We start from the raw sequence: 129,793 nt of genomic DNA, 5'->3' as shown, positions 1-129,793 counted from the left end.
CAGAAGTAGAAAATTCCTGAACCTCAGAGCACTGGGAGGCAGGCTGCACGAATCCCAAGGTCATTAGAAGTTCCACAAACTTGGTTTTCCTGGCCCTGGTTCACCTATCCTGTTAACAGGAGAAGAGCTGGGAGGTGTTTGGATTCCAGGGAAGAAACCTGACTAGGAATGGGCCTTTTGTGTGGATAGAGGGTAGGAAGGATCTTAGGAGGAAGGAGATAAGTAGTTAATAAAATCTCTCTCGGGAGGGTGGGAGGGATTTGAAGAGAGCCTCACTCCCTAGATTCCCTGGTGTAATATTCCCTGGTGGCTCAGAGGGTAAAGCGTCTGCTTGCAATGCAGGAGACCTGGGTTTGATCCCTGGGTCGGGAAGATCCCCTGGAGAAGGAAATGGCAACTCACTCCAGTACTCTTGCCTGGAAAATCCATGGACAGAGAAGCCTGGTAGACTACAGTCCATGGGATCGCAAAGAGTCGGACACGACTGAGCGACTTCACTTTCACTTTTCACTCCTTAGAGGTAGGGTTGAGTGGGGCAGCCCTGGGTGTTGTGTTCAAGCTCCTTCCTCAAGGAGCTTCAGTCCTGATATGCCCATTCTCCTGGAGTGGGGCTGGGGGTTGTGGGATTGGAGATAAGATTTTAGGTAAAACCCTCTCAGCTCCCCACCCAAAAGTCTGTAGTGGGTATGAAATAAAATTCATATTTATGGCAAGACAAGAAAAATTTAACATAAAAATTCTTATCTGCCCTCACCTCTCCCAGCACCATGCATTGTGCATCAGCATTATGCATTGACCAAACCTGCCCACCAGCAGAAATACCTGCTCAACCATAAATAGCATTCTCTTAGCATCAACAAGACAACTCCTTCAAGGATAACATTCCTTCTTGACCTTGTAAAGGGTCACGTGTACAAACACTGGGCACTTCAAACTGGATCATGTAAACTGTCAATAATACATCATTTAATGTACAGTCTACTGTCTCAAAAACTTATATATAAACTGTGTCTTGATCACTAACGGACAGAACTGTTCTCAGAACTCTTTGAGATGCTCTTCCTAGGTTATAATCCTCAACTTTGGCTCGAATAAAAATTATCAGTTGTATCTTCAATCGACTGATTTTTCCCTGACATGGGTCAAGAGCAGAAAAGAGCTGCAAAACCTTTTCACTCTGAAGAAGCACTTCCTCCTATTGAGGCTACCCTTGGAAATAAAATAACCAAGACCTTAAGAAAAGTTTGACGGGAGCCAGTTTCCTAGGTAAAACACAAAACAAAATAAGAAGATTTAAAGATCCAAGATCTATTTGAAGGGGAAACACACCTAGGGAGATTTGAGAAGGGAGTCCTGGGCGGGGCAAGGAGTAGGGCAGCCAGGGAGGGCCTGGAGTAAGAGCTCTGGTATGGAAGGTCTGCAGAGGGGTGGGAGGAGGGATCCAGCCTGAGGGGGAGATGGGCCTGGGGGGTGTGGAGGTCCTGCCTCCTTCCAGAGGAATCCACTCCTTGCGTCTCACTGAACTGTCCAGCCAGAATATCCAAAATCACAGGCCATGGGAACATTCCTTGGAAGGGTTCAGGCAGCGCTGCCTGCATCTCAGGTGTACCCTACCCAGCAGCATCACTCACTGGCAACTGCCTATTTAGAAACTATAAGTAATAGGTGATCCCATATATTGAAAAAGACATGAATAATTCCTTCAGTGTGACATTGGTATTGTGGGTTCTTTAAAAAAGAGAGAGGAACTTCCCCAGCTGTCAAGGGGTTAAGACTCTGAGCTTCCACTGCACGGGGTATGGGTTCCATCCCTGGTCAGGAAAGAAGATCCTGCATACTGTGCCCTTCCCTGCCCCTCCAAAAAGGAAGCATATGTTTAAAAGGAATAATAAAAATGCTCTTCTCTCTACATACGTTTGTATTTAGAATTCTCTATTAAAAAATTAAGTGAAGTGAAGGTGCTCGGTTGTGTTTGACTCTTTGCAATCCCATGGACTGTAGCCCTCCAGGCTCCTCCGCCCATGGGATTTTCCAGGCAAGAATACTGGAGTGGGTTGCCATTTCTTCCTCCAGGGGATCTTCCTGACCCAGGGATCAAATCCAGATCTCCCACATTGCAGGCAGACTCTTTACCGTCTAAGCCACCAGGGAATCCCATAACAAAATAAGTCAAATAAGTAACCCTTTTTTAAAAACTTTGTTTTGTATTGGGGTGTAGCTGATTAACAATGTTGTGATAATTTCAAGTGAACATCGAAGGGACTCAACCATACATATATTCCATCCATTCTCCCCGCAATTCCCCTTCCATCCAGGCTGTCACATAACATTGAGCAGAGTTTCATGTGCTATATGGAACTTGTTGGCTATCCATTTTAAATGGATATAAATATACATGTAAATATTAAGAATAGTCATCTATGGATGCTTTACATTATTTTTATTGCCATTTATATATTTTTTATGGGCTTTCCTGGTGGCTCAGAGGGTAAAGTGTCTGCCTGCAATTCGGGAGACCCGGGTTCAATACCTGGGTGGGGAAGATCCCCTAGAGAAGGATATGGCAACCCACTCCAGTATTCTTGCCTGGAGAATCCCATGGATGGAGGAGCCTGGTAGGCTACAGTCCACGGGGTTGCAAAGAGTCGGACACGACTGAGTGACTTCAGTTTCCTTTAGTTTATGTATGTTCTATTTATTTCAAATTGTTTATTGTTATCATTAGTCTTTTTTTTATTGAAGTAGAGTTAATTTTTGGGCTTCCCTGGTGGTGCAATGGTAAAGAATCCACCTGATGATGCAGAAGATGCAACAGACACGGGTTCAAACTCTGGGTCAGGAAGATCTCCTGGAGGAGGAAATGGCAACCCACTCCAGCATTCTTGCCTGAAAATGCCCCATGGACAGGGAGCCTCTTGTGTCAATGTCTACTGTACAGCAAAGTGAGTCAGCCACATACACACGTATATAGTTTTTAAAATTCTTTGTTAGTTTGTCTTAAATAAATCTAAACAATACACACAAAAGAATAATCATATATTTAAGAATAATATAAGATTCCAATGACTTCTAGGAGAAAAATTCAATTTTATAGAATAATCCAACAGCTAATCATGATCATCATAAAAAAAGCAGTGACTTTGGGCTACTTGGTCCCTGGGAAGATAAAGAAGTCCCAGCCCAAGAGAAGTAAGCAACATATAAGGACAAAATTAAACACACTTACATGGAAAGATACTTTGGCATGCACAGTAATGACCATACAGGAGGGACAGACAGAAACTGTAGAAAATAAAACATTGGCAACTATTTCTGCGGTGAAAATTTTCCAAAGGCAATTTCAGGGTGAACCATGTTTCACAAATGGTTAGAACTCTACTGAGAAATGAGAGCTTTCAAGCCGGCCAAGTGGCATTTTAGAAGCTATGGCTCCTTACCACCACATCCTGGTTAATGGTGTGCCACTTTTAACATGACCACGACCCAAGTGAATGCTGGAGGTGAGAATGGCCACGGAGGATGGGTAGCCATCGTGGACTATACTTCATGTGTGCAAATAGATGAGAACACCGAGAACCTCAGAGTCCTCTTCAGCACACTAAGGGCCATCACTATTACAAACAATTAGAATTGGGAGAATGGATACGTGTATATGTATGGCTGAGTCCCTTCGCTGTTTATCTGAAACGAACACAGCATTGTTAATTAGCTACACCCCAAAACAAAATAAAAAGTTTAAAGTTTTGGGGGGAAAAAAAGAATTAGAATCACACACACACAAAAAACAATTTTGTCAGCAAAGACGATTTCTAAATGTGGTTATTTATGGAAAGGGAAATTGCATTGGAGAATACTTATTTGTGTATAACACTGTATTTCTACACATAAGCATGTAGAAAATGAGAAATTTAGATAAGCAAAATCAATAACTACAAAAATCACAACTATGCACCTATCACCATTGCAATAACCCTGCAACGCTTTAGTTCTTCTGTATATATCCAGAAGGCAATCAAGAATACAAGGATATATACGTATTCTATTTTAATGTGGCGTATAAACAAATACTTGTATATAAATGCATATATGCACAGTGTAGACAGAAGTATTTATTGTTGTTCAGTCCCAAAGTCATGTCCAACTTTTTGTGACCCAATGGACTGCAGCACGCCAGACTGCAGTATACATACATCCAAATTAAATCATATGGTTCTTTTTTCAGGCAATGGTGTCCACCTTTCCCTTCCTGTAAATGCTTGTTTCATATTCCTTCTATCCCAAGTCCTCTAACTGACCCAAAAATATCCTCCAGAGCTTCACTGTCCAGATCAGTATATCTACTCCAGAACCACACACTACACGACTCTCAGGTCAGTTTCAACCTGTCACCCTTCCCTTTGGATGAAAGTGATGAAACACCCTCCCCCTCGGGGTGTGTCCCATCGTCTACTGCAGGTGGGGGGACACTTCCAGGTGGACACATCAAGGGCAGCAGCAGCTTCATCTGCTTTCCATCCGGAGACCTGGAGCTCCTCAGGGATCCTGCAGCAGGGAGGGGGCAGCCATGGTCCCTGGACTGGGGTGGGGACAGCCGGATCCTGCCGTTGCAAGGTTCTCTCTCACTCTCATGACCAGAATGTCACAAATGTGGTGTCACTGTGACACTGTGCCCACGTCCACCACCTGCCTAAACTTCTAACCCTGACTGATCATCTCTAATCCCATGAGTTCCTTAGAGCTTGGGAAATCAGGTTCGGACTCTTCCATTCTCTTGGCTGGAGAATGCCTTCTACAGTTGTTTTCTTCTATACAGTTTTCTCTCAACTGAAACACCACCTTACTCTGAACTGAGTAGTCATCAAGCTGTTAACACTGTATTTCTATTCAGCTTTGGCAAGATTTTATTACCTATGATCGACAGATATCTTCCTGATTTACTCTCTCCATATTTAAAAAGAATTTCAAAGTAACAAAATAATTTTATACACTATACAACTCAGAGCAGTTGTATATAGGGGACCAATTCATTGCTCACAGGGTGGGCAGAACCCTCTGCCTCCAAACATTTTTTGAGCTTTACTTTCAGCTCTTGAGTCTTGGCCCCAGGTTTGAAATCATAGTTTAGAGGCTGGAATTACTCAGCCACAGGGATTGAGCTTCTAGTTGAGGGGTGAGGAGAGAGCTTCTGGAAGTGACCAATGAAGCCTCTGCAGCAGGAACAGAAGGGCAGAGGGTACAGGGGCAGAACCAGAGGGGCCTGGCATGTGGGGGGAGGGTGAGGAGCCCTCTCACCATCTCCCTGTGTTCACCCGTGTGTCTCCACTCTGTAGAACAGGGGCTGTGTTAGAGCCGCAGCAGCCAGGAGACCTGATGCAAAAACGTTCTTCTCATAGCTTCTCATAGAATTGAAAGACAGGGCCCAGTAGAACCCTTGATTGGACCCAGGAGATCCCAGGAAGGCAGGAACTACAAGCCCTTGATTATTGAGGTGGCCCAGCCAATGGTGCTGGAAGGCATGGTCAGGTTGTTTAACAAGGACAGTCCTCTACTAGGGTTGACAGACCCGTACAATCACACTGGCCTTGGGCACGATGATTCCATAGTCCTCAGGCAGGAACCCCATGTCCCAAATCCAGTGTTCCAGAGACACAAAGCGGACACCCTTCTTGAGGTTGGAGAACACGTGGTTGGTCTGTAGGCAGAAAAAGAGGTTAAGCCCCACTGTGCCATGGCCTTCCCCTCAAAAGCTGAGTTGGGGGCCTTCTGGCAGGTGGTATTTTCCCTAGATGGCTGCAATGTTTCCACTTACACATGTCCTTCTAGAATCATGCCACTCCCCACTCAGGGGTGGAGTCTAATTCCCACCCCTTGAATCTGGGAGGGTTTCACTGTAACCAGTGGTGGGAATGATGCTGAGTGACCTCACCAAGTGACTTCCATGGTGGGGTCACAGAGGCAATGCAGCTTCTGCTGGTTTCTCCAGAAGCCTCATGGTGGAGCCCTGAGCCACCAGGAAGCAGCTGCCTGCCCTGAAGCCGCCATGCTGTGAGGAAGCCCCAACTAGAGCAAACAGGGGGATCCCAAGGCCAAGCTCTGAGACTAAACCCAGAGCTGCCTGGCCAGCCACCAGCTGCTGTGTACACACTCACAGCCCACGCTGCCCTTTAGCTCCAGCCAGTGTCTGAAATGGAACTTCATGAGAGACTGGAGTCAGAAACTCTCACCAGAGCCCTCCTCATAGAAATCATGAGAGGAGATAAAATGAGTGCTGTTGATATTAAACCACTACATTTGGGGGACATTTATTTTTTAGCAATAAATCATGATAAGCCATACCATTCTTTCTCTTTGCCCCTGTCAGACTCACCTTAAAAGGGATACTGGTTGTACCTTGATGGATTGGCCTAGGAGACAAATGATGTAGCTTGGCCTGCTTGGCATCTAGAAGTTGGACAATTAGCTCATACAGACAGACTGAGGCTTCTTGGTCTGCCCACCTGTGGGAGAAGGAAAATCTTGAAGGTTGAACTTGCCACCCCACCTCTTTGGGCATCTGCCTCCTCTACCTGAATGGCTTTCCCATGTCTAAAAATCCAAAATGGTGCTATGGTCCCCAGGACTAGCAGCATCAGGTCACGTGGGAGCTTGGCCCCTCTGCTTCCCCAAGGAATCCATCTGCCCTAAACACCCTCTCCAATGGTCCACATGCACATTCATTTCAGAAGTAATGACCTAGAGCCACGCTCTTCGAGGTACCTCCTACCATATTATTTCTCTTTCTATGTTTTGCTGGTGGCAAAAGATATCATTTCCAATGCATTCAACGGTGATGTTTAAGATACAATTTTCTTAGTCACTTAGAAGGATCCAAGGGAATCTAAGCAAATTGGTAATGGGACATCAAGTAACATTCAAAGACACAATACCCAATGTCCGTTACTGGTAAATGGATAGATTGAGTGGGGGTGTAGCTCGGTGGTAGAGCACATGTTTGGCTTGCACAAGGCCCCTGATTCATACCCCGGCTCCTCCATTTAGGAGTTTCTCCTTACTAGAAGCCACTGGAGAAGAGAATTAATTATTGGACTTCCCACGTGGCTGTAGTGGTAAAGAACCCTGGGCTGGGTAGATCTCTCTGGAGTAGGAAATGGCAACCCACTCCAGTATTCTTGCCTGGGAAATCCCATGGACAGGGGAGTCTGGCAGGCTACAGTCCAGTTGCAAAGACACAACTCAGACGCTTGAGCACCTGTGCACACATGGTATATTCACACAATGAATTATGAAGCCATGAAACAGACTGTAGCTACATACAGTTATGGGTGAATTTACAAACATGTGGTTGAAAGAAGCCAGATACACACTATATACGGTATGCTATGCTAAGTCACTTCAGTCGTGTCCGACTCTGTGTGACCCCATAGACGGCAGCCCACCAGGCTTCCCCATCCCTGGGATTCTCCAGGCAAGAACACTGGAGTGGGTTGCCATTTCCTTCTCCAATGCATGAAAGTGAAAAGAGAAAGTGAAGTTGCTCAGTCGTGTCCCACTCTTAGCGACCCCGTGGACTGCAGCCTACCAGGCTCCATCCATGGGATCTTCCAGGCAAGAGTACTGGAGTGGGGTGCCATTGCCTTCTCCGATATACGGTATAACTCCATAAATATACATGGCACCAACATGGACAAAACTGACCTATGGTAACAGAATTCAAGATGGTGCTACCGTTGGATTGGAAGTGATGGGAATGGGGCATGACGGATACTGAGGGTGCTGTTTGCTGGCAACATTCTGTTTTTTCCTTTTAACCTTCTGTTCTTGATTTAAATGAATATGTTCACTTTGTAATAATTCATTGACTTGCACACACAAGATACATACATTTTTTTGGTGCCAAAAATACATATTTAAAAACAAGATTAATTTGAGACATATATATATATACACATACATACACACACATATATATATATACACAAAGTAGTAACTTCATTCACAGAGGTATCATATCACTTCTTAGGTGTAAATGTACACGCTACTTCCAGATTTTATCCTTATATAATAATAATATGTTTATGTTCTTGTGACTTACCTTTCATACTGCTCTGTGCCAACAACATGCACACAAAGAATTTAAGTAGAAATTTAAAATTTCCTAAGTGCTAAACTTTTTTCTTTTTGGCTGAACTGTTACTTACAAGTGGCTGCCAGACGTTGCTGCAAATTGGAATCATATGAATTCCAGAAAAGATACTGTGTAGAAAGGAATTTCGCCCTGTTCAAAGCTATGGTCATTGCCGTCTGACACTGAGAGGTAATCTCTGGATCCTTGCAATTTTATGTCTGATAGGATATCTCTATCTGGGATAAGCCTGCCAATACGGTTTGGTGGAGGCTAGCCACAACCACACAGATAGACTATAATAGGGGCTAGCCACTCCAGGAAAACCAGCAATATGACTAAGGATGCCTCGTGTAGTATCAGTTGATTTGGAGGCTGATATTAAACATTGATAAAAAAACCCCTATATACAATGAAATATTACTCAGCCATTAAAAAGAATGAAACGTCATTTGTCATTGATGAACCTAGAGTTTGTCATAATGAGTGAAGTCAGACAGAGAAGGAGAAATATCATATGACATCCGTTATATGTGGAATCTAAAAAGAAAATGATACAAACGAACTTACAAAACAGAAACAGTCACAGACTTAGAGAATGAACTGATGGTTGCTGGGGGTGGGGAAGGATGGAGGGAAGGGATAGTTAGGGAGTTTGAGATGGACATGTACACACAGCTATATTTAAAATGGATCCCCATAAGGAACTACTATACAGCACATGGAACTCTGTTCAATGTTATGTGGCAGCCTGGATGGGAGGGAAGTCTGGGGGAGAATGGATATGTGTACGTGTATAGCTGAGTCCCTTTGCTGTTCACCCGAAACTATCAGAACATTGTTAATCGGCTAAGTGTGTGTACTCACTCAGTTGTGTCCGACTTTTTGTGACCCCCATGGAAAGTAGCCCACCAGGCTCTTCTGCCCATGGAATTTCTCAGGCAAGAATGCTGGAGTGGGGTGCAACTTCCTATTCCAAGGGATCTTCCCAACCCAGGGATTGAACCCAAGTCTCTTGTGTCTCCTGCATTGGCAGGTGGATTCTTTACCACTTGCACAAATTATGAACTTAAATAAAGTATTTTATTGTAAATGTATTTCTGAAAGAGATGAGTTTTCAGAGAGGGGAAGTTTATGGTGTTTTGACTGAAAGTGAATGTGGTAAGACCAAAATTTCAAATTTCAATCTCACTTTGCCTGTTTCCCCAGAGGTCTTTACATTCAGGGACCATACACCTTAGTGAATGACTTTTTCTGTAAAACTGAAGGGCTGAGAGACAGGAAATTGGGAAAGCATAATCATACAATGCCCCCATCATAGAGGTAATCTGTAGCTGAGTAATTTGAGAAGAGGGTACATAAAATGGTAGAGGATTTGGAACTTGCCTCCCTTAAAATAATCTGAGTGAGGTATCCCATGGAAGGTCTTCATGGAGCATGCTGGTTTCAAGACCATCAAACAGAACACAAGCTCTGGAGTCAGACAAGTATGAGCCTAATGCCAGGTCCCGCCAAGCCCCGGCTGTGCCACCTGAACAAGTGACCTCACCTCTCTGAATTTCTCAATTCGAGGTTTCAAAACACACTTCCCCACAGGATCAAGGATCATGAAGGCTGCTGAAACAGGTCACACTTCAAAGCACTGGCTCTGTGGCTGACATAGAACCCTGCCTTATGAAGACAGGGAAACCTAGGCACACTGTGACTTGCCCAAGGCCACAAAGCTGGGAAGCCAGGGTTTGAGTGTGGGAAGTCTGACTCCAGAATCTGATCTCTTAGCCAACTCTATCTTGCCTCCTCCTGAACCAAGTCCTTTGCACAGGATCCAACCTGGCATCTTCCCATTCAGGTCCGTTTGGGGGTCAGGAGAGGGTTCAGGGAGTGGATACTGCTAAGTAGTAAAGCTCTGATGGTGGTGAAGTCATTTCCCTTCCTGCTTTATCTAAGGGGTTGTTGGGAGGCCTACACGCCTTGTCACCCATGCCAAGGTCAGCCCTGTTTTTAAAGCTGTTTTTGCCATCACACTCACCAGGCAGAGATACAAATCTCAATCTTTCCACTATCCAGGAGTTCCGGCCACAGACCCTCCTTTTCCAGGTCTAACACTTGCTTCTTGTAGCACCACCTGGGAGAAAGGGGGAAGGGTTAGTGAGAACCAGGCAAGAACTCACCACCACCCACCCCAGCCCTTGGGGAAGAGGGACGTCCACCTGTAGAAAGGCTGGAAAGGGTCCTCGGGAACTAGCCTGCGGTCTTCCTCCCAGCTTTCCTCCTGTCTCCAGCTTGTACAGTTGATTGTCCTCCAAGGCAGGAAGGCATCTGTTTAATGAAAAAATGTTTGTGCCCAAGTTCCTGGCCTGCCCACCAGCCCACGGATAAGCCCCAGGGGTTTCCTTGAGCCTCTCCTCTCTGTCCCGCACCTCCAAACCAACCCATGGGCACTCTTGAGACCTCTTTTCCTGGGCTCCCCACCTATGCCATGGCGGTTCGGGTAGAGATTGCGTCCTAAGGGTCTGCGCTCGCAGAAGCGGCCCAGGAGGCAGGGCCTGGGGTCGTCGTCGTTGTCTGGGGGCAGGCAGGTTCGGAAGACGGGCCACAGCTTAGCATGGCTGTAGGGTAAGATGCTCAGCCACACGGCCCGGGTGTCCACCAGGTAGCGCCAGTACCAGCACACGTGGCGGCATTGCCCGAGCAGCACGCTTGTGGGCAGGTAGCTCAGCACTTCCAGGAGCATCTCGATGGGTAGTTGGCTTAAGCCGGGCGCCTCCTTGGGTTCGGGGTCGGAAGCGGGAACACAGGCGGGCCGGCCCTGGGAGGCTGAGGCCCCCGTGGTCTCCTCGCCAGGCCCTGCGGCTGTGGCTGCTGGAGAGCCAGGGTCCAGACATCAGGGACTTGCAGCCTCCGCAGGCCACGCCCCTGCCGCCCGCACCCAAAGGCTGTCGCCCTCACACCCCAGCAGCCACCTCTTCCAGTCCCCAGACTCCCAGCCCGTCCTTGCCAGCAGACCACCGCAGCCGCTCTCCGCCCCGCGCATCCCAGCGCCCACAGCCAACCCCGCTCTGCGCCCCGAGTCTCACCCTGCATCTCAGCCAGTGCTCCTCACGAGTGGGCCTTCACCTTGCCTCACCTGCTCCCACCGCCACCTCAGCCCTTTTTATTCGCCTGCCCCTCCCTTAATATCCCTCCCTTAATATCCAGTATCAGACCCCCGCCCAACCCCTCCTCCCCTCCCACTCCTCCCCTCCACCCCGCCCTGGCTCCATTCTCCCAATGACTAGCCATTTCTGCCTTCTTCTCCCTTCTCCGTATCTCTTCCTCCCAGGCTTGCTTGCCATGCCCTCCCAGCCCTGTCTCCAGGCTCTGTTCTCCAAACTTCCCTTCCTTCAGACTCTGTTCAAACCTGCAGGGTAATTATGGGACCAAATCGCAGAAGCCACCGTGGAGGGAGGAGCAGGAGGTGCCAGCATCCAGAGTCTGTCTGTCATCCCCTCCATTGGTCCTTTGGAGCATCTCTCACCAGGCTGTAAGGCCCTTGGTGCTAAACATCTGTTATTCAGTCAGGCATCTGGGCAGGAGGCTTCATATCCCTTAGCTTCTAGAACAATTCCTATCACCTTTAACAGCCTAGCATCATTATCTTTTTTCCAATTTTTGGCCATACCAGGTAGCATGTGGGATCTTAGTTCCCTGACCAGGGATGGAACCCACATCCCCCTGCAGTGGAAGCGTGGAGTCTTAACTACCGGACCACCAGAGAAGTCCCCAGCGCCCCTAACAAGAGCTAAAACAGGCTCCAGCAGGAATCAAATGCACTTCTATTTGACTTCCTAAATGAGTGCTGTAACCAGTAATAATCTAGCCAGCGTTCATGGACCCTTTTACTACCAGTCAGCTTAGCAACCTGGGGTAGCTGTGGCTATGTCTCTACTTCAAAGATACGAAAACAGGCTAAGTGACCTGCCCAAGGTCACATAGATAGTAGGTGGCAGAGCTAGTGTTTGAACCTAGCCAGAGTGGCTCTAGAATTCTTGCTTTTAACCTCTGTACCAACTTTGTCCAAAAATAAATAAATAAAATGCGAGCTACCCATGCTTTTCAAATCAGCTGGTAAAATTGGACAGGGAACTCACCTTCTAGGAGAAGAGACATGGTGGACAGGAGACAGTGTAAGCAAATTAGATACTTTGGGAAATCATTGAAAAAAGAATCTGCCAATCCCCCAACATTGTCTTCACAATTGTAGAAAAGACTCCATTTTATTATGGAATAAGCAGGAGATGCACTGTGACTCACTGGGCCGTGATGAGCAGTAGATGTGACGTGTCAATGACGTCACATGTTGGAAGGTGATCAATGCTATGCGAAATAGAGCAAGGAAGGGGAAAAGGGGTCATAGCAATCTGGGTGGGAGACCCTGAATTCTAAGAGATGGGGTGCCTATTATATGGGAAAAATTTCTTTTCAATATATACACTGTCAAAAGATTTTTGGGTATTGAGGTTTTCAAACATGTCCCAAAGTGGAAAAAGAATGGAGGAAGCAGTCAACCCCAGCAGTTAACTCCTGACCAATTTGCTTTCATCTCTATTCCCACCCACTGGCTCCCCCAGGCAATCTGAAGCAGATCTTAGAAATCACAGTCCACAGCAATACACTGTATTTAAAGTTTTTTTATTTATTAATTTTTGTGGTTCAGTGCGACGCACAAGGGATCTTAATTCCCTGACCAGAGTTTAAACTTGCACCCCTGCAATGGAAGGTGGACTCTTAATCACTGGACCACCAGTGAAGTCCCAGCAATACATCACTTTTTAATGTAATGTAAAAGCTGGGGGAATCTTATTTGGTAATGAGATTATGAAAACTGATTGTAATCCAATTATGAGTCCAAAAATATGGCTTTAGAAAAATGTTTAAAAACTTCAAGTAGGATAAAAAGCCAGAATCTGACAAGTCATTTTCATTCTTCAATTTCCTCCTCCAGAGACAATCTCTATTAATTCCTGGAATTACACCCCATGCTGCACTCTGATTAAAAAGAAAAACAAATATAATTGGGTTCCAAAAGAGCCTACTGCCAGGAAGCTAATGATTAGAGAGTAATGGCTCCTAGGAGACAAGGCTGTACAAAACAACCCACTGGTCTCTTGGGAAAGTTATAGGTGTATTTTGATATCACAGTAATAGGAGTGTCATTGGGTAGCCAGGTACAGGACAGAGCCCCCCCCAGGGGAGAGCCATCCTGGATTCCTCCTGCTTTAAGCCAGTGTCCTGGGTGTTTTCTTGCAGGAGGAAAGCCTGTTAATCCAAGCCTAGAACCCAAATCATTTTGCATATAAGTGTAAAGAGGGCGAAAGAGGAAAGTGAAAAAGCTGACTTGAAACTTCACATTAAAAAAAAAAAAAGATCACAGCATCCAGTCCCATCACTTTTAGGCAAATAGAAGGGGAAGAATTGGAACCAGTGACAGGTTTTATTTTCTTGGGCTCCAAAATGACTGCGAGAGGTGACTGCGGCCAAGAAATTAAAAGAAGCTTGCTCCTTGGGAGGAAAGCTACGACAAACCTAGACAGCGTATTAAAAAGCAGAGACATCACTTTGCCGACAAAGGTCCAAGCCATGGTTTTCTCAGTAGGGATGTATGGACAAAAGAGTTGGATCATAAAGAAGACTCAGTACTGAAGAACTGATGCTTTTGAATTGTGGTGCTGAAGAAGACTCTTGAGAATCTCTTGGACTGCAAGGAAATCAAGCCAGTCAATCCTAAAGGAAATCTGTGCAGAATATTCGTTGGAAGGACTGATGTTGAAGCTGAAGCTCCAATATTTTGGCTACCTGATGTAAAGTCCTGATTCATTTGAAAAGGCCCCGAAGCTAGAAAAGATTGAAGGCAAAAGGAGAAGGGGGCGGCAAAGGATAAGACAGTTGGATAGCATCACCAACTCAATGGACATGAATTTGAACAAACTCCAGGAGATAATGAAGGACAGAGGAGCCTGGTGTGCTGCAGTCCATGGAGTCACAAAGAGTTGAACCCAACTTAGGGACTAAACAACAACAGATGCAATTCTTTTCTTTTCTTTTTAATGAGTCCTAACATTTTTTTTTAATTTTTTAATGTTTATGTTACTTATTTGGCTGTGTTGGTCTTAGTTGCAGCATGCAGGATCTTTCATTTCAGCACACAGATTTTCTAATTGTATAGCATGGACTTTCTAGTTGTGGTGCAAGGGCTTAGTTGCCCTGAGGCATGTGGGATCCTAGTTCCCCGATCAGGGATCGAACTCAAGTCCCTTGCATTGCAGGGAGAAGTCTTAACCACTGGACTACCAGGGAAGTCCCACAAATGCAATGCTTACTCAGAGAATGCAGAAAACTGTGAGCAGCAATTTCTCTGGTCTTTTATTTATTTTATTTTATTTTATTTTTTTTCAGTGTTACAGCTCCATTTTATTTAGAAGATAGCAAGAGGGAGAGAGGGGGAGAGAGAGAGAGAGGGAGAGAGAGAGAGAGAGAGAGAAGAGCGCACGCACGAAGGAGAGAGAGTCCGAGAGAAAGCACTTTGGCTCCTCCTTTTATATGTTTTTTCCTCCACCTGGGCCTGCCCTATGCAAATTGGGCTTAGCCAGGAGTGCTGTTTGTTCTGTTTGTCCTGCCTGAAGTCTTCACTCTGGTCCTCGGACCTTCCTAGTCTTTTAGCCACTGCCATTTTGGACTCCTTTTCCCTATTCTACCTACCTAACGTTCCCCCCTCAAGAGATGGGAGGCCAAATTCTTTGGGAATAGGGGCGTCGAGGTCTTTCTGGCTACTTACTGCTGAACTGAGGTGGCGAGGGGTATTGAGCCGCCCCCTCTTGCTAGTCTCAAGCCTCAGAGTCCTTATAGCGGTGTCCAAGGGTGTGTGATATTTTCCGTGGTCAGCTGTAGTTTTATATCTTTGTTGAACTGGCACTGCATGTTGTAGCTGGTTGACCTTAACCAGAGGTCTTCTGGAATCTGAGACTGGGCCGCGTGAGCTTTCTGCTGAGTTCGTTTCTCGCTGTCCCGGTTTCCAGCACGATGGGCCTTCCCCTGCGCTGGGTTTCTTCGCCTTCCGCTTCTAGCTCGGGAGCTTTGCTGAGTTGGGCTCCTGTTATGCTTGGCCTCTTCCACATAGAGGTTGTTTCAGCCAGGTTAAACCCGAGTCACGGCACCATAGATGTCACGTGAGTGTATGTTCCTCGGTTCTTTGTCTCGTCACAACAAAGATTTGGAGCAACGGACATTAAAGCCCTCGGCGCATCACAGCTCTCGGGTCTTGGACAAACTGTGTTACAGCTCTTAGGCAATTCAGTGTTACAGCTCCATTTTATTTAGAAGATAGCAAGAGGGAGAGAGGGGGAGAGAGAGAGAGAGAAAGAAAAGAGCGCACGCACGCAGGAGAGAGAGTCCGCTCTCTGGTCTTTTAAAAGGTCATGCTGCTGCTGCTGCTAATTCACTTCAGTCATGTCCGACTCTGTGTGACCCCATAGACCGAAGCCCACCAGGCTCCCCCGTCCTTGGGATTCTCCAGGCAAGAATACTGGAGTTGGTTGCCATTTCCTTCTCCAATGCATGAAAGTGAAAAGTGAAAGGGAAGTCGCTCAGTCGTGTCCGACTCTTAGCGACCCCATGGACTACAGCCTACCAGGCTCCTCCATCCATGGGATTTTCCAGGCAAGAGTACTGGAGTGGGGTGCCATTGCCTTCTCCGACTTAAAAGGTCATATTTGGGATTAATAGCATTGGTGTAGGATTCCTCTTCTAACTAGCTCTTTCTTACCCTCTTTAGGCAAGAATCCCTGCATTCCTAGAGTCTTTCAACCTTGACCATGCCTTTGCTTCCATAACCATCCCCCAGTGAAGATAAATGAAGCAAAGTGAGTGGTCTTGGATTTGCCCCACACCGAGTAAGACTTACCTAAGGGAGCATCTTGTCACCCATCTCCTGGAAGGGCTCACAGCGTCTTGACAACCCCGGGAAGAAAGAGCTCTTCCTATTCGCTGACGGTGGAGGAGGTACTGGCCAGTCCTTTCAAAGTCTGATCTCTCTTCCTGGCGGCAGGACTTGGAGGACACGAACAATAGTTTTCATGGTAGAAAGAAAGGGGTCTGGGCTTCCCTGGTGGCTCAGTGGTGAAGAATCCCCCTGCCAGGGGACAAGGCACAGGTTCAATCCCTGATCTGGGAAGATCCCAGATGCCTCGGAGCAACTTCTGAAACCCATGTGCCATAGAGCCCGTGCTGAGAAGCCACCGCCATGAGAAGGCCACGCACCTCAACTAGAGTGGCCCCCACTCGCTGCAATTAGAGAAAAGCCTGCATAGCAACGAAGACCCGGCACAGCCCAAAATAAAGAAAGAAATAAAATAAAGGGATCTTCACAGACAGCTGAGAAAGAAGCCCTCCTCTCTGAAGGGCTATAGCCCTTTTGTAAATTCAAATTGACTACATAATTGGCCTCAGTTTTTGAATATTCTGGCAGGCATAATTCACAGAAAGTAGGCCATTTAGATCAGAAGAACCAGAATACATCCTGATATTATGATCTCTGTTTTGACCAGGAAGCATATGGTAGATTTTGGTGATTCTTTGTTTAGATGTGTAAAGGAAAAATCCAGATTTTTCCTTCCTCTGTAGGGAAAAATCCAGTTCTCCCCTGTTGCGTTTCTCCTCTGTGTGTGTCCTTTATTTCTCACACACAACCCTTCACTTCTGATACTCTGGTCGCCAACCATGTGGAGGTTATCCCCATAAACACTTCTCCGTGCCACCAACTAGAAGTCTGGGAAGGCTTACAATTTAACTCGATTCTGACTCTATTTGGGGCTTCCTAAGTGTCACTCTCAGTAAAGAACCTGCCTGCTAATGCAGGAGACATAGGAGACTGTGGTTCAATCCCTGGGAATGCAAGATCCCCTGGAGGAGGGCATGGCAGCCCACTCCAGTATTCTTGCCTGGAGAATCCTGTAGACAGAGGAGCCTGGTGGACTACAGTCCATATGGTCGCACAGAGTTGGATGACTGAAGCAACCTAATATGCATGCGTGATACTCTCTCCCCAGAGAGAGTGTCAGATCTTGCAAGTTATGGGTTCAGTCCCAAAAGACTGCCCCTGCCACCCCTCCCCCATGACAAGGCCAGGTTATCAACAGTGCTTCTGACCAACTACCTATAGATCTATAGATCAGAAGTTCCAAAGACTCTCCTTGGGCTCAATTACTTTGCCGGAGCGGCTCACAGAACTCGGGGAACTATATGTACCATTTTGTTAAAAGATTCAATAAAGGATGTAGAGGAATAGTCCATTGAAGAGATGCACACGATGAGGTCCAAGAGGGTCCTGAGTGCAGGAGCTTCTGTCCTCTTGGAGTTGGGGTACATCACCCTCCCGGAGTACATGTGTTCACCCACTTGGAAGCTCCCCAGTTCAGTTCAGTTCAGTTCAGTCGCTCAGTCATGTCTGACTCTTTGCGACCCCATGAATCGCAGCACGCCAGGCCTCCCTGTCCATCACCAACTCCTGGAGTTCACTGAGATTCACGTCCATCGAGTCAGTGATGCCATCCAGCCGTCTCATCCTCTGTCGTTCCCTTCTCCTCCTGCCCCCAATCCCTCCCAGCATCAGAGTCTTTTCCAATGAGTCAACTCTTCACATGAGGTGGCCAAAGTATTGGAGTTTCAGCCTTAGCATCAGTCCTTCCAATGAACACCCAGGACTGATCTCCTTCAGGATGGACTGGTTGAATCTCCTTGCAGTCCAAGGGACTCTCAAGAGTCTTCTCCAACACCACAGTTCAAAAGCATCAATTCTTGTGTGCTCAGCCTTCTTCACAGTCCAACTCTCACATCCATACATGACCACTGGAAAAACCATAGCCTTGACTAGACGGACCTTTGTTGGCAAAGTAATGTCTTTGCTTTTTAATATGCTGTCTAGGTTGGTTATAACTTTCCTTCCAAGGAGTAAGCGTCTTTTCATTTCATGGCTACAATCGCCATCTGCAGTGATTTTGGAGCCCCCAAAAATAAAGTCAGCCACTGTTTCCACTGTTTCCCCATCTATTTCCTATGAAGTGATGGGACCAGATGCCATGATCTTCGTTTTCTGAATGTTGAGCTTTAAGCCAACTTTACTATTGCTCTCGTATGGAGGCTCCCTCGTGCACACAGAGTCAGCTATTTATTCCATTGTCAGCTGATTCCCCTGTCTGGAGAGTGAGGATGATGGGGGTGGAAGGGTGGGGTTTCTAAACATTCTAAGTTTCTAATCGTATCTCGGTCTTTCTGTGACCAGCGCTGCCCTCCCGCCGCGCCCCCCAACCCCCGCCCCGCCGCTCCGATTCAGAAGCCCACCCAGAGTCCCATCATTAGAACAAAACATGCTCCTAGTGCTCTTTTTTGAAAACTGTAGTCATTTATTTATTATTTAGTTTCACTGAGTCTTCACTGCTGTGCTGGGGCTTTCTCTAGTTGCTGTGAGCAAAGGCGGGTCTAGCTGCCGTGCGAGGGCTTCTCCCTGCGGTGACTTCTCTTGCTGCGGCACACGGGCTCAGTAGCTGCGGTACACCCACTTAGTTGCTCCGCAGCACGTGGAATCTTCCCAGACCAGGGATCGAGCCCGTGTCCCCTGCTTTGGCAGGCTGATTCTCAATCACTGGACACCAGGGAAGTTGCTCTTTGTGTTCTTATCACTTAGGAAATTACAAAGGTTTCAGGATTTCTGTGCCAAGAACCAGGGGTAGAGACCAATGCATATATTTTCTGTCATCTCACGGACTACATGGGATTCTGTTTTAAGCCATAAAATGTAATACTCCTTTATGTGGTTTAAAAAAAAAAAAAAAAGCCCTGGGTGAAAAGCGGTAAAGAGTACCTTTGACCTGGAATGGAGAGGGGGAGCAGGGAGACCACAGGACGGGATGCACAGGTGAAAAACACCTGCGGTGTCCGCACACAAGCTTTGGTGCTGTGGACTGGAGGCCGAAGGGCGGTGAGAGCTGATGCACAGACCCACCTACTGGGCTTCGGCTAAGGGGCGGTGGCACAGTTCCTGACACATAGTCCTGAACTTGCCCTGCGTCCAGGTGAGCGGGCTAGAGGCCTCCCCAGTCAGCATGCCAGCACTGTTCTGGCAGCCGGCCAGGGGGAGCCGGCCCCTTGCCAGGCTGCTCAACTGGACTGGGGTCCAGCCACAGGGCTCCAGGGTGACCCCATTTAGGCAAGAGTCCTAGAGCTCCTCAGGACTTCCAGCCCACCCCATGCACCAGGGTTGATGGTGGGGGCAGAGGCAGAGCCCTCCAAAGGGACAAGAAACAGGATGGGACCCACAAAGGTGCTGTTCTAAAGTCAGAGTACCTTGGGACTTGGCTGGTGATCCAGTGGTTAAGACTCTGCACTTCTACTGCAAGGGTCACAGGTTCGATCCCTGGTTGGGGAACTAAGATCCCATAAGCCATGCAACTGGGGCAAGAAAATACGTTTTTTAAAAATCCAGCAAAGTCAGAGAACCCTGCTTAGGGTACCCTGCAGCCCTAGCTTAGAGAATTTCCAGGAAAGTGCTACCAAGGGCAAGGCCCCACTTCTTGGTGTAAGGATGCCTCTGATGGGGTGCGAGAATCAGAGAGGTCCAGATGGACTCTAAGATTACTGGTCTAAAAATGGAAGAGATTTCTCTGCTATTTATTGAGACAAGAAGTTATGGGGAAGAAAGCTGGTGGGGAAAGGCGTAAGGAAATCAGGGCTCAATATGAGGGAAACGGAGGCTCAGGAAAGTCCAAAGGCGCAGAGTGAGGGAATTCCCTGGCAGTCCAGTGGTGAGGATGCTGAGCTTTCACCGCCAAGGGCCCGGGCTAGGGTTACAGTTTGATCCCTGGTTGGGGAACTAAAATCCAGCAAGCCAAGAGGTGCAGCGACAAAAAAAAAAAAAAAAAAGAAAAAATAGGAAAACAAAAAACACAGGCACAGAGTAAAGATGTAACCCAGTTTTATCTCTTAGATCCTAGACAACACTCCCTGTGAGGTACGATTTTTCAAGCATTCATGATGCACCAGACCTAGCACTGCACATGTCATGAGTGATCTCATATACTTTTCCCAAAGTGGGCATTCTTTTTTTTTTTCCAATATTTTATTTATTTATCTGTCTGGGCCCGGGTCTTACTTGTAGCACTCGGGTTTTTCCATTGTTGCAGCATGCGGGATCTTTTCATTGTGGCATGCGGGGCCGAATTCCCTGACCAGGGATTGCACCCGGGCCCCCTGCATTGGGAGCCCAGAGTCTTAGCCACTGGATTAGCAGGGAAGTTCCCCAACAGTGGGCATTCTGATCCTGTGTTAGGAGGAACAAGACGGGGCTCAGAAAGACCTCGCACACGGCCTCAGACGGAGGATGTGGCGGACATCAGTCAGCCTTGAGTCCAAGTTCATTGGACCGTTACTCTTTTTCTGTCCTTGGTCAGGTTTTCTAGAAGCTTCTTCATTCAGGAAGGGAAGGCTCCCTTGTCACCCAGGGAGCCTGGGGCTAATTCCTGCTATTTTATTTGCATTGTTCACACCCAACTGGCCCCAGGCACGAGCAGTCCAGCTGCCACCCACCCTGCAGGGGCCTTCATGCAGAGACCCGTGGGAGAGGAACTCAGTGGAAGGTACCACTCGGCTTGGGCAACCCCAAATCAGCCATTGTTCACCCCCACAGGAAGCGTGGTCCCTGAGGTGCCAGAATGGGTGATCTCACCGTGAACTGTGCCTGAGGCCTGCCTGGCGCCCGGGCCAAGAGTTCCACTCTTTAGTCTCCCTCGCCCACTTCCAACCTCTCAGCGAATGCTGTAGGCTCCACTTCACAAAATCTCTCCAGAGCCTGGGACTTCCCTGTGGTCCAGTGGCTAAGACTCTGAGGTCTCTGTGCAGGGGACCCAGGGTTCAATCCCTGGTCAGGGAACTAGACCCCACATGCCACAACTTAAGCCCTGGTGAAGCCAAATAAATATTTCTAAAAAATCTATCCAGAAGCCAGTCACTTCTGCCGCCACCATGGTCCTGTCCATCCTCACCTCCTATCTGGACTAGGGTCTCTCTGCCCACCAAGGTGCCCGCACCCCACTGAGAAAAGGTCAAAGTCCTCACTGTAGCCCATGATCTGCCCCATAACTTCTCTGACCCCTGGACCCCGTTCTCCCCCTTGCTCACTTTGCCCCAGCCACTCAGGCCTCTTTGCTATTCTATGACCGCGTCAAGCGTACTCCACCTCAGGGCCTTTCACTGGCTGTCCCCTCCCCATGGAACACCCTTCCCCAGGTACCCCCAGTGGCTCTTTCTCTCCCCTCCTTTGATTCCTTTTTTTTAATATTTTTTTTTTCATGCGGATCAGTTTTATTATTTTTAAAATTAATTTATTTGTTTTAATTGTAGGCTAATTACTTTACAATATTATACTGGTTTTTGCCATACATTAACATGAATCAGCCATGGGTGTACCTGTGTTCCCCATCCCGAACCCCCTCCCATCTCCCTCCCCATCCCATCGCTCAGAGTCATCCCAGTGCACCAGCCCTGAGTACCCTGTCTCATGCATCAAACCTGGACTGGTGATCTATTTCACCCATGATAATATACATGTTTCCACAGTTTTAAAGGATTTATTTGATTTGTTACAATATTGTTTCTGTTTTGTGTTTTGGTTTTTTTGGGTCGTGTGGCATGTGGAATCTTAGCTCCCCGACCAGGGATTGAACATGCATCCCCTACACTGGAGGTGAAGTCTTAACCATCAGACCACCAGGAAAGTCGCTCCCACTTTGACCTTTGCTGGAGTATCACCTTTTCGGCTATACCTTCTCTCACCACTATGTTTAATATTACTACCCCAACCTTTCTAAGCCCCTTAACCTGCTCTGTTTTTTTCAGGGAAGCCTTCCTGAAAAGGAAAAATTCAGTTTTCAATCTCCCGAATAGGGAAAATCCCAGTTTTTCTCTACTGCGTGGATCTTTATGCTGTGAGTCTCTTTTATGACCTACACAAACACTCCTAATCACCAAATGTGTGTAGAGTTATCCACAGCCAGGTGATTCTCTGGGATACTAGCTGTGTATCTTACAATTTAACTCAACTCTTTTGCTATTGAGCCAGAGGTAGCATAAGATCCCACACGTTAAGGGCTTAGTCCCAAGAAACTGCCCACCCCCACCCCAGATGCACACTTCAGGTGTGCATTCAGGTCCATTTTTTTTGACGAGTCCCCACAGTATGTGGGATCTTAGTTCCTGGACTAGGGATCGAACTCATACTCCCTGCAGTGGAAGCACAGAGTCTTAACCACTAAACCACTAGGGAAGTCTCCAGATGTCAGTCAAGAGCCCAAGTTATCACTGGGCTTCTGACCAACTGGCTGTAGATCAGAGGTTTCAAAGAGCCTTTCCTTGGATTTGATTAAGTTGCTAGAGCGGCTCACAGAACTCAGGGAAACTGTTATGCTTACCAGTTTATTGAAGGAAAGGATACAGATGAATAGCCAGGTGGAAGAGGTGCACAGGCAAGGTAGGGGGAGAGGGCACAGGGCATCCTTGCTCTCTCCAGGTGTACCACCTCCCAGCACCTGCACCTGCTTACCAACCTGGAAGCTCTCCAAACATCATGCTCTGGGGATTTTATAAAGCTCCCTGGTGTACACTAATTATTAACTCCATTTCCAGCCTCCCTCCCCTGAAGGACAAGGGGTGAGGATGCCCCATCTCCCCAACACCACTGACGCAGGAGCAAACACTTCTGTCTCCAACCCTGGTAGCAGCCCTGGCCTTGTTACCTCCCCTCAGACACCCAGCCAATCATCCCTGACTTTGTTTCTACATCTCTGAGCCAGTTTCCCACCCTTGACAAAGCAATCCCCCGGAAAATGTCACTTCTTTAATCTCAGACCAGCATCTGAGTGGGACATGCTGGTGAGATTTTAGGTGGACACAAAATGAACCTTTGTGATCTAACTAGATCCATACTGTCTTTGACAAAATATTCATCGATGCTGACTTTCCCTTCACAGTAGTGATATAAAGTCACCTTTCCCAGAGGGTGCAATGGTGAAGAATCTGCCTGCCAATGCTGGAGATGCACCAGGTTCTATCCCTGAGTCAGAAAGATTCCCTGGAGGAGGAAATGGCAACCCACTCGAGTATGCTTGCCAGGAAAATCCCATGGACAGTGGAGCCTGGTGAGCTACAGTCCATGGGGTTTCAAAGAGTCAGACACGACTGAAGGACTTAGCATGTATGCCTGCTAAGTAAATAATCGTTCAAGTAGTCCTTGAATATGGCTAAAAATCTCAAGTGGTACTTGAGCCACTGAAGTTTGGGAAATTTGACCTTAGAGAAACCCAGCACTGCTTCCCCCTGCCAGGTAATGGCCCTAGTTTGTGTGGGTTTTGCTTGAGATTCACCTTCTTTCTTGGGTCTTCCCTTCATATGCATGGGTGTCCAGCACCAGGGTGAAGGTTGATGGCTATCACTAAGCAGCCATGTCTCTGTTACAAAGAGATCATATTGACAGAGATTCAAAGTCAGCTGAAACGTAGGAAAGCTCTACTTAAGTGGCACAGGTAATGGTCACACTCCTGTTTCTTAATGCCCCTGCCAGTGTGGGGACAGGGCTGTGGACTGTTGGACTAAGCTTTTGAAAGAGAGAGACCTGGGTTCAAATCCAGGCTTCCCCACATACTAGCCATGTGATGTGGACAAGCTACCTAATCTCTCGGACTTTTGTTTCCTCATCTGTAAAATGACTAATAATGAAAACCACTTCCTGTACTACGAGAAGTAAATGAGATAAGGAATATAAAATGCTTCGAGTATTCAAAACAAGGATGACAAATGAAATGACCCCATGAAGAAATCATCAGACAAATCCAGAATGTGGGACATTGTAAAGAACAACCATTGAGTTTCTTCAAAATGACAGTATCATAGCGACTTGCCTGGCGGTCCAATAGCTAAGACTCTGCGCTCCCAATGCAGAGGACCCTGGTTCGATCCCTGGTCAGGCAACTAGACTCCACGTGCCACAGCTAAAGATCCTGAATGCCACAATGAAGATGGAAGATTTCAGTGCTACAACTAAGGCCTGGCTCAGCCAAATATATGTTTCTTTTAAAAAGCCAATACCATAGAAAAGAAGAGTACATATATCTGGGAAACTGAAAGGGTCAATCAAATGCCATGTGTGAGTCTTTTTATTTATTTGTTAGTCTGCATCAGGTCGTAGTTGCAGCACGTAGGATCTTCCATTTCTGTGCGTGGGCTTCTCTCTCGTTTTGCACATGGCTTAGGTGCCCCTCTACATGTGGGATCTTAGTTCCAGGACCAGAGAGCAAACCCATGTTGGAAAGGAGGATTCTTAACCACTGGACCACCAGGGAAGTCACCCATGTGTGGTCTTGATTCACCCCAGATTTGAAAAAATGAAAAAGAAAGGAGAAGAAGGGAAGGAAGGAAAGGAGGGAGAGAGGGAGGGAGAAAAGGTAGAGGAGAGGGAAGACATAATTTTGAGATTAGTAGGGAAATCTGAAATGGGCCAAATAGAAAGTACTATGGATTTAGGTGGGGTAATGGTAGTGAGATTGAGCAGGAGAAGGACATGATTGTTAAAACTGTTAAAAGATGGACTTCCCTGGTAGTCCAGTGGTTAAGAATCTCCCTGCCAGTGCAGGGGACATGGGTTCGATCCCTGGTCTGGGAAGATTCCTCATGTCGCGGAGCAACTAAGCCCGTGAGCCACAGTTACTGAGACTGCGAGCCCTAGAGCCCGTGCTCCACAACAAGAGAAGCCGCCGAATGAGAAGTCCGAGCACTGCCAATAGAGGTAGACCCCACTCGCTGCAAGCCCTCACACACCAGTGAAGACCCAGTACAGCCAAAAATAAATACTTTATTTTTAAATTGCTAAACAATACGGGCCCAAGTGGCACTAGTGGTAAAGAACCCACCTGCCAATGCAGGAGACATAAGAGATGTGGGTTCAATTCCTGGGTTGGAAAGATCCTCTGGAGGAGGGCATGGCAACCCAGTTTTCACGGCTGGAGAATCCCATGGACAGAGGAGACTGGTGGGCTATGGTCCATAGGGTCGCACAGAGTCGGACATGACTGAAGCGACTTAGCGTGTGGGCTTAAGTATTTAAAACAAAACAAAACAAAATTCAACTGAGCAAATTTAAAAATCAAATTGGTTTTATTCATCAATTTGTGAATCGGGCAACATCCCATCTGGCAAACAGAAAGGAGTTCCAAAGAGCTGAACAAAATGGGAGGCTTTTAAAGGCAGAAGTGGGCAGGGACAGGAAAGAGAGATTACCTCATCATTCTCTGAGGGATGGAAGGGGCTATCAGGTGGATTACCTCACCAGTGCTGACCAGGAGATTCCAGATTGACCTGTTATGATTACATTTCTGGAGGAGATGAAAACTGCAATTAGGTTAGTGATTAAGTCTTGGTTTGTTGACATGGGGCTTAGCATAAGTGACTCCATTTGAGGCCTGTTACTTCCTATTTAAAACTAGGATGAATAGTCATTATGTCTGCAACTAACTCTTAAATGGTTCAGAAAAAAAATCCAGACCAAGCAAATATGGAAAATTATTAACAATCATTAAATCTGGACAGAGGTAATAGATATTAGTTTATTGTAGTATTCTCTCCACTTAGGGTTGGGGAGAGCTATGATTGGGAGGGTCATGAAGAGGGGGTCTTGGAGGGTGAGGCAATATTCTGTTTCTTGACATGGTTGATACTTGCATTATAATAATTCATTTATGTTGTATATTTTTGTACTTAATTGTATGCATGCTGTGTGTGTGTGTGTATTTGTGTCAGTATAAATGTTCCTTTCCCTTTTCTGTAGAGCTTGAACGAAGGCACAAACATACAGGAAGCCCTGGAGGCTGTCTTAAGACAACAAGACATCTGGCTCAGAGATGGATGCCAACATACTGAAGAAGAGAAGGGAAAAATGGTCTGAGATGCTTCCTGATGCCATTGCTGAAACTGCACTACCTCAGGTGTGGCCCTGCCTCCACCCCTGTGGTTATAAGGGAGAGTAAATGTCCTTATCTTCAAAGCCTCTTGAAATCAGGGAGTGGGGGCGGGAAGGATGCATTGGAAGACTGGGATTGACCTGTACACACTACTGTATGTAGAATAGACAGCTAATGGGGACCTGCTGTTGTAGCACAGGAGCTCTGTGATGGCCTGTATGAGAGGGGAATCTGAGAAAGAGTGTATGTATGTGCATATATGGCTGGTTCACTTTGCTGTGTACCTGAAACTAACACAATATTGTGAATCAACTATACTGCAATAATTTTTTTAAAAATTCCGGAACAAATGACTACCAAAAACATCTCTTGGAATCATTTTCTTTTCTATATCCCAAAGCATGTCAGGTATTGTGTTGGGGGTCGCCCAGACCATCCTTGAGTTTGGTGAGTCACTGGAAGGACTCATAGGACTCAGAAGTGATAATATTCAGAGTTTTTTTCATCCTATTTTAATTTCTTTATTTTTATTGAAATGCAATAGACATACAATATTACATTAGTTTCAGGCATACTCTCAGAGAAGGCGATGGCACCCCACTCCAGTACTCTTGCCTGGAAAATCCCATGGACGGAGGAGCCTGGAAGGCTGCAGTCCATGGGGTCGCTAAGAGTTGGACACGACTGAGCAACTTCACTTTCACTTATCACTTTCATGCATCGAAGAAGGAAATGGCAACCCACTCCAGTGTTCTTGCCTGGAGAATCCCAGGGATGGGGGAGCCTGGTGGGCTGCCGTCTATGGGGTCGCACAGAGTTGGACGCGACTGAAGTGATTTAGCAGCAGCAGCAGGCATACTCTATGGTGCTTTGACATTTGAATACATTCTTAAATAATGATCACAATAAGTCTAGAACCATCTGTCCCCATACAAAGTTATTCCACATTATTGACCATAGTCCTTATGCTGTATAGTACTCAGGGTTATAGTTCATTACAGTGAAAGGATGTGAAGCCAAGGTGCATGAGAAGAAATCCAAAGGAACCTGGATGCAAGATTCCAAGAGTCCTCTCCCAGTGAAGTCACACAGGATGCACGGAATCCCAGCTGTGATGTGAGAACACATGTGCAGTGCTATGTACCTGGGATGCTCACTTGAGCCTAGGAGTCCAGGGTTTTTACTGGGGGAGAGGGAGCCATGTAGACACACAAGCTTTAATGGCTGGCCATAGTTATTGACGCTCTAGGAGGAAAGCACTTGTTAAACCACAAATTCCATCATTTGAACAAACTAGATCAACTGTACAGTGTAGTTCAAGATTAAAAAAAAAAAAAAAAAAAAGACTCTAGAGAGTACAAAACACTCTTACCAGAACCTTCAAGGAGCTCAGTTCCCTGTTGTCAACCAAGGCCCATTCACAACAACAGATCCTTTTTGGGAATGTGCAGGGTTTGAGCAACTCAGGTCTGCTGAGTTAACTCTTTTCTGAGCAGTATGATCACCATCCTCAGTCTTTCCTTTGAGTAAATGGAGGTCCAGAGGGGTTACTAATAAAAAAGGTACCTAAAGCAGCCCAGCTAATAAAGAATGGAGCTCTTAAGCCCTTGGTGTGACTGTTTCAAATGTCCCCTTTCAAGTGGGCCACACCACAGGGGCTCACTCTCAGGATCAGAGAAAACACAGTGGCAGGCTGGATTTGGCTCAAAGGCTCTGCATCCTGCACCCTTGGGACATCTAAAGATTCTCTTTCTGGAAGTGCCTGTAAAGGAATAAAAGGGTGAGAAATCCCCCTGCAGTGGGAAAGCAAAGGAATGGAAAAGAAAATCATACAAATGGACAGAATTATAAAAAATTTCCCGAAGACAGAATTTGTCTGGGAAGCTGTTGACTCAGGGACGGTGAGGGGGTCCCTGGCCCCAAACCTGCAGGCAGGGCCTACTGGAGGAGCAGGGCAGGGCCAGATGGTGGATGGGAAGGAGAGACATCAGGGGTGTCGCCAGCCGCTTACACCCTCCACCTGCTCCTCCCCCAACCACAAAGCACAGGCAACCCAACACTTGAACCCAGAACAGCCCCCCACCCCACCCCCAAGTATGAGAGAGGGACAGATCATTCTCTAAAGCAATGTTTTTGGAATGGCAATAGAAACTCATTCCTAAAGTGGCCATTGCTCTCCCAAAGGTGTTTGGGAAACTGAAGGAAGGTTTGTGTTATAGGGATTAGGGGGTGCCACAAGCACTTCCTGGGAGGGGATCAGGATGCTAAGTGTCCCAGGAGGTGTCCCACCCTACATTCCATGAGATATTCATGGAGGTAAAGAACCTGTTATGAATACCCAAGTCCACTCTGAGTGCCATTTTACTCATAAACAAAAGTAAAAATTTCCCAAGAATGCAACAATCGAGTGAAACAACGGAAGTTTGTTCTTGTTTCACTGTTTTGTTTATTGTTGTTGTTTTTGTTTGCTTGTTTGTTTTAATTTCATCTTCCTCTCTCTTTTAAAATTGAAGTATAGTTGATTTACTATGTTGTGTTAATTACTGCTGTACAGCAAAGTGACTCAGTTATTCAGTTTAGTTCAGTTCAGTCGCTTAGTTGTGTCCAACTCTTTGCAATCCCATGAATCGCAGCACACCAGGCCTCCCTGTCCCTCACCAACTCCCGGAGTTCATTCAAACTCATGTGCATCGAGTCGGTGATGCCCATCTCATCCTCTGTCGTCCCCTTCTCCTCCTGCCCCCAATCCCTCCCAGTATCAGGGTCTTTTCCAGTGAGTCAACACTTCGCATGAGGTGGCCAAAGTATTGGAGTTTCAGCTTCAGCATCAGTCCTTCCAATGAACACCCAGGACTGATCGCCTTTAGAATGGACTGGTTGGATCTCCTTACAGTCCAAGGGACTCTCAAGAGTCTTCTCCAACACCACAGTTCAAAAGCGTCAGTTCTTTGGCCCTCAGCTTTATTTATAGTCCAACACCCACATCTATCCATACATGACTACTGGAAAAACCATAGCTTTGCGTAGATGGACCTTTGTTAGCAAAGTAATATCTCTGCTGTTTAATATGGTATCTAGGTTGGTCATAACTTTCCTTCCAAGGAGTAAGCGTCTTTTAATTTCATGGCTGCAGTCACCATCTGCAGTGATTTTGGAGCCCAAAAAAATAAAGTCTGACACTGTTTCCACTGTTTCCCCATCTATTTCCCATGAAGTGATGGGACCAGATACCATGATCTTAGTTTTCTGAATGTTGAGTTTTAAGCCAACTTTTTCACTCTCCTCTTTCACTTTCTACAGATCACTTTCCTCTTAATCTGCCTTTATGTTACAATAAGGACATCTTTATTTTAAAAAAGTTATTTGTATGTGGGTAAGTTATATTATCCAAAAATTTCATTTCAGGATAGTAAAGGGAGCATATAAAAATGTTTCTTTTAACACTAATCTAGGGAATTCCCTGGCTTTCACTGCTGAGAACCTGGATTCAATCCCTGGTTGGGGAATTAAGATCCACATGGCTTCTCCCCTCCAAAAAATACCCCCAAATAGAATACAAATCTATGGTAATAAAAAAATCAGAAAAGCATTTACCCAGAGAGGGTGGGGCAGGTAGGTGGTGGATGGTGAGAGAAAGAACTGTAAAGGTGCACAAAGAACTTTCTAGAGTGAAGGAAATGTTCTCTGCCTTGGTCGGGTTGGTATGCAATTGTCAAAACTCATCAAACTATGCACTTCAAGTGGGCGCATTTCATTGCAATTGCTATGTAAATTATACCTCACTCAAGTTGGATAAAACATAAATTTAGACATTGTACAGAAAATTTTTTTTTCCATTTTTAAAAAAAACATTTAGGGTTCAGGATGGGGACCACATGTACACCCATGGCAGATTCATGTCAATGTATGGCAAAACCAATACAATATTGTAAAGTAATTAGCCTCCAATTAAAATAAATATTTTTTTTTAAGAAAATAAAAAAAATTATTTATTTATTTGGTTGCACCGAGTCTTAGTTTCGGCATGCAAGATCTTTGATCTTCCTCTTGGCATGTGGGATCTTTTTTCAGTTGCAGCTTGTGGGATTTAGTTCCCTGATCAGGGATCGAACCTGGACCCCCTGCAATGAGGAGCATGAAGTCTTAGCCACTGAATCACCAGGGAAGTCCTTGTACAGAAAAAATTATAAACATATATTTGTTGTAGAAGGGAGGCATCGGATCTGCTAAGGCCTCGAAATTCATTAAGTGGATTTGGACAGGCATTTAAAATAAAGGTACCTGGACCCCCTGCAATGAAATGTGAATACATTGCTTATTCTGAATTGTAATTACAAAAGTTTGAAAAACACACCCTAAAATAGGAGCTGGATTTTCAAAAGGATGGCCTTTCTTTCAGCACAGTACCTACTCAGGGCAAAGGTTTCACTGATGGTGGTGGATGAAAATCTGCATTTCACATAGTTTTCTTGATCATTTCTGATTCTTTTTCAGCAGCCTTATCACATGTGATTAGATCATCCTGGCTTTACCCAAGAAACTTGCTGGTCAGGAGCTGGTGTTTGCAAGAGTCTTAAATGTGGTAGTGTGAATTCTAATCATGGAAATTACAGGGAAGTGGGAAAATGGGTGATGAGGTTAGAAATATAAATTTTCACCTTTCATAACTAGGAGTTAACAGTTAATGTCTAAATTTGACCAATCCAGAATTAACACCAACAAAATAGGAAAAAATACATATCGTATGACACTTGAAGGGCTAACTTTCCTAACATTGTGCAAATATTCCTGACTTACCATGGTCTAACTTAGAATTTTCTTGGCTTTAAGATGATGTGAAAGCGATATGCATTCATTAAGTAGAAATTGTATTTTGAATTTTGATTGTTTCCCAGGCTAGTAATATGGAGTTTGACCCTTTCTGGTGGTGCTGGGTGGGGCAGTGGCCACAGTCCCCATGATCCAATGATTCTGTCCCCGGACAACCATTCTGTTTTCTACTTTCAGTACAGTATTCAACAAATTACATGAGATATGCAACACTTAGGGCTTCCCTGGTGGCCCAGCAGTTAAGAATCTCCCTGCCAATGCAGGAAATGCAGGTTCAGTCTCTGAGTCAGGAAGATCCCCTGGAGAAGGAAATGGCAACCACTCCAGTATTCTCGCCTGGGAAATCTCAAGAAAAGAAGAGCCTGGCAGGCTGCAGTCCATGGGGTCACAAAAGTGTCGGACATGACTTAGCGACTAAACAACTACAACAAATTCAACATGTTATTATGAAGGCTTTGTGGGAATTCCCTGGTGTTCCAGTGGTTAGGACTCCGCAGGAGGCATGTGTTTGATCCTTGGTCAGGGAACTAAGATCCTGCAAGCTGTTCAGTGCAGCCAAAAAGAAAAAAAAAAAAAGGCTTTGTGTTAGATAATTCTGCTCAACTATAGGCTAATGCAAGTATTCTGAGCACTTTTAAGGTAGGCTAGTTTAAGCTATGATGTTTGGTAGGTTAGGTGTATTAAATGCAATTTCGACTTACTATATTTTCAATTTATGATGGGTTTATGGGATGTAACCCCATCATAAGTCAAAGAAGATCTAGATTTCTCACAAATCAATCAGGAAAGGAGCAGCCCCATAGTGGGGACAATGCACAGATAATATGAACAAAGAGCTCCTGCTATGCTAAGTCACTTCAGTCGTGTCCGACTCTGTGCGACCCCATAGACGGCAGCCCACCAGGCTCCCCGTCCCTGGGATTCTCCAGGCAAGAACACTGGAGTGAGTTGCCATTTCCTTCTCCAAGGCATGAAAGTGAAAAGTGAAAGTGAAGTCTCTCAGTCATGTCCGACTCCTAGTGACCCCATGGACTGCAACCTACCAGGCTCCTCCGTCCATGGGATTTTCCAGGCAAGAGTACTGGAGTGGGGTGCCATCGCCTTCTCCGAGGAAAGGAAATAAAAAAGCTCTTAAAAATATGAGATGATTACAGCAAATTGGATGCAACTAGAGATGATCAAACTAAGTCAGACACAGAAAGACAAATCCATATGATATCACTTCGATGTGGAATCTAAAATATGGCACAAATAAACCTGTCTACAAAACAGAAACAGAATCACAGACGTAGAGATCAGACTTGCGGTTGCCAAGACAGAGGGGGAGGAAAAGAGATGGGCTGGTAGTGTGGGGTTGGTAGACGCGAATTATCAACATTGCATTTAGAATGGATAAACAAGATCCCATGGTATAGCACAGGGAACTGTATCCAATCTCCTAGGATAAACCATAATGGAAAAGAATATTAAAAAATGTTTATATATGTATAACTGAGTCACTTTGCTGTACAGCAGAGATTGGCACAGCACTATAAATCAACTGTACTTCAATTTTTAAAAAAGATGAAGAAAAAATAGAAAATATATGTAGATATATGAGACCTGACTTGAAGTAAAACAAATGCTGATTGAAACAACACAGACATTGCAATTACAGATTATCACACTAAGTGAAGTAAGACCAAGAGACCAATGCCACACGACATCACTTATATGTGAAGCCTAAAATGTGATCCAAATGAACTTATCCGTAAAACAGACCCACGGACACAGAGAACAGACTTGTAGTTGCCAAGGGGGAGGGGGTGGGGGAGGGAAGGACAGGGAGCGCGGCATTAACAGATGTAAACTGTTATATGTAGCATGCATGAACAGCAAGGTTCTACTGCAGAGGACAGGGACCTATGTTCAGCATCCTGTGATAAACCATAATGGAAAAGAATATTTTTAAAAAGAATGTCTATACGAGTGTAACTGTCACTTTACAACAGAGATTGGCACAGCACAATGTAAATCAACTATACTTCAATTTTAAAAATTAAAAAAAAAAACACCAACACTGAGATCCTTTTTAAATAAAGCAACTTGGTAAAGGACAAAAAGATTGGCAAAACCTAATATTGACAAGACCCTAGGGGAAAGGGCATGTGCTGTTGGTGGGAGTGTTGACTGGTATAATCTCTGTGATGGACAGTTTTCAACATCTGTCAGAATTAGAAACTCACCTATTTTTCCCCTAGAAATTCATGTGCAGGAGAATGGCACATATATAGGGTACAAAAAGATGTATAACTAGGTTCTCCATTGCAATCCATTTGAAATAGAAAAGCAGTTGTTCTTTAGTCACTAAATCATGTCCAACTCTCTTGCTTTTTTGCGACCCCATGGACTATAGCCTGCCAGGTTCCTCTGTTTGTTCGATTTCCCTGGCAAGAATACTGGAGTGGATTGCCATTTCCTTCTCCAGGGAATCTTCTTGACCCAGGGATTGAACTCGAATTCCTGCATTGGCAGGTGGATTCTTTACCACTGAGGCACCAGGGAAGCCTGGCAAAAGATAAGGAACAGTCTAAATATGCCTCAGTAGGGGATTGGTTAAATAAGTCACTGTACTCCTAACAAAGCATAATGTGCAAGCATGAAAAAGGAATCTATCAGTAGCTCGCCATGATCATCAATGACTTTCATGTTGCTAAACCCAAAGTTCAGTCCTTGGTCCACCGGCAGCATTTGACATGGTTGAACACTTCATCCTTCCTTTTACCTTTGGCTTCCAGGATACTGTGTCTGTTTGCTTTTGGGCTCTCGAGTCTCAGTCCTTGGTCCTCACCTCTTCCCATTGATGTTCACAGCCAGTCTCATGGCCTTAAACACCACTGATGAGCTGTTGGCTCCCAAATTTTTCTCCCCATGAACTCCAAACTCTCTATCCAATTGCCTGTTTAACATCTCCAATGGAATAAGAGGCATCTCCAGATTAACACATTAAAAAATAATTTCCTGATTTTCTTGCCCGGTTCTTTTGCCTCTTCCTTATTTCAGTGAAAAGCAACTTGTCTTTGCAGTTGCTCAAGCCCAAAAGCCTTGGAGTTGTCCTTGATTCTTCAGTTTCTGTCTCATCCTCTATCCAATCTGACATCAAATTCTCTCAGCTCTACCCTCAAAATATATCCAAAATATGAGCACATCTCACCACCTTCACTCCCCCCGAAACCTGGTCTTCTTCACCCCTGTCTTCTGTCTGGACCATTTCCACAGCCTCCCCACTGGGTCTTCTTGCTTCTACTTGCCCCCTCCTGTGTCCACCAGAGTTGATAAAAATAGGTCCTTCCCAGGATGCATGCATGCTAAGTCACTTCAATCATGTCCAACTCTTTATGACCCCATGGACTGTGTAGCTTAGCTCCTCTGTCCATGGGATCCTCCAGGCCAAGAATACTGGAGTAGATTGCCATTTCCTTCTCCAGGGGATCTTCCTGAAGCAGGGATGGAACCTGCATCTCCTGCATTAGCAGGCTGGTTCTTCACCACTGAGGCACTAGGGAAACACAGGATATGTCACTGTAAAACTTCAGAACTCAGGACAGAAAGACTTAGTAAGCTTTGGAAGGGTGGGGAGGTGACAGAAAATGGTGATGGAGATGATGATATCAGTCAATTAAAATGGGAAGTTGCAGACATTTTCTCATGTGCAAGCTCTCAAAAATTTACATTCCTCATGAAGCTTCAGGATGAGCTCCACCAAAATGAGAACATCACCAGGAAGGAGGAAGAATTGGGATCCAAGACACAAGGAACCTGATATAGGACAGAAGGGAGGAGAATTCCCAGGATGACAGAAATCCCCAAATGGCAGCTGAGTATCACGGTTAGACATCTACCAGTCCAAACAGAACCACGTGACTCAAGGGACACTTGTGTCGATGAACTGTCACCACCAGTATGCCAATTGCCATTGTACTGTTTGCTTTGATTTTTAACCTGAAGAGAGAATGGCTGGGTGAAGGCAAACCACATTCTTGTCTGTACTTGACTTGTTTCCATCATGATGGATATCTTACTCTCGCTCAGTGATGGGATGTTGGGTCCACTGAGAATTCTCATTCCTCCCCCGATAGATGCGCTGAAAGGCTCCCACACCTGAGAGCTTGTGGAAGGGCTGGGGCATTCTCGGAAGGCAAAAACACAGAGCTGCCCACATTTCAGCCCTAACAGCTACACACACTGATGGTTAGCTGTGTGCTTTCTAAGATTTACCCATGTCCTTGCCCACTGAATTCTCCAGAATGGGTTTTCATAGACTCTCAGGAAGCTGACACCAGATTACAACCTGGACACAGTTCAGCTCATCTTCTCTACTTATAAGAGCCAGTCTGCCCTTTCCTTACATAGACAGGTGGTCCTTGCTCTCTCAATGTTTTTTAAAAAACTCAACTATACAGTGGAAAATTTAAATTAGATATACAGTGGGGAAAATTGGGTAAAATCCAACCAAAGTCTATAGTCTCATTAATAGTATTACACCAAAAGAAATGTCTTACTTTGACAAATGTACCATGGTTTTATAAGATGCTAACCTGAGGGGAAACTGGGAAAGGGGAATATGGGAACTGTTGTACTATTTTTGCAGCTTTTCTGTAAATTGAAAGTGATTTTAGGGCTTCTTTGGTGACTCAGTGGTAGAGAATCTGCCTGCCAGTGCAGGAGATGCTGGAGATGAGGGTTCGATCCCTGGGTTGGGAAGACCCCATGGAGTAGGAAATGGCAACCCACTCCAGTATTCTTGCCTGGAGAATCTCATGGACAGAAAAGCCTGGTGGGCTACAGTCCATGGGGTCGCAAAGAACGTCGAACACGACTAAAGTGACTGAGCACAGCACAGCATGTTGTAGAAAGACAACACTATACAATACCTGAGTGCAATCTACTGTCACCAGTGACGCTCTTGGTCAGGGTGAACCCACATACCACAGGTGTTTGATTCTGTGTTCTCAGGAAAAACCCTTCCTTCTAAAACAAAGCCAAATCCCTAAAGGCTATTCCACTCAATAAGCATGTGTTTCATGAGTTTGTTGTTCCTTCCCATAGTGTGACCATTTTTCTCATAGTAAGTATGATCCTAATATATAATAATAAGGATTTGTAAGATATCATGAATCCTCAATTCAAGCTAATTCTGTTCGATGGCCTTTGGTCATTATTCAGAGTTTTTTGCCTTTTTCTTTTTTTTTTAAGATGTATTTATTTTATTTTTAGCTACACTGGGCCTTTGCTACACACAGGCTTTCTCTAGTTGAGGCAAGCAGAGGCTATTCTTCATTGCGTTGCATAGGTTTCTCATTGCAGTGGCTTCTCTTGTTGCAGAGCACAGGCTCCAGTATGTGGGCTCAGCAGATGTGGAACATGGGCTTAGTTGCTCTGTGACATGCGGAATCTTCCTGGGCCAGGGATCAAACCGGTGTCCCTTGCATTGCAAGGCGGATTCTTAACCACTGAACCACCAGGGAAGCCCGTTAGTCAGAGATTTTAACCTCAACGTGAGCTTTATTCAAATCACTGTTCGGTGATCAACTCCAAAGTTTGCAAAAAATCAAAATGTCTTTGTGGTGGCTTACCCAGAGACAGGAAATTTATGCTTTGCTCTCCTCATTGCTGAAATGGGTATAATAAAATCCCTACCTCAACAGCCTTTTAAAAAAAATTTACTGAAGCGTGGCTGATTTACAATGTTGTGTTAGCTTCAGGTGTACAGCAAAGTGATTCAGTTATACATATATTCATTCTTTTTCAGATTCTTTTCCCATGTAGGTTATTATAGAGTATTGAGTAGAGTTTCCTGTGCTATACAGTAGGTCCTTGTTGGTTATCTATTTTATATATAGTAATGTGTGTATGTTAATCCCAAGCTCCTAAATTTCACAGCCCTTTTTATAAGGATGTGTAACGTGCTTAGAGTGTGGTCCCGACACCCTCCGAGTGCTCCGGAAATGTTTTGTTTTTTACAAGACATATGAGAGTTTTTTAAAAGCCAATTTTAAATAATATATGCTTTCAGCTCTTATATAGTGACTTTAAAATCCTCCCTTCCCCTCAAAATGACTCTAATGGAAAATGTAGCCAAACAATAGGAGGATAAATAGTTGGGCAAATACTAACGAGAGCTCACATTTGTTGAGAGTTTTCTCCGTCCCAGGCCTCAATTCTGGATCCTGTGGCACCATTGATCCCATCCCATGATTGGACAGTATGAGGAGGTGCCACTGGCCTAGAGTTGACACCTGAAATCCAGGATGTGACGGCTGATGTCTCGGGCAGAGGGATGAATTTGAGACTGTGGAGTTCAGTAGTCAAGGCCCTGGAGGCAGAAGGCCCTGGGAATGAATCCTAGCTCTTCTCCTTTCTAAGTAAGTTGTTAGCTTACTTCTCTGAGCCTCAGTTTACTTTTCTAGAAAATAAGGATAGGGACTTATACTTCCCTGATGGATAGGAACCCACCTGCCAATGCAAGGGACACAGGTTCGATCCCTGGTCTGGGAAGATCTCACATGCCATGGGGCAACTAAGCCCGCGAGCCACAACTGTACTGAAACTCACATGCCTAGAGCCCATGCTCTGTAACAGGAGAGGCCACTGCAATGAGACGCTCACATACCGCAGAGAAGGGTAGCCCCGCAATCGCTGCAACTAGAGAAAGCCCACACAAAGGAACGAAGTCTCAGGGCAGTCAACAATAAATAAAATTTAAAATTTAATTTAAAAAAATTTAATTAAAAAAAAAGAAAATGGGGATATGAGGAGATCTGTGAAATTCACATAATCACACTCGTGGTACCTGACACATAGTGAGCACCGAGCTGGCTGCCGCCATAATTACCAGGTGGGCGGGAGACAGGGTTCACAGAGAAGGCGGGGCTGGGGACGGGAGTTGCCCTGGCCCTGTCCCAAGAAGCTTCCACATCTGAGGAGGTGAGTCACCCTTCCTGTGATAATCTGAGGCAGGATGGCATCTCTGAGTAGATGAGCTGTGCCCTCGGCATGCCCTTCACCTCTGATGGCTCTCAGGTCGCCTGACCCATGACATCACAGACAGGATGAAATCATGAAGGCCAAAGGTCAGGGTGAGAGGAAATGGTTCCCTGCTAATCTCTTCCTTCCAATCTCTAATTCTTGGACTCATCATTTAGCAGGTTCCTCCTGGATGGGCGCTGGCCATGGTTACCCCACGTGAGGAAGGTGGTGGAAATAAAGCTTCAGTTCATGCTTTCAGTAATCAATAAGATTCATTCAAGTATTCAATCATTTAACAAATCTTTATTGTGCACCTACCGTGTGCCAGTCAGACAAAATCCCTGTCTTTTTTTTTTTTTAATTTATTTTAATTAGAGGCTAATTACTTTACAATATTGTATTGGTTTTGCCATACATCAACATGAATCTGCCACGGGTGTACACGTGTTCCCCATCCTGAACCCCACTCCCACCTCCCTCCCCATACTATTCCTCTGGGTCATCCCAGGGCACCAGCCCCAAGCATCCTGTATCCTGCATCAAACCTGGACTGGCAATTCATTTCTTATATGATATTATACATGTTTCAATGCCTTTCTCCCAAATCATCCCTACCTCCCTCTCCCACAGAGTCCAAAAAACTGTTCTATACATCTGTGTCTCTTTTGCTGTCTTGCATACAGGGTTATCATTACCATCTTTCTAAATCCCATATATATGCGTTAGTATACTGTATTGGTGTTTTTCTTTCTGGCTTACTTCACTCTGTATAATCGGCTCCAGTTTCAACCGCCTCATTAGAACTGATTCAAATGTATTCTTTTTAATGGCTGAGTAATATTCCATTGTGTATATGTACCACAGCTTTCTTATCCATTCATCTGCTGATGGACATCTAGGTTGCTTCCATGTCCTGGCTATTATAAACAGTGCTGCGATGAACATTGGGGTACACGTGTCTCTTTCAATTCTGGTTTCCTCGGTGTGTATGCCCAGCAGTGGGATTGCTGGGTTGTATGGCAGTTCTAGTTCCAGTTTTTTAAGGAATCTCCACACTGTTCTCCATAGTGGCTGTACTAGTTTGCATTCCCACCAACAGTGTAAGAGGGTTGCCTTTTCTCCACATCCTCTCCAGCATTATTGCTTGTAGACTTTTGGATCGCAGCCATTCTGACTGGCATGAAATGGTACCTCATTGTGGTTTTGATTTGCATTTCTCTGATAATGAGTGATGTTGAGCATCTTTTCATGTATTTGTTACCCATCTGTATGTCTTCTTTGGAGAAATGTCTATTTAGTTCTTTGGCCCAGTTTTTGATTGGGTTGTTATTTTTCTGGAATTGAGCTGCAGGAGTTGCTTGTATATTTTTGAGATTAGTTGTTTGTCAGTTGCTTCATTTGCTATTATTTTCTCCCATTCTGAAGTCTGTCTTTTCACCTTGCTTTTTTTTTTTTTTTTTTTTAACGAACGAGGCACTTTATTAACCCAGCACCATTTGTTCTAATGCTTCTTGTTGGCAGCTGCCACCTGTCCAGCGATTCTGTCCAGATCTCTCTGTCCCTGAGGCGTCAGTTTGCAGCCCCCATCTTGGTCCTTTTCCACCATTTTCAGCCCCTCCAGGGCTTGGAGGACCCGCCGGGCCACACTCTTGGAGCCTCTGCTGAAGTGGCTGGGCATGACGCCGTTCCTCTGGCGCCCCCCATAGATCTTGGTCATGGAGCCAACCCCAGCGCCACCCGGGAGGTACAGGTGCCGTGCCGTGGAAGCAGCTCGTGTGTAGAACCAATTCTCATCGTAGGGAGCAAGTTCTTTATGCTTGGCCAGCTTGACTGTGTCCACCCATTCAGCTTCCCAGACTTTTTGAGGAAGGCTGCCAGAGCTCTGACGAACTCCTGCTGGTTCATGTCTTTTACAGTAACTCCAGGCATCGTGCGGCCTCCATGCTGCCAGCCAGGGGCAAAATCCCTGTCTTTTAAAAATAGATATATTTATTTATTCAGCTGTGTTGAATCTTTGTTGCAGTGAGCCTGTGGCATGTGGGACCTTAATTTCTCAGCCGGGGATAGAAACTGTGTCTGCTGCATTGCAAAGCAGATTCTTAACCACCAGACCACCAGGAAAGTCCCCAGTCCCTGCATTTTGAAGCTGACAGACTAGCGGGGAAGTTAGATAATAAATATAACACATAAATAAATATTACAGACTGTTAGAAGGTGATGTGAAAACATTGGGCAGGGTGGGCTTAGGACAGGGGTCAGCAAACTGTAGCACCCAGGTACAATCTAGCCTGCCATTTGCTTTTGTACAGTTCCCAAGCTAAGGATGGTTTTTATATCTTTTAATGTAGCTCAGAAGGTAAAGAATCTGCCTGCAATGCAGGACACCTGGGTTTGATCCCTGTGTCAGGAAGATCCCCTGCAGAAGGGAATGTCAATGACTGAACGACTAACACTACAATTACTAATGTTTGGGAAAATAAAATCAAGAGAATATTTTGTCACAACACTTAAATCAAATATAATCCACTATTTTTTTTTTTAAAGAGAATGTTTTTCGTTTTGGTTGTGGTTCACGGCATGTGGGATCTTAATCTTAGTTCCCCAATCAGAGTTTGAACTTGTGCCCCCTGCATTGGAAGCCCGGAATCTTAACCACAGGACCGCCAGGGAAGTCCCTGTGATATATAATATTTGCATGAAATTCACATTTCAATGTCCATGAATAAAATTTTATTGCAACATGGCCATGTTCATTCAGTTACATATTGTCTGTGATTGCTTTTGTGTTATAACCAGAGTTGAGAAGCTATGACACAGAGCATATGGCTACTGAAGCCTAAACTCTTTAATATCTTCCCAGGTGGCTCAGTGGTGAAGAATCTGCCTGCCAAGCGGGAGGCACGGGTTCTATCCCTGGGTCAGGAAGATCCCCTAGAAAAGAAAATGGCAGCCCACTCCAGTATTCTTGCCTGGGAAATCCCATGGACGGGGAGCCTGGTGGGTTACAGTGCACGGGGTCACAATAGAGTCCGACATGAGTGAGCGACTATACAACCACAACCACCTTTACCGAAAGTCTCCAGACCCCTGACTTAGGGGATTCAGAACGATGTGTGGAGGTGGATTGTTATTTTCCATCAGGAAGTCAAGGAGAACCTCACTGATAAGGTGACATTTGGGTCAAGTCTGAAGGCAGGAAGGAGAAAGTTACGTTGTTGTTCAGTCGCTCAGTCCTGTCTGACTCTTTGCAACCCCGTGGACTGCAGCACGCCAGGTTCCCTGTCCTTCACTGTCTCCCAGAGTTTGCTCAAACTCATGTCCATAGAGTCAATGATGCCATCCAACCATCTCATCCTCTGTCGCCCCCTTTTCCTGCTGCTTTCAATCTTTCCCAGCATCAGGGTCTTTTCAAATGAGTCAGTTCTTCGCATCAGGTGGCCAAAGTATTGGAGCTTTAGCATCAGCATCAGTCCTTCCAATGAATATTCAGGGTTGATTTCCTTTAGGATTTACTGGTTTGATCTCCTTACTGTCCAAGGGACTCTCAACAGTCTTTTCCAGCATAGGGGCATCAGGAAAAAATGTTCAAGGCAGAGAGAGTAGCCGGTGCAAAGGCCCTGAGATAAGAATGCATCTGTTGTGCTCAAGAACAGGATAGAAGCCTCTGTATCTGGGGGAGACTGAGCCAGGGTTGAGTAGCAGGAGTGAGGATAGAATGGTGGCTGGGGCAGATGGTGTGGGATCGGCCACAGGGAGGACTCTGGGCAGGGGAGGACCGTGGCCTCGCTCAGGGGTTAACAAGATTCCTGTGGTTGCATGTGGGGAAGACAGTGGGGACAGGATGGAAGCATGGAGACATGAGAGGGGGCTGCTAGGACAGTCCAGGAAGGAGCTGATGGGTAGCTGCTGGGGAAGGGAGGGAAGTGGGCAGATTCTGGATAAAACTGAGGGTGGCGTTGACAGTATTTCTCAACAGAGAATATCCTAGCTGGGGAAAAGTCTCTCCTAAAAGCATTCACATCCCAGGCTATCACATGAGACACACCAGGGTCTTAGTCCCAGCTTGACTATATACAGGCTGTATGATGTTGGCTAAATTGTTCAATCTCTCTTAGCCTCAGTTTCTCCATCTATAAAATGGGGCTAGAGGACTTCCTGGTGGTCCAGTGGTTAAGAATCCACCTCCAATGCAGAGGATACAGGTTTGATCTTTGATTGGGGAACTAAGATCCCACATGCCATAGAGCAACTAAGCCAAAGACCCAGCACAGCCAAAATGAAAATTTAAAATTTAAAAATGAGGTTAATAGCCAGGGTGCAGTATCAATGAGATTGTTTATGCAAAGCACTCAGTGTGATGCCTGCACATGGGGAGTGCTCCATCTATATATGGCAGCTGTGATAACAAGGAACCTTCCCCAGGTGGGACCCCAAGACCTGTCTGCCCAGGTCCCTGTCCCTGAAGAGTAGGCCACCCTCCTAGAAGGGAGCTGTCCCTCCATCAATCACCTCCTCTGGATCCCATAGGCCTCTTCTGCCTCGGACCAAGTCAGTGACCTGAAGGCCACACAGTGAGTTGCTAAGGTTTGCCAAACCTCAATTTTCCTATCTATAAAATGGGCCTCCTAGAGTCTGCATTACAGAGTATCAAATCATTACAGATCATCAAATGAGCTATTTCCTAAGCAGGGCACCTGGCACACAGCAGTGCTCCTAGCAATTGCTGCTCTGTTTTCATCAAGATCATCAATAGCAATAGCTACATGGATCTCCCTCAAGTACTTTCCCAAAATTTATTATGAAAAATTTTAAACATACAAAAAATGTAAAATAATTTTATAAGAAACCCACATATTCATCACCTAGATTCGACCATTAGCATTTTACTACTCTTGCTTTATTACACATCTACTGATTCATCGAACTATCTCCATCAGTCTACTTTATCTTTTATAATGAATTGCAAAACCCTGAAATATTTCTATTAGGATTTCTGAGGACTCTGTTTACACCAAATACTACTTTTGATACTGTACTTAGTTCACTACAGCCACTCACTGGTCTAATTCTCAGCAATTCTCTAAAAACATATCAAGTACGCAGTATTTTTACAGATGAGGACACTGAGGCACAGAGAGCCAAAGGACTTAGAGCTACTAGAGTTGGAAGCTGGGTTTGAACCCTGGCCACCTGGCTCCAAACACCTGGTTTTTCATCCATTAATGCCATTTCTCTTCTCCGCAGAACAGGTGAATTTCACCACACAATGAAATATCACACAGTCATTACAAAAGAATGTTTAGAAGAGTCCAGTAAAATAACATTGGTATGTCAGATGATCGTGATTCAACTCAGATCCAGTGTCTAAGAAAAAAGGCTCCAATGAGGGACACCCACTGTTACCAGCAGTAGCTTAAGGGTAAATGGACACTGAGTGATTAAATGAAATGTTTTGTTAACCATTGCAGCTACTATTAATTGAGTTCTTTCTTTGTGCCTCACCCTATGATATAGGCTTTACATGCTGTATCTTTCTAAGCACTTATGAAGTAGCCAGGGACTTCCCTTGTGGCCCAGTGCTTAAAACTTTGCCTTCCAATGTAGGGGGTGTAGTTCCATCCTTGTTTGGGGAGCTAAGACCCCACATGGCTCAAGGCCAAAAAAAAACCACATGAAACAGAAGCAATGTTCTAACATATTCAATAAAGACTTTAAAAATGGTCCACATCATGTACCTAGAGTCTATTACACAAAGTGAAGTAAGTCAGAAAGAGGAAAAACAACTATCATATATTAATATATATATATGGAATCTAGACTGCTGACAGTCCCGGGGACAGCAAAAAGATCAAACCAGTCAATCTTGAGGGAAATCGATCCTGAATACTCATTGGAAGGACTGATGCTGAAGCTGGAGTGTCAGTATTTTGGCCACCTGATGCGAACAGCCAACTCATTGGAAAAGTCACTGATGCTGGGAAAGATTGAGGGCAGAAGGAGAAGAGGGTGTCAGAGGATGAGATGGCTGAATGGCATCACCAATGCAATGGACATGAACTTGGGCAAGCTTTGGGAGATGGTGAGGGACGGGGAGGCCTGGCATACTGCAGTCCATGGGGTTGCAAAGAGTTGGTCACAACTCAGGGAATGAACGATAACAACATGCAATCTAGAAAAATGGTATTAATGAACCTATATGCAGGGCAGCAGTGAAACGCAGGTGTAGGGAAGACTTGTGGACACGGTGGGAGAAGGAGAAGATGGGACGAACTGGGAGAGCCACACTGAAGCATATACATTACCATATGTAAAACAGATCGCCAGTGGGAATTTGCTGTACGACACAGGGAGCTCAAACCCGGTGCTCTGTGACAAGGTAGGGGGCGGAGCGGGGTGGGAGGTGGGAAGGTAACTCAAGAGGGAGGGGACATGTGTATACCTATGGCTGATTCATGTTGATGTATGGCAGAAACCAACACAATATTGTAAAGCAATTATCCTCCAATCAAAAATAAATTAAAAATTTAAAACTGCTCCACATTAAAAAAAAAGTCTTAAAAAAAGAAGTAGCCATTGCTGAACCCATTTTAGAGATTAGGACACTGAGACTAAGAGAAGAGTGGAACTAGTCCAAGGTTACCCAGCCAAGAAATGGCAAACCCAGGATTCAAATTCAGGTGTGTCAGCTGAATTTGAGCTGGTTATCCTTTTCTGGCTCTTTCTACTTTCTTATTTTTCAGTAATAAGATGATTTACTTTCTTAAGGAAAGAATATTTTAGAAAGAAGTCCCCTTAAGAAAGCAGACTCATTTATCTTTATTTTATTAGCCATGTGTATTAGTTTAAAAACATTAACAACCCCACCTCACACCATACACAGAAATCAGTTGCAGATAGATTGCCAACCTAAATGTAATGCAAATGATAAAACTTTTGGAAAATAAGAGAATATCAATATGTTTCAGAAACATGGGGATATAGCTTTAATAGGATTAAAAAAAATCCATAAAGAAAAATTGAGAAATTGAGTGATGCTAAAGTTAAGACTTTCTGTCCATTCAGTTCAGTTCAGTTCAGTCGCTCAGTCGTGTCCGACTCTTTGCAACCCCATGAATCACAGCACACCAGGCCTCCCTTGTCCATCACCAACTCCCAGAGTTCACTCAGACTCACGTCCATCGAGTCAGTGATGCCATCCAGCCATCTCATCCTCTGTCATCCCCTTCTCCTCCTGCCCCCAATCCCTCCCAGCATCAGAGTCTTTTCCAATGAATCAACTCTTTGCATGAGGTGGCCAAAGGACTGGAGTTTCAGCTTTAGCATCAGTCCTTCCAAAGAACACCCAGGACTGATCTCCTTTAGAATGGACTGGTTGGATCTCCTTGCAGTCCAAGGGACTCTCAAGAGTCTTCTATAACACCATAGTTCAAAAGCATCTAAAAAATGCCATTAAGAGAGTAAAAAGATGTGATTTCCCAGGTGGTCCAGTGGTTAAGACTTCACGGTCCCAATGCAGTGGGCCCAGATTTAGTCCCTGGTCAAGGAACTAAATCCCACATGCTGCAACTAAGACCCAGAACAGCAAAAAAAAAAAAAAAAAAACAAAAAAAAAAAACACCTAATTGACAGAATATATTTTTTAAAAAAGAGAGAGAGTGTGTGTAAAAAGGCAAGCCACAGTAGGAGATGTTCATAGTTCATATAACTAACAAATGGCTGGTGTTCAGAATATATAAAGAGCAAATTCATTTTAAAAACAAACAACCCATAGAAAATTGTGCAAGACACATGAACAAACACACCAAGATAATGGATATCCACAAGACCAGTATGCAAATGAAAAGATGGTCAATTTTAATTGCTCATCAAGGAAATGCAAATTAAAACTATTATGAGCTACCACTACAGATCCACCAGAATGGCTAAAAATAAAACGCCTGACATGGCCAAGTGTTGGCGAGGATGCGGAACAATGGAAATGCTCCAACATGGCTGGAGGAAGGAGAATAAATTATTACAACCACTTTGGAAAACTCTTTGGTAGTATCTATCTATTATCTATCTATCTGTCTGTTTGTCTGTCTATCTCCCATGAGCCAGCTAGTCTACTGCTGGATTCATACACAAGAGAAATGTATACATATGTTCACAATATACTGTTAATGTACTAGAACAAAATATGTACTAGAAAGTTAAGAATACCATTTGTAAGAGACAAAAAATGGAAAGAACTCAAAATTCCATCTACAGTCAGTAAATAAATAAACTGTAGAGTATTCACAGGATGGAATGGTATTTGACCATAAGAAGGAATAGACTGTATGTATAGACCCAACCTGGCTAAATTCTGCAGTCATAATGTTGAGAGCTGGCTTAAAACTCAACATTCAAAAAACTAAGATTGTGGCATCCAGTCCCATCACTTCATGGCAAATAGATGGGGAAACAATGGAAACAGTGAGAGACTTTATTTTCTTGGGCTCCAAAATCACTGCAGATGGTGACTGTAGCCATGAGATTAAAAGACACTTGCTCCTTGGAAGAAAAGCTGTGACCAACCTAGACAGCATATTAAAAAGCAGAGACATTACTTTGCCAACAAAGGTCCATCTAGTCAAAGCAGTGGTTTTTCCAGGAGCCATGTGTGGATGTGAGTGTTGGACCATAAGGAAAACTGAGCGCTGAAGAATTGATGCTTTTGAACTGTGGTGTTGGAGAAGACTCTTGAGAGTCCCTTGGCCTGCAATGAGATCCAACCAGTCCATCCTAAAGGAAATCGGTCCTGAGTATTCATTGGAAGGACTGATGGTGAAGCTGAAACTCTAATACTTTGGTCACCTGATGTGAAGAATTGACTCAGTGTAAAAGACCCTGATGTTGGGAAAGACTGAAGGCAGGAGGAGAAGGGGACAACAGAGGATGAGATGGTTGGATGGCATCACTGACTTGATGGACATGAATTTGAGCAAGCTTCGGGAGTTGGTGATGGACAGGGAAGCCTGGTGCGCTGTAGTCCATGGGGTCACAAAGAGTCGGACACAACTGAGCAACTGAACTGAACGTTGAGAGAAAGAAGAGAGACACAGGAGTTCACAGTGTATAGTTCGGTTTATGTCATGTGGGGAGCAGGCAAAATGAAAGAGGCATGAAGAGACATACTTAGGTGCGGTAACCTAAATCAGGTAGAAGTTAGTGAAGTGGGTACCTTCATGGGGAGGGAGAAAGCCATGCCTGGGAGGAGGCTGGAGGGAATTTGTAGAAACCTGGGAAGATCTGTTTCCTCACCTGGGTGGTGGTTACACAAGTGTGTTTGTCATAATTCATTCAGTAGAACATTTATGTTTCATGTGCTTTTCTATATGTATGCCATATTTGCAATAAAAGATTGCAAAATATATATTTTCTTAATTTGTTACTTCACTTTATTATGGATCACACTGCTGCAGTGAGGAAGACTTACGTGGTTTTTTAACTGAGAGACTTCTGTTGTCTGCCGGGGGAGGAGATGGAGGCAAACACTTCCCTTCACCTACTTCTGTAGGGCTGTGAGTGACAGAGACAGGCTACCTCGTGGTCAGGGCCACTGAACTGACATCTAGGATGGCAGGACTCTTCAGGTAGAGGGTTTCGCTGCTCCCCTGATCTCTGGCCCGGGGAGCAGCACCACAGTCATCCTATTACGGGCACCCAGCGGGTACCAGCCTGCGGATCACTCTTCAAGGAGAGGTGATCCTCCCCAGGAAGAAATCCAGACTATTCTCTCGAGAGCCAAGTCCATCATTCCTACTGAGCAGGCACAGGCACACCCAGCAGCCTGGGGGGTGGGGGTGAAGGATAAATAATGAAAAATGACTCTGAAAAGTAGGTTCGTTATAGCCTTACCTTACAAACTGGGCAGACTGGAAGTCTCGGGTAAATAACTGGGAGGCACTGTGTGTGGCGCTGGCTCTGTGCTGGGCACTGTTCTAAGTAGCTTATATCTATTACCTGATTTAATTGTCACATAACCCTCTAAGATGGCCACTATTAGTATCACCATTTAACAGATGGAGAAACTGAGGCACGGTGAGGTTCAATCATTTCCCTAAGCTGGTTAATGCTAGATCTAAACACAGGCTAAGTCACCCCAGAGTAGATCTTCTGTTCGCCACCACAAGATTACTCTAAGGAGAGAATAAGAAATAGGAAAATGGGAGTCTATTTATCAAAAGCATAGAAGTATCTAAAAAGAGAAACTAGAAGTAATTATATGGCTGTCCTGAGAGTAGGCAAGAGGCCTGCGTATGATTAGGACAGAGGAAAGGGGTCATAAGTGAGCTATGACCCCTTTATCAGCTACATCAGGGACCAAAAAGCACAATTCCAGTAGGGCTTTTTTCTTTTTTGGCTGCTCAGCTTGTGGGATCTTACTTCCCCCACCAGGATGGAACCTGAGGCCCCCAGTGGTCAAAGCGCAGAGTCCTAACCTTTGGACTACCAAGGAAGTCCCCAGTGGGTTTTCTTTTTGGCTGTGGTCTTGGTTGTGGCGAGCGGGGGCTACTCTTGGTTGTGGTGTGCGGGTTTCTCATTGCAGTTTCTTCTCTTGTTGCACAGCACAGGCTCTAAGGGTACACAGGCTTTAGTAGTTGGGGCAAGTAGGCTCAGGAGTTGTGGTTTATGGGCTCTAGAGCACAGGCTCAATAGTTGTGGCACACGGGCTTAGTCGCTCCGTGGCCTGTGGGATCTTCCCAGAGCAGGGGTTGAACCCATGTCTCCCGCATTGGCAGGCAGACTCTTCACCACTGAGCCACCAGAGAAACCCCGCAATGGGGCTTTTTAACCTGACTCAGCGATAGAATTCAGGGGCCGTGTGAACTCGGACTGGAAAAACAACTTTGCTTTGACAGCCCTTCAACTCAATGATCCTCAGCATGTGGTTTGGGAACAAAGCGATTTTCATAAGATGTGTTTGTCCTTTTCACTCTTTAGAAGCTACCTGACCTGCGATGACGTCATCACTGTGATGGCTAATGAAACGTATGCACGTGTATTCTTGAGTTTCAAAAACTTCCTCTTTCTGGGAATCCCTGGAGGTCCAATGGTTAGGAGTCGGTGCTTTCACTACAGAGAGCCCAGCTTGGGAAACTAAGATCTCACCATCCTTGAGACACGGCCAAAAGAAAGAAAAAGGAAAGAAAAGAAAAAAAAAATTCTCAGTTTTATTTTCTTACACTGTTGTTGTCCAGTCGCTCAGTCATGTCCAACTCTTTTCGATCTCATGGACTGCGGCACGCCAGGCTTCCCTTTCCTTTACCATCTCCCAGAGTTTGATCATGTTCCTGTTCACTGAGGCAGTGATGCCATCCAACCATCTCATCCTCTGTTGTCCCCTTCTCCTCCCGCCTTCAATCTTTCCCAGCATCAGGGTCTTTTCTCATGAGTCAGCTCTTCCCATCAGGTGGCCCAAGTATTGGAGCTTCAGCACCAGTCCTTCCAATAAATATTCAGGGTTTCTTCCATGGTAAATATTGATAGATATAACCCCACATATAACAAAACTCTTTGGGGTCCTCAATAATTTTTAAGAGGGTAGTTTACGAACTGCTGCTGTAATTGAAATTTCCCAGGTGCTTCTAACATGGTGGGGGATTGGAAGGGCCAACCCCAGGACACAGCAGATTTCTGGCTTTGTCATGAGAAGAAATTACAGATGTTTTTACACCCTATTATAGTCATCCCTATTGTAGTTGTCACAAGACTCAAACACCATCAATACACTCAACAAAGTTTCTAAATTACTAACATTTTTAATGCATTGATAAAGAAGTACATATATTACTGTATCACATATATAAAAAATTTCCTGCATCTGTGTAATAGCATCCATTTCCTTTGTATCCTGTGTATTTTTTTTTTTTAATGCATGTAAAAACATGATTCGGGGAAGGGCTTCACCAGCCTACCACAGGTGACTTTAGCAAAAAAACTTCAGGTAGCACTAGTAGCAAAGAACCCAACCACCAATGCAGGAGACGAAAGAGACACAGGTTTGATCCCTGGGTCGGGAAGATCCGTTGGAGGAGGAAATTGCAACCTGCTTCAGTATTCTTCACCTGGGATATGCCACGGACTGAGAAGCCTGGTGGGTTACAGTCCATGGAGTCACAAAGAGTCGGACACGACTGAACACACACACAGGAGGAAGTTAAAATTGCTAAGGGTAGAATTTCCCTGGTGATCTACTGGGTAGGACTCCACACATTGAATGAAGAGGCAGAGGATTCAATCCCCGGATAGGGGAACTATTGGCCCACAGGCCCTGCTGAGCAGCCAAAAAATTAAAAGCAAAAACAATTGCTGAGGGTGAGCAGGGTCTTGAGGTTATTTGAGTTTGACTAAAAGGGCTGCTTTTTTTTTTTTTTTTTTTTTTTACATTTTAAGCTGTAACGGAGACTCCAGGAGGTGGAGAAAAATCCAAGCAGTGCAAAAGCCCATCTTGAACCACACCCCCAGTGTTGTTCTTGGAAACTGGTGTCCACAATCTGCAGATACAGCTCTGCTTGAATTTACAAAGCCAAATTGTGGAGTCATTTTGTCAGACAAGAAGAAGCAAAGAAAACCTGGACCTCTGACTTTTCCTGCTGCTCTGGCAAAATGAGGGAATGAAAGTCGCTCTGTCATGTCAGACTCTTTGCGACCCCATGGACCATAGCCTGCCAAGCTCCTCTGTCCGTGGAATTCTCCAGGCAAGAATACTGAAGTGGGTAGCCATGCCCTTCTCCAGGGATTGAACTCAGGTCTCCCACGTTGCAGGTGGATTCTTTACCGTCCAAGCCAGGCTCTGGGAAAATATCCAAGGGTATCGTGGCAAGCCACTTACAACCTTCAAACAGGTCACAAACCTTTTACAGAGAGGTCTCACTGGCTCCCACCTAGTTAGTTAGTGCTTAGTCCGCCCCCCTGGACTGTAGCCTACCAGGCTCCTCTGTCCATGGGATTCACCAGGCAAGAATACTGGTGTGGGTTGCCATGCCCTCCTGAAGGGGATCTTCTCCACCCAGGGATCAAACCCAGGTCTCCTGCATTGCAGGTAGATTCTCAGCCACGGTAAGTCTGAGCCACTAGGGAAGCACGGTCCCACCTACATCCCAAGGCAATTTCTGGAACTCACACATTAATAATCATAAAAATAACAGCTGATTCTTATCCAGCCCTTACTCTGGGCCAGGCCCTGTTCTCAGCATGCAATTTCATGTGTCAACTGGTTTAAACTTCACCATAGACCATAGTGTTCATACTGTTATCACCGTCATTTCACAGGCGAAGAAACCAAGTCCCAGCGAGGTCGAGTAACAGCCGAAGTCGCACAGCTCAGAAGCAGCATTGTGATTGGTGGACTTAGATTTTCTGTTTTCAGCATGCGGGGGGCGGGGCGGCAGCTGCGAAGGACTGAACTAAGCTTGGAGAGGAGGAGGAAGGAACTGCCAAGAATACAAAGCCCGTGAGGAGGGAAAGGGATGGGGAATCTCCCCACCCCAACTCAGGTCGCGGATGAAGGTGCCTGAACACCTGAGTACCTCGGGATCCGGAAAGGCCAGAGATGGAAACCAGTGTCAGTGCCCTGGGGGCTCCGCAGCTGCGGGGTGAGGCTCCTGGAGACAAGCACAGACTTACCGGTCCGGGCGCTCACCTGGTGGCCAGCTTGGAGGTGGTGGCGGTGGTTTACCAAAACTTCCTGGGTACCCCTTCCTTCGCTCCGCCCTTGGGGGGTTGCGTGTGGGCGTGGGGCGCCTGGGACCGGCCAGACCAGTGGGACGCGGGGCCCCAGCTGTCTGGGGAGGCCGTCACCTGGAGAAGGCAGGCTCTTCCGGGGCTGGGACAGCTGTGGGCGGTGGGATGGCTCATAAATACCACCGTCGCACTGGTGCCCGAGACGCGCGCATGCTGGGAGCTGGCGTCCCAGAGGGTGAGCCGGGACCCGGAGGGAACCCCCAGCCCCAGCTCCCGGTTCCCGGATTGACAGTCCCCACCTGCCTCTGCCCTGGCAGGCAGGTCCTCCATGACCAGGAGATCCGAACTGAAGCGGGAGGGGAAGGGCTGGGGAGAAGGAGGTTGGGTATGCAAGCGCAGGGCCAGGAAATAGGGAGAAATTGGGGTCACTAACAGCAGGATGGGATGCTGAGATGGGGGCAGGGAGGATGGGGCTGCTCCAGGTGGGATGAAATGCTTGGTTGGTCTGGGGATGGAGTGGAGGTATTGGAGTCACAAAGATGGAAGGTTGCAGGATGGAGGAGAGGACCATGAGATCTCTGAGGGCAGGGTGGAATGCCCAGGATGGAGAGCCCCACCCCCAATCCCATTCCCAAACCTCTTGCACTGGGAGTGAACGGTGGATAAGAGCAAGGGTTCTGCAGCCAGGACCCCTGAGTTCCAGTCTCCGCTCCTTCACACTTGAGCCATGCCACTGAATCACTCCATTGCTCAACTTCCTCATCTGTGATACGGGGCTGATGATCACAGAGGCTACCAATACAGGAATGTTGTCGGGCTCCCACGAGTTCATCTATGCAAAGTGCTTAGCATCCAGTGAGGCTCAGAGGGTTTTTGTCTCTCAGTCGTGAGTGACGCTTGCTTTTGTTTTCTCTCCAGAGTCTGGATAAGCACTCCCTGTGAAGCCCTCCCTGCCATCCCCGCTGACTCCTTCCCCCATCCTCTCAGCCCCTCCTGCTGATGCCTGCAGGACCCTTTCCCTTCCCCTGCTCCCCACCTCCCCTCTACCATGTGTTCCTTTCGTCCCTGCTGGACCTGCTGCTGTCTACTCCTCTTCTTCTCCCTGGAAGTCCAGGGGTCCCCAAAGCCTCCCAGTGCTGCCCCCGAGCAAGTGCACTTGTCCTACCCAGGTAAGTGTCTGTGACCTCTCCCTGGGCATTTCCCAGTGAGGACCAGTTGGTTTGGGGGCTCTGGTATTTCACACTGATTCCTGAGGGAGTCTAGGCTGGTGGGTCTTCCTGAGCCTCAGTTGCCCACATCTGTTAAATGGGGATTATAAGCAGTAGGGTATGTGGCTGTGTGGGAAATGGTTCTGGTTCTCAGCCTATAGTAAGCATTTTCCTTGGAGGATTGGAGTTGTCATTATTCATTGTGTAACTGCTCATTGTGTTGTCACAAAATACCTTCTGGTCCTTAATCTTGGGGTGGAGGTGCAAGGGGGTAATAAGACCCTGGACTCTGGACCCTCTGCACCCAGACTTCTGGGTTCTAACCCAGCTTTGTTGCTTATCTGCCGTGTGACCTTGGGAGAGTGACTTAACCTCTCTGGCCTCAGCCTCCTCATCTGGACAGTAGGGTAATATTAGTGAGACCTCCCAGTGGAGAGTAAGTGAAATAGTAACCTGTGAAGTGGCAAATGGGAACTTGGAATGTGGCAGTGGTTCTCACATGTTTCTGTCTCAGGATGCTTTGGCACAGCTGAAAAAATTATGAGAACTTCAGAGAGCTTTAGCCTATGTGAGTTATATCCATAACAATCGCCATATCAGAAACTAAAATGGAGGCATTTAAAAATATTGATTCAATCATTAAAAATGAACAATAGTAAACCTATTCAGTAGTAAGGTAAATGACATTTTTCATGAAAAGTAACTACACTTTAAAAAAGAAAAGCAATATTGTGGGAAAATTGGCATTGACTTATTAAATCTTTTAAGGTCTCTTTAATGTCCTCTCTTATCTGTGACAGTTTCTCAGACTTTTCTGCTTTTTTGGATCCTTGACACTTTTAGGGTAGTTTCACTTAGTTCGTTATTTATTCGTTTATTTATTTGTTTGGCTGTGCTGGGTCTCCGCTGCTGCTCAGGCTTTTCTCCAGTCGCAGCGAGGAGGCTACTCTCTTGTTTCAGAACATGGGCTCTAGGGCAGGTGTGGGCTCAGAAGTTGTGGCTCTCAGTCAGTTGCCCTGTGGCGTGTGGAATCTTCCTGGGTCAGGGATCGAACCGCATCCCTTGCATTGGCTGGCAGATTCTTAACTCCTGGATCACCAGGAAGTCCTAAGGTAGTTTCTTAAAGGTTAGTTGCATTGAGAATCTGAAACCTCATGAATGAAATGGCTTTGGCATTTGCTGGATAAGTAACCTCGGACAAGGCACTTTGCCTGGAGGCCTCTGTAAACTGGAACAAAAATAAAACCCATCTCACAGGGCTGCTGTGAAAACCCAGTGAGATCATAGCTATCCTTTGTTTGGCCTACACAATAATGATATAATAACAAATATACTCTTAGAAGTGATTCAGATGGAAAACTCATTTAACCTCTTATTGACCTTAAGCTGTAGGTACTATTGTTAGTTCCATTTTACAAAAGAGTAAACTGAGGCCCAAAGCAATGAAGAGTCTCACGTCAGGTCACACAGTCTGGGATTTGAATCCAGGCAGGCTGGCTTAAGAGCCTGCCATATTTGGTCTTCAAACTGTAAATTTTGTACTAATTTTAGATACCATGAGATCTTACTAATGCCAGCAGTATTTCAGTCCACCAACAAGGGTATACTTTAGCCTTCTTTCCTCATTTGCAACTTCTTTTTCCAACATTGAGAAACCAAGCTCCCTCTATCTACAATAGACTTACTCATTTGTTCAGTGCTAGAGTAAGCATAAAGGGGTTGCTCCATGGCCTGTGGGGTCTTAGTCCCCTGACCAGAGATGAAACCTGAGTTCCCTGCATTGCAAGGCAGATTCTCAACCACTGGACCGCCAGGGAGGTCCCTGTTTTTTGATATACTTACAGCCCTCTGTTAAGTGTTTCTATTCCGTATTGACGTCCCCCTACAACCTACGTGTGTGCTAAGTCACTCCAGCTGTGTCTGACTCACTGCAACCCTATGGACTGTAGCCAGCCAGGCTCCTCTGTCCATGGGAGTTTTCAGGCAAGAATACTGGGGTGGGTTGCCATGCCCTCCTCCAGGGGGATCTTCCTGACACAGAGATCAAACTCTTACCTCTTATGTTTCCAGCATTGGCAGGGAACACTAGCAGCACCTGGGAAGCCCCGCTACAACCTAGGAAGGCTTTAATTGTTCATTTCTTGGGGTGTGTGAAGGAAAGATGAAACAGGACTATAGCTCTAGGACTCAGGGTTTTAAGAAAATGACAGACTTGAGAAGCATCCTACCCCTGCCTCTCGACTAACTACTCCATTCCCATCCCCTCTTTTTTCTACCCCTTCCCCATTCCAGCCCACGTAAGTAATCCAGCTGTTCAGTTTCTGGTGTACGTCTCTTGCACAAATAAATGAGCAGATACTTGTGTATTCTCTTACACCCTCTTACATGAAGAATAGATGCCTATAGACACTCTTTCGTACATTGCTTCTGTTAACGTTGTGTCCTGGACGTCATTCTATACTGGTTCCTAGAGTTCATCGTCTTCCTTTCCGACAGCTGTGAAGTGCTCCTGGGTACGGATGTTAGATAGTTCCTTAAGTTACGCTCCTATGTAGGGGCATGTCTGTGGTTTCCGATATTTTGCAGTTACAAACAGTGCTGCCATGAATGACCTGTGCGCGTGCCTTCTGTACACACGTTGCAGGAAAAAGAATCACCTGGTGGGCTTCCCAGGTGGCACTAATGGTAAAGAACCCGCCTGCCAAAGCAGGAGACATGAGAGATTCCATTTCAATCCCTGGATTGGGAAAATCCCCTAGAGAAGGGCATAGCAACCCACTCCGGTATTCTTGCCTGGAGAACCCCATGGGCAGAGGAGCCTGGTGGGCTGCAGTCCGTAGGGTCGTAATGAGTCAAACACTACTGAAGCGACCTAGCACTTGTGCACACACACCACATGTTATTTTTAAAACCTTGATTTTGTTGCTAATGGGGTTTGTTTATTTGCTTTTGTTTGTTTGCAAATTGACTTTTCTGGTCATGCCTTGTGGCATGAGAAATCTTAGTTCCCTCATCAGGGATTGAACCCTCGAACCCAGGCCCCCTACATTAGAAGCTGGAGTTTTAACCACTGGACCTTGACGGAGGTCCCTGGTTGCTGACATTCAAGAATTAGAAGCTATTACTTAAAAGTTTGTATGTGCTCTTGGGATATGAAAACCACTGTATAAAGATTTCGGAGAAGGCAATGGCAACCCCACTCCAGTACTCTTGTCTGGAAAATCCCATGGACAGAGGAGCCTGGTAGGCTGCAGTCCATGGGGTTGCTAAGAGTCGTGCACGACTGAGCGATTTCACTTTCACTTTTCACTTTCATACATTGGAGAAGGAAATGGCAACCCACTCCAGTGTTCTTGCCTGGAGAATCCCAGGGACAGAGGAGCCTAGTGGGCTGCCATCTATGGGGTCGCACAGAGTCGGACACAACTGAAGTGACTTAGCAGCAGTAGCACTTAGCAGTATAAAGACTTGCTCTAGAAGTTGACAGACTGGCTGGTACCAAGCCTGCTTCCTGCACGGCAGCCATCCCTAGAGCTGAACAATGGTTTCCACTCCGAAACGGCAGGCTCTACGCTCGGTCACAGACTCCACCCCTCCCTGCTGCCTTCCTCCTTACAGCTGGCCCTTGTTCCCATATATATTACCTAACTGGCCTCCAGACATTTGAGTTTACAACCCCTAAACAGTGTCATGTGTAAAGTATGTGGCACAAGCCTGCACATAGTAACACCATTTATAATAATATCCATCCACTCATGTAACCCTGACTGTACCAGACACTGTTTCAAGTGCTTTCCTCTTATTTATTCATCTAAGCCTCAAAGAACCCTATAGGGAAGATACTATTATTATCCCATTTTACCAACAAGGAAACTGAGGCTCAGAGAACTGCAGTGACTTGCCCAAGGAAAGCACAGCTTGGAAATGGTGAAGTAGGGATTGAACTTGGGAAGCTCCGGAACCTGTGTCCTTAACTCGTAAATGTTCAACAGCCTCTCACTCTCTGCACATCTCTCCCCACGTCTACCCAGGCCTCACTGCCGAACCTCCTTTGCCTCTCTCTCCAGGTGAGCCAGGCTCCATGACTGTAACCTGGACCACACGGGTCCCGGTGCCCTCTGAAGTGCAGTATGGGCTGCAGCCTTCTGGGCCCCTGCCCTTCCAGGCTCAGGGCACCTTCAGCCTCTTTGTGGATGGGGGCATTCTCCGGCGGAAGCTCTACATACACCGAGTCACCCTGCAGGGGCTGCTGCCAGGGGTCCAGTATGGTGAGAGGTGCCCTGGGGCCGGGTGTTGAAGGGCGAATGGGAGGAGAAGTGGGATGTGGGCTAACAGCTACTATTGGCAGGTGGCTCAGGCAGGCTGGTACCCTCTCTGCTTACCTGCAAGCCTATTGTATGAGACCCTGGGATGAAAACGGAAGGCTGGAGACCTGGGGTGAGGTGGTCAGAAGGGGCATGGGTTAGACCCATTCAGTCCCCCCACCAATTGAAGATGGATGGGGGTGAAGGAGACACCCTGGGGCGCTCCCCCCACCCCCCAGCCCCGGCAGACTTTGACGTTTTCCTCTCCCCTCAGTTTACCGCTGTGGCAGTGCTCAGGGCTGGAGCCGTCGCTTCCGCTTCCGGGCCTTGAAGAAGGGACCCCACTGGAGCCCGCGCCTGGCTGTGTTTGGGGACCTGGGGGCCGACAATCCGAGGGCCCTCCCCCGACTGCGCCGGGACACCCAGCAGGGCATGTACGACGCTATTCTTCATGTGGGTGAGGAGGCATCTGCTAGGTATGGGGTGGGAGGTAACGCCAGGACTGCAAGGGGCCGGGAGCCGGGGCCAGCGTGGTTCCAAAGGGACGGGGGAAGAGACTGGCTATGGGGATGCTGTCGCGGTTAACTGGGCTCCCGGGTTAAAATCAGTCTGGCACTTAGAGCTACGTGCATTGGTTTTCTCCTCTGTATTACTGTTGTAAGAGCTGAGACTAGGTTAGATTCTTCCGACTGTTGTGATGACGATACGGACGTCCCAGGGGGCGCTAGTGGTAAAGAACCTGCCTGCCAATGCAGGAGATGTAAGACACGCGGGTTCGATCCCTGGGTCAGGAAGATTCCCCTGGAGGAGGGCATGGCAACCCACTCCAGTATTCTTGTTTGGAGAATCCCATGGACAGAGGAGCCTGGCGGGCTACAGTCCACGGGGTCACAAAGAGTCGAACACAACTGAAGCGTCTTAGTACACATGCACCATGATGAAATAAGTCGACATTGACTGCCACGCTGTAGGTGCTACATAAGTGTTGGTTGTCATGATCATTTCTGCTGTGATCTGAGAGCCAGGAACCAGATGGGAGACGGAAATCGGGGCTATGATTCAAAGCTGTAGTAGACGCTGGAATCAGACTCCTGAGGTTTGATTCCTGGATCCTTAAGCTCAGCTCTGTGACCTTGAGTCAGCTCTCCACCTCCCTGGACCTCGGCTTCCCCATCTGAAACGGGGATGATAATAACATCCACTTTAGAGGGTGTTTTGAGGATTCGGCTGATCAAGCAAAACATCTGGAACACTGCCTGGTACAAAACCAGTGCCAGGGCAGACCATGCCAGTCTCAATGCTGTCATGACTCTGGGAAGGGACGAGATGGGGCTGGGGTGCTGGGGCACAGGAGACCAGCGAGGTCCTGGGTCCTGCAGGCATGTCAGGGACCAGAGGCTAAGGAGACGGTTCCAAGTGCCTAGGCACTTGGGTGTGAGGTAGGGACTGAAGATGCCTGAGCGGGAGGGGGAGCCAGGACTTGATCAACAAGGTCTCAGTTCTGGCAACAGCAGAGCTGGGTCTGGGTCTTCATCCTCTCCTCCACCCCCCACCTCCCCACCCCCACCCAGGAGACTTCGCCTACAACATGGATCAGGACAATGCACGTGTCGGAGACAGGTTCATGAAACTCATCGAACCCGTGGCTGCTAGCCTACCCTACATGACCTGCCCTGGGAATCACGAGGAACGCTAGTGAGGCCCGAGGGCTTTGGGGTGGGCGAGGGCCTGGCCGACAAAACCAGTCCTTCCTAGTGTCTCACCTTAGTTTCTCACACTGCAGCAGCTCATTGACGGACGTGAGAGGAGAGGAGATGAGGGCTGGGCTGGGAGCCAGGCTTGGCCTGATGGTGGGAAGTGGGGGGAGGGGCACCCAGACCCTCCCTCCTACCCTTTTACTTCCTTTTATCCAGCAACTTCTCCAACTACAAAGCTCGCTTCAGCATGCCGGGGAACACCGAAGGCCTGTGGTACAGGTAATCTGAGGGGGGAGCAGGGACAGTGGCCTCCCTCCCATGAAGGATGGGAGATGCAGAGGAGACCCTCACCTCTGACCCCTGCCCTTGACCCTTCCAGCTGGGATCTGGGACCCGCACACATCATCTCCCTCTCCACTGAGGTATATTTCTTCCTCCATTACGGCCGCCACCTGGTAGAGAGACAGTTTCACTGGCTGGAGAGCGACCTCCAGGTAACCTGTGGATGTCTCCCTGGGATGTGCCCCCCACCCCCTCCTCCATCACCAGCTGCCCCCTGCTCCGCCCGCCCCTCACTCTGAACCCTTCTCTGCAGAAAGCCAATAAGAACCGGGCGGTCCGGCCGTGGATCATCACCATGGGCCACCGGCCCATGTACTGCTCCAATGCTGATTTGGATGACTGTACTTGGCATGAAAGCAAGGTGAGCACCCCCTCCCAGGGAACCAGGTGCTGAAATCCAGGTCGGGGGTGAGCCTCAGCCCCTCTCCCCTCCTTGCTCATCTTGCTTAGGTTCGCAAAGGCCTCCGTGGCAAGTTCTATGGGTTGGAGGATCTTTTTTACAAATATGGTGAGTGACCCCCCTGCTCCACCCCAGGACTCTTGAGGCCCCGCCTCCCTTCTCTCCTGGATTCAGAGGCCTGAACCCCTCTTGCTTTGTCTCAGGGGTTGACCTGCAGCTGTGGGCCCATGAGCACTCATATGAACGCCTGTGGCCGATTTACAACTACCAGGTGAGGGAGGCCCCCGGGAGGGCTGAGACCCATGGGGCTGGTGGTGTCAGTGGACCCCCTCAGCCAGATCCCCGGGGGCCTGGCCGGTGTGACACACCCTCTCCACCTTGTCACTTCTCCAGGTACTTAATGGCAGCCAAGAGATGCCCTACACCCACCCTCGAGGCCCTGTCCACATCATCACAGGATCCGCCGTGAGCAGGGCGGGGTGGGGTGGGGTGGGATGTTGCCTTTGACCTCTGATCTATTGAGGGTGGCACCTGTACCAGCGTGGGTGCCTCCTCCTTTATTCAGCTGGCATCTCTTAGAGGGTTAGATGTATCTAGTAGTGTGCCCATCGCACAGATGCAGAAACAGAAGCTAAGAGTAAAATACTCCTTAGAAGTCACAGGTTCAGTAAGTGGCAGGGGCAGGGGGTGCTTGCCCAGGTCTGCTGGTCGGATCGAGAACAGAGGGCTTATTATTATCCTTGTAACTGGACTCCAGCCTTTATTCACGTTGCACCAGCTCATCCTCCACTGTATTTGGTTTTTGTGTCTCCTTGTGCTCAGTCGCAGCCAACTCTTTGTGACCCCGTGGACGGTAGCCCACCGGGCTCCTCTGTCAATGGAATTTTCTAGGCAAGAATACTGGAATGGGTTGTCATTTCCTTCTTCATTGTGTCTCCTTAGTCTCCTCCCATCTGTGACTATTCCTCCATCTTCCCTTGTCTTTCATTCTGGCCAGTTGTTTGTTTCTGTTTTTTTTTTTCCTGAATGCCCGTGGATCTGGGTTTGTCTGATACTTTCTCATGCCAAGATGCAGATTACGCGTTTGGGGCCAGAGGATCACAAGTGATGGTTGTGTCCTCAGCACATCATACCGAGGGGTCCAGGTCCTCACAGTGTCTCATTCCTGGAGGACTTTCTCTGAATCACCTGTGTAAGGATGTTCTTCCACCATCAACTTGCTGTATTTCCCTTTTGGCTGATAAACATCTTGGGGGAGATGCTTTTAGACCCTGCAAAAGTTGTTTCTCCTCCAACTTTCACCCACTATTTTCTTTTTTAAATCTGTTTGCCTGTTCCAGGTCTTAGTTGGGGCACATAGAATCTTTCTTTTCTTTTTCTTTTTTTTTCAGCTGCAGCACTTGGAATTTTTAGTTGCGGCATTTGAGCTCTTGGTTGAGGCGTGTGAATCTAGTTCCCCAACCAGGGATCAAACTCAGGATCCCTGCACTGGGAGCTCAGAGTCTTAGCCACTGGACTACCAGGGAAGTCTCCACTTACTAATGTTTGAATCCATCAGTGGGTCTTGCCTGCAACAGTGATCACTGGGGCATTCGGCTGGGAATCATCTATTTCCCTTGTTTCTCCCTGATTTATTAGTTAGCAACCTCCTGTGAGGAAGGGTTGTCCCTTCTGCCCCATTTAGTTGGTTGGTTAGTTATGGATTTGCACCAGTGTGGCCGCATGGGGAATTATTTCCTCCTGTGGGTTATAATCCAGTGCTCCTGCTACTGATGCTGCTGTGTATGGGCTCTCACTCTGGCCACTGGGAACTCTTCAGATCAGGTCCCGCATCCTTCCAAAGTGTCCCTGTCATTTTGTGGGCTCTTTCTTACTTTTTGGCTCCACAAGGTGCTCCAGGAATATCTTGTGTCCCATTCACTCTCACTCCCAGCAGCCTTGGAGTCAATCACTTCCACAAGAAGTGAGGGCTTATTTTTTAAGCTGATTTTACAAATTAGCGGTCTTCCCAGTGGTCACACATGGCTGTGAGAGTTGGACTATAAAGAAGGTGGAGCACCAAAGAATTTATGCTTTTGAACTGTGGTCCTGGAGAAGACTCTTGGGAGTCCCTTGGACAGCAAGGAGATCAAACCTGTCAATCTTAAGGGAAATCAGCCCTGAATACTCATTGGAAGGACTGATGCTGAAGCTGAAGCTCCAGTATTTTGGTCATCTGATGCCAACAGCCAACTCATTGGAAAAGTCCCTGATGCTGGGAAAGATTGAGGGCAGAAGGTGAAGAGGGCATCAGAGGATGAGATGGCTGTATGGCATCAGCAATGCAATGGACATGAACTTGGGCAAACTTCGGAAGATGGTGAGGGACAGGGAGGCCTGGCGTGCTGCAGTTCATGGGGTTGTAAAGAGTCAGACACGACTGGGTGACTAAGCAACAACACATTAGTGAGATCCAGTGAAGAAGGCTGAGCGCCAAAGAACTGATGCTTTTAAACTGTGGTGTTGGAGAAGACTCTTGAGAGTCCCTTGGACTGCAAGGAGATCCAACCAGTCCATTCTGAAGGAGATGAGCCCTGGGATTTCTTTGGAAGGACTGATGCTAAAGCTGAAACTCCAGTACTTTGGCCACCTCATGCGAAGAGTTGACTCATTGGAAAAGATTCTGATGCTGGGAGGGATTGGGGGCAGGAGGAAAAGGGGAAGACAGAGGATGAGATGGCTGGATGGCATCACTGACTCGATGGACGTGAGTCTGAGTGAACTCTGGGAGTTGGTGATGGACAGGGAGGCCTGGTGTGCTGCGATTCATGGGGTCACAAAGAGTCGGACACGACTGAGCGACTGATCTGATCTGATCTGATCTGAAGGAAGCACTTCTTGTGATAAAAATTCAGACAGGAGATGCAGCCATCCACATCCTTCTTGCTAAGTCACTTTAGTCATGTCTGACTCTTTGCGACCCCATGGACTGTAACCTGCCAAGCTCCTCTGTCCACAGGGATTCTCCAGGCAAGAATACTGGAGTGGGTTGCTATGCCCTCCTCCAGGGAATCTTCCTGACCCAAGCACCGAAGTCATGTCTCTTGTGTCTCCTGCAGTGGCAGGCAAGTTCTTTACCACTGAGTCCCACTCTCAATGGTTACGTCTCTTGGGTGGCATTTGAGAATATTTTCTGTGTATGCAAATTAGTCAGTGTCTCAATAGAGATGTATTAGTACATCACCCACTTTTCATTTTTTTTGGCTACTCTGGATTTTTGTTGCAGTGCATGGGGGGGGGGCGGTGTTGCTCAACATTGCAGCATGAAAGCTTTCTCTAGTTGCAGTGCCTAGGCTTCCCGAGTTGTGTGTCAGATGGGCTTAGTTGCCCCACAGTATGTGGGATCTTAGTTCCCTGACCAGGGATCGAACCCACATCCCCTCCAATGGGAGGCAAATTCTTAACCATTGGACCACCAGGGAAGTCCCATCACCCACTTTTTAAAAACATCTCGGATCATCTTTCATACCCTAGCAGTTCTCAGCCTTGATGCATGTTAGAATTACCTAGGGAGGTTTTAAATCTTTGATGCCCTGGCCCAACCCCAGGACAAACACCAGAAGCTGAGGGCTTGGCCTTGGTGTTGTGAACATTTAACCATTCTTGTTTCAATCTCTATTTCTGTCTCTGTCTCTCTCTCGATATGTGTGTGCACGCGTGTGTGTGTATGTGTGTGTACAGTTTCACTATCATTTGCAGATCCAGTGAAGAGTTCAGCTGCAGAAATGATGTCCTTTTATCCTTCCATCTGTGTTTCCTAAAAAAATGAGGACATTCTCTTACATCAGTACAGTATAATAGATTCAAGTAGTTAACAATTGATACTATACCATCATCCAGTCTCATTCAGATTTATCCAATTGTCCTATTCATGTCCTTGAAAGATTTTTTTTTTTTCTGCTCCAGGATCTAGTTTAAGATCATACGTTCTATTATTGTGTCTTGTTTCTTTCCCCTCCTTTAGTCAGAAACATTTTCCCTTCTTTCTGCATTCTTCAAGACTTTGAAAAATTTGAAGAGCGCAGCAGTGTTGTTTGGTAGACTCTCAGTGTGGGTTTGATTAGGTTGAAGTTACACATTTGTTATAAGAACACACAAAAGTGATACTGGTTTTGCCTGTGTGTTTGTTTTGATATTTACTTATTTGGCCTCATCAGATCTTAGTTGCCGCAGTCAGATCTTCACTGCATCATGCACGATCTTTTGTTACATACTGAGTCTCTAGTTGTGATGTGTGGGCTCAGTTGCTTTGCAGCATCCGGGGTCTTAGTTCCCTGACCAGGGATTGAATGTGCATCCCCTGCGTTGCCAGGCAGATTCTTAACCACTGGACCAGCAGGGAAGTCCCCAGTACTGTGTTCTTTTCAGTGTATCCTATGAGGAAGTGCATGGTATGTCTTTAAGCCTCGGTTTACGCATCTCTTGCACCATACTTATGATTTTCCCCTTTAAAGTTAACAAGTGTCTCCCGGAGCTACTTGGAGACTATGCAAATATCCTGCTATTCCTCATACTTTCGCCGCTACTTTGACCATCCATTGATGGTTCTTGCTTCCAGCAGTTATTACAGAGATGGCTGCAACATGGTGATTTTTCTTTCTTTTTTTTTTTTAAGCTCCCTCATCCTTCCTGCTCACATCACCTAGTTTTATACTGCAAGGATAAACACTTCCTCTCTCCCAGGCAATGATGATTTTAAAAGCTTTCTTGGAGGGTCTACTCTGCAGCGAGGGTTGAAAGCCACCGATTTCTTCTATTCTGTGAATTGCATTTTCCCCTTAACAATACATCTTCGCCATCTTTCTATACTGCCCCTCTCTGTGATGGCTACGCTCTAATTTATTTAACTGACCCTTACTGATGGGCATTTGGCTGTCTTCCAGCTCAGAGCTTTTACGGAAAATGCTTCAGTGGACAGTCTTGTACAACCACGCACTGTTGTCTAAGTCCAAGACTCGGGGCACAGAAAGCCTGGCTGGGTCAAAACACTCAGTTGTATGTGTTACCAAGGTCAAGTCTTAACCAGCTTTGTCTTCCCTGGGGGTGGCAGGATCCCACCTGGCAGGTCTTTTCTGCTCCCCAGAGGGTACTTCACCTGCCCCAGCCCTGGGGCTAAATGACTCTTTCCAGCAGGGCTGTGAGGAGCTGCTCACCCCCTTCACCCTCTTCCCGCGGCCCTGGAGCGCCCTGCGTGTGAAAGAGTACGGGTACACACGGTTGCACATCCTCAACGGGACCCATGTCCACATCCAGCAGGTGTCTGATGACCAGGTCAGTGAGCAGTGGCCCGATCACCTGCCTGAGAGAGCAGGCCCAGTGCGTTCTGGAGTCAAGTGGTTTAAAAAGTGGACTTGAGAGCTGGAGATCCTGGGTTCAAATCTTGCCTCTGCTACTTACCAGCTGGATAACCTCAAGCAACTCTGAGCCACAATTTTCCTATCTGCAAAATGGGGATGTTAATAGTTTCTGCCTCAGAGGATTGAACGAGGGTTGAATGACTTATTACATAGAAAGTGCTCAGAATGGTTTCTAAAACACGGTCAGTTCTAAAGGGATTTATCAACATGAAGCAGGGGAAGGAAAAAGTAGGTGGGAGGCAGGCAGAGGGAAACCAATATGATGTGTGTGCAACCCCACAGACTGTAGCCCGCCAGGCTCCTCTGCCCATGGGGTTTCCCAGGCAAGAATACTGGAGTGGGTTGCCATTTCCTACTTCAGGGGACCTTCCCGACCCAGGGATCAAACCCGAGTTTCTTGTGCCTCTTGCATTAGCAAGTGAAAACTTTACCACTTGTGCCATCTAGAAAGCCCCATGGCTTAAGCTTAGATGGACCCATATAATCATGGCTTACCTTTCTGTATTTTTTCCATTGTAATTTTAAAATAGCACTAATAACTATGATTGATTGAACACTATTGTGCACCAAACCCTGAGCTCAATGCCTTATATTTAGTCCCTTTAATCACCACAATAATACTATGGGGCACATTTTATTTCCATTTTACAGCTAAGAGAACAGAGGCTCAGAGAGGGCAAGTAATTTTCCCAGGATTGCACAGCCAGAGGTTACAGAAACGACCACAAAGACCATATTCTTTTTACGATAAGTAGCTACCATTTATTGTGTGGCCCATACAGGGTCAGGCACTTGTGTGTATTATCTATTCAGTTCTCCCCACTTTTTATTGGGTTGGCCAAAAAGTTCATTGGGCTTTTTCTAAACATCTTAATGAAAACCGCAAACAAACTTTCCGGCCAACCCAAACACAATAGAATATGGAAGTCAGGCTCAGAGTTGGATCATGTGCTGTAGGCCACAGAGGGTGGCTTTGCTGGCATATAAAGTGAGTTTTGTCTCACTCTGGGGTTTGTGCTCTAATAGTAACAGCCTACACTTACCCAGTCCTTTCCATGTGCCAGGCTCCCTTTTAAGCCTTTTCCAAATACCTCACTTAATTCTAACAGTATCTATGATGTGCGTACTACATCCTCTCTTTCCAGATGAGGAAAACTGAGGCTCAGAGAGGTCTAGCCACTTGTTCAAAGTCACACAGCTTATCAGTGACAGAGCTGGGATCTGAACCCAGGCCACTTGGCCCCAGAATCTGGGCTTTCAGCCCTCATTTCCTCCTTTTTTTTTTTGTCCCTTGCAGGATGGGAAGATTGTGGACGATGTCTGGGTGGTGAGACCCCTGCTTGGCCGGATGATGTACCTCTAGGAATGGAGACAGCTCTCATCAGGAACCCCAGGCCTTGCTGCCAGGCCCTAGAAGGGAGTCGGGGCGGGCCTTGACTCCTCTGCCGTCCTTGGCACCACGGAGGGTGGATGCAGCCCCGAGAGAGCTGGAGCAGCTCTCACCTCCCAGAGAGCTGGGGGTCCCAGCCTGCTGGGTTGGGAGAGCAGGTGTATGTACAGGGAGAGTGAAGCAAGACAGGTCATGGGTGGCACCGTCCTGCCCTCCTGCATAGCACTGATTGGGCGGAGTGTCCACAGGGCCTCGGGAATAAAGAGGCTTATGGCCGTGTCTCCCTGGACTCTGAACTTCTGCTGGTGATGGCCTCCTCTGGGCTGTCTCCTCCTGCCTACCTAGCAAAGGCCCTTACTAGCCCCAAGTCAGCAGGGTGGGCACAGCTGTCATGACACCACTGTCCAGCAGGTGGCGCCAGCGACTTTCTCTTCCAGGCCGGCCCTCCGTGCCAATCCTGTCTGGCTCCAAGAGCCCAAGGGGAGCTAGCCAGTGTGGTCCGTGCCTCAGTCTCCCAGCCTGCCACCGAGTTATCCTGGAAGCGGGCAAGTGTTAACACTCCAAACTGCCAGCTGGGACAGACCTGCTGTTTTCCTCCCTTTAAAAATTTCCCCCTCCTTCTGTTTCGCCTCTTCCTTTTCTGTAGTCGATCGTTATTTATTGAGTGCCTATTATGTGCCAGGACCTGTTCTCCATGCAGTGAACAGCGCAGAGATGTCTGCCCTCATGGAGCTGAAATTCTATCCAGGGTGTCAGACAGCAAGCACCATAGATAAGTAAAGCACATAACAGGGTAAATGGTGATGAAGCACACAGCAAAGGCAGGAAGGGGATGGAAAGTCACGGGAGGGGACAGTGGCAGTTTTCACGAGGATGGTCAGGAGACCTCACTGAGAGGGTGATATTTAGGTCTGAAGGAGGAGTCACATGGGCAGAGCGGTCCAGGCAGAGGAACAGCCAGTGCAAAGGCTGTGGGGCAGAAACACATCAGAGCATCAGTGGAGACACCAGGGTGATGGAGCCAGAGTAAGAGGAAGAGTAGGGATGAAAACAGAGAAGTGACAAGGGCAGATCACATGGGACATTGTGGGTCACAAGGCGGTCTCTGTCCTTTATCCTGAGTGACATGGAGCCACAGGAGAGTTCTGAGCTGGTGATGGGCAGGACCTGACTCCAGAAGTCTTAGGCAAAGGCTGGACTCTGGCCTCAAGGATGAGGGCTCTCCTGAGTGAAGCCAGTGAGTTCCTAGCTCTGCAGGCTGACAGCACATCGCTTCGTCCATTGCGGTTTCAGCCTCCTCAGATCTTTTTCCCACCCAGCACCCACTCTGCCCAAGGCTCTTTGCAGCGTTTTTTTTTAGGTTTTTTTTTTTTAATGTCTTGGCTCTATTTATTTACCTTTATTTTAGTCAGTACTTGCTGGCTGCACAGCATGTGGTATCTTAGTGCCCTGTTGTTTAGTCACTAAGTCATGTCTGACTCTTTGCAACCCCATGGACTAGTCCACCAGGCTCCTCTGTCCATGGGATTTCCCAGGCAAGAATACTGGAGTAGGTTGCCATTTCCTTCTCCAGGGGATCTTCCCCACCCAGGGATTGAACCCCTATCTCCTGTATTGGCAGGTGGATTATTTACTGTTGAGCCACCAGGGAAGGCCTTAGTTCCCTGACTAGGGATAGAACCCGCACCCTGGGCAGTGGAAGTAGGGAGTCTCAAACCCTGGACGGCCAGGGAATTCCCTCCTTGCACTTTCTTGAGCACCAAGCTCTCTCTCACTGTCAGCCCCCGGCCCTGTGCACTGGCTCTTCAGCCTGTGAGTGCCCTCCCTCCGCTCATTCGGGGCTGCATCTGCTCAGCCTCAGGGCTCGGCCTTCCCCGACAACCCCAGCTAAAGGGTCACAGTCACACTCTGTCTCATCCTGTTTTACTTCATGTCCAACTCTTAGCATTCTGCTATTTGCTCATCGACTGATCGATTACCCTGTTCACTGTCAGTTTGCCTCGCTGGGCTGGGGGCCATCTGTGAGGGTGGAGACCAAGGCCATCTTGTTCATTCATGGGTCCCTTACCTCCACCAATTCCTCCCAGACCCCTTCTCAGGCTGAGTGGGGGCCCTGCCCAGTCTGGACTGTCACTGTCTGGGGGTGGGTCTGTCTCCCCCACTGGGCTGTCAACCCCACAAGGGCGATGCTCAGGGCTCACTCCAGCGCAGCCCAGCACTAGATAAATTCTTGAGGTTAATAAATACTTGTGCCTTAATGAAGGCTGCCACGTGTCAGGCTCCAGCCAGGGAATGCCAGGGACAGAGATGAAGCAGCCCAGTAAGATCCTCTGGGAGCCCGAGGGCCGGCAGGGAAATGTGGTTACACAATACGGATGACAAGCAGCAAGAGAACGCCACAGAGGGAGGCACCAAGCCCATCGAGTGACCAGTGGGGCAGTCACTCATTGCACGCTGTGACCAAAGACTGAGTTGATGTCCGTGTAGGTCTGGCATGTTCCGTTGGCCTGGCACTGACCACCAGGCAGAAACCGGGTTCGAATCTCCGTTCTGCCACATCCTGTGGGGTGTGGAATCGCCAGCCCTCTCTGAACCTCTATTTCTTCACCTGTAACAAAAGGGTGATTGTACTTTGTGGGGTGTCCTTGGGATTAAATGAGGTTGAAAGCCTTGGTGTTGTCCCTGACTCCTCTTTTTCTCTCATCCCAGGTTTAATTAGGTAGTAAACACTGTTGGCTTTTTTTTCTGACTGATCAACATGTGGGATCTTAGTTCCCCGAGCAGGGATTGAACCCGAACACCCCCACGTTGGAAGCATGGCGTCTTCACCATTGGACCACCAGGGAAATCCCCTGGCTTTGACTTTTAAAATCTATCTAGAATTCGTTTTTCCCCTCCCACCTACAAGACTCCCACCCTTGTCCTGTCACCTGGCCCCCCTGGTCTCCCCCGCTTCCCCACCCCCACCGTCCCCACTCCATAGTCTGTTCCCTACATACATTCCTATGGTCACTGGAGTTGGGGAGCCAGAGCTCTCCCCATAGCCCACCCCAATCAGCTTACTGCCTTCACCTCCCTGTGCTCATCTCCCACCACTTGCCCCTTGCCACTCTGCTCCAGCCCCGTGCGTGTATGCATGCTAAGTCCCTTCAGTCGTGTCTGACTCTGCAACGCTATGGGCCATAGCCCTCCAGACTCTTCTGTCCATGGGATTCTCTGGCAAGAATACTAGAGTGGGTTGCCATGCCCTCCTCCAGGGGATCTTGCTGACCCAGGGATCAAACCCGTATCCCTTCTGTCTCCTAAAGTGGTAGGCGAGTTCTTTATCACTAGCGCCGCCTGGGAGGCTGGCCTCAAATAGATCAGGTCACCCTCTCACATTTGCAGGGCTTGTTCCTCTCCCTGGGAGGCTGCCCCCAGGGATCTGCCTGGCTCCATCCCTGCCCTCCTTCAGGTCTCTTCTCTAATCTCACCCTTTTGGTCCCTCTTGGACCGCCTTGTCAAAACCAGCATCCTCAGCCCCCTCCTCCCATCCCCTTTCCCTGCTTTCTTTTCTTTCTTTTTTGGCCACACCATGCAACTTGCAAGATCTCAGTTCCCTGACTAGGAACTGAACCCAGGCCATAGCAGTGAAAACCTGAAATCCTAACCACTAGGCCAGCAGAGAACTCTCCCTACTTTATTTTCCTTCAGAGCACTCAGACACTGACCTATATGGATAGATGTTTAATCATTTATTCTTTTTTTAAATATCTGTTTATCTATTTTTCTGTTCTGGGTCTTAGTTGTGGTATGTGTATCTAGTTCCCTGACCAGGAATCAAACCCAGGCCTCCTGCATTGGGAGAGCAGTCTTAGCCAGATCACCAAGTAAGTCCCTAACCATTTATTCTTTACCTCCTCCTTCAGAATGTGAGCTTCCAGGGTGCAGGGTTTTCTGCTGGTTCTGTTTACCCCTGCAGCCCCAGCACGTGATTCACAGTAGTTGCTCAACAAACATTGGTTGAAGGAAGGAAGGAAGGCAGCAAAAATACAGGTAAATTTCAATCACGGCACCTGATGCTGAGGGAGCAGGTGAATGACAGAAATGATAGTGATTTCGGTGAATCAGATAAAGTTGCTCAGCCCTAGGGGCTGCCACGGCTGGGTACGTAGGACATAAGGCATGCACGGCTCATTGCAACACTGTGACGTGTGACCCACACAGGAAGTGACAGGTTGCAAGCCGGAGACCCTGAGGCTTCAAGCCTTGCAAAGCTTGAGCAAGGCTCAAGTTACACAGATGTCTGCCTGGCAGGTGGGGGCAGGGAGGGAGGTGTAGGGAGGTTGAATGGGAAGGGGGCTGTGAGTGCTCCCAAAAAGGACATCAGGGCCTGGAAAGCTCCTGGGATGTCTGGTTGTGGGGTGGGGGGGGGCACTATGGAGAGATTAGAAGGAGGAAGCTGCAGGTCTCTAGATTCAGTCATTGACAAATATTTTAATTAATAAAGTCCTGCATTGCTTAAATCAGCCAGACATGGTTTCTGTGGATTGCAAGAACCACGCGAGACTTCTCTGGTGGTTCAATAGTAAGGACTCCACACTTCCAATGCAGAGGGCGGGAGTTCAGTCCCTGGGCAGGAAAGTTCCACATGCCACATGGCATAGCCAAAAAAACAAGAACAAAAACAAAAAACAACTATGCACCTACTATGATCACGTGCTGGAGACATGGTGGTGGCCCTTGTGAAGCCTGACTTCTACTGGAGGGAGGGGTGTAGAGAAGAAATCATGAAAACCAAAATGGCATCACAGGACAGTTCCAGATGGTGATCAGCACTGTGAAGAAAATACACTGAAATTAACATGTGGGAATGGAAAGAGTGCTTTCGATGTGGTATCCAGGGAAGGCCTCTCTGAAGAGGTGACATTTGAGCCAGAGGACAGGGAGTCGGTCAAAGTACAGACCTGGAAGAGTGATCCAGGCAGAGGGACCAGCAGGTGCAAAGGCCCTGAGGCAGGACTGAGCCTGTGTGTTTGAGAAACAGCCACGAGTTTTTTTAATAATTACATGTATTTATTTTTAATTGGAGGATAATTGTTCTACAATATCGTGTTAGTTTCTGCCAAACATCAACATGAATCAGCCATAGGTCTCCTCCCATCACGATGAGTTTTGACAGATGTGTATTCCCGTGAAACCACCATCAAAATCAAGAATCAGAACATTTCTGCACCCCAAAGCGTCCCCCATAACTGCAGTTAATGCTTCCCTGTCTCTCTCAGCTTCAGGCAGCAACTCATCTGCTCTTTGTCACTATAGATTTGCTTTTCCTGGAATGCTCTGAGTGGAACTGTACACAGTTGGCTACAGTCCTGCATCCTTCAACTCAACCAACCACGGATGGAAAATATCCAGAAAAAAAATTCCAGAAAGTTCCAAAAAGCAAACCTCGAATTTGCTGGATCCTGGCAGCTATTTCCATAGCATTTACAACTATTTACATAGTATTTACACTGTATTAGTTACTACAAGTAATCCAGGGATGATTTAAAGTAAAACATACCAGGGGACTACCCTAGTGGTCCAGTGGCTAAGACTCCACTCTCCCAATGCAGGAGGCCCAGCTTCAAACCCTGGTTGGGGGACTAGATCCCATATGCCACAACCAAGACGCAATACAGCCTAAATATAGTTTCCCAGATGGCTCAGTGGTAAAGAATCCCCCAGCAATGCAGGAGACACAGTTTCGATCCCTGGGTCAGGAAGATGCCCTGGAGGAGGAAATAGCAAGCCACTCCAGTATTCTTGCCTGGGAAATCCCATGGACAGAGGAGCCTGGTGGGCCTCAGTCCACAGGGTCATGCTGCTGCTGCTACTAAGTTGCTTCAGTCGTGTCCGACTCTGCGGCCCCATAGATGGCAGCCCACCAGGCTCCGCTATCCCTGGGATTCTCCAGTTAAGAACACTGGAGTGGGTTACCATTTCTTTGTCCAATGCATGAAAGTGAAAAGTGAAAGTGAAGTTGCTCAGTTGCGTCTGACTCTTCGAGAGCTCATGGACTGCAGCCTACCAGGCTCCTCCATCCATGGGATTTTCCAGGCAAGAGGACTGGAGTGGGTTGCCATTGCCTTCTCCCCATAGGGTCATAAAGAGTTCTAAATAGAATTTTTAAAATAAGGTATACATACAGGAGAGTGTATGTAGGTTATAATGCGAATACTATACTGTTTTATACAAGGGACTTGAACATCTGTGGGGATCCCCAGGGGTCCTGGAATCAATCCTCCATGGGTCTGGAGAGAGGACTGTAGTATCTTTTGAGGCCGGCTGTTTTCACCCAGACTAATACATTTGCAGTTCGTCCAAGCTGTCCTCCTTATCACGAATTCCTTCCTTTTCGTTGCTGAACCACCCAGTACATCTATGTTCTATGGAATGAATGTACTGCAGTGTGTTTATCTGTTTACCAGTTGATGGATGTTTGGGATTGTTCCCAGTTCAGGGTGATGATGAAAACGGCTCTGAACATTCCTGCACAAGTCATTGTGCGAATACATGTTTTCACTTCTTTTGATAAACACCTAGAGTTGGGTCACGGGGACCTGTGTCTTTTGCCATCTTTCATGGCTGTCTAGGTGCAACCTGTGACATATTTTGAGTTCTACTCAGCATCTTATTTTATGTTTATTATTTAATTGTTCATGGGTTTATTTTCTATCTCTCAAGCATTTGTTCTCTGAAAAAGAAAAAAAATGGTTAGGAGCCTAGATCCTGCAGCCAGGCTGCCTGTGTGACTTTGGAGAAGTTACTTAACCTCTCTGTGCTTCACTTTGCACACTTGTAGAAAGAAAATAGCAATAGTGCATAGGGCTGTTGTGGGGATTAAATGAAGTAGTATATGTGAAGGGCTTAGCACAGGGCCCCTGGTAGCTCAGAGGTTAAAGTGTCTGCCTGGAATGCAGGAGATCCGGATTCGATCCCTGGGTCGGGAAGATCCCCTGGAGAAGGAAATGGCAACCCACTCCAGTACTCTTGCCTGGAGAATCCCATGGAGGGAGAAGCCTGGTAGGCTATAGTCCATGGAGTCGCAAAGAGTTGGAGCCTGGTAGGCTACAGTCCATGGGGTCCCAAAGAGTTGGACACGACTGAGTGACTTCACTTTCACTTTCTTTAGCACAGGGCCAGCTACACAGATAATTCTCCATACGTGTTTTCAGTTATCATTATGCTTGGCACGCAGAAGGCAATGAATGTATTTACTGAATGAATTTGAGCCGTCTTTAAGAGCATCAGCTTTGAAGTCAGACTTCCTGTCTAAAATTCCACCAAAGCTGCTTACAAGTGAGGGGACTTTGTCCCACTTCCTACCCTACCTCCATGTCTCAGTTTCCTAAGTCTGTTAACAGGGGCTAAGGATCCCATCCTACAGATATGTGGTGAGGTTTAGAGAAGATGATAAAGAGTCTACAGGGCATCTGGCATAGCAAGCAGTGAAAAAAAACTAGAAGCAACTTAAATGTGCAAGAATAGGGGAATTGTTCAGTACAGATCAACAATTAACAAACAATAGTGAGGGACTTCCCTGGTGGTTTAATCGCTAAGAATCTGAGCTCCCAATGCAGGGGACTCAGGTTCAATCCTTGGCCAAGGAACTAGATCGCCCATGCCACAACTGAGAGTTCACAGGCTCTAAGATTTTGTTGTTGCTAAGTCACTTCAGTCGTGTCTGACTCTGTGCGACCCCATAGACAGCAGCCCACCAGGCTCCCCTGTCCCTGGGATTCTCCAGGCAAGAACACTGAAGTGGGTTGCCATTTCCTTCTCCAATGCATGAAAGTGAAAAGTGAAAGTGAAGTCGTTCAGTCGTGTCCGACCCTCAGCGACCCCATGGACTGCAGCCCACCAGGCTCCTCCGCCCATGGGATTTTCCAGGCAAGAGTACTGGAGTAGGGTGCCATCGCCTTCTCCGGCATCCCACACGCAGGTGCAGTCAAATACATAAATAAATATTGTTAAAATGGTGATTAAAAAATTCCTTTTTTAACCTCAGTGAAAGTTGCTCAGTCATGCCTGACTCTTTGCGACCCCGTGGACTATAGAGTCCATGGAATTTTCCAGGCCAGAATGCAGGAGTGGATAGCCATTCCCTTCTCCAGGGGATCGTCCCAACCCAGGGATTAAACCCAGGTCTCCCGCATTGAAGGCAGATTCTTTACCAGCTGAGCCACAAGGGAAGCCCAGTAAGACTGGAGTGGGTAGCCTATCCCTTCTCCAGGGGATCTTCCCGACTCAAAAATTGAGCCGGGGTCTTCTGCATAGCAGGTGGATTCTTTACCAGCTGAGCTACCAGGGAAGCAGCACGACTTTCAACCTCATGGCTTGTGGTATCTTAGTTCCCCAACCAGGGATTGAACCTGCACCCTTGTCAGTGAAAGCACGGAGTCCTAATGACTCCACGGCCAGGGAATTCCCCCCAAATTCTTTCTAAAATAACACTGGAGATGAATATCTTCACCTATACTCCTTTGTGTATATATTTTCCTTTAATAATTCCTAGAATTAAAATTGCTGTTTGTCGTTGTGTAGTCACTAAGTTGTGTCTGACTCTTTTGTGACCCTGTGGACTGTAGCCTACCAGGCTCCTCTGTCCATGGGATTCTCCCGGCAAGAACACTGGAGTGGGTAGCCATTTCTTTCTCCAGGGGATCTTCCTGACCCAGGGACTGAACCTGTCTCCTGCATTAGCAGGCAGGTTCTTTACCACTTGTTAAGCCTCTGGATGAATATTGTCAAAACCTGTCCAGGATTATAGTCCTACATGTGGGATATAAGAGTGGTTGTTATCTTATATTCTCATCAGCACTGATTATAATATAAATAAATATTTTTGTGAGAGACCAAAAAAGATCTTTTGTTAAGAGTCTGATATCCATTTTATTAATTTATTGTTCACCAATTCTGTTTTTCCTTATTGTCTGTATTTTCAAATTTTTGTTCACATTCTTTGCTTACTTTTCTGTTGTATACTCACCTTTCTTATTGATTTGTAAATGCTCTTTACATATAAAGGGCAGAAAGCTTTGTTTGCCATCTATATATTGTCACTGATCTTTTTTTCTCTGATGTACTGAAATTTATCACTTTTATGAGGCCAAATCCGCTTCACTCTTCTCATCTGTTTTGATGTATTGGAGGGTCACGTCCTCACTAACCCGTCCAGGAAGTCCTGTACTGGAAGCTCTTTGGGATCAGATTCCCCCTCTGAGGGCACTGAAGTAGGGGAACCTAATTGCCCATCCTGGGGAAACCCTTGGGGTAGGTCAGCCACTGGGCTTGTTCCAGGGCTCTGTTTGCTAATGGGACCCCCAGCTAAGTTGTAAGAGGGCTTCCCCACATATGGGTTCTAGAACCTGACAGTCTTCAGTGTGGGCAGGCCATTAAAGAGGCAAAGGCTAGATAACTGAACAACTGAATCAGTTTGCTGTAAACCTGAAACTCACACAACATTGTAAACCAACTATGCTGTGCTCTTCTGTTCTTAGTTGCTCAGTTGTGTCCGACTCTCTGCAACCCCGTGGACTGTAGCCCGCCAGACTCCTCTGTCCATGTGGATTCTCCAGGCAAGAATACTAGAGTGGGTTGCTGTGTCCTCCTCCAGGGGATCTTCCCAACCCAGGGATCGAACCTAGGTTTCCTGCATGGCAGGTGGATTCTTTACCATCTAACCACCAGGGAAGCCCAAACCAACTGTAGTCCATTACAAAATAAATTTTTTTTAAAAAGGCAAGGGTTGCACCTGGCCATCCTCCCATCACTGTGACCTGAATAAAGTGCCATCATCTCAGCTTCTAGACTCGGTTTGTTTTTTTTTTTTTTTTTGCTTGCAGGATCTTAGTTCCTCAACCAGGGATTAGATCGAACTTGGGCCCCGTGCACTAGAAGCATAGAGTCCTAACCACTGAATCGCCAGGGAATTTCCAATACTTGGTATTTTAAACATGGAGACCCAGTAAGGCATAAAGATTTCAAAAGAGCAGAAGAACAAGAATGTTTAATGCTGGTGAGGATACTTAAAGAGGGTATTCCCTCTGAGTGCTGGTGGAAGTGTGAATTGGTTGGAAAACTCAACCTTCAAAAAAACTAAGATCATGGCATCCAGTCCCATAGCTTCATGAAAAATAGATGAGGAAACAATGGAAACAGTGACAGACTTTATTTCCTTGTGCTCCAAAATCACTGTGGACGGTGACTGCAGCCATAAATTAAAAGATGCTTGCTCCTTGGAAGAAAAGCTATGGCAAAGCTAGGCAGTGTATTAAAAAGTAGAAATATCACTTTGCCGACTTGCATAGTCAAGATTCGCATAGTCAAAGCTATAATTTTTCCAGTAGTTATGTACAGATGTGAGAGTTGGACCGTAAAGAAGGCTGAGCACCAAAGAATTCAGTTCAGTTGCTCAGTCATGCGACCCCATGGACTGCAGTGGGCCAGGCTTCCCTGTCTATCACCAACTCCCGGAGGTTGCTCAAACTCAGGTCCATTGAGTAGGTGATGCCATCCAACCATCTCATCCTCTGTCGTCCCCTTCTCCTCCTGCCTTCAATCTTTTCCAGCATCAGGGTCTTTTTCAATGGGTCAGTTGGCCAAAGTATTGGAGTTTCAGTGTCAGCATCAGTCCTTCCAATGAATATTCAGGACTGATCTCCTTCAGAATGGACTGGTTGGATCTCCTTGCAGTCCAAGGAACTCTCAAGAGTCTTCTCCAACACCACAGTTCAGAAGCATCAGTTCGTCGGTGCTCAGCTTTCTTTATAGTCTAACTCACATCCATATGTGACTACTAGAAAAACCATAGCTTTGACTACATGGACTTTTTTTTGGCAAAGTAATGTCTCTGCTTTTTAATATGCTGTCTGGATTGGTCATATCTTTTCTCCCAAGTAGCAAGTGTTTTTTTTAATTTCATGGCTGCAATCACCATCTGCAGCGATTCTGGGGCTCCCAAAAATAAAGTCTCTCACTGTTTCCATTGTTTCCTTATCTATTTGCCATGAAGTGATGGGACTGGATGCCATGATCTGTTTTTTGTATATTGTTTTAAGCCAACTTTTTCACTCTCCTCTTTCACTTTCATCAAGAGGCCAAAGATTTGATGCTTTCCAATTGTGTGTTGGAGATGACTCTTGAGAATCCCTTGGATAGCAAGGAGATCAAACCAGTCAGTCCTAATGGAAATCAGTCCTGAATATTCATTGGAAGGACTGATGTTGAAGCTGAAGCTCCAGTACTTTGGCCACCTGACGTGAAGAACCAACTCATTGAAAAAGACCCTGATGCTGGGAAAGATTGAAGGCAGGAGGAGAAGGGGACGACAGAGGAGAGATGGTTGGCTGGCATTACCGACTCAATGGACATGAAGCTGAGCAAACTCTGGGAGGTGGCGAAGGACAGGGAAGCCTGGCACGCTGTAGTCCATGGGGTCGCAAAGAATCGGACACGGCTGAGGGACTGAACTGAACCAAACTACAGCACAACTTGCAACGTGTGTCCCTGGCCATACAGAGGCAGCAGAGGGCAGTTAGCGAGAGCCTTGCCTGGGAGTTAAAGCTGGAGATGAGCCTGGTGTGTGATTTTGAGCAAATGAAGTTACTTCTCTAAGCCTCAGTTTCCTCCTCTGCAAAGCAGGGATAATCACAGTCCCTGCTGTTTAAATTACACAGCTTAGCACAGTGCATGGTGCATAGAAATGTTTGAGGCATGGGAACTGCTGCTATTATTATATCTTAAAGATGTACATTTCCTTTGACCCAGCAGTTGCATTTGTGTTGATCTATTCAAAGGAAATAATTACAGATGTGTACAAATATTCAGCTACTTGAACTTGGGGGGGTTATTTATAATAGCAAAATATTTATCACAGTTTAAATGTTCAACGAGTGGTTCAAACGAATTAGAGTTCATTGACAGAATGGCATCTTATGCAGCCATTAAAACAAATGTTCTTGAAGAATATTTAATGACATGGAAAGATACTAGTGGTATTTATAGTCTTGTTTTAAAAAGATACAAAATTATTTATAAATGTGTTTCTGATTCTGTTTTATTTTTTATTTTATCTTTTTTTTTTTTTTCTGATTCTGTTTTAAAAGGGAGGTGAATGTACAGGGCTTCCCAGGTGGTTCAATGGTAAAGAACCCACCTGCCAATGTAGGAGATGCAGGAGACAAGGGTTTGATCCCTGAGTCTGGAAGATCCCCTGGAGAAGGAAATGGCAACCCACTCACTCCAGTATTCTTGCCTGAAGAATCCCATGGACAAAGGAGCCTGGCAGGCTACAGTCCATAGGGTCGCAGAGTTGGACGTGACTGAGCACGCACACTGAAAGTACAGAGAAAAAAAAGGAATTATGCATCACTCATTCACTGTTTTTGCAGATATTAATTAAATGCCTACTCTGTAAGACACTGTGCTGGGGCAAGGGATATGCACTAAACATTTAAGAGTACTTCTGCAAAGGTGGATTTACAACTCATCCAACCATCCATTCAGCCAATGGGCATGCACAGTGAACAAAACAAAACTCCATGCTCTCACGGAGAGACATGCCAGCAAGGCAGATGACCAAAACCCGATAACTACGACTAGCTAATTCTGTGTATTAGATAGTATGTTAGAGGGTGATCTGAGCAACAGAAAATAAAACCAGACAAGGTAAAGAGTTTAGGAGCATGAGAGGGGTGTTTGTTGCATTAGTCAGGGTGGGCTGGAACAGTTCTCCTGTTAAGGTGACATTTGAGTAAACCTTGAAGGAGAGAAGGGAGGAAGAAGCCATGAGGGTACCTGTGTTAAGTGTTAATGTGTTAGTCGCTCAGTCCTGTCCAACTCTTTGCAACCCCATAAAGTGTAGCCTGCCAGGCTCCTTGCTGCTGCTAAGTCACTTCAGTCGTGTCCGACTGTGTGTGACCCCATAGACAGCAGCCCATCAGGCTCCTCTGTCCCTGGGATTCTCCAGGCAAGAACACTGGAGTGGGTTGCCATTTCCTTTTCCAATGCATAAAAGTGAAAAGTGAAAGTGAAGTCGTTCAGTCATGCCCGACTCCTAGCGACCCCATGGACTGGAGCCCACCAGGCTCCTTAGTCCATGGAATTCTCCAGGAAAGAATACTGGAGTGGGTTGCCATTTCCTCCTCCCAGGGATCTTCCTGACCCAGGGATCGAACCCAGGTCTCCTTCATTGCAGGCAGATTCTTTACTGTCTCAGCCACCAGGCGATCCCAAATGAATATGGGATCTTCCCAATCCAGGGATCAAACCTATGTCTCTCACGTCTTCTGCGCTGGCAGGAAGGTTCTTTACCATCGATGCCACCTGGGAAGCCCCATCTGCACTGAGTGCTTACTAAATTCCAGGTACCAGCAAACACTTTGCATGCATTATCAGATTTATTTTCCCCATTTTGAAATGAAGGGTACCTGGGGGAAGTCTATTCCAGAAAAAAGGAATAATCAATGTAATGACCTTGAAGTGGGAGAGCACCTGAGTTTTTTGTGGGGAGGGGGAAGAGCAAACCCATTGACTGGGCTTCCCTGGTGGCTCAGACGACAAAGAAACTGCCTGCACTGCCCGAGACCCGGGTTCGATCGCTGGTTTGGGAAGATCCCCTGGAGAAGGGACTGGCAACCCACTCCATTATTCTTGCCTGGAGAATTCCATCGACAGAGAAGCCTGGCAGGCTACATTCTATGGAGTCGCAGAGTTGGACACGACTGAGAGACTAACACACACATACACAAACTCACTGGCTAGAACCTAATGAGTGGAAATCACAGAAAAAGATGTCCGAGTTTAGTTTACGGGTTTTTTTTTTACCCTTTTTTTTTTTTGTCGTTGTTGTTGTTTTTTACAAATGCCTGCTAAAAACAAACATAAAACTTACCAAAAAGATTAAGATCAAACAGTGTCTTGGTTCAGGGTGAAGTTCTCGGGCTCAGACTGACAGACGTCGTTCAAAACTCATTATTTACTTTCTGTGGTCCCCAAGCAGCTAGTTTGCCCCCTCTGAACCTCCTGCTGCTGCTGCTGCTGCTAAGTCGCTTCAGTCGTGTCCGACTCTGTGCGATCCCACAGATGGCAGCCCACCAGGCTCCCCTGTCCCTGGGATTCTCCAGGCAAGAACACTGGAGTGGGTTGCCATTTCCTTCTCCAATGCATGAAAGTGAAAAGTGAAAGTGAAGTCACTCAGTTGTGTCCGACTCTTAGTGACCCCATGGACTGCAGCCCACCAGGCTCCTCCGTCCATGGTATTTTCCAGGCAAGAGTACTGGAGTGGGGTGCCATTGCCTTCTCCGCCATTTATCTGCAAATGGGCATTAATATACAACACGGTTGTATTGAGCATTCAGCAAGAAATTTCACTTGGCGGGGTGTCTGACACATAGTAGTACATGCTTCAGAGCCGTTTCTGGCCATTATTACCCACTACTGGCTTTCACTCCCTAATTCCTTTGGGTGGAAGGTGGGATGCAGTTACAAGAGAATAGTCATTTTCCCCTTTAAGAATCCAAGTGGGCTGGGAGCCAGCCTTTCCAAATTTTCCAATCCCGGCTTGGCATTTTCCGCCCGAAGGTCTCCGATTGGACAACATGCACCAATCAGAGGCTGGAGAGGGCGCTGCCAGGCGTCCAGCTCCGCCCCTGAGCCGGCCCTGCCCCCTGCCGGGTCAGCCTCGTTGCTATGGGGACTGGTGGGCGGCGAAGGGGGAAAGCCCCGGATGTTCGTTGGGGATTCAACATGGCGGCGGCAGTGGCCGTAGCGGCGGCGGCGCCAGAGAGCTGAGGGCAGCGGGAGGGCGCCGAGTTCCGGGCCGAGCGGCCAGGCCGCGAACGACTGCGGTGCCGAGCCGGTAGGATAAGCTGTCTGGCCAGGGGGTTGGTGTGCGCTGGGCAATGCGGTGGGAGAGCGTTTACGCGAGTAGGGGGCGGGGCCGCTGGGGTCAAAGTTCACTCGTGGGGGAAAGAGTCGCTTCCAGGGGGTCGCGGGTCAACGCTGAGTGGGAGGGAGTTGTAGAGGAGGTCAGAGGTCAAACTAATGAAAGGGGCGTGGCGAGGGGGGCGCAAAATTCAAAGTTTGAAGCGGGAGCTCGTTGGAGGGCCACGGGGTGAATGTCAAAAAGGGGGGTCAAAATTAATAATTTGATGGGAGGATGTGCCCATGAGGGTCAGAGGTCACAGCCATGGGGGTGGCGGATTGGAGATTTAAGGCAGCAGCCAGTGAAGCAAATGAATGAGATTTGGCTTGGGGGGCATCTTTATGGGATCAAGGGTGGAACGTGATCAAATTGTAGAAAGAGCACAGATGATGGTCCCAAGGGTCAAAAGTTAAAACCCAAATGAGACATATTGCTGGAGAGGAGGGATAGGACACTCAAGAAAGAGGTCAAAGGTGCTTTCTGATGGGGGAGAAGGAACCTCCCCTCCCCCAGATAATGAAAAGAATAACAAACACTCATAAAGCACTTACTGTGTATCAGGCCCTGTTCTGAACGCTTACCGTGTATTTAGTCCTGACCACAACCTTATGGGCTTGGTGCCATTATTAAGGGGCTTAGTGTTTTGCCCAGGGCCGCCTAATGAGTTAGTTTTGCAGCTGAGATTTGAACTCTGGAGTCCTGGGCTCAGAGTTCTATGCCCTACTGACCCTCAAATACTCATTATGTTGGTTAATACTTAATGAGTGCTGAGGCTGTACTCAGCACCCTGTGTGCCTAGTCTTACTATACCACAATCTGGATAGACCCACTTCACAGCCAGGAGAAGTGAGGCACAGAGAGCTCCTGCTAAGTAATGGAGGAAGATTCCCTGCTGGATCTGAATAATTCCAGAGCTCCGGCCTCCGGTCGCCACACTGTATACGGCTGGAGGTCTGTTCCTGGAAGCAGGGAGCTGGGCAAGGCTGGGCCACCCCTTGGGCAGGAATAGATTGTCTCTTTGGCCTCCGTGGAAGGGTGTGATCTGGGAGGAGAGTTTCCCCTGGGCCTATGGGATGCGGTGTTTGTGGGTGGCCCAGAGTCCAAGTGAGTCTGGCAGGCTTCTGGCTAGGGAGGGTGTCCTTGGGTGGTACTCTGTACAAAGTTGGGTGTTCTCTGTACTTAAAACCGCAACCTCTCATCATGGCCCTCAGTCGCTCCCACCTCTTGTTCTGCTGCTTTCCCCACCCCTCCAGGAGGTCTAGCCACGCTAGCCTGCTTGCTGTTCTTTGGCCCTGCAGGCTCATGCCTGTCTCCAGGTCTTTGACCTTCCTGTTCCCTCTGCCTGGAATCCTGTCTCTGCTCTGTACCCTCTCACTCACCAGTCGCTCACAGCTTGACCGGGACCACTCTGTCCCCAGACACTCTTTATCTCACTGTTGTTCTCTGCCAGCCCTTCACTCTGTCCTTAACTTATTTATCAGAGCACAGTTGAGCTGCCTCCTGCTAGAAGGTAGGCCCATCACAGGCAGGAATTTTCCCATGTTCTTTCCCTGAATCCCCCCAGGGTTGGTGGCGATTGAATGTTGGGCATGGTGCTGGGTCTGCAGCAGTGGACAGGACAGCGGGGAGCCCCTGGCCCCCAGGGGCCCTCAGTGTCCCTTGGTGGGAGCAGACTGGGACCAGACCCCTAGCCAGTGAGACATGGCTACATCTCGCCCAGGGTGATGTGGCCTGCGAAAACATGCTCGGGGATGAGGAAAATGCCCCCACCCAGGGCCCCAGACTCGGAAAGTCCCCTGGGCAATCTCTGAAGGATGGGTAGGAGGAATGGGAAAGGGTGTGCCAAACAGAAGGAAAGGCGTAAGTGGAGGTCAGGGGTGCAGAACTGGGGGCTTGTGGGCAGCATGGAGCCTGAGTGAGACCCCTAGGGTTCCCAGCTTGGAGTGGGGCGGGCAGTGGAGCAGAGGCGGGTGAGTGGCCGCCCTGTGTGTGTAGAGCTCTGAGGCAGTACTGGGGAGTGGTTCAGAGAGGGGACGCTGGGACAAGGATGCCTGGCTCACACCCAGCTCCATCACTCACAGGCTGTGTGATCGTGGGCAAGTCGCTTAACTTTTCTGGGCCTCAGTTTCCCCCTGTGCAAAATGGGCATAATGATAGTGGCTACCTCAGACCTGCTGTGAGGATGTGGAGCGCAGAGAGCTTGGCCCAAGGCCTGGCGCGTGGTAGGGGTTGTGTCAGCCCTAGTCTTCAGGCTACTGCTGCCTGGGGAGGGCCTCAGAGGTGGCAGTCAGGCCGTCTCCACCTGCCTCCTGGCTTGCTCTGGCAAGGTCACCAGGTGGGCACGTGGCCAGGGAGCCCTACCAGTCCTCACAGTGGCAGCTCGCTCGGCATCTCAGGGCTCCGCACAGATAAAGGGGGGGCTTTGGTGCTGGATAGGGATTTGGTGCCGGACACCCACATTCAGGTTCCCTCCCGGTCACTTAACAGCCATGGGACATTGGGCAAGTCATGTCTTATTTTCCAGTTTTGTTCTTATGATACATTTTAGACTAGTGGAAAGAGTAGAGCTTCAATATAGCAAAACACTGATGCTTCCAGCGTCCAGCCTGGGACCGTGGATACAGTTACAGGCCCCTGTTCTCTGCCCCGCCTTCCTGATGGTAGCCACGGGGCTGGATTTGGCCTCCAGCCTACCATCGCAGATTTTCCTACTGTTACTACCCTCGGAGGGATTCTCAAACGACAGAGTAATAGCTCTCAACCCTGGCTCCACGCTGCAGTCACTTGGAGAGCTTTCCAGAACGCTGCTGCCCCAGCCCCCTGGCCCCTCGCAGACTCTGGCCTGGGTGCCCTTGTCTGGGGCGGGGCTAGCCTCAGCGCGTGGTTGCAATGGCTGGCCAGGGTGGTCTGCTCTTTCACAGGTCGTTATCAATGGCGCCACGGGAAACAGCCCGCTGCTGCTTCTCTGCGTCAGTGTGGCTGTTTCTCTGTGTGGAGGGGTGTAGATCTAGAGCAGGTTGCTCATTTCCCCTTTGTGTGTTTCCTTTTGTGATGGTGCGGCACCAGAGTTACCCGTTTATCTTTTGGCAGCCGTTTAGGTGGTTCCCATTGGGACTGTAACAGACAGTGCTGCCACGAACACTCTAGAGCGTGTTTCCCTGTGTACTGCAGCCGGAGTCTCTTGGGCATATGCCGCACAGTGGACATGCTGGACCTTCCCGAATTACTCTGTTCAGCATTCCTACCAGCTTGTTTCCCAGCAGTGCCTGAGGGTTCCCTCGGCTCCATGCGGCTTCGGGCAAGCTTGCAGTCTTTGCTGAAACAGTTTCCTCAGCCGTGAGGTGGTGGATTTTATACCACCTGCACCCCTTCCCTGGTCTGGTTGCGAACAGGGGTACGGTTCATGTGATGAGCTTAGCTGGGGTCTGACACCTGTTGAACCCCCACACCCAGAGGAGAAGGCAGGCTGGGAAAGGCTTTGCCTTTCCAGGGTATCCAGGACAGTGGCTGAAACTTTGACCCACCTCTCCTAGGGGATCATCTCCAGGGCTGGCCTTTGGCAAGGGAAACATACTGACTTAAACCTCCTCAGGAAGGAGGCAAAGAGAAAGGAAGTGCCACTCGGAAGGGGACGAGCAGAACCTGGTTACACTGCGTGTGTGTGTGTGTGTTACACTGCTCATCGATCCCCGTGGTGACCAACACAGTCAAAGCCCTGTCCTCAGGGCTCACAGGACCGTGAAGGAGACAGACCTGGCCCCAGACAGTGACGGCCCAGAGTGGTCAGGCTGGGTAGGTATGCTCAAGCAGAGTGGTCAGGGCTGGGACGAGGTAGAGACTACAGGAACCCGGAGGCGGCTCCTCACTCCACCTGGGGAGCCAGCGAGGGCTTTCTGGAGAAGGGAGATATCTGACTGATGAGAGGGAGCCAGGCGCAGGAAGAGCTGGGAAGAACAGAGCAGGTAGTGGGTATAGAAAGTGTGAAGGTCCCGAGGTCCGAAGGAGCTTGGGATGTTCAGGTCCCACCAAAGAAGCCAGTGTGGCAGAGTCAGCAGCAAGACCAAGGACATGGGAAGGTCTGGCAGATAGGATACAGCAGGGGTCGATGGGCTGAGACAAGGAGTGTGGATTTCTTTCTGTGTGTGATGAGAATCATCGCAGGGCTTTAAGCAGCATCTGCTTTCCCTTTTATAAAGATCGCTCAGGCTGCCATGTGGGGAACAGATCAGGGAAGGCGGGGGAGGGAGAGGGATAGTCCGTGCCAGGGAGGGTGGGTAGCATGAGGCTGGTGGAGATGGAGAAGGGTCCTGAGTGCTGGCCAAGGTTTCGAGTCCTTTACTTGTATGAACCCATTTGATCTTCACAGCAGCCTACAGGCAGGCACGGCTGTGTGGGGGTGTATTCGCTCAGTCGTGCCCGCCTCCTCGCAGTCCCATGGACTGTAGCTGGCCAGGTTCCTCTGTCCCTGGAATTCCCCAGGCAAGAATGCTGGAGCGGGTTGCCATTTCCTCCTCCAGGGGATCTTCCCGACCCAGGGATCAAACCCATGTCTCTTCATCCCTGCATTGGCAGGCGGGTTCTTTACCACTGGCCACCTGGGAAGCCCATAGGTATGGTTATTAACCCCATTTAGGGATGAGAGAATGAGACCCAGAGAGGCGTGTGACCTGCCTGGGACACACAGCAGGCAGGTGGCAGAGGCAGGGCTTGAACTCCAGGCCTCCGGGCTCCAGAGTCACTGCTTGTTTTCACAGTGGCCCTCCAGTGATTTGGAAGCAGGCTACTTCCTGTTCTTAACCCAGATTCCTGTTTGGATAGAAACTCTTTAGGGGGCAGCCTGGGTAGTTTCTGAGCCCTGGGCCCACGCCTCCCTCAGGACCTCCCACAGCTCCTTCCCCTTCTGGTCCACTGCGTCACCCCTCCTTGTCCTGCTGGCTCCTAGTGAGCCAGACTTCCTGGCCAGACGCCGCTCGGGGTGTCCCCAGCAGCTGTTTCTCCCATCACCCCAGCCAGGCGGCCACAGATGCTGCCAGCAGGAAGCGGTCTCCTTCCCAGTCACGACCAGGGAAATGGGACCCTTCCCGGCCCAGCCACCCATCCGGGGCTGGGGCTTATTGTCTCACAGCTGCCCTGGCCCACAGGAAGGTTGAGGGGGAGGCAAGGAGGGTCAGAAGGGGAGCTTTTCCAGGTCCCAGGGGAGCCAGCTACAGCAGATGTAGCAGAAGCCACCACTCACCGCTGCTGGTGTCACAGGGCCCTCTGGTCCCACCCTGACCTTCCCCGGGGTGCCACGTGCTCTGCTGCTGTCCTCGGAGCAGTGGCAGCTTCCTTGCCAGGGCCACGCGTTCCCCACACCCCACAGCCCGACCCCTAGTGAGGACCCCAGGGCTGGGGGGGAGGCCGGGCCGCCGCGGGCCTCTCCTTCCTCACATGGTGCTCCTGCTGTTGCTTCGGTTGTGTCCAACTCTTTGAGGTCACATGGACTGTAGCCCGCCAGCCTCTTCTGTCCATGAGATTCTCCAGGCAAGAATACTGGAGTGGGATGCCATTTCCTTCTCCAGGAGAATCTTCCCGACCCAGGGATGGAACCCACATCTCTTGCATCGCCTGCATCGCAAGCAGGTTCTTTACAGCTAAGCCACTGGGGATGCCCTCCTCAGCTGTTAAATGAGCTATTGGGAGGGTTGGAGGAGACTGATGTCGACGTGTTTGCATGTTGCCAGGCACACAGTAAACTCATTGGATGTGCCCCGCTCTGGGCTGCAGCCTCCTCTTCACCTGCTCCCAGCCCCTCAGGACACTCTGCCAGCCCCCAGCTCCCAAGTGCTAAGAGCTAGATGTGTGCTTTATAAGCATCTCTCAGCAGCTCGGCCCGGAGCCTTGAGGAAGGGGTGTTATTAACCTCATTTCTCTTTTCCTGCATTTTAATTTCAAGAAGGCCCATTTTTGCCCCAGCGGCATGTATGATCTGTTCGCAGTTGAGAAGCCACGCAAAGCACAGAGAGTGTGCAGCTGTAGGTCTCTTTCCCACCCCAGTGGTTGGCCCCTTCCCAGAGACAGCCTCGTTCCGGTTTCTCTTCTTTCCTGGACATTTGTTCCTGCGCATCTTTTCTCCCACTTTTGTTTTGCTCACATGGAGCTGACTCTTCACGTTTGTATTCTGTCCTGCTTCTTGCACTTTTCACTCTTAAGTTCTGTGTCAGGAGGTCAGGGGCTCCCTTGCACTTTCTACGGCTGGGGCAGGTTCCATGGTGTGATGTCTTCCTGCACATGCCTGTGAGCTGTGCACACCTCTGGAGGTGCTTGGGGTCTGAGACGTGTGCGCGGGAGCCCTGCAGTAGTGTCCCGGTCTGCCAAGAGCCCGTGCCTATTCGCACTTCCCACCCACTATGTCCTGGGGCGCCAGGGTCTGTCACCTCCCATGCTCACCCTGCAGACGGGTGTCATCAGATGCTTTGACCTCGGCCAGTCAGACAGGTGCCGAGTGGTCCTTACTGTGGTTCTGATTTTAACATGAGCAAAGGGGAGCATCTTTGTTGAAAGCCATTTGGAATTCCTTTCCTGTCTATGTGTGATATTTTGCTTTCCCTAAAAAGAAGAAACTGAAGCAGAGGCTAGACACCCTACAGCATGTGAGAGAGGCAGATGTGGGACTTGAACCCAGGCAGGCCTGCCCTCTCCAACCCGGAGCTCTTAACCTGTCTGATGTAGTCGAGATTGAGGACACAGACTCTGGAACCTCCCTCTCTGTGCCTCTGTGTCCTCATCTGTAAAATGGGGATGATAACGGCACCTCCTATATGGGGTTGTTCTGAGGATATAGATGCCTACTCCTCAGGTGGAATGCATAGTCAATGTTCAAGACCGTCAGCTGCCAGCATTAGTCCTCATAGGATTTCTCTTTGTTATTGGTATTAGCAGGTACCGTTCTGTGTGTTTTGAGTAAATGAATTTATCCCAACCTCCCAGCAACCCCAAGATGTAGATATTTAGGGTTTTTGTTGTTGTTGTTGTTGTTGTCGTTGTTTGTTTGGGCTGCGCTGAGTGGCATATGGAATCTTAAGTTCCCTGATTGGGATCCGAGCTTGCACCCCTGCAGTGGAAGCTTGGAGTCTTAACCACTGGACCACCAGGGAAGTCCTAGGTGCACATGCTCTTGTCACTCAGTCGTGTCTGACTCTTTTTGACCCCATGGACTATACAGTCTATGGAATTCTCCAGGCCAGAATACTGGAGTGAGTAGCCTTTCCCTTCTTCAGGGGATCTTCCCAAGCCAGGGATCCAACCCAGGTCTCCCGCATTGCAGGCAGATTCTCTACCCGCTGAGCCACAAGAGAAGCCCAAGAATACTGGAGTGGGTAGCCTATCCCTTCTCCAGTGGATCTTACCGACCCAGGTTGCAGACAGATTCTTTACCAACTAAGCTGTCAGGAAAACCCCGTACTTGTTCTTCTCTCCCTTTTAAGAGGAGGAAATTGAGATCCCAGGAGACCAGCCTGGTGTCACAGAATCAGCAGGGCTGGGGTTTGGCCTGGGGCTCCTAACCACTGCGGGGCACTCCCTGAGCCACCCCCCTCCCTGAGCCAAGGGATTAGGAGGCTGTCCCTCTCGCCCCGTCTGCCCCGCGCCCACTCAGGGCTGGCTGCAGCGGAGCTCGGAGGGCACACCTTGGCAGGTGGGGGTGCTAAGCAGGGGCCCCACGGAGAGAGCCTCCCTCCCCCGCCCTCTGCTCCCCTCCGCCAGCCCCAGCCCGGCCCTGGAAACTCCTGATAAAGCGGCATTGTGTGGCAGTTTCGGGCTGGCTTCCCCCAGCGGGTTTCAGCCACTCCCACCCTAAGGGAAGCGGCCTGGGCTGCCTCCCCTCCCCCGCCCCTCCTCAATCAATGCTGGGAATGGGGAGGAAGTAGGACAGCAAGAGAGGGCCAGGCTCCCGCCGTCCCCCAGGTGAGGACCGCCCCCCATCAAGCCCTCAGCGCACGTGCTCTCTCTGGTGCTTTCTTTTTCCCTAGGGACCCCTCCTCTGCTGCCTCCAGCGCCTCCACAGCCCCCTTCTCCCTCCTCCCGTCTTCAGCAGAAGCCTGGCCCCAGGTCGCTGTGTGTGTCTGTGTTTAGGTATATTGATAATTCCACCTCTTTTTCAACCTTTAATAATTGTGAAGCTTAACTCACCTACAGAAAAGTGCATCAGTGCACATATCAGTCTAACAGGTAATTATAAGGTGAGCAGCATTTCCCCACACCTAGGCGGAGACTGAGAACACCCCACCCCAGGGCCTCCCTGTTGACCACAACCTCAGTAGCGGCCATCTCCCTAACTGGGGGTCACCGGCTCCCTGCAGTCTGTCGGTTTTACCAGGTGTGCATCCCGAGTCCTAGCCTCCACCTTGGCTGCTTGGGCCCTTTGCATGAACGCCCTCCTCCAGCATGCCCCCGTCTGGTCTCCCTCATCCTTGGTCTGTGAGGCGCATCCCTGTGGTCGTGGGTGTGAGTGGTCTGTTCGCCGTGCAGTGTTCTAACCGACTTACTTCTCCACTCCCACTGCCCGGGTGTGAACGTGCTCTTTGAACATGTCTGCCAGGATGTCTGTGCCCACACTTCCCCAGGGATCACGTCCAGGGTCCAGTGCTCGGGTGGGGGGTGGTGTGTCTCTTCACCTTTAGCAGACCCCACCACGCAGCTGTCCAGAGCAGGGGTAACCGCACTCGCTCCTGCCGGCAGCTGCACAGCCTCCGTCCCCAACAAGAGGCCTGTCAGATTCTGTAATTGACCTTGGAACATTTTATATTCTCATCTCCTGCAGAAGCTTATCACCAAGATGAGTCCTCTTGTGCTTTTCTCCTCCCTGGGGTTCCCGTCCATGCTGGCTCTTACCCATCCCACCTCTTATGCTCGCCTCTGGGCTCTTGAGACCCACGGTGAACACAACAGGCTCCCTCACTGGGCTCGGTCTGGCAGGGGACTCTATATGGATCAAGAGTGACACGGAGACACGGAAAATAGACCAGACTCCAGGCCCCATCTTCTCCCAGCGGCCCTGCCTCGTTCACGGGTGCCCCATCCGCCCTCAAGGTCGGGCTGGGGGTCTGATGTCATCCTGACTCCTCTTGGCCTCTTCCTCCACATCCAGGATGTCCAGAAAGCCTGCTCTTCTACCTTCAGATTAGAACCTGGGGCCTCCCACTCTTTGTTGTCACCCCCTAGTTCCAGCCACCCTCAACTCCAGCCTCAACCGTGGGGACAGCCCCCCGCCCGCCAACTGCCCCACAGTTGGTCTGCACGCCCAGCCGGAGGGGGCCCGGGTCAGATCCCGTCCCTGTCCTGCGGGGGACCCCTTCCCTGGCTTCATCTCTTTTGAGGAACAGCCTTCAAGGTCCCAGAAGATTCTGGCCCAGCTTCCCTGCTTGCCTTCACTCATCTGCTGCTGCCCTGTCCCTGGAACATTCCGGGCCGAGTCCTGCCTCAGGCTCTTTGTTCAGCGCCCCCTCCTAGGTCTACAGGAGCGATGTCACTCTCTCCCCACCTTCGCCTGCTTGGCTTCCCTGGTCCGCTCACCGTCATTACTGTTCCAGTGTGACCCGGTGTGTTGGTTGGTGTCCTCCTCACCCACCCACCCCCACAACTTAGCTTCGTGGCGGGGGTACGGGGCGGGGGCAGGTAGGCGGCTTACTGTGTCCCTTGCTGTATCCTCAGGGCTTGACTTTCCCTAGTCAAGCCCTGGTGGGCTGAATGAATGAATGAGAGGTTGTAACAAGTGGAGTATATCTTTGCCAGGGTGTATGTTGGGCCAGTGGGGAGGAAGGGTAGTTCCCCTCAGGTGAGGATTACAGAGCAGGCTTTCCTGAGGAGGAATTGCCACTTGAAGGGTAAACTCGGGGAGGTAGAGGGTCGTGGGTTCGAGGCTGAGAGAGCTGCCTGTACAGATGTCCTAGGCAGGAGAGCGCAGGGCACCTTTGAGGAACTGAAAGAAGACTGGCATTTGGTCCTGTCTACTCTGGAATTGAATCTTGACAGCCACTTGGGCCTCTCCGTGTCCCAGTTTCTTCCTCTCTAGAACCGAGGCTCCTCTGGGTGTCCCAGGACGTATCTGAGGTTCTGCTCCTAACACACTTATCCTCGGGCCTGGCAGAGAACTAGGAATGTGATTGGTTTATTATCTTTTTTCCAACAAATACTCAGGAGTGCCTGGCCCTTTGTGGCCTCCAGGGACACTGTACTGATAAACGAACCCAGTTGCTACCCAATTGGAGCCTGTCTCTTGGACTCTCAGCCTTCTGGCCACACCCCTGACACATCCCAGCTCCAGCTCCGAGGCAGGAGAAGGCCTCAAATGACCTTGAGCCTGGGGAGTCCTTATTCCTGAGGCGGATTAATAGAGAGAACTAATTGAGGGCTTGCACGTGCCAGGCCCAGTGCCTGTACAGAACTCCCACACTGCTTCTGCTCAGTCCTTCCCGGAAGGATTCGACCCATTTCAGAGATGAGGAAGCGAGGGCAGCGCCAGTGGTGAGTGCTGGGCCCTTCCTGCCCACTGGTGCCGAGCTGGCGTGGTGGCGTCTCCTCCCGGGGCCAGAGCAGCCTTGCTTGCTCTGTGAACATCTGGAGTGCACATCGGGAGCGCCCCCTGTGAAGGGCCCATTCCAGCCACCTGCCTCTTTCTCCTCCAGGCTGTCTGCATTTTCATTTTGAATTTCTGTGAGTTAAGTCTTAAGAGTCTGGACCAGAACCTGTGTTTCTAAGATGGTCCTCCTTACATTCTCTCATTTGGTGCCCTGTCTTTTCAGTTTCTTTAAATTGTGTCTTTTGATGAAGCTTTTAATTTTACTGTAGCCAGATTTATCATCTACTTCCTTTATAGTTTTATAGTTCTACTTTTCACATTTAGCCGCTCTTTGTTCTGGAATGTGTGTGTGTGCGCGCGTGCACGCAGGTGTGTGGTGTGAGGTAGTCACCCAGCTTCACATTTTCCACGTGGCTCCCCAGTCATCCGTGTACCGTTATGACAACAGCCGTAGTTTCTCCTCTGCACCTGGGCCATAAAGTCAAGTCTCTGTAAGTGGGTCTGTTTCTGGGTGCTCTCATTCTTTCTTGTGCTCAAGTTTGCCTATTCCTGCATCAGTACCCCGCTATCCTAATTCATATCGTTGTCTTTTTTCTTAATATTTTCATTTAAATGGCCATGCCGGGTCTTACTTGTGGCGCAAGAGATCTTCAGTCTCTGTGGCAGCAGGCAGGATCTTCAGTTGCAGCATGTGGGATCCAGGTCCCTGACCAGGGATGGAACCTGGGTTCCCTGCATTGGGAGAGCGGAGTCCTAGCTACTGGACCACCAGGGCAGTCCCAGTAGTTGATAATAAGTCTTGATGGCATGGAGAGCAAGCCCTCCCACGCACGCGTCCTTCTTCCCAAGTGTCTCGGCCAGTTGACTTTTTGTAACGCCACTTAGATATGAGACAAGCCTCGTGCCCCAAAAGCAGACATGACATTGAGTCTCCCAGTCCATGAACACGGTCTGTCTCTCGATTTGTTTAGGTCTCCTCTGATGTCTCTCAGCAGAGGGTCACACTTCTCCAGCCGGGCCTTGCCCACCTCTTGCTGGGTTTATTCCGGGCACTTGGTGACGTGGCAGAGGGGAGCCCGTGGCCACCTCTTCCGCGCGGTGCCTTGCTCCCTGGCCTCGGCCTGGCTGGGTGAGGCCCTCAGAGCAGAGGCAGGAGCCTGGCTTCCCCGTGCTCTGCTTCCTCCCAGGCACCGCCCCTGGGCCCTGGCAGAGGGCGGGCAGGTTGCCCGGAGAGGAGGTTGTAATTTTCCTGAATGATTTCAAGGGCTAATTAAAGGTTTTCCTTGACTAATCAGCTTACGGTTTAATTATCAGGAAACAGGCTCAGGGATGCAGGAAGCAGCTCACTGGGGTCTCCTCACAGAGTGGCCAGAGGGAGCCAGAGCTGGGCCGCTCCCCCCAGGGTGGTGGTGGGATGTGGGGACACCTGAGGACCCCCCGAGGCCCGCCGCGGTTCTCCAGCCCTGCGAGGGGCCCAGGTGCGGGGCAGCTGGTGCCTGTGGTTGCGGTCTGCGTGCATCCCTTCCCGGCTCTGACCCTTCCATGGCCCCCTCTGCTGGGCTGGCCCTCCGCTTGCCTCCCGCGCTCCAGCCTCGTGGGTCTTTGTTTCCTGCTCTCACCTCGGTTATTCTCTCGGGCTCGGGCTAAAGGTCACCACCTCTGGGCAGCCTTCTCAGGCCACTCCTGCCTCCAGAGCGGGTGATAAACTCTGCCCGCCACATGCCGCTGTCAGCATCACTCACCCCACCACCGATAAGGGCTCCACGCCTGGGCTGCGCCCTGTGGTCCAGCACTGGGGTCACGGGGGACCCAAGAGGAGAAAGGGGCTCAGGACGGGCACCCCGAGGAGAGGGCTGGGAGTGGGCTTCAGGCCTGGAGGACTGAGTGGTTGCCAAGGCCTTGGGGGAGCAGGGGGCGGTTGACAGCCTGGCCAGTGACCTGGCCAAGGATGGGCTCTTGGCAGTTTGCGAAGGGGGAGGGGACCTGGGGATGGCTGTGCCAGGCCTGGCTTCATTCCTTGCATTCCTCAGCCGGCCCCAGACTCCGGTGGGCAGGCAGAGAGGGGCCTCCTGGGCGGCATACCCTGCCCTTCCCTCCCCTTTTCCTTTCCACCCCCTACCCCGCCCCCCATCAGTCTGTCTCACTTCTACCACCCCCTGAGGACTCAGTCCTGGGACTCTGTGTCCAGGCTCCCCCCCGCCCCCATCCCATGCTCCTTAGGGTTATCTGGCACAGGTGTACATCACCGACTCAACGGACATGAGTCTGAGCCAACTCCTGGAGATGGTGAAGGACAGGGAAGCCTGGCGCGCTGCAGTCCATGGGGTTGCAAAGAGTCGGACGCCACTGAGCGACTAAACAACAAAAGGTCAGGCCACTTGAATCTGAATCTCTGGCTGTGGGGCCTGAGCATTGGGTTTTGTGTTATTTGGTGCTTTTTTTTAAGCTCCCTGAGCGACTGTAGTGTGCTTCTGAACCGAGATGAGAGCCACTGGCTTACAGAAATGGTAGAAATCACGTATTAGCTTTCGCAATGTTTGGACACTTTTCTAGGCTTCTGACATGGCGTGATTAAGTCGTGTCAGCCCTGTCACCCCCACAGCCTCACTACAGGAAGATGTGACTGTTATTCCCATGTTACTGATGAGGGAGCTGAGGCCCGGAGGAGGCGTCAGGGCCTCTTCATCCCTGGGCCCGCCAGCCCCTGTCTGGGCAGCCGACTGTCCCCTCCCGCCTCCTGTCTTTCTCTTCCCGAGTCGCTGCCTCTTGTGTCTCCTCTCCTCTCCCTCAGTTTCTACTCCCCCCACTACCCTGCAGAGGCTTCCCTGCTTGCAGGCAGGATCCTGCCGAAGCCACACAAGGGAGATGGTTTCTGCAGACCCAGGATGAGTCCGGGTGCTGGTCCCCCACACGCCAGCCACTCCTGGCTGTTCCTGGCACCTGGAGGGGGAGGGGGTGAGGGGCAGGGCATGCATGCCTCTGCTGGTGGGGGGCCCGGGAGCAGGGAGGAGCGCCCAGGCTGGTGGACCCCCCAGATCCTGTGGGCCCCCAAATCTGATGTTGTCATCCGTTGCGGTTACCGTTTCAGGCTCCCATGGAGTGGCTGATAGTTTAATTTCAGGAAAAGTTTGTGCTCAGATGTGACTTGCATCGCAGGAGCCATTATGATTCACTCAGTGGGAATGAGGGGAGCTGAGAGTCCAGAAGCCCCTGTGCATCCCCGCTCTGCAAGGGCTCCTGGCCTCCTCTCCCCCATCCCCTCTGGGCAAGGACTGGGCATCCAGCTTCCCTGCTGGCCTCACCCGGCTCCCCCAGCCTCCTCTGTGACCTGGGGCCAGGCCCTGAGCCCCCGGTGTCTCTGCACTGGTTCCCATTTAGAGCGACTCTCAGCCCAGGTCTGCCATCATCATCTCATTATAGTTACTACTGCCGTGACGTCTGTTACAGTTATTAGAGGCAGGATACATGTTTGGATTTAGTAATTAAGGTTCACAAGGTGAGCGACCCACGAATTCTTCACTGTTCTGACTAGGTCACATTCCTTTTTGCAAAGTGTTTAAAACCTCTGTATGATGGAAGTGCCCACACGGTCTTCTGAACAGTGGCCTGCCGCCCTCCTCACGACGCCCGCCCCAGCTTCGGCAGTTATCTGTCACCACCGGGCTTTTTCATCTGTACCCCATCCCCACCTCCCTGATTCTTTGGAGGCAGTTCTTAAACATTGTATACTGTGGCCATAAATATCTCAGATTTTTTGCATATAAGAGATAAGGAGTCTGTAAACACACCCACACAGACGAGATACCATGGTCACAGGAGAAAAAGAACCAATTCTTTCTTAATAGCCTCGCATTTCCCCAGTTGTCTTGTCGTTTTTTCCAATGTGTGCGTTTGACTTGGCATCCGGACAAGGTCTGCTCTGCGTTTGGTCGACAGGCCCCTGACATCTTCTGTCGTCTGTAGGCTCTTTCCTGTGCCCACTGATCGGGTCATTGATCTGTTGAAACCCCTGATCCTCTGTCCTCTGGAGCTTCCCACGGCCCGGGCCTCACCGGGCACCCTCGTGGTGTCACTTCACGGGTCCCTCTGTCCCTGTGCTTCCTGTATGTTGGGCCTTAGGGCTAGAGGCGCGATTGCATTCGGGTTCCACTACTTCATAGATGGTGCTCTGTAGGAATTCAGGCCAGCCTTCATGTCTGGGTGACTATCTTGAAGTAATTTCTTTTTTTTTTTTTTGTAAGTGAGTGGATTAAAATGGAAATTCTTAAGTTGCTCTTAGTTAGGCTGGTACGCAGTACAGCAGAATGGGGCAGGGGGGAGCCGAAGGTCTGAGGTTCAGAACACCCGTAGTCTGGGAGCACAGGGCTGTGTGTGAGCCCCTGGCTTCCAGTGAGCCTTCTTCACAAACCGAAGCTTTGGGCTCCTGCTCTTCTGGGACCAGAGGCCCCCAGCTGAGAGCCATCCGTCCCCCCCACCCTCATTCTTCACCCTCCCTCTGCTTATCTTTAGGGGCTCCTGCACCAGCTCTGCCCTTGGCCAGCTGGGCCCCCTGGGGAGCTTTCCTATCCCCCCCCGCCTGCTTCCTCCTCCTTAACATAGCATGATGGTGGGAGGGCAGCTGCACCTCCGGGAGGGCTGTGGTCAGGAGGTCTGGGCTCCGTGAGCGGCTCTTCTGCATTTAGTGTAGACTCTCTTGACCTCAGCCACACCACCCTCCCCTCACACCCTCCCTCCCTTCCTGCCACACAGGCCTCCTGGGCCAGCCTCAGGCATTCTGGAACGTGCCAGGCAGGCTTCAGTCCTCAGGCCTTTGCAGTTGTGGTTCCTTCTACTCTGAAAGCACTTCCCTAGGTTCCCCACATGGCCCCCTCACTTCCCCTGCTCCTGCTCCGGGACACCCACGCCCCTAGACACCCTGTCCCCCACACACACCCCGTGCTCTGTCCCCTCTCCCACTGGTCATGTACTTCCTTGTTTACTTTTATGTTATCTTATCTCCCTCACTCACCAGCGTGTCACCTCTGGGAAGGAGGGACTGGCTTATTCACTGTGTCCCCAGTGCCTGACACAGTGCCTGGCGTACACTGAGTGTGTAATCAAGAATTGTCAGTGCATGACCAATGGGAGTGTAACATGGTTAAGCGAGTGGACTCCGGCCTGGGTCAGACCTGCCATGGCATCCTGGTTCTTTCTGGTTTTTTAATTGAAGAATAATTGCTTTACAATATTGTGTTGGTTTCTGCTATGTGTGTCTGTGTGTTAGTTGCTCAGTCATGTCCGACTCTTTGCAACCCCGTGGACTGTAGCCCGCCAGGCTCCTCTGTTCATTCTCCAGGCAGGAATACTGGAGTGGGTTGCCATTCCCCTCTCCAGGGGGATCTTCCTGACCCAGGGAACCGGGGTCTCCTGCATTGTAGGTGGATTCTTGACCATCTGAGCCACCAGGGAAAAGCCCTGGTTTCTGCCGTACATCAACATGACTCAGCCAAAGGTACACATATGTCCCTTCCCTCTTGAACCTCCCTCCCCATCCCACCCCTCTAGGTTGCCACAGAGCCCCAGTGTGAGCTCCCTGAGTCACACAGCAAATTCCCAAGAGTTGCAAGGGACCAAGGAGAGCCGCTGCTCTGATCACAGGACCAGTTCCAGTCTTGGGGGGGCGGTGGAGAGAAAGAGAGTGTGTGTGTGTTAGAGACAGATGGACAGAAAGAGAGCGAAAGAGACTGTGTGTGAAAGAGATCAGAGAGCCACCTGATGGCCTCCCCTGGGCCTGTTGCCCAACTGAGAGAGGAAACACACTTGCTGTGGTTAGAGTCCCCGGGGTCCCTCCCGCAGGTACCCCGGCCTCACTGTGATTCCTTGTTGCCTCCCTAAACAGTATCCCATATCGTATTGTGCTGCAGGTTTGAAAACTGGAGGTAAATGGTTCCCTGCTCATCTGCAGCTTGCTCTCAGTATTGTGCTCTGGAGACTTCTCTAGTGGAGCGATGAAGTCGCCTGCCAGTAGGAATGCTCCCCAGCACGTGTCAGAGGGAAGCCCCTCCCCACAGCCAGATGAAAGCAGCCCTGCCCTGGGGGAGCCTCAGGAGGGCGCCTGGGGGCTCCTCTCAGCTCGCCACCCTCCCCCCTCCCCACCCTCCCCCTTCCCCTGCCCCACTCCATGGTTTGACACTACTGCAGGAGACATAAGAAATGCAGGTTCGATCCCTGGGCTGGGAAGATCCCCTGGAGGAGGGCATGGCAACCCACTCCAGTGTTCCTGCCTGGAGAATCCCATGGGCAGAGAAGCCTGGCGGGCTGCCGTTCATGGGGTCACAAAAGAGTGGGACACGACTGAAGAAACTTGGCACACATGCAGGCACACGTCCAGTGAAGGTGGGCACTCCTCTCCGTGGAGGGCACTGCCGGCTTCCCAGGTTGATAAATGGGATTCAGTTAGAGGCCCTTGACATGGAAGAGGCCTTCCCAGATGCCTGTTAGGTGGGAAGGTGGTTCTGGTACCATTCTGGGTGTGTCAGTTCCACAGAAGGGACCTTCCATGGAGGAGGGTGAGGCCCCCCCGACTCTACGTGGGAATGGACTGGGGACTAGGGAGGAGGCAACATGGTCTCTTCCCCTGCCCCCCTGCCCCTTGGCTTCCCCCTTCAGCTGGTCTCATCCAGCCTTTCCTGGAGAAACCTTGTGGTTAGTGATCCTATCAAAAGCCCTGATCCAAAGGCGTGGGTTTGCTTCCCAGCTCTGTGACCTGCTAGCTGGATGACCTTGAGCTTGTAGCTCCTCCCTCATCCCTCCTCCACCACCACCCCCGGCGGCCTCAGTTTCCCCATTTGTAAAATGGGATTGTTATACAGATTATTTTATCCATGCAAAGCTCTCAAAACAGATCTAGCACATAGAAATCTCTGTAACAAGTGTTAGGAGAAGGCAATGGCACCCCACTCCAGTACTCTTGCCTGGAAAATCCCATGGGCGGAGGAGCCTGGTAGGCTGCAGTCCATGGGGTCGCGAAGAGTCAGACATGACTGAGCAACTTCACTTTCACTTTTCACTTTCATGCATTGGAGAAGGAAATGGCAACCCACTCCAGTACACTTGCCTGAAGAATCCCAGGGACGGGGGAGCCTGGTGGGCTGCCGTCTATGGGGTCGCACAGAGTCAGACACGATTGAAGCGACTTAGCAGCAGCAGCAGCTGTCAGTAATGTTGTCAGTACCACTCACTCTTGCACTTTGTAGATAATCACTGCGCTCCTCCTCTGACCTGTCTCCCCACCAAGACCCTGCCCTCATGTCTAGTGATAGAAACAGACATGGCACCAGGCAGTGACAGCCCCAGAGTGACCTTGAGGAAAGCACAGGCCCCCGTGTCATGGCTTTGGTGGGGGAAGCCCTGAGGACTGAGACAAGCCCTGGCTCCAGCCTGGGAAATCAGGGGAGGCTTCCTGGAGGAGGAGACATCGGAGCTGAGGGCTGTACGAGCAGTCAGTGTGTGGAAGCCTGTGTGTTCCAAGGAAAATGAATAGCATGTTCTAAGGTGGGAAAGGGCCTGGCATTTTTAATAAATTATTAGTAGTCATGTATGGATGTGAGAGTTGGACCATAAAGAAGGCTGAGCGCCGAAAAATTGATGCTTTCAAACTGTGCTGCAAAGACTTCTCGAGAGTCCCTTGGACAGCAAGGAGATCAAACCAGTCAATCCTAAAGGAAATCAACCCTAAATATTCATTGGAAGGATTGAATGCTGAAGCTGAAGCTCCAGTACCTTGGCCAGCTGATGTGAAGAGCCAATGTATTGGAAAAGACCCTGATGCTGGGAAAGACTGAGGGCAAGAGAAGGGGGTGACAGACCATAAGATGGTTGGATGGCATCACCGACTCAGTGGACATGGGTTTGAGCAAACTCCGGGAAATGATGAAGGACAGGGAAGCCTGGCATGCTGCAGTCCATGGTGTCGCAGAGTCAGACATGATTTGGAGACTGAACGACAATACTAGTAGTTTTTCATGAAGCTTTTCATTTTGAGATCATTGTGCTTTAATCTGGAGGTGTGAAAAATAACACAGGGAGAGCCCCTCTACCCTTTAGCCAGCTCCCTCCAATAGTAACATTTTGCAAAATTAGAATCAGTACAAGATCACAACCAGTATGTTGTCATAGATACAGTCAGGATGGAGAACACTCCATCACAAGGATCCCCCATGCCCTTTTTACAGCCACATCCTGTCCCTGCTCTGTCCCTCATTCCAGGCAGCCATTCATCTATTTGTTCCCCATTTTTATAATTCTGTCATTTCAACAGTGTTACGTAAATGAGATTGTACTGTACATAACCTTTGGGTGTTGGCGTTTTTTTCACTCAGCATAGTTCTCTGGAGATTCATCCAGGTTGTTGGCTGTGTCAATAGTTGGTTCCTTTTTTTTGCTGAGTAGTGGATGTGCCATAGTTTATTGAACCATTCACCCACTGAGGGACATCTGGGGTGTTTCCAGTTTTTGACAATTAGAAATGAAGCTGCTGTTGACAATCTTGTACAGGTTTTTGTGTGAATGTAAATTTTCATTTTTTCTGGGACAAATACCCAGAAGTGCAGCTGCTGGTATGTAGGTGGATGCGTGTTTAAAGAAACTGCCAAACTCTTTTTCATGATGGCTGTACAACTTTACATCCCCACCTGCAGCGAATGAGTGCTCAATTTCTCTGCGTCCTGGGCCGCATTTGGTGGGTCACTATTCTTTATTTTAGCTATTCTAATGAGCATGTAATGATAATTCTCTGTGGCTTTAATTTGTATTTCTCTAATGGCTAATGCTGTCAGACATCCTTTCATGAGCCTATCTGCCATCTGTGTATCCTCTCTGGTGAATCATCTTCATGTCTTCTGCCCATTTGCTAATTGGATTGTTTGGGTTTTTTACTGTTGAGCGTTGAGAATCCTTTATGTCTTCGAAATATTAGTCCTTTGTCAGGTATGTGGTTTGCAAATATTTTCCCCCAATCTGTTACTTTTTTATATTCTTTACATGGACTTTTGCAGACCAGAAGTTCTTAATTAAAAAAAAAATTTTTTTTGTTATTATTATTATTTTAATTTTGGCTGCTCTGGGTCTTCGTTGAAGCACATAGGCTTTTCTCTAGTATGGGACACAGGGGCTTCTCCCATCCCAGTACTAACCAGGCCCGACCCTGCTTAGCTTCTGAGACCAGACGAGATCGGGTGCGTTCAGGGTGGTATGGCCTTAGATTGGGGCTTCTCTCCTTGCAGGCTTCTCATTGTAAAGCATAGGCTCTGGTGTGCGAGGCTCCGTAGTTGCAACGTGTGGCCTCTAGTTGTGGTGCTTGGGCTTAGTTGCCCCACAGCATATAGGATCTTAGTTCCCCAACCAGGGATCAAACCCATGTCCCCTTCACTGGAAGGCAGATCCTTAACCACTGGACCACCGGGGAAATTGTCCAGAAGTTTTTAATTTTGATGAGGTCTATTTTAATAATTTTTCCTTTTATGGGTCATGCTTTTGGTATCCAGTCTAAGAAGTCTGTGCTTAGCCCTAGATCTTGAAGATATGTTGGTTTGTTTTCTAAAAGTTTTGTTAAGGTTTGTGTAAGTGTGAAGTTCAGATAAAGGTTCATTTTTTTAGCATATGGATGTCCCTTTGTTCCAGTACTGTTTGTTGAAAATTCTGTCTTTCCTCCATTGAATTGCTTGTAGTTCTTTGTCAAAAATAAATTACAATAATGAGATATAGCTTCGCACCTACCAGGATGGCTATTATCTTAAAAAAAAAAAAAAAAGAAAGAAAACTAACGTGTTGGTGAGGAGATAGAGAAATTGGAGCCCTCGTGGATTGCTATTGGAGATGTGAAATGGTGCAGCTGCTGTGGGAAACAGTTTGGTCTTTTCTCAAAAGGTTAAATATAGAACTACCATATGACCCAGCAATTTGACTCCTAGGTACATATCCAAAAAATTGAAAGCAGAGACTTGAACAGATATTTGTACACTTTAATGTTCATAGTTGCTTTATTCACAATAGCTTAAAAGTGGAAACAACCCAGGCGTCCAGCAGATGAATGGGTAAACGAAATTTGGTGTATACATGCAATGGAATATTATGTAGCCATAAAAAGGAATGGGGTTTACATGCATACTACACAATGAATGGACCTTGAAGCATCATGCTTAGTGAAATAAGCCACATGTAGGAAAGATATTGTAAGAGTCCACTTATATATTCTGCATAGAACAGGCAGATTCATAGAGAAGGAAAGTTGAATGGGGGTTGCCAGGGGCTGGGGGGAAGGAGGGAGTGGGGAGCTGGCGTCCATGGGCACAGGGTCTTTGCTGGGGATGATGAGAACGTTTGGAGCATGAGTCACGGTGGTGGTTGTACAGCATTGTAAATGTGTTCAGTGCCACTGTGGTTCACACTCTAGGATTAAGGTTGGTTAAAATCATAGATAGACGTATAATAGTAACCCCATCATGTCTGACTCTTTGTGACCCTAAGGACTGTAGCCAGCCAGGCTCCTCTGTCCATGGTATTCTCCGGGCAAGAATAGTGGAGTGGGTAGCCATTTTCTTCTCCAGGGGATCTTCCTGACCCAGGGATCAAACCTGGGTCTCCTGCATTGCAGGCAGATTCTTTACCATCTGAGCCACCAGGGAAGTCGTTATGTATACTGTATAGGCAGCAGTAACCAAAACCATCCCCAGGAAAAAGAAATGCAAGAAGGCAAAGTGGTTGTCTGGGGAGGCCTTACAGATAGCTGAAAAAAGAAGAGAAGCTAAAAGCAAAGGAGAAAGGGAAAGATATACCCACCTGAGGAGAAGGCAATGGCGCCCCACTCCAGCACTCTTGCCTGGAAAATCCCATGGACGGCAGAGCCTGGTAGGCTGCAGTCCATGGGGTCTCGAAGAGTCAGACACGACTGAACGACTTCACTTTCACTTTTCACTTTGATGCATTGCAGAAGGAAATGGCAACCCACTCCAGTGTTCTTGCCTAGAGAATCCCAGGGACAGGGGAGCCTGGTGGGCTGCCGTCTATGGGGTCGCACAGAGTCGGACACGACTGAAGCGACTTAGCAGCATACCCACCTGAATGCTGAGTTCCAGAGAACAGCAAGGAGAGATAAGAAAGCCTTCTCAGTGATCAGTGCAAAGAAATAGAGGAAAACAATACAATGGGAAAAACTAGAGATCTCTTAAAAAAAATTAGAGATACCAAGGGAGCATTTCTGGGAAAGATGGGCACAATAAAGGACAGAAACAGTATGGACCTAACAGAAGCAGAAGATATTAAGAAGAGGTGGCAAGAATACACAGAAGAACTATACAAAAAAGATCTTAATGACCTGGATAACCATGATAGTCACTTACCAGAGCCAGACATCCTAGAAGTGTGAAGTCAGGTGGACCTTATAGTAAGTACTACTACAAACAAAGCTAGTGGAGGTTATGGAATTCCAGCTGAGCTATTTCAAATCCTGAAAGATGATGCTGTTAAAGTGCTGCACTCAATATGTCAGCAAATTTGGAAAACTCAGTGGTGGCCACAAGATTGGAAAAGGTCAGTTTTCAGTCCAGTCCCAAGGAGGGGCAATGCCAAAGAATGTTTCAACTACCATACAATTGTGCTCATTTCACATGCTAGCAAGGTAGTGCTCAAAATCCTTCAAGCTAGGCTTCAGCAGTGTGTGAACTGAGAAATTCCAGATGTATGAGCTGGGTTTAGAAAAGGCAGAGGAACCAGAAATCAAATTGCCAACATCCATTGGATCATAAAGTATGTATGTGCTTAGTCGCTCAGTCATGTCCAACTCTTTGTGACCCCATGGACTGTAGCCCGCCAGGCTCCTCTGTCCATGGGGATTCTTCAGGCAAGAATACTTGAGTGGGTTGCCATGCCCTCCTCCATGGGATCTTCCCAACCCAGGGATCCAACCCAGGTCTCCCACATTGTGGGTGGATTTTTTACTGTCTAAGCCACCAGGGAGCCCTTGGATCATAGAGAAAGCAAGGGAATTGCAGAAAAACATCTACTTCTGCTTCAATGACTGTGCTAAAGCCTTTGACTGTGTGGATCACAACAAACTGGAAAATTCTTAAAGAGATAGAAATACCAGACCACCTTACTTGTCTCCTGAGAAACCTGTATGCGGGTCAAGAAGCAGCAGTTAGAACTGGACATGGAACAATGGACTGGTTCAAAATTGAAAAAGAAGTACGACAAGGCTGTTTATTGTTATCCTGCTTGTTTAACTTATATATAACATCATGCAAAATGCCAGACTGGATGAATCACAAGCTGAAATCAAGATTGCTGGGAGAAATATCAACAGGCTCAGATATGCAGATGATACCACTCTAATGGCAGAAAGCGAAGAGGAACTTAAGAGCCTCTTGATAAGGGTGAAAGAGGAGCGTGAAAAAGCTGGCTTAAAACTCAGCATTCAAAAAACTAAAATCATGGCATCTGGTCCATCACTTCATGGCAAATAGATGGGGAAAAGTGGAAACAGTGATAGATTTTATTTTCTTGGGCTCCAGAATCACTGCGGACAATGACTGCAGCCATGAAATTAGAAGACGTTTGCTCCTTGGAAAGAAAAGTCCATATAGTCAAAGCTATTGTTTAACCAATAGTCGTGTATAGATGTGAGAGTTGGACCATTGAAGAATTGATGCTTTCAAATTGTGGTGCTGGAGAAGGTTCTTGAGAGTCCCTTGGACTGCAAGGAGATCAAACCAGTCCATCCTAAAGGAAATCAGTCCTGAATATTCTTTGGAAGGACTGATGCTGAAGCTGAAGCTCCAATACTTTGGCCACCTGATTCGAAGAGCCGACTCATCGGAAAAGATGGTCATGCTGGAAAAGATTGAAGGCAGGAGGAAAGGGGAGTGACAGAGGATGAGCTGGTTGGATGGCATCACCAAGTCAACAGACATGAGTTTGAGCAAGCTCTGGGGAGTAGTGAAGGGCAGGAAAGCCTGGCGTGCTGTAGTCCATGGGGTCACAGAGTCAGACACAACATAGCAACTGAAGAACAGACAAGGTGCATTTTACCACAGTGAAAAAAAAAATCAGTGTTTTAAAACCCAGCTGGGTGTATTTGTTTGGGTCTTTGTCTGGATTCTCTATTCCATTCACTGACCTCTGTGTTTTTCCCCACTGTCTTGATTACTGTGGTTGTACCCCAGGCCTTACTATCGGGGAAAGTGAGTCTTCGGGCTTTTTTCATCTCTTTCACAATTGAGTAGTTCTGGGGCCTGGGATTTTTGGAGCCCCTCTGGCGCACCCTTGTGTGAAAGATGGCAGTGTGACTTACCGACTTTCAGAGTCACCCTTGGCGCCTGCCTTGCCCTCGGCCCCCATCTGACAGGAGTTGCACGTTGTGGGCAGACACACCTCTGGTCTGGGGCCCTCCCTCCATGCCAGGCCGTGGCCACCTTCACCATTTGCCCGGAGCAGTGCTTCGGTCTCGTCACCTGTCCCCACATCCACTCAGGCCCCCTTCATCCCGTCCTCAGACGTGCAGCCAGAGTTATGTCTTCCAGATGCAGGCCATCCTCAGAACTTGCCTCGGCTCCCCTGACTCCCCTGGTGGCCTGGTTCAGCCCGGCTCCGCTGTGCTCTCATCCCTCCAGCCACCCTTCTCAGCTGGAATGTCACATTTCACTGGGTGGTCCTGGACTATAAGCCCCGGGGGCCGGGACCGTGCTGCACCACTGCCACAGCCTGGACGGCACATGGTGGGCACGTGTTCTGCTTCTGTTGACAAAATACACGAATGCAAGATGGAACCCGTGAATGGGGTGGTGGTGGGGAGACGAGGCTGGAGAGGTGGGAAGGGCTGGGGTGGGTTTACAAAGGTCTTGACCCTCACAGAAAAACAAAGGCTTTTTTTTTTTTTGGCCACACTGTGTGGCATGTGGAAATTTAGTTCCCCAACCAGGGCTTGAACCCCCTGTAGTGGAAGTGTGGAGTCTTAACCACTGGACTACCAGGGAAGTCCCAAAATCAACCTTTTTTTCTTTTTCATTTTTGTCTATGTCATGCGGCATGTAGGAGGTAAAGGCTTTGAAGAGACTGTTAGCAGAAAAGGAGTTCTGGTGACTTTTACAAATTTAAAAGGATGCGCAGTTATTAAGTGCCTGTGTGCTCAGTCGCTAAGTTGTGTCTGACTCTGTGACAGCGTGAACCCACCAGGCTCCTCTGTCCATGGAATATCCCTGGCAAGAATACTGGAGTGGGTTGCCATTGCCTCCTCCAGGGGATCTTCCCGACTCAGGGGTTGAACCCGAGTCTCCTGCATTGGCAGGCAGGTTCTTCCCAGGTGCTGCGCCATCTGGGAAGCCGGCAATTACTAAGCACCAAAAGGCGAATGAAAACAAGGCCAAGAGGGGCCAGACTTCACCTGTCTGAGTGGGGAAGGTGGGAGGGTGTGAGAACACCCTGGGCCTGAGGCCAAGGGAAGGGCTGAGAGTGGCAGCCTGGCGGTGCTGTGCTTTGCCTGGCAGTCCTCCTGGTAGGCACTTGGCCCACAGACATGCTGGCACACCTGTGAGGTGACTTCTGCCCACGGTTCTCACTGCCGCACCATGTGTAAGAGCAAATGACTGGAAGCCACTGACCTGGCCCCGTGGGGACTGGCTCAAGGCATCGTGGCCCTTCCACGCAGCTGCTAAAGCAGCGGGGCTGTGCTTTGCACAGATGGAAGCCTGGTAAGATCATTAGACATATCTATTTTTTTTCATTTAAAATCACAATTAGCCTACATGTGGAAAGCGCATAAAGTAGAAATGTACAGTATGACCAATGACTTTAAGGGGAAGACCCATGTAACCACTTCCTCCAGTTGAAGTAACAGATGGTGCCAGCCCCTGCCCCCGCCCCTGGAGGCAGCCCCTTCCCTGACTTTTGAGGCAGTTGCTCCCTCCCTTTTCTCTTTGGTTTTGCCCCCTCTGTGTGCATCCCTAAGGAGCATATTTCATTTTACCTGGTTTTGAACTGTTTCTGAACAAAGTCCTAGGATGTGATGGGTTTTGTTTCGCTGCTTCTGTTTAATATCATGTTTGATGTCCGTCCACCCATGGCTGTGGGTCGCTCGTTCTCGCCGTTGTGTACTCTCGTGTGGGGCTAGTGGATCACACAGTTCATTATCCACCTGCTGTGGGCGAGCGTTGGTGTTGTTTCCAGTCTCGCCGATTCAGACTGTGCCGTGTGCACCTCCCCGTGTGTGTCCCTGGGGGTGGATCCGGGAGAGCGCGCCAGGTCCCCAGCGTGTCTTCACCTCCACTGGACGCTGCCAAACGCCTCCTGGTGCCCGCGGCGCAGACGAGCCAGGAACGGTCTTGAGAAAAGCAAAGTGCAGTTGAGTGTGTGGTGTGCAGCCATTTATGATTGTTTTTTAAGTGCAAAAGCATCTGTGTGCACATGCATGTGTGCACACACACACACGCTCACACAGGTATGCATAGGCTCTCAGAAAACAACAGAATCTCTAGTAGAGGTGACTCCACGGCCGAGCTGGGGCAAAGCAGGAGGGCGCCGACCTGCCAGTGTTTCCCCTTCGGGGCCACTGACTTTTGAACTATGTTCCATGTTATAAAGAGACAGAGACTGAGACAGAGAGAAGGGGAAGAAACGGAGGGGAGAGAGGAAGCCTAAGTATGGCAGAACTTATAGTTGAGAATCTGAGTGATGGGGGTTCGTTAGTTTAGTCTCTCTCTGGGAGCATGTTTTAAAACTTCCATTATGCAGTTCTGTTCTGGCGTGAGAGATCCTTTTTCTCCCCCTTTAGCTGTTCCAGGTGTTTGGTTGTGGCATGCAGGCTCTTAGTTTCGACATGCAGTCTCTAGTTCCCTGACCGGGAATTGAACCAGTGTCCCCCTGCACTGGGAGCATGGAGTCTTAACCACTGGGCCACCAGGGAAGTCCCTGTGAGAGGTTCTTGAATGGACATCTCCTTGCCCCTGAGGCCAGTCCCCAGGAGGACCCCTTGTCTCCAGTGAGACTTCCTTTTGGAGGAGGGGTGCTCCCTCCTTCCCCCGCCCTCCCCTGTCCCTTCCCCGTGGGACCTAGTTTCCTTGGCTGGTCAGACCTACCCAGTCCTGACCGCCTCCCTCACCAGAGCCCAAACCAGCCGGTCCGGTTTGGGGACCCGCCCCATTTGGCTCCTGTCTGGGTGGCTGCCTGACAGGTACTTCATGCTGCCGGGGGAGGGGGTAGCCTGGGCCCTGGGGAGGGGGCCCTGAGACCTGCCCTGCAGCGGCCCCAGGCTCAGCTGGAAGCCCCTGGCTTAGTGAGCAGGTGGTGGACCGAAGGGGTAGATGGGGTTTCCAGGCCAGTCAGGCCTCCTGGTCCACATGATAAAATGGCCTGATAAAGTACCTGCCCATTTAGGGCAGTGGTAAGCTAAAGGACTTCATGTATGCTGAGAGCACGCCCCAGCCCAGAGGAGGTTCTCCGGAAAGTCAGGCCACTCATTTTCAGAAGGGTTAATTACACCCTGGCCAGCCAGCCAGCATGGCACACAGAAGTCCCGGCCCTCTCCACCTTTCTCCCCATTGCCGTCATGGCCTTCCAGCCCCCCTCACACCTAAATATGGCAGTGAGGGGGCGGTTCACCATGATCTCCCCTGGCGAGCCTGCAAGTCTCAAGTTCATTTTGATGGGCAAGGGCGTCGGAGCAGGAGCGCCCCGGTCACTGTGCCCTCTGAAGTTCCTGCTAGAATCGCAGCCTGGGTGCCAGGGGACGCAGCAAGCCCCAGATCTCCCGCCACCCTCCCCATCAGAGAGGCTGCTTATGCTGCGGTGCCCTGTCCCGCACCGCAGCCCTGGCCACTGTTTCACACCTAACTGGCCCGGCAGCCCCTCTCAGACGCACAGCCCCGGGCTGTGTAGCCACTGCTCCCCTGGCACCTCACCTGGCCTGGGCTTGAGATGGGGGCATGCGTATGTGGTGGGAGACTGACCCTGCCTACGCAGGGGCAGTGGTTGGGTCCCCTCCCCTCCACGGGGACAGCTGTGGGCCACGTGGCCCAGGCTTTCCAGGCTCAGCCCCGCCTCCCTCCGCCCCGCCCTCCCCCTACCCCTCCCGGGGGTTGGAGCCACAGCCAAAGCTCAACTCCTGCCAGGGCAGGGCCGAGTTGCCAGCCGCTGCCAGGGCAGCTGGGGCACAGAGGCCAGCCAGCTCTCCTCGGTGGGCCAGGGGAACCCCTCGATCCCGGCTCCCTGCTCCGTTTCAGCTGGGAGCCCCCTGTCTGCTGGCCTGCCCCACTGCGGGCAGCCCAGGCCCGAGGGAGGGCCAAGGATGGTGGAGGTGAGCTGGCCCGGCCTCGAGGAGGAGGGGGCGGGCCGCCTGGGTGTGGGGGAGGGCAGCCACCTGAGCGCATGCGAGGGGCCACACCTTTCTCTGGGCCAGGGGCGGGGTCTCGTGTGTGTTTCAGGCGGAGATGGCAGGTGTCTGTCTGCTGGGACTTAGCCCAGGCCTCAGCACAGGTTCCCCCTCCACACATACCCCTCCCCCGAGCGTCTCTGTGGGAGCATGTTTTTTGGGGTCTGGTTTGCATGGAGGTGGTTCTGAGGGGTCACTGGGTGACCACAGACTTGGTGGTGTGTATGCCTGGGTCTGTGGTAGGTCTCATTACCCACTGTGTGTGGATCCCATGGTCTCCTTCTGTATCAGGAGGGCTCCTAGGTGGATGGGGTTTTGGGGTCTGCCTTCCTAGGTGAGTCCAGCCGTCACGGAGTGTCTGGGATTGTGTGTGTGCATGCGTGTGTGTGAGTGTGTTTGTAGGTGGCGGCTGAAGTCTATCTTTGTGTCGTCGGCTTCCCCCAGGATCCTTGTATGTGTCTCCAGGTCTCTCCGGAGCCCTTGCATCTTTGGAATGGCTCTTTACACTGTTTGTGGAAGGGCTTCTGGGTCCTTAACTTCCTGGGGTCCCGACCGTGGGTCCCCAGTGTTGTGACCCTCTGTTCCCAGGGCTTCCTCTGAGCCAGGCCCCTCTTAAGACTGCTCCCCACCTTCTCCCACTGACGCCACGCAGTCGGCTCCGGCCACTTGCTGGGCCCGAGTTCCCGAGGCAGGAGCTGAGGCTCAGGGCGGGCTGGCCCTTCCTGCGCCCAGGCTCCCACTGTCCCGTTTCAGGGGCTTTGCCGTGTGACCAGAGGGTGTGTTCCTGTGGTCTGGGGATGTGTGGCTGGACGCCCGTGCTGCGTGTCTGTGTCAGCTTCTGTGCACTGTGGCGTGACCTTGTGTGCTCTGTATCTTGGGGGTGTGCACGTGCGTCTGTGTGGGAGGGCGGAAGCCCTTAGGTTAGGGGGCCAGGGAGGCCTCTGGAGCCTCTTTTCTGCCTCCCGCCCCCCCTCCTTCCTGCCCCACCTCAGGGGAGGAATGAATGAAGTCTCAATCTGGTTTCCCCAGTCTCCGGGGGCTCGCCCACACTCTCAGGTTTGTTATGGCATCCATTCCCCTCCCCGGGGGGCTGAGGGACTCCAACAGTGTGCCCTTTGTGTCTGTGCCCTGTGGAGCCTGGCCGGGGGGCGGGTGGCAGGGGGCCAAGCCTGGGGCTGCCACAGGAGCCGCCTGGCCTCCCGGGGGGCTCGGAGCACCGTCTCTTCATCCAGCCACATTCTCTGAGCTGTGCCCAGACCTGTGCTGGGCAGGGTGGCGGAGATGGCCCCAGGGCCTGTCCTCCAGGGGGACACAGTCTAGCGGGAGAGGTAGACCGGCCCTCGGAACATAAAGGGGGCCCACTGTGCTGCCCCATCCCAGCCCTGGAGAGGGAGCGTCTTAACAGCGACAGGAGGACTGGCACGTCTGCTATGGGGACCCTGCTCGGGGGGCCCTGCTCTGGGGACCCTGCTCCGGGGACCCTGCTCGGGGGGCCCTGCTCAGGGGGCCCTGCTCGGGCGACCCTGCTCTGGGAACCCTGCTCTGGGGACCCTCTTTCCTTCATCTGTTCCTTTATTCGCGCGGAAACAACAGCAGCGCTAATAACCGCAGTCACCCTGTAGCGGTGAGGACCCACTTGACGCCAGGCACTGCTCTGAACACTTTGCCAGGTCACCTCTTTCCATCATTCAAACATCCCCTGGGGAGAGAGGAACCATCATGACCCCCCAGTTTGCAGACAAGGACATAGAGGCCTAGAGTCACGATCTCCCGGCCCACGGCTTGACGGTGGTAGAGGAGCCACAAGCCTGGGTGTCCACTCTTCCTCACCAGCTGCCCTCGGAGTCCTTGTGGGCAGAGGCCTGCGGTGTGGCCGGAACACGGAGAGCAGGCTGCCCCTTGCTCCCTGCACGGCCAGCTCCAGGCCCTGCTCCCCCAGGCCAGGGTGGCCCCGGATATGTGTCTCTTTGTGGGGTTTCACCCATCGTGGGGACTCACGGTCTCTGGCGGCGTACCCTCTGTGTGATGTGCCTCTGGCCGAGATTTACTGCCACCTGCTCAAATTGCCTGCCTAGGCTGCATGGTGGCAGGGCCTGGGGAAGTGGGCTTACAGCCGGGCACCTCTTGTGTTCGGAACAAACGCCAGGTTATTTGCTAAATAGCCAGACTCTAAGGAAGCGCAGTTCCTTTGCAGGCGTCAAGGTCAGACTTCCAGGCAGTGTGAACAGGGCTTGGGGACTCCTGTCTAACCCTCTGCCCTGCTCCTCCTGGAGTCCAGCCTCATCACCGCGGCAGTGGCATCACTCAGTCACAGCACAGCTATTACTGGTGCCTGCTGCGCGCCAGGCCCGCTCTAGCTGCCAGGGGTGCAGCAAGAACAAGACAGACAAAGGCCCCTGTTCTTGGGGAGCCACCGCTCCCCTCCTGGGGGCAGGGGTGGGAGGCAGGACCTAGGATCAACCGGTATATAAAATGCAAGATGGTAATAAATGCCACGGAGAAGTATAAAGCTGGGTGCAAATTTTGTCAGGGGGTCAGGCAATGTGTTTGCACTAAGACCTGATGATCGAGGAAGGGTGAGCCGCGCGGCTGTGGGCCGTGGGAGCAGTGGGTACCGAGGCCCTGAGGCTGGAGCAGGCTCCGCGTGTCTAGGCCTGGAAAGGAGGGGCTCTTGTGGCAAGGGTGAAGTGTGGGGAGGAGGTGAGGCCCCAGGGCGGGCGGGGCCCTGCTCAGTCCCAGCGGGGAGTCTCATGCCGGTGGAGGGTTTTGTTTTCTTCAGATTCCCTCCTAACCATGCGGCCTTTCTGATCTCGGTCCTGGTCATCAGAGGCTGAGTTGTTTCTTGTGCGTGTTCTCGCCCCATAAACCTCTAGGTCCTGCATCTGGAGCAGAAGCTTTGGCAGGAGCCAGGGTTGCTGGGAGGCAGGAGGCTAAGGGGGCAGTGACAGGTCTTCTCCAGGGGGCACAGTGGACACTTTTGTGCCCCGGCGCTGGGCAGCCCTGGCAGGGACTTCCTGTCTCTGGGCCTCAGTTTCCTAGTTTGGGAAACAGGAGAGGAGAGGCCTCTCCACCCTCACACCCAGGAACCACCCAGAGGGTTTAGCATGGTCAGAGTCAGCACTGAAACCCGTGTGTCCCCTTCACCCACCCAGTAACCACACAGGGCAGAACCCTGTTACTGGGACCCAGCTATAAGAGCCGGAACACGATTCCTGCCCACGCCGAGCCACCGACTTAGCTGGGAGACAACTGACAGGATCGTGACCGTGTAACATGTTAGGTGATGCTAAGGGCTGGGAGAGAACGGACCGGGTGCCAGGCTCTGGGGGGATGCAGCCATGGGCAAGACCAGACCAAAGCCTCCAGCCTTCTCGACCTGTCCAGCGCACCCAGAGCCTACCCATTGCTCCCGCCTCCACAGGCCCCACGTGTCCCGTCCACCCTCTTCCTGCTGGCCTCTCGCATCCTCCGCCTCCGAGCCTCCCTGTTCCTGCCCTGCTCACAGCCTTCCTGCGGCTCCATCTCACGCAGGTAAGAGCCGAGTCCTCCCTGTGCCCCCCGCCCCGCCCCGGCCACTCGGCCTCCGCTCTGTTCTTTGGCCCTCAAGCACTCTGCGGCCCCAAGCCTTTGTGCTGGCTGTTCTCGCGGCCAGGGTCCTCCTCCCCCAGGCACCCACTCCTCTCCCCACCCTGCTCTAGTGTGACCTCCTCTTCGAGGCCCTCCCTGACCGCTTCACTGAAGATCCCCACGTCCCCTCAGCCTCCACACCCAGCTGATCCCTGCTCTTTTTCTTCTCAGCACTCACCATCTGACTCACTAGCTGGCTGTCTGGTGTATCTGCTGTGAACTGTCTCTCCTTTCCCCTCGAATGTGAGCTTGGCAAGGGCAGGGACATCCCTGGCTCTCCTGGCCTCTGCTGTGGGCCCTGCCCCGGGCTTGGCAGAGCTCAGCTCTCACCCAACAAGGATGATGGAATAGATGGTGGGTGGGTGTGATGGGCCCTTTGTGGGGAGAGCAGGTGTCTGCCAAGGAGAGAGCTTGGGCACTTGTCAGTCCCAAAGCTTGAGGCGGCGTCTGGGGACAGTACCTGAGGATTCCCTGCAAGGACTAGGCAGGAGGAGAGTGGGGGGGCGGGCACGTGGATGGGCAGCAAGAGCTGAGCAGAGGTGTGAGGGGAATGGTCTGGAGTTTCAGGGGGGCCGTGAGAGTCTGCCAGGGCTGCCAAGGTGAGCCAGACCCCTGTCCAGCGTCAGAGCACAGCGCAGGGAGGCAGGCAGTCAGGGGGCCTTTGGAGACAGTGGGTGCAGATGATGGCAGAAGGGTGAGGGGGCCGGTGAGCGCGTCTCGGTTGCCCGCTTCCTGCTCTAGTTTCACTTCAGTGACTAGGAAAGGGCGGCCGTGGCCCCTGCTGTGTCCTCCACTCGGGCCCCAGGACCCTGGCCGAGTCAGCACCCTCCATTGCCCTGTTGGGTGGGGGCAGTTTTATTCGGGGCTGCAGGCAGGGCAGGAGGAAAGAAGTCTGCGCGCACACACACACGTGTACACAACGCACTCCCGAGCACGCGGTCACACTCGTGGACCTGGCTCCTCCATGGGCATTCGTTTCCTTGGTGCGGGGAGCCACAGCGTGGTGCCATTTTTTTCTCACGGAAGGTCAGCGGGCAGAGCCTTGTGAGTGCAGGGGGTGACTGGAAAATGGGAAGGTTTTGCTTGGACAGGTGCAAAACCTTCACATCCCACATGTGAAATCATTCACAAGTTTTTTTTTTTTTTTTTTTAATTGAAATAAACATTTTAGAGTAGGATCAATAGGTGTCTGCGTTGGGGAACAAACAGTGAGCTTCAGATGCTTCTCTGCCCACGTCGGTGGCTGCAGGCTGCGCCCTGCCCTCCCGTGTTCCACGTCGCTGGGGTCACGGCTTCACCCTCCGCCTCTGGGTTCCAGGCCTTTCTCTGCCAGAGAGAGACCCTGGGCAAAACCTGAGGTGTCTGAGCAGGGGCGCCACGGAGCAGGTTCAGGTGAATGTATTCATTCACCAGATGTTCGAGTGCCTGCCACGCTGCGTTGTAGGCACTGGGGTCATAGGCAGTGGGGAGCTCGACAGAGGTCAGGCCCTGCTCCCCTGGAGGAACTGACATTCTCGTAGGAGCAGACACCAAAGGCTCACCCACACACACAGAGTTACTTGGTGAGTGCAGAGGGGAAAGATAAAGCAGGGAGGGCGCTGAAGGTGTGAGGACGGGAACAGGGACATTCATGCATAGACTTGGGCAGAGACAGAGAGAGAGGGAGGGAGCTATGTGGAAATCAGTGAGAAGAGAGTTGGTGGGGGCCCAACTGCAAGAAAAAAGGCCCTGAATCGGGGCATGTCCAGGGTGTGAAGAACAGTGAAGAGGCCAGGTGGCTGGGCCAGAGGGGGCAAGGGGGCCTGTGGGAGGAGAGCCGACTGGCCGATCGTGCAGGGGCGAGGGGGCCATGGGGCAGAGTTTAAGGATGTTGACTCTGCAGTGGAGCAACTGTCTTCCATGCCCACCTCTGCTTGGTGATCGTAGCAAGAGGTTTCACCTTTGTGAGCCTCAGTTTCCACATCTGCACGATGGGAGTGAGGTCAGCCACTCCACGGAAGTCCTGGGAGGCAGTGAGCTCAGCGTCGGCATCTGTGCAGGCTCAGGGTCCCCCATGGTAGTAGAGGTGGTGGTGCGAGTCCTGGGGCTGAGCCGCAGTAAACCACGTTTGGTGGCTGGCACTGGCTCTTGGACTGCTTTCTCGCTGCAGACGGACGTGCTGAAGGCCTGTGGAATAGGCGAGGGAGGAGCCCTGGGGGGTGGAGGGTGGCGGCGGTGGGTCCCCACATTATACCGCCTCCCACCTACCACTGGGGCCTGGGCAGGTCGGAGGAGGAGGGACCCTCTCAGCCAGGACGGGTCAGGGCAGGAGAGAAAACGCAGTGTCTGGGTGGACAGAGGAAGGGGAAGGAGGGAGGAAGGGGCATAGACCAGGGACAGCCTGGGAGTTGATGACGATGATGACACGGAAGCACAACCACAGGACAGGCAAGTCTCCAACTGCCTGGGTTCAAATCCTAGGGTTCCCCTCGCTGGGCCTCAGTCTTCCCACCTGTGAATTGGGGATGATGGCCATGCCTGTCTCACAGGTTAGGGGCAAGGGTGGAATGCGATTAGACACAGAGCAGGCCCGGGCACACTCGTGTCTCCGAGGATGTGGCTGCTATCGTTCTGAGAACTGGCGGGGCCCGGACTCGGGTTAGGCCAGCCTGGTGTCTTGAGTCCACTCTGCTTCCCAAGCTGTGTGTGCCCTCTCTGTGCCTCATTCTCCTTGTCTGTAACACAAGGCCCAAGTTGGCCCCTTCCTCCGGGGTCGGGTGTGCAGACTGTGGGTTGAGTGCTTAGCAGAGGGGCCGGCGGGACCGCTGTTACTGTCAGGGTGACCGATGTCTACCGCCCGCTCCCTTGTTGTGTGCACCGGCCCTGGGGCCAGGCCATCGCGCTGGGTTCTCTGTGACTGCTTGCAAGAACTCCTGGAAACAGGTACTATCTCGGTTCTCCTCTAACAGAAGAGGAAAATGAGGCATAGAGCTGCTGGCCCAGGGCCACGCAGCGTGCTTCCCCCGTGGGCTGGCTCAGCCTCGCAGCAGAGCCGGCCTCTGGGCCCTGTGCTGTCTGACTCCTGAGTTCTGGGCATGCCTGGGAACCCAGCGCCCACTCCTTGAGACCCCGCTGCTCCTGGCCAGGCCCCTCCCTTCACATGTGGCAGCTCCTCTCCCTCCCCTCTGTGGCTCCAGTAAAGTCAGGTGCTTGGGGACTGCTGGAGGGGTCAGGGGAGCCCGCGGTGCTCAGAGCTGCCCGGGGTGGGGCTCCCGCCTGGCCACTATAAACACGGCCAGTTCCTCTGTTTGTCCTGCCCTCTGTGCAGCGCCCAGAGGGAAGGGGTGGCCCCAGGCAAATATCCGGAGGTGTGCCCCTCTCTCCCCATCCGCAGGGGGCGGGGGCTGGAGGGCCTGGGGGCTCGCGGGTGGGCATCCTGGGTTGGCTGCCCCCTCTAGCAAGCTGCCTCCTGCCCACCCCGTTTGGATCCTAAGCTCCTCCCTCTCCCGGGTTTAGTGAGGGGTCATGCGGCTAATCCTGTCCTGCAGAGGGCTCAGAGCTGACTTGGGGCCCGCAGGCCACGGGCTGGGGGGTGGGGATGGGCAGGCAGAGTGAGAGAGGCCAAGGTGAGGAGTGAGGCTGGGCCTGAAGCCAGATGGGGGCAAATCTGGGCAGACAGGAGGCAGTGGGACCAGGGCGGGCGGGTGAGGGGGGCGCACGTCTGGGCAGATGGGGGAGAGTCGGGGTGTAGGGACGAGTAGAGGAGCTGGAGCTGCAAGGGAGGCGAGGGCAGAGAAGCCTGGAGGGAGAACGGGATTGGTCAGGGTCCCCGAGGCCTGGGAGGGTGGAATGCACAGTGTTCTGGGGGCTGGAATGGGGGAGCCGCACTGAAGGGGCTCCTGGCTTGGTGGGGGTAGACAAGAGGCTGGGGCAGAGGGCCCCCGACCCTGGCCAGGTCTGTTCCCTGGCAGAGCCCTGGCTCTGGCCACCTGCTGGCCAGGAGGCCCAGGCCAGTTGAGACAGGTTGGCTGCTTGGGTCCCCACCCGCCTCCCACTGGGCTCCTGCTGCCAAACCGGTTCTCCTGGATGGCTGCCCACCGATGGCCCCACCTCTGGGCTGGGGATGGCGGCCTTTCCGCCCTCACGCCCTGCTCCCGGGAAAGGAGCCGGGAGGACAACCAGGGGCTGCCGGGCCGCATCGTGGATCCGCTCACGAGCGTCCTCACTGGGTCACGAGACTCACTGTGCTGGGGCCGACCCCATGCCGGGCACTGTGCCAGGTGCTGAAGAGCCAGCCTGAGCCAGATCGAAATCCCCACCCAGTGCACTTCCCCTCGTCCTTCGGGTCTCAGTTCACACAAGCCCTTTTCTGGGAAGCCTCCAGTATCCCTACCCTGCCGTCCCTGCAGGCTGGGTCTGGTACTCTGTGACCCCAGCCCCGACCATCCTGGGCCTTCAGAGGCTGTCTGGGTCACCACTCTGTCCCTCACACGGACCAGCACAAGGCTGGCCTCAAAGGAGTGAGTTACTGATGGCTGGATGGATGAGTAAGCAAAGGATGTTTTCTTCCCACTTTACAGATGAGTAACCCAAAGCCCCAAGAGGAGACATCACCCGCCCAAGGGCACTTCTAGCAGAGCCAGCAACAAAGCAGGTCTGTGGGGCTCCAGGGGCATGTGTGTGGGACCGGGGTTCTGGGGGGCGCAGCACCTGGGCCCCTGACACAGCTGGGAGTCATCCTCGGCATCAGAAGAGCAAAGGCCAACTGGGCCCTCCCTCCATGCCCCGCACCGAGCCCTGCTCATTAATTAACTCATTAATCCTCCCGGCAGCCGCCCCATGGGGGTCAAGCCGAGGCACAGACAGGCTAAGTCACTTGCCCAGGGTCACAGTAGGTGGCACAGAGAGATTTGCACTCTGGCCATCTGGTTTCCCTGCTCTTCATGTCTCCGGCCCCCTCTGTGGGACACCACCATTCCGCATGTCCCCTTCAGCCCCTTTGGTTTTTAAATTCAGCTTTCATAGGTTCGGGAAGACCCCCTGGAGAAGGGCGTGGGTACCCACTCCAGTATTCTTGCTTGGAGAATTCCGTGGACAGAGGAGCGTGGCGGGCTCCAGTCCAAGGGGTCACGAAGAGTTGGACTGAGCGACCTTCACTTTCACTGAGCGTTTACCACTGCTGCGCCAGGACTGTTGTACTGAGCATTTACCACTGCTGTGCCAGGACTGTTGTGAGGACCGGCCTGGGAACCACGGGCCCTAAAGACGGGCAGTTTAGTCTTTTAGGATCCTTCATGAAGTGGGTCTTGCCCCACTCTGTGAGGAACTTGCCTCCTCCTCTAAGCCTCAGTCTCCTCATCTGTAAAGTGGGGGTATATTAGTGAGGCTGCCTAGGAGTCACGCATCGGACAGGGGCTTGGTAACCATGTGTTGAACAAGTAACCAGAGGTACGTGCTGTTTCTAGCCCACAGTCCAGGGTGAGAAAGCAGGCACAGAGGTGGCAGGCCTTAGGCACCAGTCACAGAGCTCATCCTGTGTGTTGGGTGGGGGCTGGGACGGGGGGCGGCAGATGAGACCGGGCCCGTGGCACCGGGAGTCGAGATGGGAGTTGTAAACGCTGAAATGTAAACACAAGACTGGCTGTGTGTGTGTGAGTCGCTCAGTCGAGTTCGATTCTTTGTGACCCCATGGACTGTAGCCGGCCAGGCTCCTCTGTTCGTGGGATTCTCCAGGCAGGTACACTGGGGCAGGTGGCCGTTCCCTTCTCCAGGGCATCTGCCTGACCCAGGGATCGAACCCAGGTCTCCTGCATCACAGGCGGATTCTTAACCATCTGAGCCACTAGGGAAGCCCAAACATAAGACTGAGCAGCGCAGTTTCCAGAAGTTAGACGTGCTGCGAGATGGGGTGGAAGGACAGGGGGCCTAGGGTATGTTCAGGAGAGGAGCCACCAGCGACTGCCACCTGAAGCGGGCAGGAGTCAGGCGTCAGTCCCCACAGAGGGAGCTGCCACGGCAGGAGGCCCTGAGGTCAGAAGCCACCGTGAGCCAGAGGAAGAGCTGAGAGCAGAGAAGCCCACTGGGAGTGCTCACCTTTTTACCTGAGTGGGGTGGGGCCGCCAGTGGGCTCTGAGCCAGGGGCCTGACTGGAGTGTTCACAGGGTCCCTCGGGCTGCAGATGGGGTGCGGTCTGTGGAAAGGGTGGGGGCGTGGGGAGACCAGGGAGGGATGGAGGAGAAGCAGCAGGTCCTGGCGAGCCGCGCCCTTCCTCAGGCTGCCAACCGGGGCCCCACTCTGCACTCTCCACGCAGAGAGCCTGGAGCCATGTTCGGGAAGAAGAAGAAGCGGGTCGAGATCTCGGCGCCGTCTAACTTCGAGCACCGCGTGCACACGGGCTTCGACCAGCATGAGCAGAAGTTCACTGGGCTGCCCCGCCAGTGGCAGAGCCTGATCGAGGAGTCGGCCCGCCGGCCCAAGCCCCTCATCGACCCCGCCTGCATCACCTCCATTCAGCCTGGGGCCCCCAAGGTATGCTGGCGCCCGCTGCTGCTTCTCCTAACCTGCGCCAACCCCTGTGGGGTGACCCCAGGCCTCAGCACCACACTGGACCCTCCCTTGCTGCCCACCAAACAGATGCACCCCAACCACACCCCCCATCCTCACCTTTCACTCACCTATCCACCACTGATCCCTCACCTGGCACCAGCGCCAACCCACCTTCCCTTCCTGAGAAGCCCCCGCTGACCTTGACCCTCTGACGATCCCCCATGCCAGCCCCAACTCATTTGTCTGTCCTGAGCCCTGTGCTCCTGTCCCCAGGACCACAAACTCCTCCTGGGTCTTGACAGGCCTCCCATCGCAGGCAGAGGGACAGACCAGTTCCCACGTGGTGACCGCCCCAGTGGTCAGGGCTGGGCCAGGAGAGGCCCGAGGGGCCGTCTGACCCAGCCCCAGGGTCCAGGCCAGCTTCCTGGAGTCAGGGTCACCTGAGCTGAGCCCTGAGGGCAGAGGACAGGAGGAGTCATTCAGGCAGATGGTGGAGAGCCAGGGCTTGTTAGTGGAGGAAACAGCCCGCGTGAAGCTCAGGGGGCAGGGGGGTGGTTTCAGTTTTTTCCCTGCCATCTAAGCAAACGTGCCGAGCTGGGATTTTAATCAAGGTGCGTTTCCAGGGCCCATGCTCTTAACCCCGTTCCTGTCTCCATGGTCTTGGCTCCCCGGGCGTGGCCTGTGGTGAGGCTGTTCTAGGGGCAGGAGGTGTGGCCCCCGCAGCCTGCAAAGCCGGCCTCGGAGCACAGACTTCACCTGAAGGGCAGTGGAAACCAGGAAGTCAGCCTGGGTTGTTCCGAGGGGTGGGAGTGGGAATGCGTGGGCTGGTCAGCAGGCCCGGGGCTGACTCATCCTCGCTGGTGCCCTGGGTGCCGTGCCCAGCCCAGCCTGGCGGGAGGAGCCGCAGGCAGATGCTCTCCTCCAGGGTCTCCCACTGAGGTGTTTGTGTGCCCCAGGCAGGGGGCTTGGGATACTTTGAATTCTTTGCCACTGCCTAGAAAAGCAAGACTTTACATCCAAGTCTGTTTCTGCCTTCTGATAAATCGGCTGGGGCCACTGGAGGGGCAGCCGCCCACGCAGGCAGGGTGCTGGCTCTTCTGGGCCCACTGGCCGCACCCAGCCCACCTTGGTTCCACCCCCTGCCAGGCCCTGTGGCTGCATGCCTGCTGGTCATGCCCTTATTCAGGCACTTCCTAAAAATCCTCCCCAACTGCCAGGGATTCCTGACCTCTTATTCCAGCACCGAAGCTTGAGCAGGTGTCTCCCTTGTTTCACTGGGCCCCTGGGGCAAGACCAGGCTGCCCTACTAGCAGCCAGGGTCCAGGAGAGGCAGGGGCAGGCGCTGCCCACAGGGCACGGTGGCCTGTCGGTGGGTTTGCGGGGTTCGAGTTTTCTGCACATATCAGGCAGTGCTGGCCTCAGGTTGTCTGGCAGCCCATGGCTCTGCCTGCCAGTGACTGACGCACGGGACTGGGGCCTGTGCTCTGCACCGGCAGCCCCTTCCCAGCCTGCCCGCCTCACTTGCTCACTCATGGGCTCAGCAGGTACTTAGTGAGGCCTTCTGCGTACCAGCCACTGTTCTGGGCCTTAGATGCAGCCAGGAAGAAACAGTGGCCACCCTCACGAACACTGCACCAGGGGAGCAGGCCACGGACAGCTGTACACGTGCTTCACGTCCGCTGGTTTTGAGTGCTCTGAGAAAAGGAAAGCAAGAGAGCGGGATAGGGAGGGTTCGAGGCTGGCGTTTTACACCACAGGAAGTCAGGGAGAGCCAGCAGCAGAGATCTGAAGGGGGCACACTGAGGAGGGGAGCCCCGGGCAGACGGGGGCGAAGGGCTCCAGGCTGAATGAGCAGCCAGTGCCTGAGGCTGCGGTATGTCTGGTGTGTCTGAGGAGCAGTTAAGAGGCCCCGTGTGCCTGGATCTGGAGGGTGGGGGCCCCTAGGGGGAGCCCTGGAGGCAGTGCGCTGGATCAGGATGGTGGCCCCAGCAGGCAGGGTGCGCCTGGGGCACACAGGGTGCTGGTTTGCGTTCACTGGCACCGGCCCTCGGGCACTCCTGCCCTTTGCTCCGGGCCCAGACCTTTCTCACTTTACCTTCACCCCACCCTCAGCCTCCACGGAAACAGAGGGCGTGTTCGGGGCTCAGAGCCCTGCCAGGCTGCAGGGAAGGAGGTGCCAAGCCGGGCCCTGGCCCCCGCATCCTGTAATTTGCAGCTTTCCAGGGCTTGTTATGGGCTGGCGCAGCCTCTGCCCTCCTTCCCCTGCACCCCCCCAAGTCTGGAGAACAAGGAAAAGGCAGGGGGTGCTTCTCTGAGGGGCATCCTGGGAACCGATGCTCCCAGCCCAGGGGCAACAACCTGATGGGGGGCAGCTCCCCTCCTGTCACGAGGCTCGGTGCTGGGGGAGGGACTGTGGGGCCTCCCCGGCCGCCCCGCCCTCCCAGCCCACCATCACCCATGGCATTTCTTCATTCCGTCTCTGTCTTGTCTCTGTGTGTGTTGTGTTGTCCTGTCCGCCTGTGTTGGATGCACGTCCTGTGTCCCCCTCCTCCTTGCCCGGCCCCCACCCTGCCATTGCCCTGGACCCCAGACCATCGTGCGGGGCAGCAAAGGCGCCAAGGATGGGGCCCTCACGCTGCTGCTCGACGAGTTCGAGAACATGTCGGTGACGCGCTCCAACTCCCTGCGGAGAGACAGCCCGCCGCCACCCGCCCGTGCCCGCCAGGAAAACGGGATGCCCGCGGAGCAGGCCGCCACAGCCAGAGGGGGCCCAGAGAAGGCGGGCAGCCAAGGCCGGGGGGCCAGTCATGGCGAGGCGGGTGGCAGCACTGGAGACAGGCGGCGGGCGGGGCCGGACAAGAGGCCCAAGTCTTCCAGGGAGGGCTCGGGAGGGCCCCAGGAGTCCTCCCGGGACAAGCGCCCCCTCTCTGGGCCTGACGTCGGCACCCCCCACCAACCCGCCAGTCTAGCCAGCGGGGCGAAAGTGGCAGCTGGCCGGCCCTTTAACACGTACCCACGGGCCGACACGGACCACCCGTCCCGGGGCACCCAGGTAACCACTCCCCCACCCCAGGACCCCTGACCGTTGCCTTGCCCACCCTGTTCCCACCCACCAACTCCAGCCTGCCCCAGCCCACTGTCCATCTCCATCTTGACCGCCATTGTCTGTTCCGCAGCCGGGATCCCTGTCCCCCAGCCCCTCCCCTGACAGCCGCCTCTCTTTTCTGTTACAGGGGGAGCCTCACAACATGGCCCCCAACGGGCCATCGGTGGGGGGCCTGGCTGTCCCTCAGTCCTCCTCCTCCCGGCCCACTGCCCGAGCCCACGGCGCCCCCAGCCCTGGAGTGCTGGGCCCCCATGCCTCTGAGCCCCAGCTGGCCCCTCCAGCCCGTGCCCTCGCCGCCCCCGCCGGCGCCGGGCCCCCCGCCCCCGGGCCCCCCGGCCCCCGCTCACCACAGCGGGAACCCCAGCGAGTGTCTCACGAGCAGTTCCGGGCTGCCCTGCAGCTGGTGGTGGACCCTGGCGACCCCCGTTCCTACCTGGACAACTTCATCAAGATTGGCGAGGGCTCCACCGGCATCGTGTGCATTGCTACCGTGCGCAGCTCCGGCAGGCTGGTGGCCGTCAAGAAGATGGACCTGCGCAAGCAGCAGCGGCGGGAGCTGCTCTTCAACGAGGTGGGCCTGCCGCCCCGTCCCCATAGGGCTCCCCTGCCCCCCATGCTCCTCCCGGGGCCCCCCTGCTCCCCCCAGGGATCCCCCACCCTCCCACCTGCCCCACTCCCCCTAGGGCTCCCCTGACCCCCGGCTCCTCCCAGGGCCCCCCGGCTCCTCCCAGGGCTGCCCTGCTTCTCCCAGGGCTCCCGCACCTGCCCCCATCCTCCCGGGGCTCCCCGCCTCCCCACCTGCCCCCCCAAGCTGTCCCAATCCTCCCGGGGCTCCCCTACCCCACGGTTTAGAGGGCATGCAGGGCTGAGAACCAGGAGAGGCCCTATGGGGCTGGGGTTTGCCAGGTGTGAGTTCTGAGCCCAGCTCCTGTCCTCGCTCTTCATGCCTCCCCAGGCTGTGTCCTCTGTCCCCACGATACCCACTGCCATGCCGTCCTGTCCTGGCCAGGCCCTGAGCCCCAGCTCCAGGCCCTGAGCCCCACTGACCCTCTGAGTGCCTTCCAGGCCCCTCACCACGAAGTCCCATACTGGCCCCACACTGTTGACCCCACACCTGCCTCTCCTGGTTCCCCATCTCGGAGAGGCCCCACCACCCCAGTCCCCAGGGTTAGCCTCCCCGTTGCTACCCCAGCCCCCAGGCCTGAGCCTGTCGCCCCTCCCCCAGTGCAGCGCGCAGGGCGCACGTTTAACATGGCTGCCGGAGCTGCACGCAGTGAGCGTCACACCCCCCCTCCAGGCTTTGCCTTGCTAGGCCTTCCTGCCCCTGGAATCTAACCCCCACCCCCACCTTGTGTCTGAGCCGCCTGCTTGTCCTGGTCTCAGCCCTGTGCTTAATGCTCTCGTCCCAGCGCCCTCTCCCAGTGCCAGCCTGGCCATCAGGGCTACTCGCAGACCCACTCAGGGCTGGTCAGAGATCAACATCAGCAGCGTGAGGTGTGCATGGGGTGGGAGCACCCCGGAAGAGAATACAGATGTCAGGCCCCTCGCTGCCTTTTGGGTTTCTTGGCTTCAGGCGTGGGAGGACAGTCCCTGGACTGGACCTCGATGAGCAGGAGTGGCGGGTGCAACTGGACCTGCAGTTTGGCAGGGCCCCCCGAGGCCGAGAGGGCAGGCTCTGGCGGCAGGGGCTGCTGGTCCTCCCCGCGCCGTGCCGACCCCGCCTCCTGCATGCAGGTGGTGATCATGAGGGACTACCAGCATGAGAACGTGGTGGAGATGTACAACAGCTACCTGGTTGGGGACGAGCTCTGGGTGGTGATGGAGTTCCTGGAGGGAGGCGCCCTCACCGACATCGTCACGCACACCAGGTACAGCCGGGCAGCTGGACGCTGCTGGGTCCCCAGAGTGCCCCCAGACCTCGCCCATATCAGGACTGCTCCCCTCCAGACGCCTTAGGGTGGGGCCACCTCTCAGAACCAACACACTGTCCCCATCACACCTCCGGGGCGGGGCCGTGTCCCCATCAGACCCCAGGCTGGGGCCCCTGTCTGCCCCTCTCACTCCCCTCCCCCCACCTGCCCTGCCTTCCCAGGATGAACGAGGAGCAGATCGCCGCCGTGTGCCTGGCTGTGCTGCAGGCCCTGTCTGTGCTCCACGCCCAGGGAGTCATCCACCGGGACATCAAGAGCGACTCCATCCTGCTGACCCACGACGGCAGGGTGAGCAGTGGTGGGGGGTGGCTTGGCCTCCCCCGGCCTCTGCCCAGCTCTCCCCCTGCGGGTGGGTGAGCCCAGCCCCCAGTTCAGTCCCTTGAGGAGCAGTACGTGTATTCATTCCTCGTGCATCAGTCCAGAGTCAGGGGTCCAGGTGAGTGGGGGCCTCTGCCGTCATCAGCCCCAGCCGCTGAGAGCTGGAGTGTAGCCCTGGACCCAGAGCGGGGAGACTGCATCTGGGTGGCCGGCCACCGCTCTCAGCCACGTGACAACCTGCTCCTGGCCTGGCATCCAGGACTGGGCTGCGGACTCTCAGTCCTGTCTTCTGGACTGAGGCTCCGAGTTTGCAGTCCATGGATGAGCTTCCTGATCCTAGAACCTGCATTCGTATTCCAAGAGCAGATGTGATTTTTCAGGGGGATGGGGCCCTTGACTTTCACCAGATTCTGGTTGGTGATCTGCCTGCCCTCCCCCAGGAAAGTTAAGCCAGTTCACAGAGGCGGGGGCTCGGGGGAAGACTTTGCTTCCCAGGGAGTCTCAGTTGGGGTCATGAACACCTGAAGATTCTACAGATGTGTTTGGGGGACACGGGTGAGCACAGAACTGTATGTGCAGTGTGTGAGCAATGCTCTCTGGAGGGTCCATTGACATCCTCAGGAGTCTGAATAGGGCCCATAGTTCCCAAGAAGGTGTAAATCCTTGTTTCTGAGGAGGTGGTTGTTGCAGAGGGACAGGCAGCATCCATCTCACCCCCTACCAACTAAATACATGCCTCCTGCCGGGAAGCCAGGGCCCAGGGCACGGCATTGGGAGCCAGCCTCAGGCCGAATCCCTGCCCAGCCTTTGGTACTCATGGGACTCGGGCTGCCTCCCCCAGGAGTCCCAGCACAGACCCTGTCAAGGAGGCAGATGTGTGATCTCAGGCAGCTGACACCGCTGAGGGCCCCGGCCAGGAGACGGCAGAGCTCAGCCGAGGTCAGGCTCTAACCTCTGGGCAAAATGTAGAAACCCAGCGTGTCGGAGGCTGAGGAATTAAACAGGCAACTGCCTCTGCCCCACCAGCACCTCTGACCCCTGCTTCTGCACCCTGCTCCAGGTGAAGCTGTCAGACTTCGGGTTCTGCGCCCAGGTGAGCAAGGAGGTGCCTCGGAGGAAGTCCCTGGTCGGCACACCCTACTGGATGGCCCCAGAGCTCATCTCCCGCCTGCCCTATGGGCCAGAGGTGAGCCAGAGGCAGCCAGTCGCCCTGCACTGGTTTGCGCTGTTGCAGTCCAGAACAGCCGGAGTGTTGGGTGAGGGGGCTTGGTCACCAGGGACTGTTTGGGGGGCGAAGTAGACTTGCCTGCGTGCACTCCTCGCCGGCTGAGTGCTAGTTCGGAGCCAGTGCTTGGCAGTGGGAACAGGAGGCTGGGCAGAAGGGGCCCTGGCCCTGCCTGCCAGCCTGGGGCAGAGGCTTCAAACTGGCTGATGTGCTCTGAAGATGCTCTTGCAAGCGTTTTTTTAAAAAGAGCTCTCACGTGAGTTTGAATTTGATCCCCTGGTGGCAAGCCAAGTGATATGGGCACAGAAGGCTGCATTCCCTCATGGCAACAGTCAGGTGCTGAGGAGCAGGGGAACCCTGGTCTTGGTCACAGCCCCCACCCATCTGTGTTGCCTACACTGACCTGCTTCACTCCCTGCCATTCTCTGTCTGGCCCTGAGGTCTTCCAGCTGTGCCTGTGGCTCTGAGGACAGTCAGTCAATAAGACTTGACCCAGTGCCTGACCAGGGTGCCTGTGGAAGCATAGCTTGGGGAACCGCAGGCAGGAGTGGAGTCACACTGGGAGGGGAGGCTGGTAGGAGATTCTGAGGGACCATCTCCACCAGGACTGCCTGTGACAAAACCTTCTCAAGAAGGATTTAGCAAAGTGGAAAACCGTGGGTCCCTAGGACTGTAAAGTTTGGCGGGGGCACAGGCTTCATGCCCAGCTGTGTGCAGTGTCCCTCCCGCCTCTGATTGTCCCCGTGTAGCCCTCACTCAGGCAGGTGCTGCCCCATCAGAGCAGAAATGAGGACTGTTTTCCTGACTATCTTGTTTAAAATCTCAGGGTCAACTGTGATTGGCTCAGCTTGGGTCACGTGTCCTTTCCTGAACCAGTTACTGTTTCCGCACTCTGCTGATTAAGACAGCTTGGTCATGCACCATGGACTGAAGTAGCGAGGAGGGGGTTCTCCAGAGGAATCCAGGGGCAGGGGGAGGGGGTAGCAAAAAGAAGGGGATGGATGCAGGGTGGTAGAACCCTTCAGAGGGTTCCCTGGGTGAGGAGTGCACAGGGTCTGGCAGGCTGGGTCCCAGTATCAGAGGCAAAAATGGAAGCAGGGCCACCTGTCTGTGGGTGTCCCCTGAGCGCTGGCCACACCCACACAGCTCAGCCCTTCTGCCCTGCCCCCACCACAGGTGGACATCTGGTCTCTGGGGGTGATGGTGATCGAGATGGTGGATGGGGAGCCCCCTTACTTCAATGAGCCACCCCTCAAAGCCATGAAGATGATCCGGGACAACCTGCCACCCCGACTGAAGAACCTGCACAAGGTGGGCCCCTCCCGCAGGCAGTGGGCGTGGGGGAGACCACACGTGGGTGGGGGAGGGCACCGCCCAGCCCCAAACCCAAGGAGAGCGCTGGGTGTAGGCGGGGCTCGGTGCTGATGGCTCTGAGGTGGTGCTTACTGCGTGCTGAGTCGCCCCCATGCCCCCCAGGCCTCGAGCGTCCATGTGGACTCTGCGCCCTCAGCCCCTCAGAGCTTGCGCTCAGGCTGGCTGGTGAGGCCCAGCAAAGGGACCTTCTGGTGGGGAAATTGCCTGCTGAAAAAGGGGTGCCTCCAGGGCCCAGCTGTTGCCAACTCCTGCCGAATCATGAAAGTAGGGAGGTGGTGAGCCCCTGGGGCCAAGCTGTCAGTGCTGAGGGCCTCTCTGCCCCTCCCTGGGCAGTAAATGCCATCGGCCCGTTGGGCAGGAGGAAACTGGGGACCTGACAGCAAGTGAGCAGACTGCTCACCTACCCTCTCGCCCTGCTCCCGACAGGTGTCACCGTCCCTGAAGGGCTTCCTGGACCGCCTGCTGGTGCGTGACCCGGCCCAGCGAGGCACAGCGGCCGAGCTGCTCAAACACCCGTTCCTGGCCAAAGCGGGCCCTCCCGCCAGCATCGTGCCCCTCATGCGTCAGAACCGCACCCGATGAGGCCTGGTGTCACCCCCACCCCTGAACCAAAGAGCCCCCTGGGTCACCCCTGCCCGGCCAGAGGCCAGTGGGGGGCCGGCCCCCGCTCCTCCCAGCCCCGGAGACACTCCGTGTGGCGCCGCCCTCCTTGCCGGGGGGGTGTGCGGGACCCTACTACTGAACTCCGGTTTTGATTTTGTGACTTTGAAAGAAACACAGGGACTCGTGGGAGCAAGTGAGGCTCCCAAGACGCCCCCACCCTCTGGGACAGGCCCGTCCCCCGGGTTTTCCTGTCTCCAGGAAGGGCAGGCGGCCCCCCATCACTGGAAATCTGCCATGGGGACTGCCGGGGGTGGAGACAACACTACGAAAGGTGTGCGTGTGTGTGAGTGTGTGCGTGCGTGCGTGTGCGTGTGGAAGGTCCAGTTCCGCTGTCCTCCAGCCTACAAGTGGGGGTGTCTGAGACCTCGCCTGACACGCAGCCCCTCCCCCGAGCCATTGCAGGGGTCGATCATGAATGTCTGAAGAGTGGCCTTTTCCCGCGCCCCGAACCCCTCTGTGTGGCTGGACCTGGGATCCAGGGGGCGGGGCTTCCCACCCACCCCCAGCCTCTGCAGAACATGACTACTGCACCTGGACAGCCTCCTCTTTTCTAGAAGTCTATTTATATTGTCATTTTATAACACTCTAGCCCCCATCTGGGGACAGACAGTCCTTGGCCTGCGGGGTGGCTCCAGGGACAGAACCACCGCTTGAAGAATCAGGTTCCTGGCCCCTCAGCGCAGCCCTGCCCTCCCCTCCCTCAAGTTAGTTTTACAATTAAAACATTTTCTTGTTTTGTGTGTGTGCAGTATGTGTAGAGCTTCCCCCCACCCCAGGTCCAGGCCTGCTGGTGGGGAGAGCTGATGGAGCAGGGCTCTAGGCTTGGGGGGAGGCTTGGCTGACCCCAGGATTCCAGCCGCACTAAGGGCCAGGGCCATGTCTCTGGCAAGGAGGTCGGGGGACGGGGCGGCGGGGGCGGGCAGTGAGTTACAGCCCAGCAGCCAGTAACCCGCCTTCTCATGGGGACCAGATCGACGACCCAGTCCTGGAAAGGCAGCCAGTTTACCAGTCCACATGCTAGGATGATCAGCTTGCCATGTCTGCAATTTGCTGGAAACATAAAGGTTGGGTGGAGTGCGTTCAGTGGAGGACTGATCCTTGGGACCTGACGTTAGGAAACTGGTCAGCAGGCAGATGGGCTTTAGGGGGATAGGCTACAACGGAGGGACCCAGGGCTGCCAGCCTCAGAAACACGCCATTGGCTGAGTCCTTCCCTCCAGGCTGCGGCTGGGGACGTGGGGGCCGAGCCTGGGTCTCAGGAGAATAGCCAGCCGACAGGTGACACCGCTGCTTCTGCATTCTGGGCAGTGACCACCCCAGGCTGGCTTGGGCTTTACGCACGCCCTCTCCAGCACCTGGGAGAGCAAGGAGGGAACCCCCTACCCAGAGCCCTCCAGGCATCAGTGGCACCAGGGACCTCAAGGTGGTGTGTGGGCAGAAAGTGTGGAGCAGACGCAGAGAATCCAGCTTAGTCCTGTCTCTGCCCCACCCCCGCCACTGTCAGCACCTACCCCTTAGCACCCCTCGCCACAGGCCCTGAATTCCCCAAGAATCGGGGCTCTGTTTCTGTGACCGCCTGGCTGAACACAGGCATGACAGACAGACAGACATAGAGATTTAAAACAGCAGTACAGCCAACTACTGCTGTATATGAGTGTGTTTGAGGCCTGGGTGAA

At 50.8% G+C, this 129,793-nt stretch overlaps 2 protein-coding genes, 1 long non-coding RNA gene and 1 pseudogene across 15 annotated transcripts; 2 read left to right on the top strand and 2 right to left on the bottom strand.

Moving 5' to 3' along the window:
- Positions 1 to 39,456: 39,456 nt before the first annotated feature.
- Positions 39,457 to 39,924, bottom strand: LOC102285889 (small ribosomal subunit protein eS19 pseudogene; annotated as a pseudogene).
- A 12,727-nt stretch (positions 39,925 to 52,651) lies between these two features.
- Positions 52,652 to 67,109, top strand: ACP7 (acid phosphatase 7, tartrate resistant (putative)). The gene is made up of 12 exons (XM_005890546.2): positions 52,652 to 52,874; positions 56,981 to 57,181; positions 57,492 to 57,674; positions 58,789 to 58,912; positions 59,131 to 59,193; positions 59,294 to 59,408; positions 59,510 to 59,617; positions 59,707 to 59,764; positions 59,860 to 59,927; positions 60,050 to 60,121; positions 64,829 to 64,966; positions 66,350 to 67,109. The coding sequence occupies exons 1-12, from the start codon at positions 52,754 to 52,756 to the stop codon at positions 66,413 to 66,415; spliced, it is 1,317 nt and encodes a 438-aa protein (XP_005890608.1). The 5' UTR covers positions 52,652 to 52,753; the 3' UTR covers positions 66,416 to 67,109.
- A 14,061-nt stretch (positions 67,110 to 81,170) lies between these two features.
- Positions 81,171 to 128,853, top strand: PAK4 (p21 (RAC1) activated kinase 4). 13 transcript variants are annotated; one of them, XM_070387735.1, is made up of 12 exons: positions 81,171 to 81,326; positions 112,770 to 112,879; positions 117,535 to 117,608; positions 117,971 to 118,402; positions 119,266 to 119,482; positions 122,091 to 122,552; positions 122,734 to 123,177; positions 124,341 to 124,474; positions 124,699 to 124,825; positions 125,916 to 126,041; positions 127,257 to 127,391; positions 127,881 to 128,853. In XM_070387735.1, the coding sequence occupies exons 5-12, from the start codon at positions 119,279 to 119,281 to the stop codon at positions 128,034 to 128,036; spliced, it is 1,788 nt and encodes a 595-aa protein (XP_070243836.1). In that variant the 5' UTR covers positions 81,171 to 81,326; positions 112,770 to 112,879; positions 117,535 to 117,608; positions 117,971 to 118,402; positions 119,266 to 119,278; the 3' UTR covers positions 128,037 to 128,853. The 13 variants fall into 13 exon arrangements, with proteins under 13 accessions (XP_070243836.1, XP_070243838.1, XP_070243830.1 ...); XM_070387737.1 differs by lacking the exon at positions 112,770 to 112,879; XM_070387729.1 differs by lacking the exon at positions 117,971 to 118,402.
- LOC138991776 (uncharacterized) lies at positions 105,473 to 108,951 on the bottom strand. The gene is made up of 3 exons (XR_011467663.1): positions 108,879 to 108,951; positions 106,949 to 107,302; positions 105,473 to 105,720 (listed from the first exon to the last, which is right to left on the bottom strand). It is a non-coding gene; the product is annotated as an uncharacterized lncRNA (long non-coding RNA).
- Positions 128,854 to 129,793: the final 940 nt, after the last annotated feature.

Source organism: Bos mutus, chromosome 18 (genome assembly GCF_027580195.1).
Source record: "Bos mutus isolate GX-2022 chromosome 18, NWIPB_WYAK_1.1, whole genome shotgun sequence".
Classification (NCBI taxonomy): Eukaryota; Metazoa; Chordata; class Mammalia; order Artiodactyla; family Bovidae; genus Bos; species Bos mutus.
Note: the sequence above shows the minus strand (reverse complement) of the source record. Positions and strands in the feature narration are given on the sequence as shown.

What these genes read in the sequence shown, in the direction of transcription:
- ACP7 (XM_005890546.2), top strand. Translation starts at nt 52,754, where the DNA reads ATGTGTTCCTTTCGTCCCTGCTGGACCTGCTGCTGTCTACTCCTCTTC. An exon ending in GGCTGGAGAGCGACCTCCAG is followed by an intron (nt 59,409 to 59,509) that starts GTAACCTGTGGA and finishes CCTTCTCTGCAG; the next exon opens with AAAGCCAATAAGAACCGGGC. An exon ending in GGATCTTTTTTACAAATATG is followed by an intron (nt 59,765 to 59,859) that starts GTGAGTGACCCC and finishes GCTTTGTCTCAG; the next exon opens with GGGTTGACCTGCAGCTGTGG.
- PAK4 (XM_070387728.1), top strand. Translation starts at nt 119,279, where the DNA reads ATGTTCGGGAAGAAGAAGAAGCGGGTCGAGATCTCGGCGCCGTCTAAC. An exon ending in TTCAGCCTGGGGCCCCCAAG is followed by an intron (nt 119,483 to 122,090) that starts GTATGCTGGCGC and finishes CCTGGACCCCAG; the next exon opens with ACCATCGTGCGGGGCAGCAA. An exon ending in GCCTGCCCTATGGGCCAGAG is followed by an intron (nt 126,042 to 127,256) that starts GTGAGCCAGAGG and finishes CCCCCACCACAG; the next exon opens with GTGGACATCTGGTCTCTGGG.